The sequence below is a fragment of the Telmatherina bonti genome, assembly GCF_933228915.1.
Source record: "Telmatherina bonti genome assembly, chromosome: 7".
Lineage (NCBI taxonomy): Eukaryota > Metazoa > Chordata > Actinopteri > Atheriniformes > Telmatherinidae > Telmatherina > Telmatherina bonti.
The window spans coordinates 19,313,276-19,457,454 of NC_136625.1; the positions used below are offsets into that span (position 1 = coordinate 19,313,276).

At 36.9% G+C, this 144,179-nt stretch overlaps 7 protein-coding genes across 7 annotated transcripts in view; 4 read left to right on the top strand and 3 right to left on the bottom strand.

The window, feature by feature from the left end:
- Positions 1–7,463: 7,463 nt before the first annotated feature.
- Positions 7,464–66,737, top strand: pth1r (parathyroid hormone 1 receptor; the record flags this gene model as incomplete). The annotated part of the gene is made up of 13 exons (XM_079243181.1): positions 7,464–7,558; positions 39,808–39,904; positions 48,936–49,046; positions 49,203–49,324; positions 52,889–52,983; positions 54,659–54,845; positions 60,152–60,305; positions 60,646–60,706; positions 63,082–63,148; positions 63,293–63,387; positions 65,774–65,915; positions 66,236–66,277; positions 66,375–66,737. The coding sequence occupies exons 1-13, from the start codon at positions 7,490–7,492 to the stop codon at positions 66,735–66,737; spliced, it is 1,605 nt and encodes a 534-aa protein (XP_079099307.1). The 5' UTR covers positions 7,464–7,489.
- A 3,463-nt stretch (positions 66,738–70,200) lies between these two features.
- Positions 70,201–81,210, bottom strand: tmie (transmembrane inner ear; the record flags this gene model as incomplete). The annotated part of the gene is made up of 4 exons (XM_079243130.1): positions 70,201–70,496; positions 76,055–76,204; positions 78,483–78,600; positions 81,100–81,210. The coding sequence occupies 4 exons, from the start codon at positions 81,208–81,210 to the stop codon at positions 70,201–70,203; spliced, it is 675 nt and encodes a 224-aa protein (XP_079099256.1).
- A 13,706-nt stretch (positions 81,211–94,916) lies between these two features.
- ccdc13 (coiled-coil domain containing 13) lies at positions 94,917–99,844 on the bottom strand (the record flags this gene model as incomplete). Its single annotated transcript, XM_079243787.1, has 13 exons — positions 94,917–95,136; positions 95,425–95,519; positions 96,542–96,593; positions 96,890–96,999; positions 97,117–97,320; positions 97,681–97,857; positions 98,171–98,341; positions 98,506–98,610; positions 98,744–98,860; positions 98,944–99,027; positions 99,131–99,273; positions 99,354–99,499; positions 99,660–99,844. The coding sequence occupies 13 exons, from the start codon at positions 99,842–99,844 to the stop codon at positions 94,917–94,919; spliced, it is 1,809 nt and encodes a 602-aa protein (XP_079099913.1).
- Positions 99,845–104,014: 4,170 nt separating this feature from the next.
- On the bottom strand, positions 104,015–107,467 carry higd1a (HIG1 hypoxia inducible domain family, member 1A). Its single transcript, XM_079243193.1, has 4 exons — positions 107,339–107,467; positions 106,835–106,912; positions 106,509–106,643; positions 104,015–105,825 (listed from the first exon to the last, which is right to left on the bottom strand). Exons 2-4 carry the CDS (start codon positions 106,905–106,907, stop codon positions 105,752–105,754), a joined length of 282 nt encoding a protein of 93 aa, XP_079099319.1. The 5' UTR covers positions 106,908–106,912; positions 107,339–107,467; the 3' UTR covers positions 104,015–105,751.
- A 3,829-nt stretch (positions 107,468–111,296) lies between these two features.
- On the top strand, positions 111,297–112,936 carry LOC306758145 (5-beta-cholestane-3-alpha,7-alpha-diol 12-alpha-hydroxylase-like; the record flags this gene model as incomplete). The annotated part of the gene is made up of 1 exon (XM_079243363.1): positions 111,297–112,936. One exon carries the CDS (start codon positions 111,297–111,299, stop codon positions 112,830–112,832), a length of 1,536 nt encoding a protein of 511 aa, XP_079099489.1. The 3' UTR covers positions 112,833–112,936.
- A 21,904-nt stretch (positions 112,937–134,840) lies between these two features.
- On the top strand, positions 134,841–136,100 carry gjc2 (gap junction protein gamma 2; the record flags this gene model as incomplete). The annotated part of the gene is made up of 1 exon (XM_079243369.1): positions 134,841–136,100. One exon carries the CDS (start codon positions 134,841–134,843, stop codon positions 136,098–136,100), a length of 1,260 nt encoding a protein of 419 aa, XP_079099495.1.
- Positions 136,101–140,110: 4,010 nt separating this feature from the next.
- iba57 (iron-sulfur cluster assembly factor IBA57) overlaps positions 140,111–144,179 on the top strand; it is a 4,817-nt gene continuing 748 nt past the window's right edge. Inside the window, exons 1-2 of the mRNA XM_079243555.1 lie at positions 140,111–140,557; positions 143,883–144,179. The exon at positions 143,883–144,179 is cut by the window's right edge and continues 50 nt beyond it. Of these exons, the coding sequence (XP_079099681.1) occupies positions 140,220–140,557; positions 143,883–144,179 (635 nt within the window). The 5' untranslated portion in view covers positions 140,111–140,219. The remainder of the gene's footprint in view (positions 140,558–143,882) is intronic.

A 144,179-nucleotide genomic window follows, 5' to 3' on the forward strand; every position in this document is an offset into this window, starting at 1 on the left:
AGACTCCCCCTAGGAAAATTACAGCTCGTTCACATACTTATTTGCTATAAAAGGCTCAGGTAATAATCACCTTTTACACACTCAAATAGGACTAATTCTTGTTTCTCTACGAGCTCTTGTTTACTCCGTTGCCAGTAATAGATACTGTTTGTCAAGCAGCTGAGATAGATGGAAGGCAGATGATGATAGATTGTGGTGTATAGAAGAGAAGACTGATGGCTAAACAGAAGGTGCTGTCACTGGAGAGTATTGTTCCTAACTAGCACATATTTACAGGTGGTGGATATTAATCATGCCACATCGATGTCAAGGATCAGAAGCTCTGCGTTTCTGTAATAAATATGATGGTGGAGGCAGAAGGGGCATGGTAAAACAGTAATTGGCTTAAAGGTACATTTAACCTTTCAAAGGGAGCCTTACAAGAGAAATGCTTTTTTTAGATCGTAAAGAAAGAGAACAAAACAGAGTCTGACAGTTCGGAAATTTAGTTGATATGTCATGAGCACAGTGCAGCTCATTTCAGGTTTGCTCCCGAGATACTATGGGGTACTATCTTCTGCATGGTTTATGAGTGGTTATGTCTCATCGTTATTCTTTTTTCACTTAACTCACCACAAAACAACATATTCAATAAGTGAATAAAGCCTGGGATGCATAAGGTGGAGGACAATCTCAACACAATATTTCTAAATTCATTAATATACATTTAAAAAAAAAACAACAAAAAAAAAAAAAACAGAAAATAATATGAGAAGAGTTGCGTACTTTCATAGGTTCATGTATTTCCACTTAAATATGAGGCATACAAATACTCCATATTGGTTTATGATATATATAGGTGGAGAACAAGTGGTTAATGTTTTTTTCATTGTTATTAGTGTAAAAATACTTATAAAATCTCTTATTTATGGAGCAACACATGGAGATGAGGTACATTTTTTTTCGAAGAGGGTGAATTGCTTATTTGTTGCTTCAGTTATGTGTTTGGGTTCAGAGACAAAAAGACAAACATAGTGTAACAGTTCTCTCTCAACTTGGCTCTCATTAAAGCTCCCCTGATGAACCGCAGCCAAAGCTTTTCAACACAATATAGCTTCCTCTGCACAGCAAATGCTTTCATTTGCATACGTGCCACAAAAGATATTGTTTGTCTGACCACATTTGTCAGGGTCAAGTGGGATAATTAGAGGGCGGTGCTGAAATGTTCTGGACTGAGGTCCAAATGAATTCAAATGAGAAAAGTCCCACAGCTACAATGATTACTGGTGTGATTTCCTCATTTTTATATTTTCCTGGCATCAAGGCTGTCCCTGCCCCTCTGACCATTCAAGCTCTCAATTAAGCAGCTTGCATAAATCGCTCTTAAAATGTATTTCTTTCTCCAGTTCTAATTATAGTTGTTGATTACAATATACACTTACAAGATCTAAATTATCAGTCTTAAAAAGATATTTTTTGTTCCATGGTTTTTATCAGGCATATTCTTTTGACTTTTGGCTTGAGATCTGCAACCTGACCTCACAGAAATACGTAAAATAACCATAACAAATCAACATTTGTTTACATGTTCGAGACCATAGAAATCAGGGCAATGTTAAGGTGGTGCTTTGCTGCAGTGTCTGCACAGCTTTTCTGGTTCCATAACAACAAAATAAAGGCACAAGTTACATTTCCTAATGCAGAAAAACATGTTTTCAATATCATGTTTTGATTGTGATGCCAATTAATAACTTGGATACACATGAAAATTTGCTCTTTAATAACCTTGTAATTTCAGTGTGTATGTGCGTCTATTTTATTGCTTTGTTTTTTTTTGTTTGTTTGTCTGTTTTTTTTATTTATTTTTTACACAATCATACAATTTTGAAACCTAGCCACAGAGTTTTGGACTGTTTTATTTCCAGGATTGAAAGGATAGTTTTATTTTATTATAAATTCACCTTTTTCATATGTTGTCAAGATTCAAAAGTAATTTTTTAAAAGAAGTCATGTAGCGTGTTCATGCTGCCACATGTTATTCTCCAGATGAACACCTTTCTAGTTATATATTTGTTTTAGTGAAAGCTAAAGACTATTTTTCTCATTTCTTTGACAGAGACCTTTAGAGACTTTGTTTCAAAGAGCATGTGCAGGACCTGGTAGCATAAGAAATGAAGCCTTTTGTTTTTTTTCCAACAAGGTTTTGGCAAGTATATTCCAAAATGAGTTGCCTTCAGAATTATATTATTATACTTAACGTAGAGCATTCATAGAAGCTTGAAGAAGGCATGGAATGTTGAATCTATCAACACACAGTGTGTGGGTCAGAGCTTCAGTTAGATCAAAGGTTATCCAATATATATATATACATGTATATATATATATATATATATATATATATATATATATATATATATATATATATATATATATATATATATATATATATATATATATATATATATACATGTATATATATATATATATATATATATATATATATATATATATATATATATATATATATATATATATATATATATATATACACAGTATACATGCATTACCTTATTCCATAATCAGTTAAAAATAACATCAAAAATGAAATAACAGCTTCATGGAAGTGACATTGGAGTGTAAAAATAGCTTACAGTTTTAAATTGGACATAAAATAAGTTCAGTGTTTGCTTGTGCATAAATAATTAAATAATCTACCACTGAGTTTTTATGCAATGGTCTAAGACCAGTTTGATTAAAATCAGGGTTTCATGAGAGATGTGGTCCATACAGATCAGTGTAACCCCACATTCATCATGGTTATTATCAGCATATATCTTTCATTCATATTCAAGGTTTTTCTATGTATACCTCTCCCAAAACCCCCAAACCCCATCCAAAAGCACTAAGAGGCTTAGTCCAGTAGAAACCAAACTACACTTATTAAAAAGTAAACTAAACTTTAAAAGAAAATATTAAGCTTTTTATGTTAAAAACATATTCAGGGTGCCATATTGTCAATTTTGCCTCTCACACATAGGCTGGACAGTGATTCAATAACAATATTTATTGATCGATAGACGTGTAGTGGGAGAGAAACTATGGCCCTTGGCGGAGGTTTGCACTCTTTGGGTGCTTTTCTAGTTGTTTGAGATCAGGTCAGATATTTATTTACATTTTTGTATGTATAAAGTAAAAATCTTTGATGTGTGACATCACATTTCATACATCACAATCTAGTTTTCAATTGTATTTTTTTTCTTTTAGAGATAAAAGTTACCCAAGTGCTAAAAAATAAAAAAAAATTAAAAAAAATGAATACACAATCAATAATTATATTTCAAACATCATTAAACTTAAATCTTAGTTTAGTCCCATTTTAAAGTTTTATAGGCAAGTAGTTACAAGAGTGTATCAAAGTTTGACCAGAATTGGTGATTGTGCTGTAAGGATAATGATAGTACATAAAAGCGTCTCTACCATCATATTCTTATTGGGTATATGGAATAGCATCCTTGACATTGTTGGAAGAATTTTGATAATTGATATAAACTAAATTAAAACAGACTGTAAAGAATTTGGGACTTTAACATAGACGTCAGTTTAATTACGCCAATTTCATCTGAGGAGCTCTGATAAAACAAGAAAAAGGAAAAAGACAAGCAAACATACGGACTTGGATCATATCCTTTAATTCTTTATTTCACTGATCTTATAGTCACATAGACGTATGGTTTCTGCAAAAATGCTCAATGATATATATAGTACAAATAATTTTTTAGTTAAAAACAAAAGTATGTGACAAAAGATGGTAATCAGCATTAAGCACGTACATAATATTGAAACATATACAGTGCATATAAAGATATTTTGCCACATAAATGAGTCACAGCTAATGTTACAATTTTTAAATGAAAACATCCATTTCAAGCACGACCCTTTCAATATATCTTGCCATGATTTAATGTTGATATAGCCATTTATAAGTTACAGTGTATCAGAATGATCAACTTTTTCATGGATATAATTTTGTTTTTCTTCTGTAAATCTCTAAAGCAAAGTTACTGTTTCTTTAAGCTTTGTTTTGTGGCAGGCTTACTGCTCGTATGCAGACTGTTAACCTTGGAGGTGGAAGTGGATCAAACACAAGAAGATCACTGTCAGACCTCATTGTTTGTTATTGTAAGGATTGTGTACATTTTCCATATGTTAATTTATAGTATATATTTACTAAATATACTGAATGTGCAGAGATACTTAAAACTGCATCAAGTAAATTGACATCTCAATTAGTCACATGAACTGAAACATTATTGGCATGTACCTTTTCACTGGCTTTATGTAAAGGATGTTTGCCCTTCCCAGTTCTGGAAGAATGTGTTCAACAGACAGAGGTCTAACAGAGCATTTCAGGAAAGAGATGACCAGCATGTATGTGCTGGTGTTCAAAATGAAACTGTAATGTTTAACCCTTTAACTTTCAAATGAACAAAAAGGTCAGAGAAAAATGTTTCTCTGTGTTTTTATGTTTGTTTTGGACTCGAATAAACAGATTTGATATATTTTTAGCAAATGGTAAGAAGTTAAAAGGAAGAAGTTAATGACAGCATAACAAAGAAAATGGTTGAAATTTCAAACAGTAGTGTTATAATAAACACTTAGTTTGGGTTTAATATACCCAAACCAACTGGTAGAGATGGCTCAGACAAGTTTGTTTCCATAATTTTTTAAATTTGAAGAAAAGAATTTGCTGAAAGAAATTCAGCAAAGTCACTGCAAATTTACCTCTACTGAATGGTAGACCATGACTTTAAAGGGTTAAAGAGTAAGAGGTCAGCCTACTCTGATAGATCCTAATAATATAATGAAAATGTGGCAAATGAGAATATGGTCCCTTTAACAAAAGATAAAATATTCTTAGCAGATTCTTTAAAAGGTCTGCTACCAATAGATACCAGAGCAAGGTCTACAAAAGAGAACCTTGAGCAAAATAAAACATATATCTTATTGTTTGCGGGTTGTACATTCTAATACACAAAGAAAATGTGCTGTATTACCACACATTTCTCACAATGATAATTGCAGCTCAAAACAGCAAACTGACTTGTTTTATTACAATCATACTGTAAAATATCTTTATCAATATTTACTTACACTGCCTGCTGCTTTTAGGTATGCAAGAAAAGCACTCAAGTGCACATATAATGACTGTTGGAAGTAAATTTTTTAAAAGTTTCCACATTATGTGGCAATATTCCCAACAACAGCAGATAGCACTTTAGGACAAATGACTTCAGGGAAGATGCTGCTTCCAACCTGTGCTCAGAATGGCAACAGCATATGGCAGTCAACCACGTTCATGCAGAAATGCAATTCTCTATGATGGATAATGCTTCAGTTTATAAAAGTAGTAGCTACATCTCTCCCTGAATGTCAACTGCAATAACATTTAGACCAATTCTTTTCTAAGTGCCTTTGTTTGCAAGCTGAATTGCAAACAGCAGAGAGTCAGCAAGTAAGAAAGTATAATTTCTTTGTTTTCTAAGCTGTAACCCAAGGTTTTAAGGGCTTGAAAATTGCACTTAAATGCCTCCACACTACTGAAGCTGTACACAAAAACATCACATTGTGCTCTGCACTGTTCTGTGAATAAGCAGCTCCCATCATGTGTGGGTTAAGCATGTTTGACATTCCACAGTGGGACATCTTCACACCCAGAGGACTGACTGAGTGCAGACCAACGAGCAGCACATAGTAAATGCTCTAGAATAAGACAGGTAACATCTTTAATTGGAGCATCAGCTCTTGCTGCTATTCAGGATTAAATATGAACCACTGGAGAGCAACATTCAGCTGGAGAGTCATGGAAACCTCTAAACGTTCATATGAAAAAGCCAGTATTATGTGACTTACATAAGTGTTCATTCATGAAAGCACAGTATGTCAAATCATTTTTAATTTCTAAGCAAACTTTTTTTAAAAAAGCAGGAGAAAAATCGTACCCCCTCTTGAAGCCTAAATGCACATTCCAGTTGGGCAACATGCCTTCAGATAAAAACGACGTCTCCTGCATTATGTCTCCGTAATCCAATCCAACAAGATGCAACTTTTGAGAGACTGCAGGGGGAAAAGTGGTTTGGCAAAGGCTCTGAGATCTGTTGAATGTGCAGTTTGTTTGAGGGGTGAGAAAATATGTCATTTCGGAGTCGTGGTTTATTCCAACGTAAGCGCGAGCGCACCAATGAGAGGCTGTCTCGCTCCACCCTACCTGCCCCCCCCACCCTCCCTCCTCCCTTTTCCATCCACATACTCACTACTGAGCACGACCTGAGCTTGCCACATCTGGAGACGCTTCCCAACACGAGAAACTTCAGCTTTTTGCTGTGACTGCGCACAAACACTCAGACGTTTGCGCGTTTTCTGTCGGTCAGGCTGAACGCGCCTCTCTCTCCATAGTAAGTAGAGATTCTTGAGGCCAAGTTGGCACTTCTCTCTCCGCGGAGCTTTTTTTTTTTCCCCTCCCTTTTCCTTTTACACCATAAGTAAACAGAGCTGTTAGACTGCCACGCTTGGTTCAGAGTCCAGTGTGATTTCTGTAAATTACACCCAAGTCATCCTCAGAAGGCTCGAGAGCAAAGGAAGCGGAGCTCAGTCGTGCGTTCATAGAGTTGAATCACGCAAATCAAACAGCTACATCTCTGTAATAAGTTGGCCATTTCACGCTCCGATCTGTCACAAGACTGTTATTATTTGCTGCTGAATGTGAAAAGTAAACCCTGCGTGGGATCCCGCACGATGCCAAATGAGCGCGTTGACATGTGAGTCAGAGGGAATGAAGTGAAATTCAACAGCGACTTAGTGATGGAGGGACACAGATGGAGATTTTTTAACATTTTATTCTTTTTTTAAGACAAAAAAACCCCCACTATTATTATTATTATTATTATTATTATTATTATTTATTTATTTATTTATTTTTGTCTTACTTTGATGTAATGTTTGTAGGAGACGACTGGAAGGAACCAGAAGGCGCACAGCTCCATACTGAAGTGTTTAAGTTGGTCTGAGGGGAAATTTAAAAGACCTAAAAATACAGCGTCGGTTTCTTCCCTACAAAGAATCATTTGAACTTCCCACCGCAGAGAGAGAGAGAGCGAGAGAGAGAGAGAGAGAGAGAGAGAGAGAGAGAGAGAGAGAGCGCGACATAAATAGTTCTGACATGTGGATGTAATTTCAGAAAAGGAAAAAAGACAGAAGCAGAGAAATAAAGCGAGCGGGTTGAGTCGGAGCATATAGTAGATTATAGGAAATTAAATCGAGGGCAGAGCGAGGCGATTACAGAGTTATGATTTCACGAGCCGCCACAAGCACCGAGAGGCCAGATGGAGTAAAAAGTCATATCTCGCTCCACTTTGAAGAGAGTTAAGTAGATTAAATAATTGCATCCCAGCCTGATCGGCGTCTGTTTGAGCCCTGCAAGGACTCTTGGAGGTAGAACTGCCTCGGGTCAGGGATGGGATCCTCTCTGCTGATCCACAATCTGGAATTTCTTATCATCTCACTCCTCAGCGGTTCATGCCTGGTAAGTCATTTCACTTATTTCATTCATTTTGTGCAGTAAGCAGTGTTTTACCTGAGCGTTGCACGTGCACAGTAGATGTCCAGGGGTGCTTTCTCTGTGCACAGATCACTGACAGCATGTCAAACAGAGCAGGCAGATGAGCAGCCATCACTTATTTCAAACATCTAGATGTGTTTTGCATCAGAAATGTGGATTTTTTTTTCTCAATTATTTAGGATTTAATTAGAGAACACATTTATATTAATCATACCTGCAAAATGGATTCACTGCTTTTGATTTCTAATAAACTTGATCATTTCATTCTGCTCGTGAAGCTTGTTTCAGGTTTGAAAAGAAAAGCTTTTCACTCATTTTACACCAGCTTCCATGATTTCCTCTCATATTTGCTGCATGTAATTCTTGGCTTAGCAGTTTTACATATGTTGAAATGCAAAAACAATGCATCTGACATCTTTTTGCACGTTGACAGCTTTTCAAGTGGACTTCATGTGCGCATTGCTGCAAACAACAAACAGCTGGGATTAGCGATTACACTCTTGTTCTATCATGTGCATCATCAAAATTGCAACACAATAAATGTTTGTGCAAAGTAAGGTAGCCTAGTTTCTGTAATAGACAGAGCATTGTGCTGACTAAATATCATTTTTTCATTACAATGCAAAGCTGTCACCTGCCTGAACAGAGGCTTTTCTAACACAATGTTTCATTCATTCATGTAGCAGCAACACCTTATCTTTTTCTCTGCTTTGATTCGCAGCTGTGTGAATTACTTTTGCCAGATATTGTCATTTATGAATGCACTTTCAAATATTGTCATAGCTGTATCCTTTTTGCTGCACACACACACACACATAGCCGCACACACAAACACACATACTGTGCAGGCAAAGCTGCACATCGAGTTGGTTTTGTGTGTTTTGGCTGAGGCTGTTGTGCATTCAACAGGCAGTTCGCCCAGGCTCTGAGGTACAGTGCATTTTCCCAGTGATGTGGTCCATCACTGTGCCGCACTGGGCCACTCGGCTCATTGGTTTAGATGGCAGAGGAAAACAATTAAAACACAGCCATGTATTTATAGCTGATTCAACATTCAGTTTTTTAAAAGGCTCTGTCTGTGAATTCTGTTTACCCACTTTTAAGCTTGGTGTTTGCTTAGTCTTCTTCACAAAAAAAAAAAAAAAAAAAAAAAAAAAAAAAATCTTCATTTTTTTACTCCAACTGTGTCCAAATGAGATGCAGATTTTACTGCATCTACAGTAAAAAGTGGAAAGTGAGCCTGTTTTTAAAAGCAGAATATGAGGATTTTTAAGTTGACGCTGTCAAACTACATGAGTATGATATTCCCAAGCAATAGGCATTAAAGCCACAGAAATCAACTGGGGGAATCATTCTGAGTTTGTTGGGGCCATTGCATCCAGCATATCAATCTGAATTAACTGACATGAGTCAAGGGATGACTTCAATGGGTTTTACATCTCAGCGGGGAAGTTGTGGTGACAGCTTCCAGATCGGGCTGTAGCTTACAAGACCTTCAGTGTGACAAGCTGCCTCACTAACTTAATTATTACATTTATTAAGTGGAAGCGGTGCTTTCAGGAAATCCTAGTGGGGATTTAATTCCTACCTCATGACTGTGTTTTCCTCCGTGATGACTTGCATGTGTTTGGATCCTCAGAGAGTATCTTTATATGTTCGCTGCAGCCAAGTATTGTGTCAGTTCTGGACAAAATACGACTGCAGGGACTGTCATGTTTTGTTGAGCACAAGGGACTTTTGACGAGCTTTATAAAAAGTGAAAAATATCTGCTGTTGTATCCATTCTTCTTTTTTTTTCATGAGATTAGATAGTTAAATCAAGGCTGCATTGACCAGAATGACTGATCAGGACTCATAAATGAAAGATTTCTATATTCTCTAGAGGATGGCGCAGTAGATGATAATAGATATGATTAATCAGTTTGGCTCCATTGGATCATGCTGGAAGCTTTCAGCTTCATCAAAATGGGCACAATAAGGAGAGAGGTGCACAAGTTCCTTTTTCTCCCATTTTTTAATTTACTTTTCACTGTGGGTCATCATTTTAATACCTTTAAGATTTTGATCTTAAAAAGGACACATGCATGCCACCTCATACCAACCCTTCATTATAGCTTTATCTATCTCCGTCGCAATAGAACTTTATAATACAGATTGGAGTGCTGGATAATCTCTCCTCAATCTGTCTGTGGTAATTAGGGGTGGAAGATATTTTGCTCACTAATTCAAATGAAGCGCAGCTGCATTTGGATAATAGCTTTAATATTGAAATTTAGCTTTGTGTGGCCATTTGACTGATACCCAAAAGGACTTATGAGAATTTTTTCCCCCACTTGTCTGTGTTGGTGTGGATGTATGTGTGCATCTGATGGGGCATGAAATGAAACATCCTAATTAATGTATTCCACAAATTTGCTTTTCACTCAGTGATTTAGAGAAAAACTGCTGAAACTACAGTCTGTTTGATTGCATCTCGTGATGATACTTAGTCTGCAACTTCATGCAGAGTTATTTCACCAACTTCCCATAATAACACATGATATGTTGTGTCAGTTTGAAGGGTTTTTTACATTCAGATTTATCTTTAGTACAAAATTAGAATGAATCCCAATTTATTTCTTAACTTACTGAAACAAAGTTCAAAGAATTAGAAGTTTTATAGACACAGAATTTGTACTAAAACATCATTTTAACTAAACTGTGTCATTATGTCAAATATTTTTTCCTTAATTTTTGGTGATTATGACAGTTTAGGATGATAAACTGGTGTTGTTATGATGCAGTGATAATGGCTGTAGCATCAGTGCCCAAACAATTTCTTTACAGTTTTGAACAAAAAGTGGAGATTTTCTTTGGTTCCATGTGCAGTTCATGTTCATCTCCAATTGATTACACCTCTTACAGGTGAACTTATTACATAACTTGTCTCATCCATAATACTAAATTAGTTATTTGGCTCTAAAATAATAAACATTTGAACAATGAAAGTGCGACACTGCATTAAAAGATTGAGTTTTCTCTCTCACAGTTTTTTGAACGAATTCCAGATAATAAAATTAACCATCACAGTGTTGATTTAAAATTCACAAAATTAATTATGTTTCATTGTGAAACTGTAATATGGTTAAGATACACTACTGCCTGGCCAAAAAAACCCAAAACAAAACAACAAAAAAAACATTGCCGCTTGGATTTAACTAAGCAAATAGCCTCCTATTAGATAATGACTACTTACTGGATGATTATCTTTCATCTGGAAACAAGTTATTTAACCTGCGCTAATGCAATGAGTATCTCCTCATTTATGAAATGATCATGTTAAAATAAACACCCTGCGGTCCTGGAAAAGCTTAAGAAGGGTAAATCGTTGGCATACATCAAGCAGAGTAAACATCTCAGCAGATTGCAGAATCTACTACCAGTCGGTTATGAACTGTCCAATATATTACGAACTGGAAGGATATTTGGGAACTATAGTCTTTCAGGAAGAAATGTGGTTGATGAGTTGCGATCACTTAAATGGTTGGTGAACTTAAATTGAAGAAAAACAACAGTAGAACTTAAGACTATCTTTAACAGTGAAAGCAAGAGCATTTCCACACACACAATGTGATGGGAATGCAAGGCATTGGGATTGATAAGTTGCGTAGCCATAAGAAAACCCAAAGGGTGCAACATGATGTGCCCAAAGAATGAGGTCAGCTGACTATGTGAATATACTGAGCAGCCATGTTATTCCATCCGTGGATGTTTTCTTTCTTGATGACACGTGCATATGCCAAGATGGCAATGCTAGAATCCATTGGAAACAAATTGTAAAAGAGTGGTTCAGTGAGGATGATACATCATTTTCACGCATTGGGAGTCTCTCTGGAGAAGGCTTTGGGCAGTGGTCAGACTGTCCCATCATCAATATAAGATTTTGGTGAAAAAAATAATGCACCACTGAATGGAAATAAATCTTGTGGCATTGTAGAAGCTTGTTGAAATACTACTACAGTGAATGCATACCACAATCAAAGACAAAAGTGGTTGAACTACATTTCAGAGTGTGACCTTATTTTTAGTTTTTTTTTTTCTGGCCAGGAAGCAACAAAACAATATATTAGCTGTAGTAACAGTAGATCTCTCTGTCACTGTAGATTTGGAAAATTACTTTTGTTCTAGCATTTCATTAATTTTTTTCATTCTAGGAATGTACAACATCGCTTTTTATTTTATTATCATCATCTGAACTTATCAATCTGGTATGAAAATAGTGCAGCAGAATTTAACTTAGCTGCAGCCAATCATCTTCAGAGATGTACAGATTTCTTATGTTCATATAGATGTGCTTCTGTCACATAAAGCTCAAGGAGAAAATGAAAAAAATACTTGAAATGCATTAAATCACCTACAAGAAATGATGGATAGAAAATGTTCAGTATTCCCAGAGGATCACATGCCTGTGGAAAAAGTGGATGATTATGGGTACAGGCCATAAGAGGGTGGTGTGGGGTTCCAGTAGCTCTAAAGACAGATGTCTGTGCAGTGCAGAGTGCGGCATTTTGTACATATACACTAACAGTACACACTAACAGTCCGGTATGATAGCTGACCATGTGGTCACATCTGAATCCTATAGTGGATTTGGAACATTTTAGGGATATAGTATCTGTCACAGTTATTCAGAATTAATTTATTGATTTCATTTACAGAGTATGTTGTAGCCGTTCATTGTAATCAGAAGCAGGAACTTGTAAAGTCTCCCAGATCTAGTTCGTTTCCAGATGTGGCCAGTGGTGAAGCAGTTCTGTTGAAAGCATTTTCACTTTGACTTACTGTATCTTATCAACACGAGCATACCAGTCTGTGGAAGGGTCAGGAGAAACAGGTGTAACATCTAAAAATGTTCCTTATTAATCTGTTTTTATTGGAAATGAATGGATTATTTTTTCAAACATGAAACGCAAGCAGGTTGTTTAAAAGCCTGAGCGGATTTAATCAGTAAATAGTAAAAGTGTCCTTGGGGAAAAAAAAAAGTTCAAATGTTAAAAGTTATTGATGTAAACACCAGTACTGTATTAATAGAGTTTATATATATTATATATATATATATATATATATATATATATATATATATATATATATATATATATATATATATATATATATATATATAAACTCTATTAATACAGTACTATATATATATACACTATTCACAAAAAGTTAGGGATATTCAGCTTTTCGGTGAAATTTCACAACAAGCCTAAAATGCATTCAAACCTGTACAGGTGAACTTAATGTGATCTTCTCTAAGCTTTTAAATGCACATGTCCAACTGTTAAATGTTTCAATAAATTTTGCACAAGTTGCTGTTCTCTAACAAGGAGCTAAACGGCAAAAATCACAGCAGGTGTGTGATCCTTGAATTGACCAATAAATGTCCTGGTTCAATTAGAGCTGGTGTTTAAACAGTTGTCCTCATCATGCTGTTCACATTTTGACATCATGAGACCAAGACGACACCTAACAATGGAACAACAGTCCCTTGCCATTGCGATGCTTCAAACAGGACGTTCTCAGACAGATGTGGCCACTGAGCTTGGAGTGTCACAGAGTGTCATCAGCAGGTTGCAACAGAGATATCCAGAGACTGGAAGAGTCACAGAAAGGCCTAGAAGTGGACGTCCTTTGGCCACATCCCGTGCTGATGACCGCTACATTGTGAACACTGCCCTGAGAAACCGGATGATGAATGCCACTCAACTCCAGGCACGTTTAAGAGAGGTGAGAGGTACCCAAGTGTCACGTCAGACCATTCGAAACCGTTTACATCAGCGTGGTCTGCGTGCTAGACGACCTACACGGGTACCTGACCACACCACCAGGCACAGGCATCATCGTCTTGCATGGGCCAGGGAGCATTTACGCTGGACGAGGAACCAGTGGGCCTCAGTGCTGTTCTCTGATGAAAGTCGATTCACACTGAGCAGAAATGATGGCCGGCAACGATGTTGGAGACGTCAGGGAGAGCGCTATGCATCAGCCACTGTTGTCACCAGGCGAGCTTTTGGTGGTGGGGGTGTTACAGTGTGGGCAGGGGTGTCCACTTGGTACAGAACTGCCCTACACTTTGTGAATGGTACAGTGACAAGCCCATACTACCTGAATAACATCATTAATCCAGTGATTGTGCCCCTACATGAACAGCACAGGCCTAATTTCATCTTCATGGACGACAATGCTCCTGCTCATCGAGGCTGCATCATCAGGGAACGGCTGTTGGAGACTGGTGTACCTCAAATGGAATGGCCTGCACTCTCTCCAGACCTGAATCCCATTGAAAACCTGTGGGATCAGCTGAGCCGTCGTGTAGAGGCTCGAGACCCTGCACCCCAGAACCTCAATGACCTGAGGGCTGCCCTTCAAGAAGAGTGGGATGCCATGCCTCAGCAGGCAATAAGTTGCCTTGTGAACAGCATGAGACGTCGTTGTCAAGCTGTAATTGATGCTCAAGGGCACATGACGAGATATTGAGACGTTCAAATTTTTTGTTGTGGTGTAACTACCATTGTTGTTACCTTTTGTGTTGAATGAATTTTTTGAGATGAGGAAATCAGTAGTGCATCCTTCTACTTAAATGTCTTACTTTTATGATGCTGAGATAAACCTTCTTGTGCCAGCCATGTCTCAGAAACTTTTGGTTTTGATATCTCCTGTAAAACTGAAATCTTTTATTTATATACAATGAATAAAAGATTTCAATTCTGAAATTTTAATTAGAATTTATTTAAATTTCCCTTTGGGAGTTAATAATTTTCAAAATGTAATTTAATTTTATTGTTAACAAAGATTTACAGTGTTGCTGATACTGAACAAACAATAAAGAAGGACGTTTTCTCCCCAGGTTAAACAGGAATGACCAATGCATTTCTAAGTATGAAATAAATTGATGCTAAGAGTTTTTTATACATTTACTGTAGAGCTCACACTGTGGGCATGCAGCATTGATCTTGATTGTCTTTATTATTTGGCCCCATTAGTAGACAGAAGGACACCCCCACCCTACAAGTATTGCATTAAGTGGTCCACCCCCTTTAACTCAGTCACATCAAATTCTTTTTCTATACAGGAAGAAATCACCTCTTATATACTTCACACAAATTCTACAGGTGATTTTATGATGAAATGAGCTGCAAGGTGGAGACACCATCAAATATTGAAATGAGCTTTTTTTGCACATTTTGCAGCACTGTTCTGTAGAATAGTCAACTTAAGTAAATTGTGTCACCATGGCAACAAAATGTGTGCCCCAGACATGTCCCATTTAATAGCCCTGAAAACATCACCATCATAGTGTTATTTATAGCATATCTGTTTTTTGGTGTTTTCCACATTTGCAGATTTTTTTCCTATTTTCTTTTTTTTTTTTTTAGATAAAAGCAGCACATTTGCCAGTTTGGGTTGTAATTTCTTTTTAATTCATCTTCTGCTTATTACCTGGGTTGTCTCCATGGCTACTGCACTTAGCCTTCATAGACATGGTAGATTACTGATAGAAGTTTAGGTTTAGAAGCCAGTGGATGCATAATGTAAATTAATGTCCTCACAAAGACATCTTTTGAAACTTGTATGTGTGACATTTTATGCATAGCCATGCCTAACACGAGTAAAAGATTCCGTTGGTCCAGGCATAATATGTACATTAATTTACCAACCATAGTTTCCTGCACAGAAGAATAAATGCTTGGCACTTCTTTTTTTCTTGATTCTTTTCGTACAGCTTTGGCAGATATGGATCTGTGGAGCAGACTGGTAATTCATGTAAAGCTTGAGCAAATTTCCTGGAGAGAAACTTTACACCAGGCCACATGGCTGTCTTTCCTCATCGAAATCCAGCTCAGTAAACACTCTTCTATTGATAATCTAACACAGAAGTTCAGTCACATTTGCTTGACAGGACTGGGATAAATTAATTTGATGTGTTCTTTACACTATTAAAAATGTTACACCCATATGAGATATGTGGGTACCACTCTAGAGTTGATTTTTCATTTCAAAAAATTTTTTTTGAGGTGCCATGATTATGTTTTTGTAGATTTGAATGTAATCTAATTAGGATGATAAATCTTTTGGCTCTTAACCTGTCACGTTCTTCATCTTCACAGAGAGAAAAAAAAACAAACTGTTCTTTTTCCCTCATCATAGAGCTTATTGAACTGTGTTTGTGTAAATAATTCATAAGCCATAAACATGATTATACTGTCACAGTGAAAAGACATTTGACTTATCAAGAGCAGTGCATGGACATCAGTTCTTTAAATTGTTGGATTGAAAACAAGAAAAGTGGGCAAACTGAATACATGTGATGGACATTGACAAATACCAAACTATACTGGGTATAGATGACTGGATCTGGGCATCTCATAAGCAGTAAGTCTTCTTGACAGAACTGGCAATAGGGTGATGGACACTCAAGGCTCAATGATAACTATGGGGAGAGATGGGTAGACTGTGTATTTCTTTTTGAAAAGCAATTGTAGGATATATTGCTGTCTATATGCAGGCATCAGAGCAAAAAGATCTCAGCTTGTCACGTATGATGCTGTGCGGTTGCAGACTGATCAAAGGGCCCATACTGACACATGCTCAGTACTGACATCATGTATAATGTGCATTTCAGTGCAACAGCTTCACAGTAGAAAACTATCTGAATGTTTCTTATTAGTTTGACAAGTATTACAAATCTGAAAATTATTGCATGCTTTTTCATGCAAAGTTTTCTCCGATGACGGGGAAGGGGATTGGGGGGCCTTTTTTTTTTTAGCCCCCAACCATCCTGTATGAATTGACATATCTCAGAGAAACTCCCCAGATCTCAGTCAAATCAAACACCTGCTAAAGGTGTAAGAAAAACAATGACTTGTTCAATCCATAGAAGAATTACCTTTTCTGTCAAGGTGTTAACATGTTGTTACCTGATGCGCCAGAACACATCTAGCAGCCTTGTGGATTCCATGCCTGCATGGATCAGAGCTGTTTTAATGGCAAAAGGGAAACATCTGATGTTGATGCTTCACTGTTGAGGTTGATAAGTAGAGAAGATCAAGATACAGTTTGTTTGCTCCACACTGAAACAGTTACTGACAATCATTTTTTTGTACGACACCAAGTTACTCTCCATGTTTAACATCAAAGTTGATTATCATGTGATGTGTGAGTCTTTCCAGGAAATCAGACAATTATGTAAATCAATTTTCCATGTTCACTTTTTTCCCTAACCTTCTCCTCGCATATTATTCCGCTTGAGGGCTGTGTATGTATATTTGAGTAATGAATGATTACGACCAGATAAATGCTATGGGAGTGAAAAAATGATGGGGTGAGAGCACACTCTGTATTGCTGAAGATGACAGGGACTGGCCAGTTTTATAATAATTATTTGTAAAAGATTAAGTTAAGAATTTAAACAATGGCCATGTAAATAAAATACCCAATCTGAATGTCCAGTAAAAAAAAACCAACTAAAAATAAATACAAAAGTGATAAATCAATGGTTAAAATGGATGAAGTGAGATTAGGATGCAGGCTGATCCTCTTCCTGATCCAGGTCTGTGGGTTCTCCTCGCTCACACACACACACACACACACACACACACACACACACACACACACACACACACACACACACACACACACACCAGGTCACCTGAAATATTAAAGGATATATGCCAACACCGGGATTTGACACGTCAAGGCCTTACGCTACGCAGCTGCATTGTGGCTACAATAGTTCTCCTTTGCCCCTAGGTGTATTCAGTGTCACCACACTCATTCACTCGTTTCGTTCCCTTCCGGCTGGCCATGGTCCTCATCCTCTGGCATGCTGGGACACCTACACAGGAAAAGAAAATGTGATGTCGCACATACTTCCAATTGCAGTTCCTTCAGCTTGCATTGACCAGCATTAATATTTTTTTGCTCAATTCTCACAGAGTCCTTGTCCTGTCTCTGTGTGCCGGTCGCCTCAGACCACCCATGGTCCCAACATGCCCACGGTGCCTTTTCTGTCTTCAATTGTTGTTTATTAGTCCCTCCATTTGGAGGTTTTCCTCTCCTGCTCTACTTCCTAAACTTTTTTTTTTTTTTAATCCCACTGTTTGTCCTATCGGGGCAGGTGGGCTGATTGCATTAAGGTGACAACTCGTGGTAGACGGCAACACAAAGGGTGGCCAGTTTACATGCACAAAACTGAAGCACAGCAACTACAAGCAGTTAAACACAAAAAGCAAACAGCAAACAATTAAAAGCAGATTAAAAAAATAGCGTCACTCCTGCCAGATCACATGTAGGCTTGACAATGATCCTTTAATACTGGTGATGATAGACTACAGACTTTTTTCCCCCATTTAATTTCTATTTAACCAAAAAATATATAAATAAATAAATATTTAAGATTAGAAATGTCTTTTACTGGAGTAATCTGGCCAAGAAGGCAGCACAACCAAAAGTTTATAATCTACCACATAAAAAGTAGACATCAGCTATTAAACACATCAAGTAAAACAGAGGTAGGAGTCAACAGCATGGGATGAATAATGCAAAGAGATTTAAAAGCAGTCACACTGACCGATGGAGTTTTTACTAGCATGGCCTAAATTCAATTTACCAATAAACTCCACCAGAACATATTTTGTTAGTCTCAGTTTTGTATGGTATTCCATATGGAAGCCTTACATTTAGAATAAATATGTATTGCACACACTGAAAGGATTGTGTTAATTTGTCGTCATAAACAAATGAGTAAGTTTTTTATTTCCACTATGTGATATGGCTGTAAACCGGCAGAGTAATGTAAAAAGGTTCTATTAATGATCTTCTGCTTCCTGTATCCTTGGGGACAGTTTTCTTTTTGAACAAGAAAGAGAATAGCAAACTGCTCATTTACTCTGGTTAGAACTTACTCTTTTTTTTTTTCTTTTTTTAACTCGAGTGTCAAAATAGTATAAAGAGAAATTTTGATTGGCTTTATAATAGCCTGCAGAGTATTTCAAAATCCTACGCATGCTGAGGATTTCAATCCCCAGGATCAGTTTGGGATGTTACGAAATGTATCCTCCCTTGATCGTAACTGGAAAGCACAGTCAACTGCTTCAGGCCATGTTTAATTATTTTAAAAATTATATATCCAGTTATTTCTTAGATTTACATTTTTTCTGTTTTATGAAATACTCTTCGTGTTAGTTATAGTACGCATTAGTTACTCATTAGTTGCAGTACACACGAGTAACTTAAATAGGGGAAGACAGTATATATAAAACATACAAAGAATAATGAATTAATATTTTAATGCATTCTCAAGTGACAACAATTAGACTTTAAGATTAGTTTAAGTGGTTTAACCCTTTCATACTTGAATTAATAAAGAACGCAACATTTTTTAAATACATTATTTTACCCCTACAGCATATGTAATCATACTTTTTTGTTTATTAGTGAGATTTACAATTTATCATGATTTATGATTTATTTAATGTATTCTATAAATTATTTATAAAATATTATATAATCATAATCATATTATGTAAATCTTCCCTAAAATATAGCTGTATCATTTTTTTTCCCATTTATCGCAAAGGCAAACTTGCGTTATTACATTATGTTCAATTCTATTTTATATGTTTTTATTCTCCTGTGAGTGGAAACGTATTGGATGACTCACTAATGTCCACTTAAGTGGTTTATTTACAAAAATACCATCGTCATTCATCAATATGTCAGAAAAAAGCTTGTAAATGGGCACTCACCATAGGGCCACTATGCATGAAAGGGTTAACTTAAACCAACATTAGGTTAACTTTTACAGATTTAAAGACTAAAAGGAAAAGCTTTTTGAGGCAAAATTAGTTTTTTCAGTGTCAAATCTTTACATGAACATGAAAATGTACCTTAGATTGTTGGTGTGTCTGTAATTTGCTGGTAGGGATGGGGAGTGGGGGGCTTAAGTCCATGACGTGTTGACAGTGGAGTGCTGTCAGTGCTGCGGTTGGAGACACTGATGGGTCTGGAGCGGCATCATTGGCAAGTGGAGCGTCTGACTGGACACCTGTCAGTGCCACCGCTCCAATTAGGCTATTTCTTGAATTCTCAGGTCTACTTGCAAGGCCGCCAGTTCCTCCTGTCCTCCCGCAGTTGTCAGCAGGTAGAGCTTGTTGATTTCAGCGGAACATTTTATACATTTATTTATTTATTTATTTATTTTTCCTACACTGTCATGTCAAAGGAACTTCTCTTCATCCCACTGACTGTATGTCCCACCTCTTATGGCATTTACACAATTCAACTCTGTTCTCACACTATCACTCTGTTACTGTGCATGTACTGTATTCAAACCCCGATTTCATTTAAGTGTGTTTGACTTTTTGCAAGTTTTACTACAGCTTGAGTTCTCTCAAACCTTTGGGTACGAACCAGGTGATCGTGCTTTGATTAAAGTGTTTAGGAGTCATTGATTATGCTCAACATAGTTCATAGTTAGGAGTTTATTTGTCAGCACACATAAGCATGGTTTTGTTTTTTTCTTATCCTCTTCATTCTTTTCTTTTCTTCTATTTTCCTTTTAGAGAAAATTAAGAGAAAATACCAGAGAATTTAAGGAAAATTTTGCTGAATGAAGATATTTACATTACTGTGTGAATTCTTGAAGTGTCACCTATTGATAAGACATTTTTTCTTACACTGTGGAATTTATAAAAAATGTAAAATGCAACAACTAGACTGAAAAATTAATGTGACTAAAGTTCATTTTAATAATTCCACTGTATTGTTGCACTGCTAGGTACATGCTGTTAAATGATGTAGTCTGTGCAGTATGCTAATGTTCTTTCTGAGTTCTCTGTGTGTAGCATTTATTAAAACAAGATCTAAACTCATTTTCCTCCAATATAAAGTACTGGCATCTCATAACTGTGAATCATCACATGTCAAGCGGACTCTTTAATCACTGAATATATTCACAACAACCGAATACTTTAAACCACAACGCCATTAAAATGCTGACATACAGTCAACACAAGTAGGATGTGATCATTTTTTATGTTGTGGGATGTGATTAATGTGGATTATACAGCATTCTGCCTGATGTCACTTAGCTTGTTTTTTTTAAAAAATAATTTGTCATTTGTAATGTAGTTAAAGCAGTGAGCAAATATTAGAGGGTTAGACAAAGCTTGTTCTTTGTAGATGTTTTTCAGAGCCACAAGCAAGAAGTAGTTTATGTACAAAACACCTGTTCTTCTGCCTGGAAACTGGGCCAGTTCTGATTTTGTCCCGCGCCACATTAACAGTGACAATCCATCTTTAGGTACTTAAACATATTGCTGTTTTTTTTTTTTTGCCAGAGAACCAGTTTTTCTTCTCTTTAATCTGGGAATTTATGCCTGCTTTTTCTCTGCAACTATTTGTTTTGTTTGTTAATCATATAACTAGCCAATATATAGCTGGTAATGAACAGCAACTGTCTTTTTGTGGCCATTTCTGAGTCAGGATGTACTGTGTGGAAAATAATGCTGAACTGATCATTAGCACTTTGTGGCAATGAATACTTTTGGCACCACCACTGAGATGTGAATAAAAAAGAAAATAGGTTGGGAGTTTACAAAGTTCCATTTCGTGGTATGGATGTTTTAACCAGAGTCGCTGTTCTTGAGTGAAATGTTACTAAAACAAGGCAAAAATAATGTTTTACACTCTGAATAGTAATTATGCAGAAAAGACAAAGGAAATAGAAATCCACAGAAGCAAATAAAACCAAATGTTTTGAGAGGGTCTCCTCCAGTGCATGAATAATAATTATATGACTTAATTTTACCATCCTAATAGGCTTATGGAGTAGGCAGATTTGAGACATCCTGTTTTGAACTCGACCTCTACAACATGTGTTGTAGTTTTGAGCTGTATGGAGGTGTGAACTCTCACAGCTGCTGTGCGTGGCTTGCAGCGAGATTGCAAGTCACTTGCTGTCGTCACTGGTCAGTTTACATGTTTGCCTGAATTTTCCTCGGATCAGCACAGGAGCCTTCTCACAGAGGCAACTTGTAGTAGGAAAGCTCCCTTGACACACATATCTGTGTACTCAGTGTTTCGCCACGGAGCTTTGCAGCAGCTCGGAGGATTCCTGAGATAACTAAAGAAGAATTGCATTTTCTTCAACTTTCTCTTCCACACGTCTTTGCTTGCTGCCTGTCTTTTTTTGTATTGACTGACACATTTCTCAGTTTTTATGAAGGCCTGTGAGTCAGACTCATAACGCACGTGTTAATAGGGGAGTCTTCAGTTTCACCAGCGTGGTAAGACTATACCATGGCTGTGTCTGACTCAGGAAAGGGTTTGTTTTCTTGACATATCATGACCTCTGCCTTTTTTTTCTTTACTTTTCCATGTGAAGAATGTGTAACCCAATCCCACTTTAGACCACACTGAAAAAAAAACAAACAAAAGAAAAAACGATATTTTGATGATGTGCTTCATGCCTTATGAACTTGAACATTCACAACAATGTCCTGCTTGGCTGTGTATTGAGTAGCAATGTCAGATATTTGTCTGCTGTCTGCCTTTAAAGCTGGGGTAGGTAATCTTGCTCAGAGAATTTTTTTTTTTTACTCTGGGTGATAGTAGTCTATACATTTTGTAACCATAAAGAATAAGAAATCTAGTTAGACCCCTCAGTTTACTGTAAATCTGTAAAAACTCGACCGATCAAAACATTCAGGCCAAATTGAAGTTGCTTCATTTCTTATATTCCGCAAGTCTCTTCTCCTGGCTCTCCTCCTCCCGCAGCGCATACCTGATAGCCACACCCTGCATATAAATAGCCTGTTAATATGAAAATATAAAGTAGTGAAGAAACTTGGAAGGCAAACATGGCTGAGAAAATGCAGGAAGGATTTCCCCGACCCGGCTCAGTTTATTTGCCTCCACCTGCTGAACAGCCGAGAAAAAGAAAATTGTTGGTGATAAAAGCTGCAAACTAGAAAAGCACTCGGAGAGCAAACCTCCGTCACGGCCTTTAAAAAGATTCCTGGATCCAAATGGTGATCCGGATCGCCACCAAAATTAAATCACTCCTGAAAATGTCATAAAAATCTGTCCATAACTTTATGACTTATTTTGAACACAAACAGACAAACAGGTAAACATCAGCAAAAGCATAATCTCCTTGGCGGAGGTAAGAAAAAAGCCTTGGATCACGCAAGGAGCAAAACCAGAGGGAGAGGAGCCAAAACAGGGCGCCACTTTCACATCTTTGTAGCTCCACAACATTATCTACTCCAGCTTTAACTGTGACCATGTAGTGATGCATTTAAAGCAGCTTAATTTTGCTCACTGGTACTTTGAATGAAGCATCCTCAATGGATGTTTCATTTTGACAAAGATTACTGAGGACAATTGAGACATGGTTTGATGATGCTAAAGAAGCTTTGCTAAACTGTATTTCTCTCCTACAGTTTCATTTTGTGAAGGTGTGCCTCCACATTTCAGCTGAATACTGAAATCGTGCTGTGTGGTGACGATCCTCAAAGGGATGTTGAGTTCATTTTCGTGTGCATTTATAAAGTGACACATTTGGAGGAGGCAGAATCACCCTTCAAAGTGTAAAAAATAGTTCAACGGGAAAGACATTTTATTACAGTTCAACAGCACAAGAAGTCAAGGACACACTGATAGCTAGTGTTGAATTTGTCTCTTATGGAGCGTTTTCTTTCCCTATGAGCTTCTCACTCTATCAGCATTGTGGTGCAGACTTACAGTACTTGCAGGCAATATGCCTGGAATCCCAGAGTAGCTCAGTTGGAGTTGACATGTGAAAATTCTCAGCTATGCAGATGCCTTTGCCATCGATGGGAGATGCGGCTCAGCCCCACCCCCCACGGTTTGTGAGCGGCTTGTATTTCAAATATACCGAAGCCTCTTCTCTCATCCAACTCACCTAGATGTAATAAGACGTGGAAGTTTCAGAATATACTGAGTGACTTTCGAAAAGAACCAGTGAAAAAGAGTAAGATTTCGCACATGTGATCCAGTTGTTTACGTAATTTGGAAGCAGCTCAGATTCTGGGCAGGAGTGCTCCCCTGGCACATGGCTTATGCCTGAGAGGAGGCAGGATTTCTTAAAAGAGCCTTTATTAGTTTCATTGCAAAACTCCGAGGCTTACGGTTTGGTAAGTATGCAGTTTCACAGCTCCAGACTTTCCAGTAATAAGTAAGAAATACTTAAACTGCACTGCAGTGGAAATGTTGGCCAATTTAAATTCAGATAACAGTGCAAACGTTGGCTGGACTTCCCTGTGTTGACTTCATGGCAGCCAATGAGAGCAAAACTTCTTACAGTTTGCAATGCTGTGATACTCCATTCAATGCAAAATGTGTGTTTCACATGATGATACCTGAATAAAGAGACATGATTAGTGTGTGAACTGACATTTTCAATTTTATTGTTGATTGCATGCCTTTTCAGTCATGTTGACCGCTCAAAGCACTTTACACTACATGGTACATTCACCCATTCACACACACACACTCATACCCCGATAGACACACCGCAGGGCGATGAGGAGTTCAATGTCTTGCCTGAGGACACTTAGGGATGTAGTCAGGGATAGCTAGGAAGCAATCCACCAGCTCTCTAGTTGGAAGATGACTGTGCTTCCTCCTGAGCTTCAATCACCCCCGTTGTTGGTGACAGTAAAGGCTTCAGCCATCTCTGTGGCTCTGTACGTGTCGTAAGAAGTACAGAATGGCTGACTGACTGAACCTAAAAACAACTTGGTCAGTGATTCATGATATTTTTTTGATGAGTATATCAAAACAGTATTTTAGATTAATGTATTTATTTAATATGTATATGTTTTTATGTCACACATTTTATCATGAAAACATCAAAGGTTTTATTTCTGACAGACAAAAGTCCATTATTGTGGGCATTTAGTCTCATCTTCTGTGCATCACGTCTTCTTCTGCAACTGTTTTGCGTTATTCAGGAGAAACGGTAATTCAGGAAATTGAGCCTATTTGAACATAGCACCTATAGTGCAGATGGCTTCCTTTCGAAATGTTGTCAGTAAAGATTTGATGTCATTTATTTATGAGTTTATTTTCACCTGTCATTCAAATGAAATTTTTTGGCCATGTTTTCTTAAAACACGTTTTTTTATGGCTACAAGGACATATGGTTTGAATAAGAATCACCAACATTTGTTATGTAAACAGCAATTTATTATGTGATTTAGTTGAAACCTCAACTAAAAAATGTCTTACGCTCTAGGCTCCTTGTAAAACTTTTAAACCCCTTCCCAATTTCAAAACTATGACGTCAAAAGAGGTGAAAACTTTGCTTTCACTGTTTGTATCCTTTTTTTTGTTTGTTTGTTTTTACTGAACTACGTTACAATCAGTGAGTTTCTCTGAAATTTAAACATGAATTCCAGAAAGAAGAATTTACCAGTAACTACTTATTAGGGGTGAGAAAATTTAATCGAAGATCTGGATTTTTTTGTTTCACAATTTTAAAATAGATTTTTTGTTAAAAAAAAAAAAAAAAGGTTTTTTTTTTCAAATAAAGAAAATAATCTATATTTAATCCCCGGTTTGTTACACCCTACTGGCCCCTGTCGCATTTCTTCTTAACTGAAATCAAGAAAACTGAGGATCAAAAAAAAGTTTTGTACATTTTATTTTGTTTTTAATCTACAAAAATCATCAATATCGAGGAATTGTGAGAATTGCAATTTAAATTGAATCAGCACCCAAAAAAATCGGAATTGAATCGAATCGGGACAAAATCATATCGTCACAGCCCTACTTGTTTGTAAAAGGTTTACAAGGGACTTAATAATTCTCTTCCTGAACTGAGCTCTTTAACTTTCCCATATCCCAGTTTTCTGTTACTTTTAACCAAACTTTGATTTAGTTTTAGCATCAAATATTTCTGTCATCACTGTTTTGAAGCTTTTTGGCTTTGACTAAATAACATAACTATAAAGTGTTGAATGTTATATTTTACATGACCTGAACATCTTCCGACTTTATAGTTTTTACCGAATATTTTGTCATTTTTTCCAGGAATTATTGAGGATATGGTTTTCAAATAGATCAATTATTATCAATTAAGTTTAATATTTTTTTTAATTTAATTTATTTTAATTATTGCTTAGCTGCATATGGGTTTTACATTGTGAATGGTTTTAACTTATTTTTCTTAGTTTAGATAATGCCTGAAATATTTTAAATAAATAAACTGTTTTATAAAAAAATATTTGCATCTATACAAATGCATACATAAATTAAAGATATAAAGAGTAAGAATAAAGATTTGATCAAATAAACATAAGATATGAATAAGTTTGTATCCTATTTTTAGGGAACCTGAACTTGTTATAGCATTCCTAAACAAGGACATTATATAAATAATGACATACATTTTTCAAACTTTACCATTCTTCATTTGAATGATGCCGCTTCACTTAGTATTTGCAGAAGATGGATTCTACTAAAATCTGACGTGTTGGTACAGACCTATGCTTCCTGCGCAACATCACAGCTTAAGGCATTTCTGGATCTGACTGAATTTTGTCATTTATAGAGAAGTGCAGGAAGCAGTTTTTGTCAGGGCAAAAGAATGTAAAAAAAAATGTTTATCCTGTTTGTCCGTGGTTGACAGTGTTATAGAAGTTTAATACAGGCACTGAGTGGTGCTGTTAAAAAAAAAAAAAAAAAAAAAAAAAAATATATATATATATATATATATATATATATATATATGTATTTATATCACCCTGCTTTTATTTGGAAAGAAAAAATGTTTAGTGGTTTAGTAAAGTTTGGGAAAAATAAAAGCTGTAGCTAACAATAAAGCATTAATATAGTATATAATAGAGACATTTTCTTAATTACCACCATGGATGTGTGTCAGTCAGGTCTTGTATTATCTTGTTTTACGACATATAAACCCTGGTTTATATGGACCGGTGTGAGATGGTCCACTTTAAACAGACCCTAGTTCATTTCCACAGATAGTTCCCTTCAACACGCATCACTGTGATTTGAATTCTTATGTCAGCTGGACATCACTTCATCCCCCACGGCTGATCCATTGCCAATTAACTTACAAAACCTTAAATGGCAAAACCCCATGCTTAGCTCTGCTCTTTTTCAATCTTCACCGATTGATTTGCAACTTCTACTTACTGGAACCATTTACAACTGAATCTAAAACTGGGCCCATTCATTCCATTTTCCTCTTTTACAGACTTATTGTATAACTAGGCTGTACTCGCTGTTGCTTTCATTAACTACTCCTTCTTGTAGGAATTGCTGTTCCTACATTTTTTATTCTAATTTTATAAACAGTGTATACTATATTTAATACTTAGTAATTATATACTCCCTATTGTATGTTTTATTGTTGCCTCGGACACAGGCCACCATTGTAAATGAGAATATGTTCTCATTTCACTTATCTGTTATCTGTTGTGGACATGTTTCTGCACTCTGGTGCAGACCAAAGAAGGAAACTCTGGTTCATTTGAAAACCAGGGGTCTCAGTTTACTTGCAAGTGAACCCTGATGTTGTTCAGTTCCAGTATGAAAGCGAACAGACCAGTCAGTGAATCAAACAGATGTAGACCACATCATAGTGCGACATGCTCACAGCTCGCTGCCTCTCCCACTGCTCATACTAAACAGCTTCTTGTGAAAACTGCAGGTTTTAACACCAGAGTAAAAATGGAGACTGCATAAATGTGTTGCTGCTTCAGTGTTTACTATTATCGAATGACCCTAGCAAGTCAAAGAGCTGGATTATCTTCTTCCTTCTTAATGGTCAGAGATTGTTTGGAGGAGTACTATTGTCATTGTTGTGGCAGTTTGGTCTACTTGGGTTAAGTGTAGTGTGAAACCAAAGCAAAGCAAATGAAAGTGGGATATACCTTGGCATTCCCCACCCAGCAGAACCAAGACTCTCAGACTATCCTGGTGTGAATGGGCACTTAAACTTATGATCACGCAATAACTGGACCACATGGCAAACCAATGGACATATATATAGTCAAAAGAAACAGGTTTGTCTTTGAGCACAGATGTTTGGTGATTTAATATTTCATTAAGTGCTTTGTTGTGTTTACAGCGACTGAAATGTTTCTTTTATTCCATGCATACTGTTTATTATCATAGATTCTCCATTTTCATCAATGATTTTGGTCTAATAAAAACCAATTTCCTTACCCAGCAACCAAAGACCTTTTAGTAAGTGGAATGTAGAAGGAGCAGGATGATGGGTCAGCTGCATTCCAGTTGGAATATACTGCGTTCAGCACAGCCTGTGTCTGTGTGTATTTCCCTCGCTCACTAAAATGCCTGAGCATCTTCATCCTGGTCAGTGTGTATTAACATTTGTCTCATGGATGTATAGTAAATCCTTTAATGCATTTATAATGTGATCCACCATGTTTCACTGGCTATAATCCAGAAATATTGCAGCATGTCATTTTGGGCCTTTATAGAATTTAGTTGATAGAATCAGTTTAGTAGAATAACTGCTTTAATAGAATAAAAAGGCTTGCAGGCTTTTGTTTGGAAATTAATTTGTTATCCTTTATCAAACCAGGAAGGTTTCCCTGGGATATTCTTCTTGTAGGGATTTATTTTTAAGACAGAAGACCATTTTTATAAAACAATTTTACAATACAGAAACACAAGGGAAATCACACGCAGGTCAATATTTATCAAACATATTTCTACTGTCAGAGAATATGATGTTTAAAAATGACATATACTTTAGTGCAATGTGCAAAATACCTTGAGAAGTAAGAAGGTGATGTTTCTAAGGTGAGAATATTTTTTCAGCTCATTCCATGCCCAGGGAGCATTAAAAAGAGAAAGCATTTCATCAAGCGTTGAGTGCACCATGGGGACATTTTAAAGAAGAGTTAGGCTTATAGTCAGTGTTGTGATGGAATACAAAGCTTTATGGCAGACTCCAAGGAGACAGGTTACCTGGAAGTACTTTAGCAATAAATGCAAGCATGTATTTCCTCCTGTGATGCAGAACAGGTCGGATTTATACATAATGCGATGCATTTGTGCGCCTACATTTGTCACAAAACATAATACAGCTTGTTTTGGACATTATGGTTTTTTTTTTTAGGGGGCATGAAGATGGGCACGTTTAAATCACATCATTATAGTCTAATGCATAAAGACAAGCTATTTACTTCCAAGAAGGAACGCATTATTGAGAAGTAATAAAAAGGCTAGTTTTGGGCTTAACCATTTCAGTGTATTATCAGTATGGACATTAAAAACCTGTTTATTAATCCATTTGTTACTTTTGTTAGCTGTCAATATGGAAGCTTTCTGATGTTGGATCATAGGATTTGCTATATTAGAATGAAAATGAAAGGAATTTGCATAAATATATTTTGACTTTTTATTTTCAAGGTTTGGATTGTTTACTCTGTGACTGCCTAAAGACTTCTGCTTTTAAGGGATGCCACCTCATAGATGATTGTATAATCTGTATTTAAATTAATGTTATAAGGATTGACTCCATTATTTCTGTTAATCAACTAGATGAAAGGTATCCAAAGACATACTTGCTAGATTTACTGGCATCTCTAGATTCTCTCTAGGACAGAGTGTGAGTGTCGCTGGTTGTTTCTCATTTTGTGTTGGGCCTGTAAAAGACTGGTGACGTGTCCAAGGTTAACCCTGCCTCTCAAGGCTCCAGTCCCTTCCAACCATGTATAGAAAATGGATGAATAGAGGAAATAGATAAAAAATATAAGGAAGGAGGCTGAAGGCACATTTACTCTTGCTTTTACTTTATTTTTTATTTAAACAGAAACTGATGTTAACCCAGTGTTTGCAGTGCTGAAGTCTTTCTGGTCCACCAGAGTAGTTTGTCTACGTTTGTGCATAAAGTAACTATACATATGAAAATAACTGCATTTGAATTTTAGCATGAATCAGTGATATAGATACCCTTATCAGCTTAGTTAGTGGAATGTTGGCATTAAACTGAATCAATCCACTAAGCAGCAAATTCATGGATTGATTCCATGTAGTGGAAGCAATTATTCTGGTAAATGCTTCAATTCAGCTAACTTAACAATTCAGTAGAGCAGCGTAATGTTTAGACTTTATATCAGGATCATTTAAAAGTTTTCATTTAAAGGTGGCGAAGCAGTCTTTCATGCTTCAAAGGGAAACACTGGTTGAGATTTTCTTAGAATTTCCTAGAAAGCCTGTTTTGTTTTTGTTTTTTTTGTTTTTGTTTTTTTTTTCTTATTGCAGCCAGTTAAGGCCAAAATTACACACTGACAAGTTGTCCAGGGCTATATTTAATCACCGGTTTGTTACATCCTACTGTTGAACTTTGCTGTAGTAGGTGTGTTTGATAAACAGAGCTGGACATGTCTGGAAAATCAACAAATGCAGGAAAGTAGTTTTACCCGACAAGCATTTGATATGTCATGAGTACCGTGGCCTCATTTAAAGCCTGAGTGTGATTTATGGAGAATTATCGGATTAAAAAAAAAAAAAGTGCTTAAAATAGTCTAATACTTGTTAACAGTCTGGAAAGGGGTCACTTTTTTTTTTTCACAGGTCTCTACAATTTATTAAAGTGAAACCTGCAACTGACAGTAAGGTTAGGGTGAGGACAGTGGAAGATAAACTCAGATTAAAACCTGAAGCAATAAGTTCTACAATAATATCCGACTTATAAAAGGCTCTATATCTTATCATATGAGGTTAAAACAGGACGGGTAGGGTGGGCAGAACCAGAATTCCTATCAGAGGAATACCGAGAGACCTTAAACTCATCAAATCATTTTTGACTCACTGACGAAGGCCAGCGAGCTGAAAAGGTATTTTAGTTATTTTTATAAAAGAGAGTGCCTGCCTTGAAGATATTTGTGCTTGACGTATCAAAAAACAATCAAAAATAAAGGTGACAAAATATGTGGTTCCATTATTTTCAGGCTAAATAGGCAAAAGCCTTGACTTTGGGACAGCTATTAGCCAATTATTAAAAAAAGCATAGTTATAAATATAGAAAATGAAAACATTTTAAACACAAAACTACACTATTACCAAGAAAAAACACCCCACAAACACTGCAGCAGAGCAAACTGCACAGGCAGCAGAAAAAATATACATTATTGGGAGAAGAACTCATATAATAAACAAGCTTATCTCCTGTACTTTCAGAGACTGGAGAGTCACTGATGAGGATTCAAAGCAGATCTTCCAGCAAACATCATCCTTGTCGTATCACAATCTGTCATTCTCTTGCTTAGTTCAGGTGAAATAGGAAAATGTGGACAGCTCTGTTATTCATATATTCAATGATGAAATTCTTCTAAAAGGCAGGTCTTCTTTTCAGTCCAATTACTGGGAAGGAACTTTTGAGATTTCAGATTTTTCATCAACATCGCCATGGCTAAGATTGACAGCAGCTCATTGACAATATATGCATGACTACATGCAAAATATGAGCATAATGATGCACTCAAAAAAATCCACACTCATAAAATGACTATTAAAAAACAATTATAAAGAAAGTAAAGCCTCTTTCACCACAGTTTTTTAAGACCTTTAATTATCAGACAATGTAACTGCTTATTATTCAGTGCAGCTTGTGCAAGATAAACAAACTGTTTTGTAAGCAGTTCTCTCCAGATCCACCAGAACCCGAGGTTTGTTGATCGTAAGCGTGTCCACTATGACAGGCAGTTGAAATCCCTTGTCGTAACCTTCATTCATAAGATGAGACACAAGTTGGTGTCAGAATCCCTGGAGAAGATATGACTTACTGCCAGAATGTGTCAGGATCCTTTAGATGTTCATTTGTCATTGGAAGATAGTAGTTCTATAAACTGACAAATGAAATATACCAGCAGCAGAGAAGCGCTGTATCCTTTTTACATAATGGTAATAGCAAAATGATCTTGCGTTGTTGCTTGATTAAATGTGCATTGTGATTTTTGACATCCTTTCAAGTGAACTGCTTTCATATTGTTTTTTTCCTGGAAGTCAGACATAGAATCACGTTACGCGTTATTTATATTAACCCTTTCAGTGACGCTCCAGGGATAGCAACATGCTAAGCAAAGTTTAGATATCATTTTTAAGGTCACTGTAATTACTGTCATGTTTAATTACTTTCTAAGAAATGGGGAAATATGTGGTTCAGAAGTATTTAGAGAGTATTAATGATATATGAACTTATTCCAAAAGAAATGTGACTTCATGTGGCTGCATGTCAGTATTAATAAGGCTTTAATGGCAGTGTGTGTTTTGTTGATGGTGCATGTGTGTGTCAAAAGCTATTGCTGTTTTTTGCATCTTTATTAAATTTGAGAACTCTGTCAGAACTTTGCTTTTGCTTTGTGATTTGCAGTAGAGTAGCTCTTCTGAAAAGTACTTCAATCAAGGTGAGCAAGTGTCTGACGTTCAGCTCTCAGCAGCCTCGTTACTAAACGAAACCGAAGGGTGTAATAATAGCAGCCAATGACAAACTTCCTGGGGAATTAATGGAGGACTAATTAGTCTATAAATAATTGACTTTATTTGGACTGTAGCCGAAATTAGTCGTCTTACAAAAACAATATATTTGTCTTAGATTGGCAGACCCCGGGATACCTGGTGCCTCTTTGGTCAATAGCGAAGAAGATGGTGATGATGATGATGATGTTGCCCTCTAAATGTGACACATTTTAATACTCGGCTTTAATCTTCTAAATATTTAAAACAGCTGATTTCTCAGTGAGTATTTGCTCTCACTGTTCATGAACATCTTATGTGGATAACTACTTGTCAAAGTATTATCCATTTGATTTCCTTTAAGCTCCTGTTTTCATCCCTGAACTTTGCCTCCGGTAATGTGGAAGATGTTGTCTTTGTGAAACTTTAGTTTTTCTTACAGCTTACAGAGCAAGGCTTCAGATATAAACTAATCAGGTGGATTAATGTTAACTGGTTTTTAAGCAAAGGAATTAAACAGTTAATAAAGGTAGATATTCAGAGAAACTGAACAGCTCCATGAATACTTCACCTGAACCACCAAAGCCACACAACTTGACATTCAGTTTACTGTCATCATTAATTTATGAAACCTTTTGTACATAGAAAAAAAAAATATTACCTTGAGAAAGCTCTCAGATATTTTAAGACTTAACACGTGTTTCTCTTGCTACAGCGGGTATTTTTGTGAGTCTTTTTAAAAAATGGATGAGTCCATTAGAATGTGTCCATGTTAATAAATATTGTAGAGCCCTACTTTCTGCTTCCTTACCTATTTAGTGGTCTCAATTATTGTAGGTCAGTGCGATTTGCAAGTCTATGAGAAGAATGACCCATCTTTATTTGTTACTGCGCAAGTTTGCATAGTGAAAGTACAACTCTGGTCTGCTAAGTCACTAAGACAAAAAAAAAAAAAAAAAAAGAAATGCAAGAAAAATAACTGTGATTTCAACAGCTGTTGATATAAATAACCAAGTGGGAGCACATAAAGTCTATTTCTACTGATAATTGCTATGTTTTAAACACTGGCATGGTTTTATGTTTCATCATCAGATGCTGTCATTCAGAGGATTACTGTTTATTTAAGCTGGGACTGAGAGTGTATCACATTGCACTAATGCTACAGCACTACTGTAGTAAAACTACATGATCTGTTACATCTAAAAAAAAGGAGCTTTTATGGATTATAAATCAATTACAAAACCTAGAACTTTAATTTAAAATCCTCAGAATTCATGCATAAATTTACATTTATTGAATCTCATTGTGCTGCTGTGAAATCCACTGACCTGCAAGCAGTCATTTATTATTTGTTGTTTTGTGACATCCGTTGATACAGTATATTATGAAATGTCGAAAGGATTTGATTGTTATATAACTGTATATTTTAAGCTTTTGATGAAAATTAAAACAATGCTGTTGCGTTGCTCCACAGGATCCCATACTTGCTGCATTAAATTGCTTATATAATGGAAAAATGATCCTTTTTAATTTAGGAGAACAACACATCACAGCTATCTGCCTTGTATACTGCCTCACAGAGAACACAGAATGTTTCCGTCTGGGACAAAAGGGCTGTTCTTCAGGGCTACAACCAAAGCAGGGTATAATTAGGAACTAAATGCTGCTTTCAGTCAGAATGTGGTCTGCGTGCATTTCCAAAGGACAGCCAGTCTTGTGGTTTGTGGGTTTTATCATCAAATGTAAATTGCACAGTTGAAGAGGAGTGGCACTGACTCATAGAGTTTAGAATATCCAGGAACCTCATCCGCTAAAACATTCATGTGGTGCAATATGTCAGAAGTTTACATGTTCATGTTTTTTCCAGATCATGGACAGGCTGTTAAAAACTAGATTCATGGAAGTTATGATTTTCTAGACTCCACAATTTTATGAAGAAAAAAAAAACATGTAGGAAAGTCCAAAAGCCCCTGGGATCAAATTTTGAATGCACGCCAACAACAAGGAAGTCAGTGTTAGTCTATGGTGTAAAGAATGGCAAATGACCAAAACAAGTACATAAAACTAACATTCAACTGTATCCCCATAATAGAGGCGCTTTACAGCCACCAAAGTAAATATTATCAGTGTATTATTTATCATCTCTGTGATGAAGTGTGATCTGGAAAGGAAAGTCTCATTTTATAGTTGCATTTATTTAAAAATCCTTTTCTTAGTGATCGGTCAGCAAACAGGGAGAGGCTTTATTGGCTGCACTGATAGAAATTACAAGGCTTGTCCACCCTAAAATGCTTCTTATTAGCTGTTTACGACACAGTATTACTTAACTTTGATGAAAACCACCTATACTTTTTAAAATTTGTGTCTTATTATTATTTATTTTTTTTTTTTTTTTCTTGTTTGGGTTTTTTGTTGTGGGTCAAAAATGACAGAAAACACCTCCAACAGGGTAAATACGGGTTTGGTTTTTCATGCTATAGAGGTAAACTTGGTCCCTCCTAAGTCACAAAACATTTTTACAAAAACTCACAGCCCCCTCCTTCCAGACACTCACCTTGCAGGGATAAAAAAAGCAGTGCCCACCAACGCATGTGCACGGACATGAACTTGTTATCTGACATAGATTCACTTGTTTCATGCTGTCACACCTTCACAGAGCTTTTGAGAAAATACTGCTGCAATGGTGTGGATTTGTGCTTTTGAGAGGGTGGGGGGTAAAAATAATACCGTATTTTATACTTCACCTGCTGATCTTCATGTTGTGACAGACAGCAAATACAGCTTAAATTGTAGCAACGGCAACTTGCATCAGCCTGCTGTGGGTCGTCACAGCTTACTGGACCTTAATGGAGCTCTTGCCACAAGCTAGCACAACAGATCACACTGATACAGTTCAAGACCACCTTCTTATTCCACCCCTGCATTGTGTCGAGGAGGGGATTCAGGTGCGGACATGTCCTCCACCTCCGTTCCGTGGCAAAGGTGCTTTGTGAGTCTTTATGACTTTCCATCTTGCTTGTGGCCACTGAACTGCTGTCTGTCATTTAATATTTTCTGCGTGTGTATTCATGACCTGCACGCTCTCTGACCCCTTAAGTATACGTGTGTGTGTGGATGTTTGTGTGTATTTCTCAATCTATAAATGCAGTCTCATGGCTTTTTTATTTGAGATACTTAATTGCATTAACAAAACCTTCAATGACAATTAATATCAATGCACCAAATGTCTGCAAAAAAGGACAGACGTCAAATTCCTGACATGAGATATTTTTTGTACGACTGGATAACTAAGTGCAGTGACTTTTTTTTTCCACACTGAGACATAGCCAGACATTATTAAAAAAAATGCACAAACATATGGTCCAAATCTGATATCATGGCTTGGCAAAAAAGAAGATTGGTGTACTAGAACAGGTAAAATCTGCCACTGATGTTGAGACTGCAACATTTATCAAGTGCATGTCAGCTCTGAAGTTCTGCTGTAGGTTCCAAACTGCATCTAAATGTGTTTGGTAATGTTGGAAATGAGGATGGAGAGGCTGCTGAAACCCAGCTGTTGTTTTGGCTCTCATCCAGTCAGCAAAGAGCCAGTTATCTCTGTGGACTCTCTGATGTCTATCGCCATCCTCACCAAACACGCACTCACAAACACACAGTGTTTGTTTTGCACCCTTGTATTCCACAAATGAGAGTCTTTTCCCCATTTAGCCATCCACATCACCTTTTATACTCTGCTGAATAAAATACATCTTCCCTCGGCTATGTTTTCTATCACTTAATCATTTGTGCTGTAGTTTCCATCATAGTTTGCTGGGTATTTTACTAAGTTGTAATCTTTCTACAAAGTACCAAAAATACACATGGGCATGAGCAACAATATGAACATTCAATTTTTTAAATAGATTTGATGGTAATCTCAGCAAAAACTCCCATTTTCCGTTGACTATCTGCAGGATTTAACTGAAAGAATAAAACTGCATTAGGTCTTTTCTAGAGAGTTTATAGGAAGATTTTAGTCCATATGGAGCTTATTGGACCACTCAATGATAGTTGGAAAGCGCATTATCTTTTGTTTTTATATACAGTATCTATATATAAACTGATGTAACATTTCATTTTCTGAAAATAGTACAAACAAAGTCGTTCAGCTTCTCTGTGAATGCCAGCAGAATGTTGGTTTATTGTATTCAGAATTTGGTGGTTTTTGTGGACAGTTTCAGTTTTTTATGTTGTCAACTTTCTGTTTTATGCTTTCAAAGCAAAGTTGGGTTTTTTTTTTCACACAGCACCAACATTTGTCTGTCTGCTTCAGTGCGTGGCAGTCCAGGAAATGACCTTGGTTAACCACAACTTTCTTGAAAGAAGATGGAGAAGTAGAAGAAGTCTGTCCACAATGAGGGCTGTTAACAATGTACCAGCAACCCACTGTCTCTTTTAGGTGTATGCATGGCATATATTCACTGAAACCATTTTATTTATTTTTTTTTATCTTCTCTTATTTTTTCCCAACAGAACATTTAAATTCAACCTATCAACAAATTGCAGTGTTGATGATAAATTATATTAATTACAAAAAAACAACAAGAGCTTTAACCCAACGAAAAAAGGTATAAAACTGAAAACTAAAACCTAACCGCATATAGATTTTTGCTTCCAAACTTCATAATGTTAGTATTAAATCCTTGAGGTTGAGCACGCTCTTGACAGAACAGCCTAAATGCAGTTCTTTCAATATTGGTCTTATATTCTTGCAGAGAGCTGCAGTTAAATTCATCAAGCCTAAGTTTGCGAAGACAAATACAAACTTGTGGTTTATTCAAGTGAAGTTTATATTCTAGCAACCGGTGATGAAAACACACAAATATATGGTGTATATTTTTCTAATTTTCATTTTGGCACACACTCGAAAGCATTCGACAAAAAGAATACTGTGTGTTTGAATGAAATGCAGTAAATAAGAATGTCCATGTTTCTTCCCTGGAGAGGGTGTGTTTACTTTAGAGGTTTGGATTCTGGCCAGTGGAGGAGGAATAGTTTTTCAGAAATAATCAGGGGGCACACTTATTACCCAGGATTCTCCTCTTGAAATGGTAAATGATACCCTTCTATGTCTCTGCTGGTCTGCAGACAGAAAAAGAAAAAGAAAACAAACCCTAAAACACTGCACCTTGTTTTAGTTTAATCTTTCACAGGGGGCTTAAATTCGTCTGTGAAGGTCACAGTTTAATTTCTAATGCGCTGATGAGTTGTCCAAGGGAAAAAAAAAACAAAGAAATAAAACTGATGCACTGTCAAGCATGTAGCTGACATTTTGGCTACATATTGTATTAACGCGATGCGGACCTTCATCTAAACAAAGAAAATTGCCATGGATGGAGTCTGTGATTCTCTGCTAGAAGGGTACTTTTAACATCTTTATTAACTGTGTCTAAATTTTCATTGGATCCGCTTTCACCTGAGTAACACCAAGCAGTTATTTAGATTAAAATAGAGTGAACGTCTCAGGAGCTTTCAATGGAATATTCTGTATTGGCGTAGTTAGTACAGTAAACAGGTAGTATCTATCCTTGTTCGCCTGTGGTCAAATGTTGTTCCATCTGTGGTTGTTTACTGTGCAAAGCCATAAACGTCTTCATTCTGTAACCCTATTCAGCTCTCAGACTGGACATCCTTTTTTCAGCACAGAAAGTAATGAAAATATTGATGCATTGAGGTATTGTGGGTTTGTATGCAGCAAAGCCACACAGACAAGTATTTACAGTTTAATTTTAAGGCCTCAAAATTGCGCACTTACATCAGAGACAAGGTGAACTTTTCTTTGTTTGTAAATCTTTCCTGTCTCAGCAAGAAGATTTGAAAGCTAATCATAAAAAAAAGATCCTGGTGAGTTTGTGAAGAAGAATAAAAACCGTTTGCTGCAAGAGACTGTCATTGTCAGTTGTTGGAAGTTCTGCTTTCATTTCACAGCACGGTCAAACTACTGTTTGTTTCTTTGCTTTTTTCTGGTTTCTCTACAATAGAGTAGTTTTAAATTATAGTCGAGCCAGTTTGATTTCTGAGTGTGGATGCGATTTGAACTCTTACATTTTTCACAGAAAAAGGCTCACACTTGCCATTATTTTCCAGATTTAATGGAAGTATCATAGCTTGTTAGAGGACAAACTTTAGCATCCTGTGGACTTTTTAAAATGTAATGACGAAGGATGATGAATATAATTTTTAAAAAAAAATACAACTCTCAGGAAGTGGCAGTGAAACTTGTTTAGAATTGAATTATCTGTGTTTCCATCAGTCTTCTCCTCCTCGCAAAGTGTTGTGACTATTCTGCCTTCCAGCAAAGGATTTTCCTGTCAATATATAAACTGGCAAACTTCTTACTGTAATAGGAGTGAGAGTAAGTTCAGATATGCAATTTGTGCCTGAAACTGACAGATGCAACTGCAGCCAGTTGCTCAGAGTAAATGTGTGTTATTATACTCTTTGCCCTGGATCACTGAACCAAATAATAATAATAATAATAATAATAATAATTTAAAAAAAAAAAAAAAAAAAATTGAAATAAGACACTTAGAATTTCTTTTAGTCATGCCACCACACATGCTGCATTGCATAGAGGTTCATTTTTGTCCTTTTTTTTTTTTTTTTTTTTTTGCTGATTAGCACTAAATAAACTTACAAAGTAGAAAACTTGTATTTTTTTTATGTGTGGGTGTGTGCTTTAGTTCTAACACAGTAATAGCATGTTTTTATTCCCAGCTTTCACGTTGCCACAAGTGAACGTGGCTGTGTTTTTTTTAGTCATATTTGTCATTGCCTAACAGTGATCTGTAAGCAAACTGCATGCTGCTTAGGCATAAACTATGACAAAAGAAAAATCCTTTCTTGACTGAAAATACACATACCTGAGGCACCACATCACGCACAAATCCAGAGTTCAAAAGCTGAAAATCCATAATCTTTCAGAAACATTTTGGGAACAAATATTTGACGTTTTCATGTCTAAGCACTCATAATGTTGCAGACACAACTGCCAGAACACCAGCTGGGACTTAAAATGGGAAACTGATACTGTTTTGTCGAGAGGAAGGAAACAATCCTTCATATCCTCCTTTTGCTTCATCACGGTAAAGACAGAAATAAACACACCTCATGAATGCTTTTCCATGTACACTGATTTGCTCAGTGTAATCTGCCAGTAGACCTTCTACATGAAGAGCTGCCTGTCTTACCTTCCATAAAACCATGCTGGTCTCATGATAAAAAGTCAGTAGTGTGCATTTTGGAGTGTCCTTTTCCTGAGGGAAGCTGGACTGTTTTTTGCTGTTCATAGCACTATGAGCAGGTGCGAAAAGAGGAGTTACTGGGTTTACAAGCAGATGCTAAGAGTAAATCATGCTGCCCGATTAGCTGGGTTCTTCATTTTATTCTCATTATAATTATAAATGAAAAGGCTGAACTTTTATTCCTCATCTAGAGGGACTCACATATGCAGAGCATACTTTTGTTTTGAACTTTTCTGTTCTTTTTTTTGTTTTATTGCTATTGTTTCCCGAAAGACCCATCATGTTGCCTGTTGATGTAATTAATCATACTTGGTGTGTGGATTTTAGCGTGCATTTTGCACAGCAGTGTCCTTCATACTTGAATGTTTTCCTTTCTTTAATCGCCATCATTGTCTTTTCTTGCAGGTTTATGCAGATGATGTGTTGACAAGAGAAGAGCAGATAGGCCTGCTGTTTAAAGCCAAACAAAGATGTGAGGGGGCCATGAAGGCCAAGATTCCAGGTGAGTGTGTGAAAGTCTTTATGGCTTTTCCATGTTGTCATTGCATGTTTATGCTTGTTAACCAAGTCATATTAATATGATTGTATATAAATACTGTTAAATTCACTATAGTATGTTTTTTTTTTTTTTTTTTTTTTAATCTGTTTTTGTTTTCTTTGTTTTTTCCACTGACAATAAGTTATTTATTTATTTTTTTTACTTGTTCATTCTTTGTTACATTAACCAGATTGGTATTTTTCCAATACCGACGTTGGCTGTCAAGAGGATTACAGTTTGGATGTTTGCCCTGCAGCTTATTTGAGATGATATTGCCCCTAAAAGCCTACCCACCATGGTGGGAGTGCTAAATATTAAACAAATCATTGTTTTGTTCAAGAACAGGTTGATAACTGCAAGTTAAAAGCTGGAGGATGCTTATTTTATCACGTGTTTCCAAATGTAGAGTCTTCTCTGAGAAGATTAAGCAAACAAAGTGTGAACCTTTATATAACACACATGTTGCTTTTCCGTTACTCTTTTTTTTAAATTTAGCTTAGTTTTTGTTTAAAACTAGACTGAGCCACTGAGGAGGTTTCTCAGTAAATTCTAGTTTGAGAGAAAGATTCAGTGGGGGATGCAATAACCCCCCCCACTCCAGAGATTTCTGATTGAAGATGTGAAATTCAGTGAAGACAAGTGGATAGCATCAGACAGGCAGGACAAGCAGGAGAAAGATGGTGAACTGAAAGGAAGAAACAAAACATTATTTACACTAAAGTTTGGCAAGATCTGCACATACCAACTGCATTTGCCAGTAGGGCCACCATGATGACCACAGGAGAGCATTAGACTGTAAAGAGCACTTTATTATCATGATTGAATGTCATTGTTAACTTATTTAAATGGGACTGCTGATTATGGGAGCTTAAACTCTTATTATTATAATAATCATGTGTTGTGCAATCTTCAGCTATTTGCAGAAACCATCTTGCTTCATAACAAAAAGAAAAGTATGACAGGCCAATTTTTTTGCTCTTTTGCTGTTTTACATGTTGCTGATACGTTCACATCTGAAACTGTTTTGAAGAAATTGTGTGGCAACTCAATGTCCGTTGACGGTTAGATTTAAAAATACTGCCTTGCTTCCTTTGGCCTCCCTGTGGCTTTCATGAGGTTGGGATTGAGAGCAAAGCTGATCCTCGGGTGTATTTGCGTATTAAGGGTATCCAAAGGGCGCCATTTTCCAGCAGACCCCACCATCTACAGCATCTGTGGTTACTGTCATTTTCCCAGTTGATTGTTAAGAGAGAACTTTGGATTCCACAGCCAAACCAATCGTAATATTTTCACTTCAGCTCCAGTGTATTGTGGTTGCCTTGAATTCTTTGACCCTCCAGACGATACCCCTTGTAAATGAAACACATAATTAAAAACGTACCAGCCTCAGAACACAAAAGCCATTGTTGACTGTTCCCCGTAGTCACATTCCTCATGTGGTATTTCCCAACTTCTCATGGTTTTGATAACTATCCATAAATCTCAAGTTAGTAAAAAAAAAAAAAACAATATACTGCTACCATTTAGAATAGTATCCGTGAGTCAGGCCAGGATGTACCAGCAACACTGTTCTTTCTCTTAAACGCAACAAGATGCCCATACATGCTAACGCAGAGCTGAGTAATCAGTCCAACACAACGGCTCTCTCAGATGAGAGTTTGTGTTGTTCATCTGATCGCCATCATGCTTAATCCATGATGTCACGTCGCATGTCGCAGTGACTGGCAGTCCTGGTGTCACTCTGCAGCATGCACTTCCGAGCACATACTGCCTGAATCATGAACTTTATTGTCGCCATTTTAAACATTTGTGACATTCAACTGAAGAGGAGCGTTTTCGGTAGCCTTGACAAAGCATAGCATTAGCACATCTCACTTTTCTTTATCACTTGAAAGACATTCTGAGAAATGCACCATGAAACTTTCTCACATAGAGTAAGATGCATGTGTCATAAACGCACATCTTCAAAATACAAGCTAAAACAGAGTACTTATTATTACACTGATAGTTGGGAGAATGAAGACACTAACTGCTTTTTTTTTTTCTAGGAGGAATCTGTGTCTAATCTTGCTGACTACAAGAGCTCAGCTTCTCAATAGTTTAAGGTTTTTATCAACTGATATTTACTCTCTTTGATGCGCTATACATTTTCAGTAAGAGGGAACACCTGGACATCAGTCAAGCACACTCAGTTTGAGTCCATGAAGTCATGCTGCTGGCTTCACTTGCAGTGACTTTCGCGCTATTTGTTTCTTAGTTTCTGGATAGTCTGTTATTTTTGGCACATGAAATAAGACATTATTTTTTCCTCAAAATCACATTAAAACTTAACTCTTTTGATGACAGAATACATGTCCATGTTTTCTGTCCATTTGAAATAATGCTTAAAAATGTGCTTTTTTGGTATTATAGCGATTATATTTCTGTATGTACTGGTGGACTGTTTTCAAGGTACTCCAGAGTCTATGCGTCTATATTGATCATGATAGCATGATTTTTTCTTACACAAGGCCACCAGATAGCACGAAGGTCACGTGGTTCCAACTGTGGTTCTGTCTTTGACATTTAGCTAGGCTCATTTAATCTCTTCACATTATGCACCACAGATGTCAGAACCCCATTGTTGCTTGAAAAGATGAAGCATCCTAAGGTGGATGCTCCTTCTTTAACCAGTCCTGACACCCTCATTTGTTGCCAACTATTCTTATCATCGCATGTTCTTCCAGAAATTAGTCAGTGAGCAAACTGAAAAACTACAATAATAATAATAATAATAATAATAATAATAATAATAATAATAATAATAATAATAATAATAATAATAATAATAACTAAAGAGCTTAAGGTGCAGTATTATCTGGATGTATATTTATATGTTTTTAAGTGCAGGTGAGTGAAAAGCACATTCTAAGGCACTTAAAATGTTGCTGAGGTTAAAAGGTGTTATATAAGTGCAGACTATTTACCATTTACTACTGGATGTGAGTCGTGCAACCGTAAACGGCTCAAAGCACATTATGTCTTGTATCTGCAGTCGACCTATTGGACCATATAAAAGCATTGAGCACCTTCTTACCATTGCCTGGAAACATCTACTGCATGTAGACCAACGTTAGTGCTGACCTTATTAGAGGAGAACTAAAGGAATTCTCAATGAACCAGAAATAACTGCCTCTGTTTATTTGTGGTGAATTCACAATATTTTATCAAAAAGTTAATGTATTAAGTGATCTATGTTACATAACAATATTTCCGGCCCCTCTTTCTGTCTCTCTGGTTGTGTAGATGGGTTTCATTTCTCTTCCCCATTTCCTTGCTTCCCGGTCCCTCCAATTTAAGATTAAGAAGTGTAGGCAAAAAGCAGCACAAGCAAAGAGGATTTGAGTCTTAGGTGTCAAACAAAATTAGACATCCTTGCACTGTAAGTCCAAAGTTAAAGCAATTAAATATGACATGGCACAAGTGCATCATATGCCTGTGTTATATTTCAGTCTGCGTCTGTATGTTATTTGTCAGATTAGTACAACATAGCCCATGGCATCTCTCTCTTTCTGATATATTTATTTTCTTTTTTTACTTTTACCCATTTCAGAAAGTGACATTATTTGTCACATGTGCCAAAAAGACCCTGCAAAGAGCACACCTGTATATACACACACTTTCTTATACTCTTCTGGCAAGTCCTCTTTGTCATTGCTTCTCTTTCCTCCACCTGTCGGATTTCTGGGTCACTAAGAGGAAAGGAGAGGAGACACAATGGCATAAAATAAAATAAAAAAAGAAGAAGAACTAAGAAGGAATGTGCAGCCTTGCGGCCCTCTGCTTGTACACAATGTGACTTCACAGTATTAAAGTAGCTCTCACAGGTAGTGACAGCTGCTGCCCCCCTTACAGTCTTTGCGTTAAGTCAAAGTCCTTATAGGCTCATCTGGGCACTCTGCAGCCATCTTGATAATGCCTTTTGACTGGTTGTTTTCAGGTCTCAACATCAGGTCACATTCTAAGCAAATGTGAAAAAAAATAAGGGCATTCTTGTTGGGCTGCTCGATTATGGTAAAAATAATAATCATGATTATTTTGACTGACATTGAGATCTCGATTATTTAAAACAATTATCCATTATCTTTAACAACATTAATTTATTTAACATTAAACAGCGGCTTTTAAACAATGTCTTTAAGATTCTACAATTTTTAGAAAACAAGCAAATAACATGAAGCTTTGACATGACAAAGTGCAGATACTGATGTAAACTGAACAGATAAATATAAACTATGTTGCAGGGAACTTCCACAATCGACTGCTATTATCCTACATTGCACCTGCAGCCAGAGCTGACTGTGAGACTGTGAGACTGGCCGCATTGGAGTGCTTTAGGACGGGAGGGGCTTCCGCTGCACGTTCCTGACAGTAACTGCAGAACAATATGTGCCCTCAAGTCAGTCACCAAAATACCAGAAAAGTCTCTAATAAGTCCAGTAAAAGTTGCTAGATTTGTCGCAAAATAAGTCACCAAGGGCGATTTGAAATTCGCCAGATTTAGCGGGAAAGTCACCAAGTTGGCAGCAGTGGTTGAATAAAACCAAAGTGGCAGTGGGAGGAGTTTACAACACAGCGCTGCAATGCCAGTGGCGCTAGATTGGCGGCTGGAGACAGCAGGAGAGTGAACTGCAAAGACAAATGTTTTATTGGAATTGAAATTAAAATCCGATTAATCGCCCAGCCCTACATTCTTGACTAAAGAAAAAACAAAATCAAACAAACAAAAAAAAGACAATGAATAAAAAAAAAATAAAAAAAAAATAAAAAAAAAAAGATTTAAATATACATTAATGTAATGCATATTGCTAAATGTTTGGTAATCTAAACATATCCAAACAGTTCACATGTTTTAATTCTGTTTATTCTTCAAACAGTATTCTTAATACAAGAAGTTAATGATCAAAGATGATTTTATGCACAAGCAAGTGTGGGTCAACAACAGGATCTGATAACAGGAACTCCCAGTTTGACAACAAACTGGTAACTAGTTGGGTAGATTTCTGTCTTTTATTTGTTAGGTCAGTGGTACTCAATTCAGACCTGCGAGGTCCGCAATCCAGCAGGTTTTCCATGTATTTAATGAGACATTTTCCAGAAGCTGATTGGCTATTAGACTTATTTCAACTGATTCAAGTGTGTTGAACACATAGAAAACATGGAAAACCTGCTGAATTGCAGAATTGTAGGACAGAATTGAGTACCACTGGTATAGGTGATGATGGACAGGTGTGTTTTAAATCCCGTCAGGCAAAGCTGCAGAGGGAAAGGGAGGAGAAGCCGAGTGAGACAGGGAGTGTGGGTGAATCCAAGGAGGCAGGGCATGAGAAGTTCACCTTCTTGTGCCCCCCTGTATATTCTTCTCATGCATTCCGATGGACTATGGGGCAATGCCTGACGCTGTATAATACGCCTGTAATCAGCCATGATAAAGACGACTTCCATACAGGACTTAATACTGAAATCGGATTTTTTGCAGATATCTGATTTGCTTTATGTGGTTGTTCACTTTATTATTTACATGCAACCTTTATCACACTTTGGTGGGATCTGTTCAAGGCCCTGGAGTGATCTGCATACGCAAAGGAAGATTTGCTTATGAAAGTAAACACAGTGGGAAGTTTACATGTAAATATGGAAATAATGACATGTTTTTGTATTACTTTTAACATTTTTGCACATTTGGAACTGATAAATTATAAACATCTGTTAAGGAAAGAAGGAGATTGAGAAAAAGGAGAGCACAATGTCCTTTTGTGCAGCAGTGGCAAAAGATTTCTGACGTCTGTCTCACTTCAGTAACAAAAGAGATGAATGAAGTGGAACATGACTGCTCAGATGGAGATCATTTTGAGAAAGACTGGATGCGGATCAGGTTCAGTGCCACCTAAGAAAGTATCAGATTTAAACAAATGTGCATAATTCTGTTCAAACAATCATAAACAGATCAGGATAAGCCTCACATTTTGGCAAAAATGAGCTTCGAGACATTTTTGCCCGTAGTGTAAACGAAGGTATCCTTTTATCAGCTGAAACGTAATATTTGGCCACTTCATGAGAAATACAAAATGCCTTTGCAAGCTACTCAATGAAATCATAAAACCAGATTGAGTTGTCATTATCAATCATTAAAGACATCTCAGATACTTAATTAAGTTTGGCTCATAAGAAGAAAACAATTTTATTGCCTCTTAATTCTCTGGAACTTTTATTTATTTGAATAATAATAATAATAAAAAAAAACAAAAAAACAAGTTTGGAAGTTTTGCAATATCCCCCAATATCACAATAACATCCTTCTCAATGGCTGACACTAAAACAAAACAAACAAAAAACAGCAGCCCCCAGCAGCCCTCTGTTTGAACAAACAGGAAAATACCTGCAGCATTTTCATTTCACACAACATCCCCGTACCCTCTCTCATTTACATCTTTAAATGTTTGTGCATTGGCGGGGATTTTTGATTTTGGATGTGGGCTTCACAAACCCGTTCAGGAATGTCTGACAGGGACGTTGTGAAATGCTTGAGGGGCAGTTTTGGGAGATAGATCAGTAGATCAGCCCTAGAGAGCTGACCTGCATACCTCATGATGCTGTCCTACCCTGCATGTGACTCATCCTGCCTGTTTTCTGACCTCTTTTGGAAGGTTGGACATGTCTTTTCAATCTTGTAACAGCTGAAGAAATTAGAGTAAACATATTACTTTAATAAAGAGGGAAAAATAAATGTCTACTAGTACGCCTGCTTGAACACATACCTTATGTCTTAATGTCATCTTGATTATTTGATTCTTTCTGTTTTTTAAAGTTGTGTTAACTTCTAAGAGTTTGTAAAATAATATTAATGAAAAGCATTGACTTTGCTTACTCGTGAAAATAGTTTGGACAAAATTCACACCCAAGACTTTAGTAAATTACCAGTCATTCTGACCTTGAAGCTGTGGCTTACGTTTAACAGATGATAGTTATTTGCAGCTTTGGCTTTACATCTGTGTTTTTCTCACCTGCATGACCGCCCTCAGGTTTTTCTTCTTGTGGTTTGCTGAGCTATTGTGAGAGATGTTGACTGACGACCACTTCAAAATGAGTTCAGTGTGACATGAACTTCTTGTTGAGAGTAATCAATAATCAGACCAAAGCACAGAGAAAAGACTTGGTGTCGTGTGAGGATGTGTCAGGCCGTTGTCTTCCGCTGTGTGAGCTGTCTGTTTTAACTTAATATTTGTTCAGTAAATATGCAAAGTGGTCATTAGATTGCTGAGTCCAGGTTTTCTTTGTGGGGAAACACTGAGGTTTGCCTGAAAAAAGGACAGTGGAGGGATGTGGGTTCAAATCCCCAGACCTTGCAGTGTGAAAATAGCTCAGTCCTCAAGCTTGTGGTTCCGGTGTAGAATAACATCAGCAATCAGTATAAAAGGTTGCATGTATCAGGAGAAAATGCAATATGTGTTTTGACATCTGCAGGTCAGAAATAAATGAGTTGGGGGGAGAAGAAAGGCCTCTAAAAACCCCAGTGACATCACGAATACCAAAGTCCCCTCATAGTCACGTTTTTATTTAAATTGTGGTATTTAAAAAAGAAATTTATGGAAAATTACATACTTGTGTGTGTTTAGTGTTTAATTTAAGCCTGTTAGTAGGTGGCCTTATGGTAATAAAACCTATGGCAAAAGTGAGCTGCAATTCTACTTTTACTCCCAGGATGTGTGGTCAGTGTGATTCTTCAAACTAAACTCTGTGTTTCTCCCTCCAGAGATCTGTAGAAATCAGTCAGCTCCACTCAGTCTGCTCTTTAATTTCATGCTCCCACTGACAAGCAAATAAAAAAGCAAGTCGCCATAGCGTCAGATGTTTCTTCGCTAGTTTGATTACAGGAATGAGAAAATAATGGATCTGCTGCAAAGAGTGGATCATTTAAATTTTATCCTTAGCTACTTATTAGTGGTCAAAGTGAGGCAGCTGTTTTCAATAATACAACATAAATGCCAAGCCAAAAGGGAGGGTTATGCCAGGACTCTGTGGCGAAAGCGACTTTACTCCCACTATTAGAGCACTGAAATGCACTGTTTAGTTGACAGCTTGTGTATGAGTGTGTTCTTTTGTTGTTGTTGTTTTGATGTTGAAAGTGATTTAATGAGCATGTGTTACATTGCTTATGTGTCATTTGATAACTATTTTCCCCAATTTTTCTCGACTTCTTTGAGAAAATGACAAGAAGGCAAACTTGATTTGTTAAAATGTCCCTGTTACTTTTAGGTTTTTTTTTTCTTTATTTTAAAAGTAACACAGTACGGGCTCACATTATCTAACAAACAAAATAACACATTTGAAATAAGTATTAGTAGCAAGCAAAGTAATGTGCAAAAGCATACAGTGATGAGGATGCTGAAGTAAACTATTACCACTCAGCAATTTAATAATATATATAATAATCTATTTAGAGTACAACAGTGCACTAGGTGTTTTAGCAAATCTTTTAAATGAGATCCATGCGAAATCCATTTCCATACAACATAAAACCAGCGTAATGCTATCAACAATGGAGCAGTTATGGAAATTTAGAGTAAGTAACAATCAAGCCTTAGCCAACACTCAATGCACAACTTGTTGTCAGCATGCTGGGAATTCCATGATTGCAAGTCTGTACCAGATGGGAAGTGGTGTATGCATGTGTGTTCTTCGGATGACCCCCTGCTTCCTTGAGCGGAATGAGAAAGGTCTCATTTACACTTAGACGTACCACAAATTGCAAAGCTGCTTTGAGCGTTGCTAATTTACATAAACATACATGTCATACATCCGGTTTTTCTTTTTAAAGGACAGCAGAAACCTTGAAAAAAAAAAGGAACTCTGCTCTTTTGAATACCATGAGACGTTTGCCGTGATACTGCAGCCATGGGAGAACAGCACTTTGTGGCCCCTTTTTTTTAAGTCAACATTGTTTTTGTCTCAGCAGATGGTTTCTGCTCACCAGAGTGGGATGGCATTGTTTGCTGGCCTGAAGGACCCCCTGGAAATATTGTGTTCACTGCCTGTCCAGAGTACATCCATGACTTCAACCATAAAGGTAAGACTGGCCTCTAGTATAGTCAGCAGTTGGTGACATTTTTTGTGCGGCCATATAGAAAATCATAACCAGAACTCCCTCTGAGACGTCTTTAGTCATTTTACCATAATTAAGCTTCAAATATCTAATTAAAACCGTTTTTTCTTTGGTGTCTAGGACGAGTATACCGTCGGTGTGACAACAATGGAACGTGGGCGCAGGCCTCAACCAACAAGACATGGGCCAATTATAGTGAATGCGCAAAATTCCTCCACCATCACAACTACAGCCATAACAATGTGAGATCCATCTTATTTCCATGTGCATGCTCATTGACACAGTAACACTGCTTTCCCTGCAAATTAACTGGAGCTATAGTGTGAGCGAAGGCTGCACCAGACTAAACTGTCTCTCTTAAGACATTACAGCTATTTAGTGTTGCACCATTTTACGACGCAATTACAATTCCTTTGAAATGAGTAACACATTTGCAATATGACTTCTCAGTAATGTGCAGCATGCATGAACTTTTATCATTTTTAATTATATGTTGGGATGATGACAGAGAAATAATGAAAAGGTTCCAGTGTAGTGTGGTTACTTTGTGATGGCGTGTCTATATTAAGCGAAATTTATGCTTATAAGCAAATTAAAAACAGTGTCATGTTAGTCTAAATATTAAAATGCTGAGCTTGCTAGAAAACATTTATTTTGGGGGGAAATAAGTTATAGCTTTAAACATGTAATATTTTATCTTAAATTTAAATATTTTCTAAACTAAATACATATAGTTGTAAAATTACATTATGACCAAACATATGTCATAAGGCATGACTGTTGCACACCTTCTGTCGACTTTAGATACTTGTTGTAATGGTATGCACACGCTGAACCATGAGTCTCTTCATAGTTTTTTGTGAAACCGCCATCAGGGATTTGCTCCAGTTTAGTCACAAAAGCACCACTGAGGTCAGGTGCTGATGATTAGTGATAAGACATGGCACCAACCCATCCCTGGTGTCCTCAAGGTGTTTGATGGGGTCAAAGTCAGAGCTCTGCACAGGCCTGTTAAACTCGGCCAGCCATTTCTTCCCCATGGTCACTTTGATCAAGGGGTTTTATTTTTTCTTTGAAACATATAGAAACTAAGAGTTAGAAATACACTTTGTCGTTTTTATAAATGTTTATATGAACATCATACTTTTCTTCCATCTAAAACAGATCTTGAAAATAGCATGGACATATTTGGGACCAAGCTTTTTGTTCTAGTTTTTCTTGCATTCTTGGAAATCCGAATGTGCTCGTGCTTTAAGAAATAGGTTTCATTTGATCATGTTCAACTGTAATGTTTTAAAGAAAGCATCAATTACAGAATCAGAGATAATTTTGCGATAATGAATTCTGACATGCCCCTTCAGTCACTATTATTTGCATGAGCGATATTAAAAGCATGTTAAAAACAGCTGCATATTTCAAGCAGAGATCTTCCCAGAACTGACCAAATGTTTTGGGAAAAATACTGTTATCAGATGAGATTAAAAACTCTTGTTTTTGTTGGTTAAGGAAAAAATACAAAATTTTGCCCAAATCTGTTTTTATTTTCATTGGCAGGGACAATAATATGATCAAAATTGAAGGAGTGACATATGGTGCTTGAGACAGAGAAATTCTTGAGAAGCATCTTAGAGAAAAAAATTAAAGGACAGAGGTTCAGTATTCAGAACAACAGTAAACCTGATCTTAACACTTAATCCTAGTTTAAGGGTCAACATCAAAATGTCTTTGAATGGTGAAAGATCAGACCTCTATTTATACTGAGAAACCAATGGAATGGTTCAGATTGCTGTAGACCACCATCAGAATCCATCCAGCTGGAGCTGGAAGAGTTTAGCCTTCAGGAATGGGCAAAATTCCCAGTTGCCTGATGTGTCAAACTTATAAATACTTATACATAGCCCAGAAGACTTTCTGCTGCAATTGAAGCTGAAATAGTGTGTTTTGAAGATCTTTGACTTGACTGGGGCTGAATGAGTGGGTGGGTATGTTGTGTTGATAAAATTAAACAGTTGCTCAGGTCGTAAGGCAATAAGACAGGATCAATAACAAATAGGGTGAATACTTCAGCACAGCATCGTACCACTGAACACAATCATGAGGAAATAATTATCCCATTTTACATTATTTTTAGCCCCTTGTATTTGGAAAAAAAAAAAAAATTGAGTACCGCTGAGTACAGCTGCTCCTTCATGACTTCAGTTGTTCAAGTCTGTATTTCCCCGGGGGAACAGTCCCAGTAGTTAATGGCAAATACATATGCATAGACGAAAGCACACACAGCAAAACTGCCATACCGCAGACCACCGCCACAACTGAGACATGGCTTTTCCAGGCCCAAGATGTTGATGCTAAACTATAACAGCAGTGCAGCATCCGGTTACATCACAAGGGGTTCTTGGGCCCCATTTGGTTAGTTGCCCTGCTTATAGTGTCCTTCCACTGCCCCACCCAAGTTTTCTCACACATGTCAGATATTGTTGCCATCCATCATGTCTGAGAAGAAAAAAAAAGGTGTTTGGGTAGATTTTGCAGTATAAAATAATTTCCAAGTGATTCAGTTTTTTTTTACTTATTTGTGGATGTGCAGTATTGTATTGGTGTTTTATCACTAATGAATGCATTTATATACTGTTATATTAAAAAAAACTCAACTGAATCACTATCAAGTCTTTGAACAAAATGTGTAACATGTTGTGATCATTATGAAATTATCTGAGTGAACCTAAACCTAAAACTTCTTACCTTTAAAAATATCTATGATGACTGAAGCCCTTAAAAGATTTCGAATCTAAAGATCATTTAAAAAACAATAGCAGACTAAATCTATGCTTCAGTGGTGGAAGTCATGATGTGTGAAGTGTCTGTTACTGCACGCCAAAACGATCCTTTGAAACATTTGAGAAATATGCAACCTATAGCAGTGATTAGGGCAACTGCATATAAAGTACCTTGTAAAAATGTCATGCTACGTGTGTGGCTTGATGTTGTGCTGATGTGTAACCAAGGCAGATGGCATTAATGAAGGTAATGGTCACGTTGTCAAAAGAAAGCAATGATGGTTTTCTTACCCTAGTCACGTAATTGTAATTTCCAACAGAAACCAAATAATGCTATTCCTTAGAAACCAACTAGGAAGTGATTAAGCATTTTAGTGGCATCATTAACTGAATGAAAATCAGAAGGAAAAAAAAGCTAGCTGTCATATGTTGGTGTTAAGCTTGTTTGAAAATGTATGAATATTTGGAAGGGTTGTGCATAACACCACCACTCAACCATTCATCCTACTTCCTTATGATGAGTTGGTAGCTTGTTAAAAGAAACACTTAGGAGTGGTGCTTTATATGTGGAAGCACTTATGTGAGGCACATTTCCCTCCTCCTGCTTGTGTTTTATTAAGCACCATTATATTTCATATTTATGGGTGTGAATAAACAACTTAGATGGTTATTTTAATGTAAGTACTTGTTGATACTAACACCACCCCTCAGACCTTGAAATAAGAAAACACTTAGTTAAATGGTAGGAAAAAAATACATCTCAAATTATATTTCACATTACTGGCAAACCTTAGATTGCACTTAGAGAGAGAGAGAGAGAGAGAGAGAGAGAAAAAAAAGGAAATTAGTCTCTTGACATGACTCCATTTGTTTGTGGAAGTGACTGCCCCCCCTGAGCCATTAGTTTTAGCCAATACCTGCTGTTCGTTTAACATTTTAATGGAGAGGGGATTCTGTAAACCTCTCAATTACTGCTTTATCCATTTCGGTGCCATGTTGACTCTCTAACAAATGATCCCTCTCCAACAGGAGGTCTTTCACCGTTTGTATCTCATCTACACAGTTGGGTACTCCATCTCTCTGGGGTCACTCATGGTGGCTGTTGTCATCTTGGGATATTTTCGGTGAGTCTTTGGAAGTTTTTCTGTTAAACGTTTCAACCAGGTGTTCCCAAGACAATTAGATTTTGCCAGTGGGTCAAAACATTAAGGGGACGTGGCAAAAGGGATAAACAGAAGGCTTAAATGTTTAATGATAGCTTATTTTTTCTGTTTTTGTTTTAACATTCAAGTTTAGTTAGTTAGTTAGTTACAAGCATACTGGGAAGTAGACAGCGTGTTAATTTTGTGATTATTGTATGAATAAAAGGTGCTCTATGGTGAAATTGTTCAATTTTCCCATACCAGTTAATTACAAAATAGCAGCTACTTTGCGTCCAAGCACCGAACTAAAGCAAATATTACCTTTAAATTTTACTTTGACTTTTTATAAGACTGTAATAAATCTACCTTTTGAGGAGCAGTGGGCCTCTAGGCTTATAGTAATGCATTTGGCATTGTCTGACATTTAGATTCTTCTTTGTTTTCCTGCTGACTTCATATTTTATTGGTAAACTACTAACAAGTTGTGTTCTGGTTTTGTAGTTTTCCAATGTTTACATAGATTTCAGTTCTTAAGCCACCATAAGTGGGAGAGGTTATTCTTTAACTTTCTCCATAAGAAAATATAAAGCAAATTTAAAAAAGAAACTTAATAAGCAGTTACAAGAATTGAGTGTAAAATATTACATCTGTTTTCTAAAGAGCTAAAAGGATTTTCTGCACATTTTGTCTCTTATTTTACATGTAACTGCTGATATCCAGAAAAAGCCAATACCAAGGTCAGATTTGGCTTATTTTGTGGGGCAGTGGGTATTAAGAATTGATGTCAAGGCACTGTTTACAAATGTTCCCACTGGCGTAACTTACTGTACAAGCAGTCAGTCAGAAGGTTTTAGGAATTCTCCCAACTGGCACCAGGAAATCTACGGGCCAAATGAGTTTAATAAGTTATCCCAGGGGCCCATCTGACATTCTGGCACTGAACACCGAAGTGCTCCAACCATGTCTCCCCTTCAACACATGAGCTTTCAGAAAGGAAAGCTCATAAATGTTTTCCAGGGAGAGCAAAGGGATATTTTACATTAGCACTTGTGTTCACGTTCTTTCACCTGGGAAATGCATGCTAGATTAGTTTTCTTAAATCAATATCTTTCAGGAGGCACCTTGTCAACTCATTAATGAAAATTTAGCAAAAAAAAAAAAAAAAAAAGATGAAAATGGACCCATAGGGTTCATATTAGTGTTTAAAAAAATTAGCTTTCATAATATTTGGCACCAATGACTCTTCAGTAAATATTTGACTCTTTTTTTTTTTTTACTTAGTCTCTTAGCTTTTTGGCTATGTATCTAACAAATAAAGTGCCATGCATAATAATGGCAAAGGCCAGCTCTCTGTAAATGTTTAGGATGTTCTGAGAGAATTTTAGACAGAAGTAATCTTTGCAACTTCTCAACACATGCTTGCAATTTGTTTTTACAACTCACTTTAAGCAAAGCAATCTGATATTTGTGTTTTCCCTAAATCTCAAGAATGTGTTATCGTCAGCGTGGAATTCAGCTGGCTCTAATTAGGATGAGTATAGCCTGTGTGTGTATGTGTTAAAACGTCTCTGCATGCCTACATGAAAGGTGTGCAAACTGACACAGACACCATTTTTAACCGTTTGACTTTGCTGCTGGTGTTTTGTTTCCTCCCCAGACGGCTGCACTGCACCAGGAACTACATCCACATGCATCTGTTTGTATCCTTCATGCTAAGAGCTATCAGCATTTTTGCGAAAGATCTTGTTCTCTACTCCGAGTCTCCATTAGAGAACATGAAAAGAGTCTCGATGGAAGACCTGAAGTCCATCACTGAAGCTCCGCCAGTCAACAAAACACAGTTTGTAAGTGAACACACTCATAGATGGAGTCACTATACTTGCATACTTATAACACCATATGTTTTCCTTAATAAATACAAAGAAAAAGGAAATATAAGTAAAACAAATTAAAAAATGAACAGTTACTTTTGTGTTAAATACAATATGTTCAGTGTGTCAAAGAATACATGGTAAAAACTAAATTTGATTTCTTTGCATGCAAGTATAATTTAATTTGTAGTGTAGTTTGGTGTTCTGCATTTGCTTCCAAGGTGGAAGTTGTACATGTCTTTTGCAAAGTCGCACCTGCCTTTCCAGTGCTGGAGCAAACATACTGTTTGTCAATGTGCCAGCGTGTTACTAAGCAGTCTTTGGCTTTTCCTTTCAGAGTCAAGTTTAGAAAATAAAAACATTTAAAGATTATTTACTTTTCATGGATGCTTAAATATACAAATAGTTTATTCAGTATATTCAAGGTAAACACCTTCATCTGTAACAACTTCTTTAAAGGACATAATATAATATATGCAAGAGTGTGACAGAACTTTATTCTCTGTCCCTTGACGAGGTACATTTATCAATGCAAACTTTAATTTGAAATTTTCTGAAATAGATGGAGACCTCTCCCTATGCAAGCTGGCCTTTTTCCAATACTTTTTCCGATCAGTGACAGGAACTCAATAGTTGTCAGCAGTAAAACTCCTTTCAGTTCATGAATTAAGGTCATGTTTAAATCAGTAACCCATGTCTCTCTTGCAAAAGCCTTGATGCATCCCATCAATGCTTGTTAAATCACGGGCTGATGGCTGGAGGAAGAGAAGATAATAAGACAACACTTGGAGAAAGGAGCACTACACTGTCAGCTATTAATCATGGCGTGACAGCGCAGCAGCAACAGCTGCATCCGCATGGAGCTTTGACCTCATCAGGAGCTTAATCAGTGGATGACAAAACCCGTGTTGGCTCCTGGGACTGCTTCACATCCTGTCGATACACCAGCACGTAATCCTAACTTGTTTATTGTTAACCTCTTTTCAAACACAAGTACTTTTTAGTACCACAAGGAGTATAACTAAATGATGCTCCATTTATATTTAAACAGGTATGAGATCATCCGTTTATATATCCATTAATTACTTTAATTTTTTCCTACTTCCAAAACAAATTAAAGATACCAATGGGAGGTCCATAAAGCAACAAAACTGGTGTTTTCGTCCTTGGTTTATTCACTTGTTATAGTCACCACTTTTGTTGTCTAATGATTTATTAATAATGCATTCATCTCTATTGAAAAAGATTATAAAGGTGATCACAACTTTCATTTAGATTTTACTTTTAAGTTTAGATTCTTTGGTTTTTTTTTATATATACATTTACATTAAACACACTACATTAAACTAGTTGAAAACTATTAAAGTGGAACTATTATGTGCATTTCAGGCTAATTTATTTTTATGTCTGAGACCAGAAGGGCTGGGATTGATCGAGTTATCGTCACAAATCGCTTTATTTACTTCAGACCGACCCTCTCCGTAGGTTGTCAGATCAGCTTGTGGGCAAAACGAGTGGATTGAGACTCTTCCGCATTAAGCCCCGCCTCCTGCCACTGCACTACATCGGGAGCGCGCACCGCACCTGCTTTCTCCGTCATTGTAACATCTCATAAACAGAAGGATTAGGCTAATATGAACTCAATTAAAAGAAAAACAAAATACAATGTCAACACATAGCATACAGCCCTACATGTTGGAACCTGAATCAGACCCTGAAAACAAAGTGGAAAACAGCAACCCACAGCAACGAATGCAGCAGGATGTCTCTCTTTGGTAAACTCACCAGCCATCGTTGGAAATAACTTTATCCGACGTTTTCCACCCGCCTGATGTATATATACATGCCCTTGTTAACCAGTAGAAGGTAACCAATCACCGAATCTTATCCCCTGGGACGTCACAAGAATTTCCAAGTAGAAAAAACTCTCTAAAACGACGTGTTTTTCATCGCCATGGAAACTGAACGGAGAGCGTGCTGGAATTCAAACTCAAATTCAAACATGCGTTTAGGTGATGAAAAACAGCGCCGTTCACATGTTTGATGAGGATTCAACACTGTAACTGTAGAAAGCTCAGAAAACTCAAAATACCATAATAGCACCCCTTTAAGGAAACACAATACCCGGTATGTTTCTCAAAACTTTTTAACATGCATAAAACAATTCATATATTTTCAATTTCATCAATGTAAACCTCCAAGTTGTAAAACTTTACTAATGAAATTTATATAAACATGATTTTGTCCAGCAGAACTTCGGGTGGAAACTTGGATGGAACAGAGACAAATAACAGGCTGTTGGTAACAAAAGCAAGGATGCCATTTTTTAAATATTTTAATTTTCAGAACAAGAGAAATGTCAACTGATATTCACACATGCTTCAAATTTAAAGGCTAAAAAACTTTCTCTATTTTATCCCATCAGTCCTCAAAAATTTTAACATGTTGCAGTGTTTTTCTGCTCTAAATGCAAACGTGTTTACTAAAGAAAACAGATCTTAAATTTCATAGACTATTGATTTAATTCATATTTGATATTTCTGCAGGTGCACAATCCGTCTTATGACCAGTCAACCAACTTTTAACGACATACTGTGAGGTATTAAACAGGCACAGTCCTGCTTTGAACTGAATGCTAATTAGAGCAACACACTCATAATACACAGACAGGGACGAGTACTGCAAATGAGCTTCGGCTAGCTGTCCTACATTCATAGCAACGGTTGCATTTCTTATTAATGTAACATTGCCTTTAATGTATTTTCTCTGTCAAATCAGTTTTAAAATAAATAAGATAATGCTCTGTCATGTCCAAGGTAATTTTCTTTTTCCATTTTAGCAACGATAGTTAAGCATGTTATCATGTTAGGAGGCTTTACAAGCAGCAGTTGCACAGATGAGAGGTCATTTAATTAGTTTTTAGGTACAGTACAGAGTATTGATAAGTCTGGAATTTTGACCTCTAAATGGCACTAGTTTTAAATTAAATACAGTTAGTTAAATGAGTTAAAATGGGACTTTTGTGTAGAAAATTTCATGACAGTCTGTCAATAATCTATTTGTTTTCAAAAGAGATAACTGGAAGTTGAAAATGTTAACTATATAATTGCAAAAAATGCAGGAACACTGAGCTTGGCAGGCTAATGCTGATTCAGCTAATAAAGAGCGCCGGTGGTAGCTAATCAAGTGGTTCACAAGCTCCACAGGACATGAATGCCAAAACAAAATTCAATAGAAATCCATTTACCATTGGACTGTGTACATTTAACACCTTGTTATTTCAAATAAGTTCCCATTTTCATGCCAATATGACCAAATGTCTTCCCTCTAACTGAAACGTGTAAAGGGTTTATCTTTAAATATGTAATGGTGCTTTTTTGTTACAGTGTTCAAAACTCATACTCAATAATGTTCTCTATGTTTGTCAGCTTTATTGTCAAATTAGATTGTAATGGCCTCCATTTAGTAGCATGCCTTTTATTTCCTGAGCCATTCTTGAATCAGGACCGTAGTGTTTAATTAACAAAGCTATTGTCAAAGGGAAAAAAAAGAAAGACAAAAGAAAAGGCTCAACAGTTAAAACACATTTAGTTACTGCTCAGTAACAAGCTGAAGTTGAGACTGAAATCAAATACTGTAACTCATCTCTGGTGAAAAGAAAAGAAAAGAAAAGAAAAGAAAGAGCTTGTTAAGGTTTACTCTTCAGTTTGTCATCCAGAAACAGCACTGCTTCAGCTGGGGAAAAAAAACAAACCTTTACAGAAATAAGCTACCCAACCCCCCTAGGGATCAGTGAGCAATAATCACACTGCAATAATCGCAAGCGCACAACTATGATTAGTGATTATTGCGCTGACAGCAGGTTTGGCAAGGTTAAAGAGCGTAAAGATCAACTATACAACTACGCTGAATTTAATCATAGCTAAACATCTGCGAATAACTGTAAACATTTCTAAACGAAAAAAAAACCCAGCTTTTTCTTCTGGTTTCTAACAGTTGATTTTACACCGTGTCAAAGTTAAATGCAATATGAATTTAAGCTGCTTATGTAACAGCGTGTCATACTGTTGAAAAACAGTCTGAGGATTTGAGGGTTAATTAGGTGGGGAGCTATTTTCAGCCTGGACCAAAGTTGCTGACTGACCAATGTTGTGGCTAAAATGCTGGCGCAGAATCCCATCACAGGATTTGAAAACATAATCAGCTATAATCAGTGCTCTGCAGAGTAAAAATAATTCAAATGACTTGCATAATATTTCTGACCTTGAATAATGTAAGGGAAGCTGTGTTTAACCATTTAACATAAAGGAAATACATTCACACAACAGCAAGAAGCGTACATCCAGAGTAAAATGATCCAGAATGATCAAGTGTTTGACAGAAAGGGCAATAACTTTTATCATGTAAAGAAGTTTTGAACACATGTATTTCAGTAACAGAAAAAAACAAACAGACATTTGATGTTTTGAAGGAGGTGAAGCAGACTGAGCAACAGTTTTCTCATCCTTTCTTTAAGCTTATTTTGGTTCTAAAGTAAGGGTGTAATCATATGGGACACTAGGCAACCCTGAAAGGTGAGAATGGTTTCATAATGTATCAGCAGGCAGGAAATACGTTTTGGCACTAATCCATTCAGTGTTTATTTAAGCCAAATGTAGTAATTTAAATTCACTTCCTTGGTGCATGGGAAAACCAGCTCAAACATAAGACAGGTGTAGCGGCCCTTATCACAGGCCTCAGTGAGGATTCTGGCAATGTTCTGCATCAGCTGCAACTCTCTGATTTAATAAATGTATTTCAATCTTGCCAAGGTGTAAGTATTCAGCAGCCTGAAGTGGAAGATTCCTGGAGAGATTACCGCAGACGTTCTCCACTTGCAAATCCTACTGTTCACTCACAAACAACTCTTAGATTAAGTTTGCACTGCAATCGTTGTGACATTTTAAAGAAAGTTTTTGTATTAGACTTAGAGTGCTTCTTGGCTTCCTCTGACAGTATTCCCAAGCCAGATCAGTTTAAGTCAATGTATTTGCAAAGGAGGGAAGTGGAAACCATTCAAAAGTATTTTTCTAGGCGGTACCATCATGCCAGCTGTTGTTGAAATCAAAATGTGTTACTACTGATACAGTTGGAGTGTAAGGACAGAAATATGCACTACATATATTTGAAATGAAATATATGTTATGTACTTAAACAAAACCAAAAATAAAACCCAAAATAAATTTTTTGTCAATGTGGAAGCTGAATAATTGCCTTTCTTTGTCTGCTGTTCTCTATAGATTAGCTGTAAAGTGGTCGTGACCCTTTTCATGTACTTCATGGCGACCAATTACTACTGGATCCTTGTGGAGGGTCTTTACCTCCACAGCCTCATCTTTATGACCTTTTTCTCAGACAGAAAGTATCTCTGGGGATTTACCCTGATAGGATGGGGTGAGTTCTACTCCATGTACATTCGACTTACCTTCACGTGATGCACATAACCACTAAGGTTCATTTTTGATGATCAAAGAAATATGCACAATAAGTGAAAGCAGTAGGAAGTGAATCGTCTGTACAGAGATGCTGCTTGAATGTGGGCTTCTCAGTTCCTGCATTGTACACACTGTGCGTATTGATTACATAAGCACAGCGCATACAATGTGGATGCTGTGCAACCCAGGTTCTACTTACACAGTAGCCTATGAGCAAATTGAATACTTTGAGTCAATTTCTTTTAATAAAATCTGTTTCATGACAGCAAATAATTGTGGAATTGATTTGAATTTTTTAGGAATGCCCGCTGTGTTTGTGACCATCTGGGCGACTGTGAGAGCCACGTTTGCCGACACAGAGTAAGATATCTGCATGATTTGTTTATGTCACTTTCTTAATCAGATGGTGCAGTTTATACTGATTATACTAGAATGTGAAACAGAAAACAGCTTCCCTTAAAGATGTGCATGTAAGAACTTAACAAAAAAGCCTCTAATTTTCACCAGATCTTAAAATGAGGAGAATATTAGGTAAGATTACAGCAGAAAATGACACTGTGTCATTATTTAGCGCAAGGTTAAGGGCTCAACACAGGGATGGAACGTCGCTTTTTCTCGATTAATTTCTTATGGAACTTGTGCGAAGATGTAAAAATCTCTGCCTGCTTTCAGCCAAGCGACATTCGTGCATGTGAAATTTTGCCATCGTTCATGTAGACGTGCACACACAGGCTTGTAACGCAACACAAGAAAGTTGGAAAATGTTGAGCTTTTGTCGCTGACACGTGGCGCTACAAACAACCAGTGATAGTTTCACCGACTCAGCCCTGAATTTTCCTGGATCAACTTTGAGGTCTGGCATCAAATGATGACATTCACTATGAAGCTTCCTTGTTTTTAATAATGAACTCAAAGTTGTCTTTTTCGTTAACAGCAAGATTTCTATCTCTTCATCCTTGAGGCTTTCACGTACTGCTTTGAAAATGCAGTTCCCTCTGATTTCACAAAATAAATCACATTTCTTAGAGACAAGTGATACGAAGGCGCAATGTGCGACGCTGGCGCTGCTGTGTGTCGCATCCGGTGTGTTGGGTTTCACCTGGGTGGCAATGACTTTCGCCTGTCACTTTCCATCATCCATGGGTTGGGCCCACGACTTATTCTGGTCTTATAAGTCACAGTCCAGCAGAGTTTCAATGTTTCCTGCTCCAACAAAACCAGACTGAAATTATTGAGTCTTTTTTCAGAACTTGATAGCTTGTTAAATGTATATAATTTGATTCAGATGTGTTTAAGCAGAATACATTAAAAACTTGCTAGATTTCAGTTCTTGTAGGACAGGAATAAATAAGTAAGTCAAAAAATGATTTGCGAAGTGTGGAAAAAAGAAACACACTTACTGCTTTCATAGGAATTAGGAGGGTGAGTTGGCTACTTACCATCTAGTGACACGCCAAGCATTGTCCAATTTGAAACGCTCCATTGAATCCACTCTACACACCCGCACTTCTTTTAGCATGTAGCAAAGGCTACTATAAGCTGTGAAGCCTTCGCAGTCATTTCTTCCAGAATTCATTTTACAAAAGATGGCAGGGAATGAGTGTGTGTGTAGTGCATATACTACCAGTCAACAGTTTCGACATAATTTCCCATTGGATTTAATAGAAAAAAATAAATAAATATATATATATATATATATATATATATATATATATATATATATATATATATATATATATATATATATATATATATATATATACACATATATATATATATATATATATACAGTATAGATAGATAGATAGGTTTAATTATTAATATTGTTTAGCCTCTTATGTCGTCACGTACTTTGAGGCTGTGTTATAAAGACATTCTTATGGAGAATGCATTTTGCTCTCCTGAATGGTCATCAGGGATAAAATTGCTCCAAACCAACCTCGGGGTGATACCTCAAACCCCTCTGACAATCGCTATCCTCCGTGTCCATATTGCTCTGGACAATGGCCACAGCTCAGAGTTTACAGATAAGTTAGTGCAGTGTCCAGCATATCTGTAATGTAGAACTCAGCTGTGCATTTTAATTCCCAGTCAGAAGGCAAAAAGAAGAACACTTCTGCCTGTCCCAGTCTCCGTTTGCAGAAAAACAACCCACGCATGACAATTACTGCAGCTCAAGCATGTGCCTTCAGAGCTAATTGGTAAATTTGAGGCTATGCATTTGAATTAAACGAATAAAGCCCTATCAGTGCGTTTGGTCAAAAGCTTTCTCACTTTTAAAGATGACATGTAACATGCTACCACCACAGAAACTATTTTAATTACACATAGAAAAAGTACACACACATAGTTTTTTCTGTTTTATTTGTGCTGTCCGTGCACAAACCGCTAAAGTTCACAGACTTAAGAAAGCCAGATATTATCAAGAAGATTTACGTGAAACTTGAGGGTAATAAATTTATGAAAAATTAATTGAAGGCAGAATTCTGGCCTTAATTTTTTTTGGCATTGATCATTAACATTTAGATCTGTTACTGCATGGTTTTATATGTTTCTGGAGGTATAAGAAATAACTGGTGGAAAGGGGCACTATAGTGATGACGCTTTATCCAGTCTCTGTCTTATTATGTTGTGAAATAACATCAGAGAGAAACAGAAGGATTCTGGTTCATCTGCCAGCTTAACCCTTCATTATCTCTTATCATTCGCCTTGTGTTGTTATTTATTTTCTGCAGGTGTTGGGACATAAGTGCAGGGAATTTGAAATGGATATATCAAGTGCCCATCTTGGTGGCTGTGGTGGTAAGTATATACTCAGAGCTTGCACTTTACCTTTGCTGTGCAGGAAATTACAGGCACCTGTTGCTTTACAGCTGCACATCGAGAGACCGTGCATGTTTGTAATCACATATAATCATATCATTATGTTCCTATTTTTCTCTTCAGGTTAATTTCTTGTTATTTCTGAACATCATCAGAGTGTTGGCAACTAAACTACGAGAAACAAATGCTGGAAGGTGCGACACCAGACAACAGTACAGGTACAGAACACTTTAAAAAGTTTTACCAGAACAAAATGTGCTTTTAGATTTATTTGTCAATTCATCCAGACATGAAAAACTAAGCTTGTGACTTCATTTGTTTCATGGGATCTGTGACACTAATTGTCCATTAGGGTGTCAATTTAGTCTTTTGAGTGAGAGAAATGAGACTTTCCACTTTTTTGCCCAACACTATTTCATTCATTTTGTGAGATTTAAGCAGTAGGTGAAAATGAACAATTTCTGCAGTGGTATTTATATTGCACTATTTTACCCCAAAATTCTAAATTTTAATCGTCTCTAGAAAATTAGAGACAATTGTGTGCAGAGTCGGTCCATTTATTTAATTTTTTTTCCATAGGCAGCTAAGTACAGGATTAGAGTTTTGCAAACAACATCAAGAAAATTATGTGAAATATCAATCAAAAATTAAAAATTACTTATTAATCCCATAAATAACTGTATGGCTTTAATTTGGGGTTTTTTGTTTTTTTTTTGTTTTTTTTTAAAATCCTAGTGTTAAATACATCAGTAATCCAGTCAGTACCTGTTTGTGATTCTGTAAACATTTTGCATCCAACAGGAAGTCTTTAAATTGTTGTTTGAGGACTTTTTAGTTTATTTATTGCTCTTTTTACTGGGTTCAGTTTCAGTGAGACATCTGGATCATCTTACATTTGCTCCTCTTTTTAAGGCACATGTGTCTACAGATGGGACATTATTTAGTTCAGGGGTTTTTGAACTGCAGCCAAACTAGGTTGTGATTTTTTATGATGTCCAGTGTGGGTTTTGAGTTTTCTTTTAGGATCACTGACTTGTTGCAGTATCCATCCACATACATATGATGTTTACTTCTACAGTTTAATAGTCTTTGTTCAAATTCACTTGCATTATACCAACAACTGTTCCACTAATTACTGGCTACAACCCAGTACTGATTCCGTTTCTGCAGCCTGGCTGATTTTATTTTAATTCATGGAAACAGAACTGGTTTCCAAATTACTTCAGGGTTACATGTTTAGGACTTTTTTTTCTGTTTTGTTTTCCTCCCTGGAATTTGGTGGTGAAGAATCGGGAAAGGTTTCCCTCTCAGTCTTCCACGAAGGTCATATTTGTTCAGGTGTTGCTGTAAAGTAGTAGAACAGTGTAGCACCACTCCAGAGTCTGCTAAAGCTTCCTGAAGGTTTTGTGGTTTTAATCTGCTTCTTCAGCACTCATGTGAGTATTTTCTCTGAAAGAATTCTTGAGCTTCCAGACCTCCTTTTGATCTCAACCACTTTTAACTACAATTTCCTAAGGACATGATGAAGTAAGGAAACTGCTACATGGAAACACTCCCATCTCCTGGTAGCATTCTCCTGCTTTTGAGATTATCAGTTATTAACCAGATAAAACTAACTGGGATTGTTAGCTTATTCACATGAGTGATTTTTTTTGCCAGGAAGTCAGCAAGACATGTCAACATAAAAACAGTTAATAGCAAAACGTAATTTCTGTTGGATGCGTAAAGATTAGCTACCAAGAGTGGAAAGTAACAAACACAACCACGGCCCCATAGTTTCACATTGTTTGTCATTTAAGATGGAGCAGAAGGTTTCAAATGAAACCAGTTCGGACAAGTCCAAGTTATTTTGTTGTCTATTTCATGCTGATGAAACTAAATGTTCTTTTCCTAAGCTTGGTGTACTCACAAGATATGGTCATATTTAAAACGACCAATGCACTGGGCATACTGGCTTTTATTCCTTTGAAGATAGATCCCCAAATATGGAGGAACAAGTCCCAGAAGTGCTTTGTAGGCCAAAGTCAGATTGTTTCCCCGTGTACATTTTAGGAGGGTCAGCCAGTTGTGGCATGAACCTCAAGGTACGGTGAAATAGAGTTAAAAGACTGTAAAGGTTTGTTTTTAACTTCATAAAAAAAATGAGTTGTTTTCCAAAATAGAAAACTAGTTTCAACATGAGTTTCAATGTTATTTGAATGATGAATTCTTGTCAATATGAAAACTTTGATTCTCTCCAAAGGGGTTTCTGTTAAGGTTTTGATTTGCAGAGCACTCATTGGAGATTCATCCAAGGTGGAAAACAGCATGGATTTAGAATTGTTTGCATTCAGCACCAGTTTAAGTTTCTGCAGACAAGACTGTGTTACATCAAAACTGCATGAGCAACAGCTTAAAGGAGTCTATTTCTTGCTTATTGATTTAGATAAAAAAATTAAATTTGAAACTAAAATCTCTGACAATTACTTAATTTTTGTATGATGCCAGTTGTAGCCCTCTAAAATATTAAGTGTTGGCATTTTGATTAAACTGATGGAAAAATCCTTTATGTTTTTGGAGTTCAGTTCAGTTTAGTTAAAAATTTATACAAATATTTTCTTACAGAAAACTGTTGAAGTCCACATTGGTGCTGATGCCACTGTTTGGTGTCCATTACATCACATTCACTGCTATGCCGTATACAGAGGTGTATGGCATTCCATGGATGATTCAGATGCACTACGAGATGCTTTTCAACTCTTTCCAGGTAAACTGTTGGGGTAGGAATGCAAATTTTCTTGAAGGGTTTTTTTTATGTCCCTCTTCAAATCTGATTGACCTCTTTGGATTCGACATGTCCTCAAGATAAAGGTTATCACCAAAACACAGTTAAAGACTTTCCAACCATTGCATTGTTTAGCTCGATTTATGGTAAGATCCTAATTAAGATGAAGAAAATGGCAGGGGTAACTGATGAGGGAAAATATCAGCGGTAATGCCAAATTATACAGCTAAAATGTCATATTAAGTGCATGCTAAATGTAGCTGAGTTGTGATAATGTGAGTAAACTCAATGTTCTTTTTCAGGGATTTTTTGTCGCCATCATATACTGCTTTTGCAATGGAGAGGTAAGAACTCGAACAGCTTTACATAAACGTTTTATTTTTGTTGTTTTTTTTAAACTATCTTTCTTATTCATGTCTGAATAATTTTGTGTCTTCTAAGGTACAAGCTGAGATCAAAAAGTCCTGGAGCAGAAGAACTCTGGCTCTGGACTTCAAAAGAAAAGCACGAAGTGGCAGTAACACCTACAGCTACGGACCTATGGTATCACACACAAGTGTTACCAATGTCACTGCCAGGGGACCACTGGCCCTCCACCTCACCACAAGGCTGGGACCCGTGCCTGTGAATGGGCACAGGAACCTTCCCGGGTATGTGAAGAATGGCTCGGTCTCAGAGAACTCTGTACCCTCATCGGGACAAGAGCTCCACATTCCCGAAGAGGAGCAACCTGCTCATCCACGGCCCAGAGAGGAAGAGAAACCCTCGCCTGTGGTTGAAGAGGAAAGGGAGACGGTCATGTGACTTCTAGGGAACTGTGTATTGAAATGAAACATGGAAAGACACATCATGAAACACTCTCAGGATGGTCTGAAGGGGATGACTGCAATCATCAACACTGCCAGTTTTTTTTTTCCTGTGAATCGAGCCAGAACATTGCCAGCTAATGGGGCTCAAGGCATAAAGGGTGCATCACTTTTGCAAGCTTCTGTGAGCAAGAATGACTCCCAAATTGTTGTGGCGATTACTCTCAGCTCTTTCACAAACTGCCTGCCACGGAGAACGTGTAAAAGGCTACACCAGACTGTCCTTTCTTAAATCTCTTCCACTGCCATGACTGTTTTTTTATCTACATAGGTTGAGTCCGTCTTGTGTTCATCATTTGTGCATAATTTAAGCAGGAGTTTGGTTGGGTAGGTACAGCAGCTGCAAAGAACAGCCTTGATCATCTGCTGTAAAACCAGGTGGGTCTTGAGGGCACGTAGTGGCACAAACATGGGCAGGATTTAGATTAAGTGCATTCCTGGCTTAAAAAGTCATTCATACTACTATTCTGAGACGTCTGTTCATGCTTTGTGGAATTGTATCTCATTTGTTCCGCTTTGATTTAGATCCACTTCAGTGTAAAAGGGAAGGTACTCAGGTAATGGTAGTCTGTTGTTGCACACCTGTTTTTGTGTTTTTTTTGAGTGATGTTTTATCATAGTCTGCATTTCTCTTTAGCTGATGTTGGTGTGTTATGTAAGGCTGTGTTGATTTTCAACTTTTTTTTTTTATTCAAAAATTTTGTACAGTTTCCATCCCACTTCCAGTTCACTCCTCTAAATATCTTGGATTTTGAATGGTAGAAACGAATGTATTTTGTTCAGATTTTTTTTTTTTTTTTAATTTTATTTTGTTTTAACACATAACCAAAGTCAAAACACCAATATAGTAATAGTTCTTCGAAAGCTGTTCAGTGTTACAAGGATTAAAGAAGAAGCTCTGGTAATAAATATATCATGTATTCCCACAAGCATTTAAAAGAAGAAGACACCATTTTTAGAAAAACACCCTTGGTGCAGCAGGCAGCCTTAAACTCATGTAGAATACAAATTAAATTTAAAAAAAAAAAAAATTAAAACAAAAAATCTTAATCCCCTGGAAGACAGGGAGTAAAATTTGTGGTGTAAATGAAGGCAAAACAGTCATTTTATAGAAACTTTGACGTGCTGCTTTTTTAATGTATATATTCAAGTCACAATGTTTACAAAGATCAGAAATACATTCTAATTGTGAGCTAAAGTGTTAATGTTATAAAGCTGTTGTAATGTATTTTTGCTCATGTGCTTGTTTTTAGAATGTTGGTAATCTTTGATCATGTATATAGTCCAAACAGAATCGGTGGACATATTTGCAGGTGACAGAGGGCATTCATACTATTATTTACTGAAGCATTCCACAAGATATTTTTAACTCTGTATCTTGAAAATTACTGCACTCAACCTGCATGCCTGGCAATGTAGGTCACACCATCTATTATACCAAAGAGAAAAGGCATGCTATGCCTTCAGAGAAAAAGGTTAAACAGCGAAATCTATTTGTACCGTCACTCAGCACGGTGTTTACCGGAACAAATCTTCTTTAAGTTGGAGTGGAACAAAAGCATTCATAACAATCCTTAGCTAAATGATGAAACAGTGCCTTTCATTTGAAAGGTAGCATGGTTAGATTTGATTTTTTTGCCTTAAATTCTCATTTTTATTTAAGATCTAAAATAAAAACCACAAATGAGGTGACTTTTTTTCTTTTGTTTATGTAATGCTCTCTTAATGTTTAAGTATGATTCTAATTCCTAGATTTTCAGAACCAAATTCCTTCAGGTTTTATCAGAACATTTTGCCCAAGTTAAAATGATGGACTTATATGGATGGATATATCTTATTCACACTGACAAAATCAAGCCAGAAGAAATAGACCATAATGGTTAAAGGCGATTATACTGAAACATTCATACTGAATTTGTCTTCAAATTTCTGCTGTTGAACAATTTTTTCCTCACTTATAATATCTGCAGTTAAAAGACCAAAACAAACTTAAAGTAACGGGAGACATAATCTATGTTTTTGTGCAACAAAATTCCATTTGTGTTAAATATTGCAAACCCAGATACGTCTTTTATGAATTGCATTACATTTTCTGCCATGATCATCATTTTTGGTTTCGTATTCTGTCCTGCAAACACCATAAGAGTCTAATGTAATAAGCAGTTTACAGTCAGTTTCAGTCATTTTTTGGAAATGTTCACTGTGCCCTGTTGTTATTGTATATCATACAAGCTTTTCATCTAAAGCTCGTTCTAACCCATTTTTAGAGATACACTTGTTCAGTTGGGTAAAAATACTCTGTGGTGGGAAAAACAAAGACAGGGTGGGAGACTTCTTCAAAGTACTGGAGCACAGACTAACATGCAATTTAAACCTTTTGAAAGAATTGTAGAGAATAACATAAATGCTGCAGTAATTTCTGAAGCATCCACTTCTAATTTGAACTTCCAGCAGTCAGCTTTAACAATTCCACGTCAGGAATCAATCACCGTTACAAGAGTAGGTTTGGTGGATTGGCCATATCTATAATTACAGGTGACCCAAGGCCACAGAGATGGAAAAATAATAAGTCTGAGTCTGACTGATGTTTTTGTCACTAAATGACAAAGTATCGGCATGCCACACAAAATATTTCTTTTTATTTAACCGTTTCCTTTCAGGCATTTATTACTGCGGTCTACACAGTTTTGTGGAAACTAAATTTGGTGGAATTTTAAAACCCATAAAAGTTTTTTTTTTTTTTTTTTGTTATAAGATCAAACAATATCAGAGCATCAAATATTTTTATCGAGAAGCACCTGGAAAATTTTATTTGAGCACTTTAATACCCTAAAAAACCGTATTCTGCTCTGATTGTATCTTGTAAAATTGATTGTGTTTTAGAATTAAGTGTACAATATGGCCATTAATCATAGAGATAATGTTGTATTTCATTGTTTCAGATACCTCTCATTGAAGTATAAAATGTGTTTTTATGTCATTTATTTATCTTGTGCCGAAATGTACTCAGTGGAGCCAACATTAGTCTTCATGCTTTACAGTATATAGGCTACAGTATGGGCAGTGTTTGCTTAGACACGTCTCATCTTCTCTGCACTCCATTGTGATGGAGGCATGTTGTAGATATCAGTGTAAACTTTGCATAAGATATTTCTTTTTCTAATCCGTTCTGCTCATCAGTGAATTGTGAATAAGACAATAAATCTATAATTCTACTGTATTCTGATTTTCTTGTACGACTTTGACTTATACAAAAAATACCTGCAATGCGTTTTCTCGTGTTTAATCATTTTATTTTAAATACATTTATGTACAAATTTCATTTTTTTAAAAAAGTTCCCAACTATTTTTGCTGTGGAATATGTGAAATGATCTTTTTCAGTGTTCATAAAGAGTAGAGTTCACTTCTGAGCCTTCTTGCCTCCCCCTTTGGCTCCCGCTTTTCCTCCTTTCTCCTCCTTTTCGCTCTTCCTCCCCTTGCCATCGCCAGCTTCTTTCTTGGATGCTCCCTTTTCACTCTTTTCACCTTTTTCACCTTTTTCACCCTTCTTCTTTGTCGTTCCATCTTTTTCATCTTCTTTTCCTTCTTTGGCACTTTTGCCCTCTTTCTTGCCCTCCTTGGTTTTCTTTTCTCCCTTTTCAGCTTCCACTTTCCCAGACACTGTCGTTACTTCCTCTTTCTCCTCAGGTTTTGCAGCTGCACAAAAAACAAGATGAAAAGGTTAAAGGCTTTCCTGCAGTGTCAGGTATCATTAGGGTCTTGCCTGCATTTTGCTTTAACATATTCTTTTGCTAAGTAGGCACGTCGCCAAAGTGTTTCTCTTGTGAGCCGTTCCAATCGGCATAATCTCATTATTATTTCACTAGGATTGTTTTAAGTGCACTCTATAAACGAGGAGGGATAAATTCAGTGTTTCTGTTCTGTTTACTTAAATGATCATGAGAATGTAGAACAAAGACAACGGCAGCAAAAACTGATAAATAAAAATAAATGGATTGTATGTTTGTAATGTTTTTAGTATATTTTGATTTTAAAGTATTTTCTGTCAAAGTTTTCATTTTTTCCTCATTGAATTATCTTCAGTTGTTAGTATTGGACAACATGCAAGGCTTGCAAGGAGGTTCCCCGTTTCAACACACCTGACACATCAGACTAAATTTACACACTTGTGCAGAGTTTAATGACAAGAAGCTCTGCATAAGTTTGTTAATTACCCACGAATTTGACTCAGATGTGTTGCAGCTGGTAAACTCCCAACACTTGGGGGCTTGAGGCTCTCGAGGGACAGAGCCCCTCCTCCTCCAATTTAGTCAGTCATGATAATAGAATCAAATGTAGTCTGATAACCTGATTATACCTAATTGTTTTGCAAATGTTTGAGTGTGTCAATGGCTTTTGAAGAAATACTTTAGATAACCCTCCACACCGTATGATGACAACATGTGCATGAAATGGCCAAATGGCTCCATAAAATATATTGTAGCCAATAACAGGTATTCTTTTTGAGAGTAATATTCTGCCAAGCTTCATGCGAGCTGCAGTTTCCTCCAGCAACTAGCATCTTCCTGCTTTTCTGTGTTGCCAAAGTTTCAAAAATATTAATGTTCCAAATATAACTTTGTCTGTAATTATTTGTGATGCAACAGTGTGTGAAATATATTGATTTTTTTTTTTTTTTTTTTTTTTTTAACATAAGAAGGTTTACATTGCCAGCAAAGATAACAAACTATATAACTGCTCTTTTTTAGGGGGCGGCAGGACTCCTGTTTGTCATATTTTAGTATTTTCTTCAAGTAGCAAAGATTTTCCCACAGCTCATACATGTAAACAAAGGCCAAGAAGCTAAATGACTAACACACAGCAAATGTCAAAAGCTGCCAGAGGGCATCAAAGCAAGCTTGAAATTATTTTAGTCCCGTGTTTTGATGTTTTTAGTGAACATAGTTGACTTTAAATAATAAAGGACACATAACAGTGTTTGTGTTTAGAAGGAACATTTTTTTTCCCACTATGTCTCCTCATGCTATTAGTTTCAATAGTAGCACTTTGCTCATGCCTTTTTTTTTTTTTATTCTCTTCATTCTTCAATTAAATATCAGTATGATTTTCAGAAAACATTTGGAGCAGGTGCATCTCTGCAGCAGGAGAAGCTTGTTTTGCCAGTGGCTAAATTAAGATTATAAACTCAAAATGTGTGTCACACTAAACCATAAAAAATAGATAAATGACTGCTCGAACTTTCATCATTTAAAAAGGAGAGGTTTTTTTTTTTTTTTCAGTTTCACATACTTTACATCTGCTGTTGTAAAACGGACCTACCCACAACTCTATGAACCTGCCAGTTCAGATGTGTAGGGGACAGATGCATGAGAAATAGATATGGTGTAAGTCTGTAGTGACAGAGAACTTTTTAATATTCAGCTATTTTAAATTATGCACTTTATACTTGGGATGTAGCAGGTCTGGAGAGAGCTGATGGAAGAGAAGCGAAGGTGCCAAAGAGTTCCACAGCTCAGTATTTCTTATTATAGCTATATTTCCAGTCCCTGTTATTTCCTTCAGGGTGTGAGGGATTTTCAGGGTTATGGAGAAAAAAGTCTGAACCTTTGGAGCTTTTTTTCCCTGTTTGTTACATGTGAAACTAAACAGGTTCATTATTTTTTCTATTTTACATTATTTTTATTCGAGATCATTTTAACAGCTTCGCATGTTCAAACATATCGAAAGACATACTTGATGTAGAAGATCTTAAACCAATATCATCTTACAGTTTGCACTTTTTTTTTTTTAAACTTTTACTCTTTCAAACTGTTGTTTTGTTGTAGCACCAGCAGAATTAATGAGAAAGCCGTGTGGGCATTTTGCAATGCTCATTTCTAACATTTGTAGCGGCAAGCAAAGATGTAGGCAACAAATCGAATGATCTATTACTGTGAATAGTTTAGTAAGTAGAAGATGAGCTTTTCCTCAAAAGATTTAATGTGAAAAATGAATGTTTCAATCCAGTGATGGATATAGTTTTTGAAAAATAAGGCTGAAAAGTAGGAAAAGGACAGAGCTGCAAGGATTTCAGTTCTCTTTAACAAGATCTCAAGTCATTCAGCTTGTTAGTGCTACAGCTTGTTCACAATCATGGTAAGAACAAGCCAAGAAAAGTTCATTTCAAAGCCTTGCAGATACAGTACTTTGACCCCGTAAACTTCACCCTCAACAGTCATCAGTCCTGGCCTTTGTACAGTTGCCAAACACACAGAAAATTCAAATAATTACTGCCTGCAGAGCCGGGAAGGCTGAGAGAACACAGCAAGAGTAGAGTTAGGCATATTCATGAGGTTGGGGCTTAATTATGAAATGGCAGCATGTAGGAATTATGTCAGTCAATTTAAAACATGGAAAACCAAAACAACTTCCATTTTTATTTCCTTGTTTAAGGGATTGCAGAAAGGCTAAAAAAAAAAAAAAAAAAAAAGGAAAGGAAAAGAAATGCGGACAAACGTGCATGAAAGATGTTACAAGGCCAGAACCTTTTTGCAGGAAATTGACCAAAAGAAAACAAACAAACAAAAAAAAACCCAATTAGATTAAAAAATGTGAAAGACTTTACACTTTTGAAAGCTGGTTTCAAAAGCCATTTACAGGCTAGGATACAAAAAGTTTTACAAATGCTTAACAAAAGTTGCCTCAGGCTCTTTTCCTACTTTGTTATGTGGAATCATAAAGGATTTGAATAAGAAAGTAATCTTTCCTAAAACATTACAGAACAATGTCATCTCTCACTTCATGCCTTTCGGAAACCAGGTCATGTTTTCTCACTGTTTATGTAAGTTATTCACAGTTTCAGATTTTATTTTAATTCTGTTTGATTGTATTTATTTATTCATTTCAGCACAGCGCTGTAATTACCACCATATCATGCTCAGTATTTTTATTGCTGGCTACACTTGAAGAACAGTTCTACATATTCAAGCCTTTAAAAAACAAAAAGCAATTCAAAGAAAGTTTTGATTTTAAAATTAATTTGACTTAATGTTCAAACATTCAATTCTTTAGATGTAATTCTTAAAGCCAGGGCACTGTATGCTCAGCTTGTGTGGAAATTTGTACTTTTGCTTGCGAATGTTGCCCTCCTGTTTAATTATTCCAAAAAAAACAGAGTGTATTTTGTACTGAGCTCAGAGTGAGATTCACTGCAGAAAATATGTCCTCCCTATTTTTTTTTATTATAACTGCAGTCAATACATACCTTATCTCCAGTCCGTTTCCCAGCCACACGGTTAATTGGCTATGTAGTTCAAGAGATAAGTATTCACTGCACTGCATATTGGATCAACGCTAGGGACTGGAGAGATATGGATGCTTTCACAACATAATATAATTGTATTGTTTTTATTCCCCCCTCGAATGCAAACCTTATTTGAATCACTTGTTGTGCAAGAACAACTCATCAGCAGCTCAAGGTATAATCTTCCATAATTAATTTCACAATAAACAATGACTGAACATGTGCACATGAGCGTATAATATGAAGATGAGGGGGCCAAGATTAATGTCATTTTATATTAATATTGTTAAGCTGAAAAAGCCACAAGCACAAAAAGATGACAGAGATACAGATAAGTAGCATGCTAAAGAATAGACGTGAGAACATTTTAGGTGCTGAAACCTGTGCTGACAGCAGTGATCATACATGAACACTTACAGCAGACGGTATGAACAATTTGCTTTATTCAAAGCTAATCTTCAGCACGGGAACAGACAGGTAACGTAACTCTACAGATATTAAACATGAAAAGAGCCTCATGCGTGACTGTACTGGCTATTGACATGTCCATTTTTTTTTCAAAGGATTTCTGAGCAATTTCATATGCTCCTAAAATGACCACTCATATGCATGCATATTCATAAGGCAGAATATTAATCATTTATTACTTTAGCAAGAAGGGAGCCTCACAAAAGTGAACAAAAGTGCGAACTACGGGAGTCAAGCTGCCCCGAAGGCAAAATATTTGCTAAAGCAACACAATGTGTATTTTTCAACCATTTTCTAGGACAAGCAATTACCGTCCGTCACTATCAGGGAAAGTATGGGGAATATAAATTGTGCTATCCTTTCATTTTCTGGATACATTTAAAATGGAATGTGGTAAACAGATGAACAAGGGATGTATTTTCTTTTGTGTGGACATTTCCTAACCTCTGTTTGTACCAATAATATAAATAGCATTCTGAGGATGACAAGATAGACTGAATGTACAATCAAATTAGGGACTTGTGATAAACAAATGAAAGGGACTGCAAGAGCGGCTGCCATCGTGTATGTTGTGCTGTAAAGCGATTAAGCCAAAGAGGGGCGTCTGAAGGAAGATAAGAGTAGAAGAAAAGGTTAAAAGCATCATCCTGTCTCTGGCAAAGTGTGAGAGGTGGAGTGCTCCTCGCTGACCCTAGCAACTGAGAGATGGCTGCTGTTAGCACTCTGAGCAGGGACCTGCTCAGATACTGTCTGGACTGCAGAGGCTTCTGGGTTAGCTGGAAGAGAAGAGAAGAGAAGAGAAGAGAAGAGAAGAGAAGAGAAGAGAAGAGAAGAGAAGAGAAGAGAAGAGAAGAGAAGAGAAGAGAAGATGAAATTTTAGAAAAACCGAGAAGGAAAGGCAGCAATGAGCGTGCAAGTTCCATGAGGTAAAATTACGGAAGAGTATTGGGACACTGAAGAATAAAATAAGTAAAATTCTGAGAAAAAAAGTCTGAATGAATTCCTTCAGTGGCCCTAATACTCTTCCGTATAAAATGAAGAGATATTAAAAAAAAGAAAAATTTAAAGATAAAAAAAATAAATAAGTGGAAAAAATACATCTGTCTTTATGATTGTTTAAATTTTGGTAGAATATCTTTTCCCAGCCTATAGATAGACTACCAGCTTCACATCTGCACAGAGCTGAGTTACTTCTGCAGTTTTCTCCTTTCTATGTTGTGTTTTTCTACAAAGCTAGCCGATGGTTTAACGCGAGCACAGAGCACATGTCTGTTTCATTGATGTAGTGGGAGTAATGTAAGGAAAAGTATATCAAACATTCATCTCATATTCACCCCTTGTGGAGTAACGTGCGATTGAAGCTTAAAAGGCTCGAACAAGTACAAGCCAAACAATTCCAGTAAACTGCTACTTTCCACATCAAAGTTAAAGCCCCTGCTTCCAACTCCTTTCAATCCAGTTCAGTCACATGAATATTTGAAACATGTTAGAAAGAGGCACTTACATCCAGGGATCTCAGTCAGCTCATTCAGAGGTGGCACTGTCTCTAATGTGTTGGCATATTTCTTGGCAGCCTGTCTTTGCGCGTGCCGTGCCTCTATTTCCTTTTTGGTTCTCGGGATACGGCATTTGAATATACAACACAGAGTGATAACTGAAAGGGAGAGGGACAAAAGATACAGACATGGTGAATTTAGCTTAATGAGATACACTGAATATCCACAGCATCTTATTGAAGTCAATCTATAGAAAGAGGTGGTGCCTAAATGTGTGAGTTTTCATTTTACAACATGGGTAATCTGCTTCTTTGCTTGACTGTCTCCACCAGTAGTTTCATTGTGGCAAAGGTCTTTCTAATATATTAAAAGTGGCAAAAATTCACATAATTCTACACATTTATCATATGATTTTGAGGCATTTATTTGAAGTCGCTGCATGTTTTAGAGTTAGGCTGTTGGCTGAGGAATCAAACATCCTTTAGGTTTAAAAAAATAAATATTTAAGAACCAAAAAAAAAAAAACCCAAAACAAATCTTATTGTTTTTCAGGTAATGTTGTGCAGCCAAAGACATATATTTAGCTACCCCTAACAAAGTATCCTAGGTGCCCAGAACCAATCTATTTTTTTTTTTTCTGTTTTTTACTTTACTTCAACTGAATATTTTATATGGAGATCAGGTGGTAATTAATAGTACTTTCTTAGAAACATATTTTGACTGGTGATCAGAGGTTCAGAAGGAAAGAACTGGCATAGATGGGTGGATGGATGGATGGATGGAAAAAGATGTAAAATCTGGGAGCAGTTTTAGTTTAGTTTAGTTTAAAGTCTCTCAATATTGCAGAACATTGGATGAATTCATTATTCTATCGCATCATAAATAAAGATGTAGAAAATGTGTTATTTTTTCATGGTAACAGTCAAGTGTACAGGCATCTCAACGTATTTCATTGTGTGTCTGAAACAATGCAGTTTCATCCTCTGCTATTCTCTACTTTCATACACTTGTTACAGTTTATATTTAGAAATATTAATTTATGACTTATATCAATAAATCCTGTCCATTTCATGTACTATCACAAAAAAAACTGATATGTCACAACAAAATGAAGTATTTTGCCGTGATCCACCTCAGTAAGATGATTTAGATTCTGGTATTTGTTCCATCCAACCATCCATCCATTTTCTATATGCAGTTATTCCACGATTCTTGTTTCCTTTTTAAAAAAAAATTCTGTATGTATGACGAAGTAGCTTTCCCATCTTTATTCCCAGTGAATAAAGGCTGATGTGCTGATCTTCTGATGGTGCCGGCACTTTTGTTCTGCTTGATTGTGCTTTGGATACAAGTGATTCATTTTCCACAAAGCACTTCAGAGTCCCCCCAGAGACCTTCAGTCTGGCCATAATTTGATGCTGCAAAGCCTTTTTTTTTCTTTATCTTTTCTTTATATTCTTTTTTTTTATTGCCCGGACTAACAATCTGACTTCTGACACTTTCAGCTGCAGAAAACAATGTTATGGTGGAAACTTGAGGCATAGCCATATTTATGTATAAAAGGAAAAACTGAAAGCAAGCTGATTTACTTGAAGAGGCTTTTAATAAGTCAACTGGATCCACTGTCCTTTGAATCCTGCTTCGTTGCAGTGGCAAGATAAAGTTCCATAAAATCTGTTCTTTTGGGCAAATTGGCTTCAATTTGATCACGTTGTGAAAATCATTAAACATCTTAAGGTTAACTGATCCCATCCTCTGTTTCCATATGTATCTTTTAAGAGACACTTGCCTCTTAATCATGTAACCACACAATCTGGCACTAAAACCTAAGCAACAAATTTGATATAGACATTTACATTCAAGTGTAGAACTGTTTGGACATCGACACATCTTTTGAAAGAATATTTTAGATGTTTACTAAAACATGTACAGTATTAAATGTGCTTTATAATTTTTTATTTAATCGGACTAAGCGGTTAGGATAATGAATGAATGGATGAGTTTTAGATTTATAGTGAAAACTGGAACACGTAAAACTAAGTATATATGGTTACAAAGAGTACCTGCTGAATGTGGTGGTGTTTGCATTGACAGCATGTTAGCAAGTGGATGTTTATCTGATTTTATTCTGTAACATGTAGAAAAATTCTGTTGTAACTTTTGTGCCTCTGGCAAACCAGAGTTTAGTTTTTAATATTATGGCACAATATTTGATTTAGTGTAAACTAATATCCAATGGCAGTGGAAGAAAAATTACCTCAGTTTTTCCTCACATACATAATAGTAATTACAGTTCTGTTACAACTTATTTTAATGTGATTGATGACATATAATTTAGGGGGTTTTTTTGTCTGCAGTTGTTTCTCACATTTACTGACTACATTAAGAGAGCTTTTTTGTAAAAGTAACAAAAAGTTTCTTGTCAGACATACTAACCTATTGCCAAAACAAACACTGAAAAGATGCCAATGACCTGCCATAATCGCAGCCCCCAGAATACAACAGTCTCTGAATTGACGGGGTCCGGTTTCTTCGGAGGATCTGTGGGTAAAAGCTGTAGAAACATAAAAAGAGAGAGAGAGCTCAGATCTAAGAGGAACTCCTGCTTCTTTTTGTGTGTGACTCCTCACACTTCCCTCAGTATGATCCATCAGTGAAACCATTAGGTTAAATTTTCAGTTACCTTTTTGTGTGTATATCAAATATTTTTTCTTTCTTTTATTTGTGTTAGAGGTATAGACGTTCAGATATGAAAGATTAAATTTAATTATTTTACAAAAGGCAAAAAGGTAGTTGTCTGAGGTTTTTCAGTAATTATGTATCTTCTATCTATCACACAACTAATGCCCTTGTAAAATTAATCTTTCACTCTAAAGAGTGAAAAGATCACTCCACTGAAATAATTCTAAATAATACTGCAAGTGAACTGATGTACTGTTCCTTTATTTAATTTTGTGCCTTTATTTGTAAGAATCATCATTTAGTCCTTTGCAGTAAGTGCAGAGATCTGCAAACCTGACCCTGCAACTAGCCAAAACAAATGAGGGAAAGCTGCTTTGTAGACTGTTCCAGCATGTCTTATAAAATGCCCTTAGAACTCTTTGTTCTTTCCTGTGCAATGTCCTGTCGATATGAAATCTACAACAAACACTTCAAAACACATGTCCCCGGGGCTGGGGCTCAGGGACAATAAGTAGATCTTTGGCTTTGATCAGTGCTACTGAAGCAAGCAGAGCATCACTTCCCAGATAGAACCATCAAGGGGATTTCTCCCTGTTTACTGTATATTGATTACCTGTTTGGATTATGCTGGGTTGTTGTGGAAATGCTATACTTAAGTCCATAAACCAATAGGCAATGCACTAAAACAATGGATGCTATTACATTTGCTGATGTGACTGATAGCACCATCAAACAGAAAGATGCTTTGAGAAAAAGCAGAGATGGCACCAACAGAAATATGATTTACAGTGTAAATATTTAGACTTGCACAGGTTTTAGGACATCAAATGGAAATGTGCTTTTAACTTTTCATGGAAGAACTACTAAACTTATGTTACCAGATTGGCTCACTCATTCGTTCGTTCGTTTGTTCATTTGTTTAATCATGTGCAAGCCAACATGGCAACTGTGATAGACCAAGCTGCTTCACGGCGCCCGCTCTTTGACAAGGATGCCGGGTGGGCTATGCAGTTGAGCACAAAGCCACACAAACAAAAAGGCTTATTTTCAATTATTTCATAACCATGAAGGCATCATGTAACACCCAGAATTAGCATTAATGAAGATATTTAGTCCTGCTCTTAAATGACTTTTTTCTTCAGGAGTGATTATGTAAGACTAAGTCTTTTCTCTGGAGGGGGCTTTTAATGTGTGAGGATTAGAGCCCATAAGTCTTCAAGTTTTCTTTCTATGAAAGTACCAGTAAAACTTATCATCATGCTAATCTCAACTTGTGTCATATTTACCATAACATGGCCAGAATTAGAATTAATGATGGGGGCTTTGCTTTGTTTGTAGAATGAGTAATTAAGGGAGATTTTGTGGTAACTGGAGGGGGATTAACATGTAAAAAGAGAAAAATAAACACTTGCTTTGTCATTCCACATGTAATAGCAACTTATGCATTATGAAGTGATAATTTACAAGATTGATGTCCAGTGTCAAGGATGTATTCTGTATGTTAGAATCAATAAATAAAATAATTAAAGCCAGTTTTTATCATATTTGTTGTTGCCTGTAAACAAACATCAGTCCTACAATTTAATCCATATATTCATTAAGCATCTTTTAAGCATCACAAGCTCAAGCTTCAATTATTTCATAACCATGAAGGCATCATGTAACACCCAGAGAGGGACTGTCTCTAGAAGTTTCTTCCTCTTATCTCCTATAAAAAGCCTGTTTGCTGCACATCAAAGTTCTGTGGGTGTGGATAGCCCCTTGGCGAAAAGGTTTTTATGTGCATGAATAAAAAGACGTTCTATTATCTGTTGCTTTCTTGGCACTGTACACAAGAGCACAGTTTATGACAAGACCCCAATGCGTTTTCTTATTCATACATTAAGCGTCCAATTTGTTATTTGTTTCTGGAGGCTGAATCCAATGTGGCTTTGTTTCAGTACTGTACATGTAGTCATATCCCACATTCCTGTTAGGTTTGTACACAGGACTGAATGAGCTCTCTAGTTCCAGAAAAAAAAAATTCAGTTGTCTTTTAGCTGCTATTTTGCATACAAGCCAGCAGAGACGTTAGGTTTACTGAAATGTTGCTCTCCATCATTCAGATCAAAGCAAAACAACAGCTAGTCCTTCCAGTTAAACTTGGCCATCCGTATCGGCGCCATGGAATCCATCAGGTCTGAATACATGTTTACCCGATGCTTGTGTTAAGGCAAGCGACAACTCTGGCAGCCAATCAGATGCCATAAATCCCATTCATGCATGCTACCTTTTTAAAACATTGCGAAACACCTGCGCCCGTCTCAGGAAAACCCTTGGGATATTTCTGAGAGGGACCTGTGGAGGACACGGTGTGCCATTAGGCTCTTACCTCTGGATCCGGTATCTGGGAGAACACGGAGGATAAACACTGAAACAGCAGCACTGCTCCCCAGCCCAGCAGTGGGAGCTGAGGTGGGGAAACAGGCTGTTCCTCAGCCATTCTCGCCCCCTCTTTCTCCCTGCAGCCACCCTGCCCCCTCTTCCCTTCTTCCTCCTGCTCTCCTCTTCTTTCTCTGTCTGACTGCCTTCCTGCACTGGCGCCGTTTATAGGACAGGACCACAATGGCCCTAAAGGTGATTAATAGTGACTTTGGTGCTGAAGGCCTCCTCCCATCCACAACTTCTCAATGGCTTGTTTGCTCCTATATTTGTTGCTTTTCTATAAAAACACTGCAGGACCTAAAATAAACAAAAAAAAAAAGAAACCCCAAAACACTGTTGCTCATCACTGCAGCCAGCTGAAACTGTTCCACTACAATGGAGGGAACCAGTCCCACAGTTAAGGTGCATTAATTAATTAACAGACCTGGTGTGGTTTACAGCCAGCTCATCCTGCTGTGGACATGCAGTTAACTCAGAGAGAGGGGGGGATGGGTGGTGCAGTTGACCATGAGGAGGTTGGCCAGTGCAGGGACAGAGAAGTAAATGGTTCTGAGTCATCCTCTTCATTGCCTCAGAAAGCTGTAGTGTAAAAATCCTTACAGCCTTTCAGGGTGGCAAAATATGATAAGCCAAGCTGCTGCTGAGTCCTGTGTTTTCAATGGGCACTTGCCCAAGGAAAAAACAAACTGACGTAGAACTGCTTTGGCTGCAGTCACTTGTTTTCAGTTCAGTGAATTTATTTCCAGTTTATTCTGGCTGCTCTTATTTCAGATCATCTTTTCCTTGGATTTTTCCATTTATTTAAAATTTTAAAGTGAACACGTTCCATTTGATGCATAAAAGGCAACTCATTTGAATATATGAGGAAAACATTTTATATGTTTGCTTTGTTAGTTAGTTGCTTTAAATGTAAATACTAGTGATATGCCAATGAATACATAGAAACAATCCCCCAGACTAGCGACAGTATAAGGAAAATTCCAAGGGTCCAATTAGATGCCTGTTCAGACTGGCATTGACTCTGCAGTCCTGATACTGTTCCTCCAAAGCTTACTCCCACATTTGGTGTTTTGGTATTGTGGTACAGAGCACTGACTAAGCTGTGTGCAGTTGAGATGAGGTCTCATGACTGTAAAGGCCATATAATGGTTTAAAAAATTGAAAAGTGCTTCATAAACAAAATCTGAGTTGATTTCATTTGTGTTTTTTTTTTTTTTTCATTTTTATTCAAAGCATTAAGTGCCCCATTTAGTGTCACCAACTTCCACCCTGGAACAGACGCTTCATGGACAGAAACCTCCCATCAGGACAGAATTATTTTGGAAATAGGAGAAAAGGCAAGGCTAGTTTATTTGTATAGCATTTTTCATGCACAAGACAATTCAAAGTCCTTGACATGAAACATTAAAAACATTACAGAAAAAAATGCATAAAATGAAATACAAATAACAAAATCGTAATTAAATTATAAATTATATTAAAATAATTACAAGCAGAATTAAGTAAAAGACACTGTGCAGATGTCATCCACAGGCACATGTGAAAAGAAATGTTTTTAACCTTGATTTAAAAGTTTCTACATTTGGTGAAAGTTTAATCTCCACTAGCAGTTTATGCCACTTGTTTGCAGCGAAACAGCAAAATGCCGCTTCTCCATGTTTGGTCTGGACTCTGGTCTGGACTAGTTGAAAAAGAAAAGTGATGACTCACACTGAACATTGAACTGATCTTCAGAGGCTTTTCCAACTAAGAAGAAAAGTAAACCCAAAACATATTAGCAAACAACTCTTTTGGTGTAGAATTCTAGGCTACTACTCGTGGGTTGCACAGTAGATTGATAATTTACCTTTATCGCTACATTTGCCTGCACTTTATACAAATGGCAACATCTGCCTTAACTGTGACAAATTCCCAATATTTGCATATTTTATGAAAGTGACATGATATTCCACATACTGCTGTGCATTTATGATCTGTGGTGACTCCTGCTGTGCTGGATGCTAGCTCCATGTAGATGCTAAATGCTGCAGCAGTGGAGCACATGGAGGGAGTGCTTTGATGGTGTAATGAGATGAGTGGGGAAAATGTGGATGCAGAACAACATGAGGCTAAACAGAACAGCATGTTGGCTATCAACTACAAGGAGCTGTAGCCAAATCCACATTTTTAAGCACATATGTAGAAAAAAACAACACAAATAATTATAAAGGTGAGATGAATATTCAAGTTCAGGGCCCCCCCTACCAGTTGTTGGGCCCTATGCCTTCCTTTAGTTCAGCATATATCAAGAAAAAGGTTGTACTTTAAAGACGTATTTTGTAACTTTCTGACTTTAAAACTCTGTGTTCCAAACTTGTTTGATGACAACGTGACATCTACTGTGTGCATTTTTGAAGCCACTGTTGCCCAGCAGCACCAGAGGCTGAGAAACCGCACTATACAGCTTTTACATTCAAGATGCTGCATGCTTTTGCAGCAGATTTTTGCTTCACACTAAAAACACACTGGCTGTTTGAGAACTTGCTTCATAGCTGATTCAGCAAATAAACTCAGAAAGAATAAAAGAGAGAAAGGGAGAAAAAAAAGAGTTATTGTAAACCTAACATCATCTTTTGCTGGCTGGAGAGAGCTAACAGGTCAGGTGGGGTGCAAGATGGATGCCAAATTAGCTGTCGATACGGGAGAAATGGCAAAAGTTCTGTAGTGTGTTTTTCAAATCAAACTTTCTTCAAAGCCCACTTTAGCTAATTCTAGAAGATTTTTATTTTGTTCATTTGAAATCTCAGTCTTTGAGTTCACAGCAATTTCTAGTCCTTCTGTTTCTTGGTTCTTGACAATGTTTCAAGAAACAAGAAGAGAAGTCCAGTTGTCTTTATAAATTCTTATAGAATTGTGCTATTTTGTTTATTTTAGTGTATAACCATTGCAGAGTCTTCTAAAGCTTCCTGAAGATCTTAAGAAGATTGAAGAAGTCGTTCAAGGAATTTTTACATAGAGCTTTTTTTGTTATTTTGTCTTCATCAAGCTCTTAACTTGACCTACATTGTTCCATCACCACTACCAAAAAGACATGTAATGTGCTTGTGTAGCTTATTTCTCGTTCATTCTTTTCAACATAATAAAGTAATCCTGCTGAAGATGTTAAAAAAGCATATTCAATCTCCATGTCTTTTGAAGACATGGAGGCAGAATATCTCATTAGAAATGTTATGAATCATCTTGCAATCAAAAATGGGAGCAATTTGCATTATTTGTTTTAATGAATGAACATTGTACATTGCATGATTAAATCTGACTTCTATTCTGATCAAGGAGAAAATGTATTCAGCTGTAGCAGCCAGGAGCCCAAGCCTGAGGCATTTTGCTGATAATTACAACCCTTGTCTGCATCTGTGCAAAAATAGCTCACAGACATTGGCTTTAGTCTGACTTGTTGCACACAATCACAATACCAGTGCTTTATCAATTGGATCCCATCCATTCAGAGACAAATAACAGACCTTAGTGTTTGTGATCCTATCTAGCATAGAACTCTGTTTATGCATGTTTAGTAATCATAATAATGTGTTGTTGTCCTGTTTGTTATGAGAGAAGTTTACATTAAGCCATTGGGAAGTATTTTTTATAATACAGAGGCTTTGATCATTACTGACATGTAAGATTTTTTGTGAATTCAGAGAACTCTTCTAAAACATTTAAGAGTGTATTGTCTTAAGAGGGATCTTTCATGCAGCCAGTTGGGGTCTTAATATTGATGAAAAACCTAAAACCAACATATCCACGAGGAACTCAGTCTGTCAGAACAAAGATCTTTGTCATGTTATACTTTGCTCCTTGTAGTTTAAGTAAAATATAATTTCCTGAAATATTGTACTGCTCCAACACCTAAATATTACATATTACATATTACATATTACATATTACAATATCTGATTGTAATTTAGTTTGAAAAATGCACACACACACACTGTTTTGTATCATCACTACCTCCCTCTCAGTGATAACATCAGAATTGGGTGGATCATAATGTGGCCTTTTACAGCAGGGAACCAAACCTGATGGCAGGAAATTTATTTACTTCATCAGATATTAAATGTCTGGGTTTAGCAGGATTCCTGACTTGAACACAGCTTTGAAATTCATCCTGCTGACTTGTTACTATTTACATCTATCTTAGATCTAATATATATATATATATATATATATATATATATATATATATATAATGTATCCCAAAATTTCCATCCTTCTTTGTCGTGTATGCATAATTTTGTTACATTATTATTTAAGTCTGAGCTTTACAAGAAATGAAATACTACTGTTAAAAAGCAACATATTGGTTTAAAGTGTTTGCAAACCAAAAACAAATGCAATTTTGTTCATTTAGCAGCACTTTTAAAACTAATGTGTGACACTACTGTTTAAGCGTAATTTAATTTTGCACATGTCAATGTAATTATTTGCAATAATGAGAAAACAAATCATGGAAATAATCACAATTAAATCACAATTAAAAGCCTTGAGATGGCCTCATCCCTCTGTACACCTTAGACTGTTGATACAACTTGGACTCCTGTCATCTGCATAAATACTTAGCTAGTTCTGCAGTTGTGGCGTCCCTCAGTGGTGGACAAGAGGCCAGCTGCAGGTGGATCACTTTGTGGCAAAATGTGGGAACGCTCACAGCATCCTGGAAGAGGTGGGAGGGATGTTGGGAGTATGCAGCTGCAAAGAAAAGGGTATGTCAGGAGTCTAAAAACACACTTGAGTGATATTGCACAATGAAGGACATACTTAAAGTAAGCACTTTAAGCATAAAAAAATAGAAATGGTATCTTTCAAGGATAAATTAAAAAGAAGAGTTGAAGACATTCATTCCTCTGAGAACATTTTTCATCATATTTTGTGTTGGTTTATTTATTGACAAAAAAAACAAGTGGGTTAACAACATTATGCTTCATTTCCAAGTCACACAGAAGGTCAAATTACTTGTCTTTTTTTCTTTTAAAGGGTCTCTAAGTGTTTGACATTTTCAGCTTACATGGTTGTCTACTGAGCAAGCCTCTGTAGTACAGAAGAAACCACCTGGGGCCATTAACAAGGAGAATCAGCAGGGAGAGGACAAGGAAGGTTTGACAGAGAAGCAGCTTCCTTTCAGAGCTGGACATTAAATTCTTCCTTCTGTCAACTTTTTCATTACTTAACAAACAGCTCTCGGTTTAATCCAAGTACTTGTAAATTTTACTTGTATAATCTATCTCACCCAATGTTACACACCAAACTTGTACAACCCCGATTCCAACAGTTTGCTATGATATGTAAATTGTGAATAAAAACAGAATGCAATTATTTGCTAAATCTCTTGAACTTGCAGGCTCTGCAAAGGCAAACTGTTGTGATCGATGCAATGTGTGGTTTAACATTGTTTTAGAGACAGATGTTGCTCTTTCACCTCTTTGTACTTTTCAGCATTGATGCTGCCTACACTGATGTGTTTGCGGCCCAAATCCACATGCAGTAATGGACTCCCCATACCAAGAGAGATGCTTGCTTTTGAACTGTCAGCTGATAACATGATGAATGATGCCTCTTCTTTTAAGTTTACAATACATAGTGCTCATGATTTACGAGAAACAACAACAAAAAAAAAAAAAAAATTCAATTGTCTGACCACAGAACAGCTCTTCACTTTATCCCCAACCCATAGGTGTAAACTTGGGTAGGGAGCATGGAGAAGTGTCCCTACCATAGACTGTGTAAAAGACGGACAGCGCCTACGTAATGTCACCTGAAGGTTTTTAAAAAACTTAACTGGAGCTCATTGGGCAGTTCCTGCCATCTTGGCAACATAATGTGTGCTGTCACTCTTGGAAAATACAGAAATGGGCAAAGAGGTGGAGCTGAGAGGGGGCTATGAATCTGGAGGTGGCTGATTGACATCTATCAAACTCTGACCTACCAGTAGATACGAGTTAACCAACTAACCAGCCAGAACTGGAGTGGACCACTCTGGTAATAAAATCCATAGGTAATTAACAGACTTGATCAGAGTTTGATGTTAAGCTCTGTGGAAATATGCTTATTAAGTCCATTGAGTGTCAAGGAAGAGCATCTGGCATAAAACATGAGCCAATTCACCTGCGCAATGATTCGCTGTGGCAACCTCCTTAGAGGGACATGCCAGAAGGGAAACAAGAAGTCTGATGTGTGCTGGGTATGTTGCACTAGAAACTCCCAACACTTGCAGCACTGTGGTTCTCCAGGACCAGAGTTTAACACCCAGACATAAACCAGTTTCTCAGGCTTTTGTGACTTTTTTCTTCAAACTTGAAATGAGCTCATATTTTCCATAAAATTGTAAAATGTGTCAATATCAGCATCTGATAAGTTTTTTGTATTAGTTTGGGAGATTTGCAAAATCATTTTTTCATTCATTTACATTTTCATGTATGTTCCTTAATCAGAACTATTTAGGAAACGAAAGTGGACGTCAGCTATCATATAGAAGTATGTTTGAATTTCTATTTCATGTGTTAGTTTTGTCAATCACTTGTAATTATCCATTATTATCATACTTTTGCTTGTTTATATTATGCTGTTTCGGGGTTGTCTCTTTTGTCTTTTAATGTATTTTATCCATCTATTTTCTTTAGTCTTTCTTGCAAATTTTTTGTTTTTTAACTTATTTCAATGGCTTTTTTCTTTTTGCCTCTTAGTGTAGTTAAACTCTAGTCCAGGGTGCCCAAAGTCGGTCCTTAAGGGCCGCTGACCTGCAGGTTTTCCATGTATCCCTGTTCCATCACAACTAGCTTCCAGTGAATAGATCTAACAGCCCATAATGCTTTGCAAAGTAAGTCATTAGTTTGTCAGGTGTGTGTTGGAACAGGGATACATGAAAAACCTGCAGGATTGTGGCCCTTGAAGACTGGAACTAGGCGCTCCTGCTTTTGTCGTTTAGTCTAGTATATATTTCCTTTTATTTTTTAATGTGCAGAACCACATTTTTTCCCTTTTTTTACTTTAACATGCTAAAAACAATAAGATAGGATAGATCTTTAATGTTGCTAGAATTAGCTAAATATAGTCTGTAATTTTACATTCTTGGCTAACTATATGTTCTTATTCTTCTGTACTACATTTAATAAACATGCAGAATAACAATAACAGCTCTTTAGAACATATTTTAGTGCCATATGTTAAGTTTTACCAGCAAGCAGCACACAAAAGGCCTTTTTAAAAATATTTTCAAATTGTAGCCAATTTCAGAACAGGAATAAAATCATCTTGTTTTTCACTTTATTATGACCTGATTAACTAATGTAAACTCTTCGCTAAGCTACAACATGTGAACTTACAGACAAATCAATGGCTCACGATAAATGAATTAGTGGATGTTTGTGTCAAAACAAATATTCATACATTTACATTGATGAAATGCACATACATCATATTTCTGTGAACAATAAGCAGTCTCCTGGGTTGTTGTTGTGCTTCAGCTGGAATGTCATTTTCTTTGGTCTTCTCCCAATTATTTCTGTCCCTCTCCACCACAAACTATTAGAAAAAGGTAAATCTGGGTGCTCACGTGGTGAGTTCAAGCGCACATCTCCAGAAGGCTGTTGATCTTACAGGCAGTGATCGTGCCCGTAAGCAAAATGTCAATGCAATTGTGTCAGCACATCAGGGACTTGTTAAACAACTTTGTTCGCAAAGGGACATGCCCCCATGTTGCTGCTTCTCCTGACTCACATATACCATCAGCACAGTCCCTTCTGTATGGAGTTGCCTGGGGGTCTAAACTTAATTGTTACACATTAAAAAATCAACCAATTATTGTTTTGTATACACATAAATATACATGATAGTTTAAATTCACAGATAATGTCAAGAGAGAAAATTTTAAAAATAAATTAAAAAGATTTATTTTTCTATTTTTGTCTTTTTTCTTTGTTTGTTTGTTTTTGTTTTGTTCTTTTGGGCTATCATCAGAATTGAGGTGAAGGGTTTCCAGAAGAAATAGATTGTTTGACAAATTGTGGTAAGCAATCCAATTTGAAGTGAGAAAATTGTTGAGGGGATGAGATGAGCGAAAGCCACATGTCAGGAGTGCCAGGCAGGTTTCAAAAGCAACTCAGGAAGAAGAACAGCGTTAAGTTGCAGAGTGTGTCAAACGATCGCAGCGGTTTAAGCATTGCTGTCTTTATAAATGGATACAGAGCGCCCTTTTCCTGCAGTCACTGCTACAAGTCTTCTTGACCATCTATGTCTGTAAATTTTGCTACATTTATCTATTGGAATTTTTACCGACTTCCCAGGCAGGATGGTGCACAGCAATTTTTAATCCTTTCACTCTTTGTTCTACTATGTTGTAGAAAACATTTGTGGGACTAAACCAGCCTGAGCAATCACTACTATATAGTTTGGGTGTATAATATCTAAAGTAGGTGTTTGTTTTTCAGTTCCTGCTAAAAGTCTTGAATATTGAACTATTGTTACTATATTACTTACTATTATTTCAACCATTTCTTTTTTAAAAGAAAAAAAAACATTGATTCTTATTGTTATTGTACCAAAGAAACTAAAAAATGCAAATGAAAAATTTTTAAATTACTTTTTGCAGTTTGAGTTTTAAAAGGTTATGTCATAATTATCTCAATCAGATTCTGGCCTGGGCTTTGATTGGGTGATTTAGAGACTTAAATGGTTTTGCTTACAAGACTAGGGGACTCTTTTTTCCTGCTAAGGGTAATGGGAATGATTAAAGGCAAGCTTTTACCACAGTCTCAATTATGTGTCAGACTGAAACAGATTTTCTTTGGAATTTACTTGGATTCAGTCCTATTTATCATTTACTTCTTTTTTCTTTTTACAACCCAGACATTTAAGATTTTTGCCCCTGATGTGTCTGAAGATATTTGTGGCTTTTATTGGGCTGTTTACTTAGTGTTTTCCCATTTCAGATTCTGAGGCTTTCCACATGGTGTATGCTCTCTACACTAAACAGTCCATCCATCCATCCATCCATCCATTTTCTTGCCTCTTAGGTGGGGTCCTGCATGGGGGCAGCTGCCTAGACAAGGAACAGAAGACTAGCATCTCTCTAAGAATATAGATTGACTAATAAATTAAGAGTTTCATCTTTCGGCTAAGCCCATTCTTCGGCAGATTGTTGAAGAGGCCTCATCCTTATTGATGTCTCGCTCCATCCTTTCATTGGTCATGAACAAAGTCCAGAAATACCTGAACTCCTCAACCTGGGACAGGACCTTATTTCTGACCCAGAGAGGACATCTCCAACCTTTACCAGCTGAGGACCATGCTCACAGATTTAGAGACGCTGATTCTCATCCCAACCCTTTCATGTATGGCTGTTAATCGCTCCTGTGAAAACTGGAAATCATGCCAAAAAAAAGCAGAGACCCGATCCTGAAGCCACCAAACCAGACCTCTTCAACACCTCAGCTACTTCTAGAAATGCTGTCTTTAAAAGTTATGAACCAAATCAGGGACAAAGGGAAGCCAAGGTGGAATCTAATCCTCATTAGAAACTGTTGTTTCCATTGAAAGCTAAATGTCTTTAGTTGGTTGTTTTGTGTTTTGTTTTCACCCCAAAAGTTTTCAGTGGATGAAAAACCTCAATTGCATTTAGGCCAGATTTGGAACCAGATGTTTGTTTGTTTCTTTTTATTCATATTGTTGAATGAAGTGTGACTTGACCTTTAGTAAACAAGTCCTTACCTGAGAAATATGCAGTTTGTGTGGTTGTATTGTTGTTTTATAATATTTAGCGTAAACTTTGCTTTCATTAATGTACACATTAGCTATGTCATGTGCCCTACTGAAGCCTCACACCATCACAGAAGCATGATTTGAAAAATGTCTGCTTATAGCAAGCTACGTAGTCTCTCACCTCTTTAACTAAGAAGATGTTACACAATTTGTTGCCAATATTTCAAACAAAAACATTTCAGATTTGTCAGCCCTGAAGACAGTTTTCCACTTTAGCTCTTTTCTGATTCTGAACAAATAACACAAATAACTTCTTTAAACATGTGTGAGATTACTTTAGATTCCTGTCATATTAACATCAATGCTCCTCGTGGCACCATTCAGAATGATATGCATCATCGAGGTGCAGAAAGTGAGCATGGCATTTGTCATTCATCCAAGATCAGATGATATATCACAACAAAGTTCTCTAAAGTTAGTTATCTTATAACAATATGTCATATTATTCTAATTCATATTGGCATGTTTGGTGTGTTGCATTTTGTGTAAAACCTACTATTGATGGATGGGAACAACTTTCTCTATTTAACCTTATTGAACATTGTCATTGTTATTTATAGAAATAGTGATTCTTATTCACTGGGAGAACATGGTTTTTAACAGCTCAAGAATATTTACTATCCATCTTTTCACCACCATGTTCATCAGTGTGAGATGGTAAACTAGCAAAACCCATCATGATATTTTTTTTTCCTGTTTGTTTGACCCAGGCATTGTGAAATATGTCTTGATGTTGCACATTAAAGAAAAGCTCCAGAAGTAGGAAAGTTCAGACATAGCTGTTATCAATTAGCTTAAAAATACAATCTGCTGAATTTCTCTGAAAAGCAAATCATGTGCCAAGTGTGTCTATCCGGTTCCTGGGACAGCATTTGGTCCAGACCTGTAATTTTGACATTTTTACAAGGTTCAATCTGTGAGGTCAGACTGATGAAAAAAGTCTTAAGGGATTTTTAAATGTTATAGCATATGTTCACCACAAGATAGTGTCTGTTTTCAGAGCAGTATTGCCTCAGGGCAGAAAGAGCAGGGTTAATCAATATTGATTTTCAGCCTTTTCCCATGGTTTCATACATATTTCTTGTTTCTCTAAATCTGTTAACCGTTTCATGAAAAAACCCCAATATCATTTGGTATTTAAAAAAGATTGTTATTGAATAGTTTCCTACAAAAACTCCTTTATAGTACTTAAAGCCTCCCCATTCTTGCATTTTCTGTACCTCAGTCTGCCGTTTTAATTTTAGACCCAAACATGTTACAGAGCTGTTTCCAGATATGTCATACCAAATAGTGCTTATTACAGAACTTTTCAATTCTTCCATAGCTCCAGTCCCCCCTTTTTTGACATGCTGGGATCATTACTGATGATAACATGCTGTGTTTAAAAAAAAAAAAAAAAAAAGCACAACACTTCATCTCATGGAGGCTATTTGTGTTATTTTTCATAAGAATTATGTTATATTTCATTGCATTATGTCCTTAGTTACATTTCACAGAATCCCAATATTTAGGAAAACTGTTTGTTTCCCTGACATCTTAGGTTTTAGATGTGGTAAAGGGTAAATGGTAAAACAAAGTCGGAATGTCTGGGGATTGAACTGCAGATGTTCTGACTGGCTCAATAAGCTATAGCCATCCATAAACAATAATGGTCAAAGACACACATCAAAAGAAGCTGATATACTCCACAGTTCAAGACTAACCACACTGCCACCTAGTGATGCTGCTTGTATTTAAGCTTGGCTTAAGAAATATGAAAAAGGCTAAAGAGCCGTGTGTACAGTACCAACACATTCCTCAAGTACAGTACATGACCATTAGAAAACTGGTATCTTAACCAGTTTGCAGATGAGCAATAAACAACAAAAAGGCTAAACTAAATACCAATATTATGCTGACTGCAGTCACCCACAATTCTCACACACTTCCACATTTACTTTTGATCATCAGTGTCAGTAACACTAGTTCATCCTCGATGATTTGATCAGCATAGTCCACGGAAATGTGGTCAGCACTGCTGCAGCTTCCTACAGAAGATAACAAGTCATTACTTTATTTCTGCTTACTGTAAATGAGCACATTAGGACTCTGCTGTTTATTTTCTTTCCATTACATGTAAATGAGAGGCACTGGGAGATGAATAGACTCATAGAGGTACAAACCGTTTTCTGGCCTGAGTCTAGTTCACAGACCCCTCGTATACTGATGGCTAACTTTAACCTCTGCATTCACAGCTGAACTATTTACTTTAGTTTCTGGATGCAGTCAATGGTCTGCAGGAAGCATTGGTCCAGAACGAGGGAATACCTCTGAGGAGAACGATGGAGAAAGGAGTCATTCAAACCTAGAATGACAAATAGCTGAGGCTGTTTACGTATGCTCTGTTTACATAAGTTTGTGTTTGGTTTGGTGGGTTATTGGGCATTTTGGAATAAATCTACACCTTTCTGCGTAATACAGCTACATAAAACAATAATAAAATTGTTTGCTGAAGTGTAATTTATTTGAAGGCGATGACATTTAAATAACTGAAATCAACAAGAGCAGTCATATTAAACTGTAAAATTAGTTTAACTGAAATAACAGTAACAAGTGTCGGACAGCAGTAAGCATTATTTCAAAACTTACTGGAAGTTTGCTTTCACACCTGATATTGTTATGATCAAATATCCTAAATAAGAAAAGAAGAAACATGTTCACAAATACTGACTTCATCTGAAGATGTGTCATGGCAAATTTAAAATAATCATAATAATAACTGAATATAACTTAACCACATCCAGAATCGGATGCAGTCAGGGATCACACAGGTATTTGTTCCATTAACACCTTTTCTGATGCATTTGGCTACATTTGATACTTGTTTGGCAGACCTGCAGCGCCTTCCCTCAGTGGTAATGTTCACGTTAGCTCATATGCTCCTCCAGACACTACATCTCACTACATGTCCCAGAAAAGGGTGCTTCACCTTCTATCCAGGAGGTATTCAACACAAGCTGTTTCTTGTAACTCTGAACATAAAGGCTTTCCTCATCATGTCCAAACTCTGATATTTTTGTCTTGTGGCACTTTCTCACTCGGTCCAAAGGGGACCTGCCAATCTCCCACAGGGTCCTGGAAGACATAGTGCGGTATTTGAATCAGCACACTAAGTCAGCCATAATTTTAAATTAAGCGTGATGTGGAGAGAGCAGAGAAGAAGGGGGGGCTTCTACTGAAACCCTTTCAGCTACATCGGAAGAAAATAACCCGGATGTTGGTATAGAAGTATGTGGGAGCCACTCCCATCAGCTATATCCATACAAGCTCTGGATTAAGAGTCTAAGATCATATACTGCTCTGGGGAATGTAAGGAAGACTACAGTGGGAGTTTGTGCAGTTGCTAGCATTAACTTTCAACCATTATTCCGGTGCGTGGGTTTAATCATTAAAGAAAGCAAATTGGTTTCTTTTCACTGAATATAAAATATAATATAAAGTCATAAATGTCATAATATAAAGACAAATTACCATATAGGGCTCACTAAGCATCTAGAAAGGAAAAGCTTTATTTTATAAAATGTGACACTTGACATTTATTAAATAATGAGACAAGATATAAAACCACAGGGAGACATCCTATCAACGTCAAGCATTTTTCAAAATCAGTAGGAACACTTTTCAGCTGCCATCAGGGATAAGTTAAAAAACCTTGCTTCTTAAGGTCATCAAGTCCTTAAACTGAGGTCACCTGATCTGACAAAGTAACCATTACAAACCGTTACAAAGTAGGGAGGAGGTAAGATGTCCATATGTTTGTGTATCTGAAGAGGAGAAGTTGTTTCCTGCAGGCTGCTATTTGTCACATGTGACAGGAGAAGGTAGGGCTCAGCTGGAAGTGAGGTTGAGCAGGGACCAGCCAGCTCCCCTGGTTAGTGTCTTGTCGGTGCTTGTCAAAGAGCCTCCAGGAAAACATGCTTGACTTGTCTCATCACGTCACTGCAAAGCTGCAGGTTGTGGTGGACAGTGCTCTTTAGGGATGCCCTCAGCACCTCTGTTTCCTCCAGCTGAATGAACAGCCAGGAGACAACATACGAGAGCAACATAAACAAGTCTGTACAGTCCAAATGTGATGGGCAGAAATGACCACTGTCCATGGGCAGAGTGTCCATTGCTGCATATCAGTATTCTTGTTGCCTGGACCAGCTGAAGACATCTACAATTTGTCAGAATAAAAAAAAAAAATGTTTACAAATGCCAACTGTTGGATGATGGGTTCAGCTCATGCTTGGAACATTCCTGTTGCTTCAGGACTCCTGCCACCCAACTCCTTGGGGACAGACTCCTTAAAGCCTCAAGCGGGAGAGATAAGGATGCAACTGATGAGTCGGAGCTTTAGAAAAACTGCAAAAAGTGAAATCTGCTTGACACTGTCACATCATGCTGTCACTGAGCCTTGGCATATCAGTCCCGACCATGCTGCATGCATAGTCCTTTTTTATACTCTATTTTTGTCCTTTCCAACTGCTGCTCCAGGATAACCATCCTGCGCTGCTCCTCTTGGTACTTCTGTTCTGCTTCCAAACATAACCGCTTCAACTTTTGGTCTCCGTAGCATTCACACCAACCAGGTTTTTATGGGAAGATTAAAATTTAACTACTGAAACTCTTAAAAACATAATCTCTTCATCTCGTACCCTGGATATTTTAAAAAAAAAAAAAAAAAAAAAAAAAAAGATCTTTGATAGTTTGAATAAAGTTTAAGAAAATAAATTCCTTCATTTGCTGAGACTATTTCATGAGCTATAAAAATGACCAAAGACAATATATCTATTTACTTATATTGAGCTTTGTAAATCTGAGACATGTTCTACCAAACTCTAAATATTAAACTTCAGACCTTAGCCTGACAGCCACTGAACATTATCCTACAGTCATGAGTTTGAATAAATAATGAACCCATGGCCTTGAAGCGAACATGTACAGAAAATGATACATTCTACTGGCGTTGTGCTATATTAAAGGTCATTTTGACAGTTATGATGCACAAAATTATTGATACTGCCTAGAGAAATAATGAATATAATGTTTCAAAGGTCAACACATATCTGTCAAACAGACTCCCAGTGCTGGGACTATTATCTCTGGGAAAAGAAAGACCACTTCAGAAAAGCTCTCTCTATTAAAGACTGTTTATGATCAGTGCTGTATAGTGTTAATCAGTTTGCGTTTTCTTATTAATCTAGACTCAATAAAATTTTTAAGGCTTCAGATGAAGTCTTTTAAACACATATTACAACAAGGACCCACACAGAAAAAATTGCAGAGACTTACAGGGAAAAGCAATTAAAAACTGATTTTTTTTCTGCAGTGTTTATTAGTTTGTCGGCAGCACTTTAACCAATTCAAGGAGTCTGTTCCTCTCCACAAGGATTTTATTTTCACGGCTAAGGGTCATCGGTGCACTTATGTCAGCAAAAGATTGTGGCCTTCTTGAAGAATGGCAGCAATTGTGTTTCTTCTTCCTCTCTCTTCCTTTTAGATTTATTCATTTTATGGTGTTAGATTTACAAAAGACTGTATAGATACAGAATCATCCACCGACTGTTAACTCACTCTACACCACTTTCCATAGGAGGTGGCACCAGTTTATGTCCAATTTTCGAGATTGAACTGGAAAAGATGATGAGAAAGAGTCACACAATAAACAGAAATCCCAGCAGAAAACACTGATAGAACTGTGAGGCATCAGACAAAATCAATAACCTGATTAAAAAAAGAAGTCTCTAATTGGTGCAGGTGAATTATTTATCATTTGTTTGCCAGACAAGAAATCTTAGAGGAGTGTCTCTGTAATCATGCATGCTATCATTCAGTATTGCATTAATAAGACAATAAACCAAGTCAAGCAAATCAAAAATACACAAAAATCAGTGATCATTTAACACGATCATCATCAACACGCTTACCCTGAACAAGTCATTAGCTTGTTAATGTCTCCATCTTGTGGGGACATTAGTGTACTGCATTCTGGCAGCTTGAGGCCTGATCTTTCATCCACGTTCTCCTCCTTCAGCTGCTGTAAAAAAAAAAAAAATCCCACATTTAATGCCAGATGGTAGAATTTTAAGCACTAAATATAAAGATTCAGAGTAAGCACAAAAGCTGAAACAATACCATTACCGTTTGTTTTTACCTTAGACAGATGCAGAGTTTCCTGCAGTTCTTTGATCTTTGCCTCTTTCTCAGAAACCATCTGCTTCAGCTTCTGCACAACAGCATTGTTATCGGCAGGCTCATTACTCAGCTGTTGTCTCATGCTCTGCTGGGGCTCCCTGCTCTGTTTGTTTGGATGTTGGCTGAGCTGTTTCAGCACTGTCTGCATCTGATGCAGCTGCCTCTGTCAGACGTAAAAGAAAGGTTTGTGGAAAAGTACAGACAATAAGTCTTCCTTTTTGCAATATGTGGCCCATCTCAGCTTGAATTATGAGAGATCATAAACTATTCAACAACAGCTAATTAGTGGGGCTGACAAAACTACTATTGTCAGCCCCACTAATCTGACTATAAATAATAGTTAACTGGAAATAGTTAACATTTCCAATTCAATATTTCTTTAACTGCAAATGTGATGGGTTATTACAGGAAGCAGTGAAGCATATCTTGCACATCTCCTACTTAATAACTAAGATAGATACATTATAGGAGATCCACCATATCTGAATGTAAGTGACTGTGTGTCTCTTTTCTAATGTCTTACCAACAGAGCATCCACAAGCTCATCATCATGTTTACCCTTCTCTAGCAGGATGGAGATCTGGGCCTTCAAAGTTCGGATTTCATTAGACAGGGATCTTGTTCTGGCTTTAGAAGCTTCCAGCTTTTTCTTCAGATCCTTGTGTTCCATCAAAAGAGCCTCATAATTTGTTGAGATCTTCTGTGGAGTTGTGGAAGAACTGACAGTCTACATGTTGCTTCACTTTTTTTCCAACACAAACTCAATGACAACGCAACACCTAAAGTACTACAACACTTCAACAAAAGAGCAAAACCAAAAGAATTATCTCTTGCACATACAAGGACTTATTCGTTTATTTTAAAATGTAGTCCCAAAATGCTTAAAACTTATTATTTGATCAAATAGTCTGCTTTAATGTCTGTAAATGGAGGATTTCTTGCATCACTGTCATTAAATGGATGGAGCTTCTTTTTTGCAATACATTTTTGCAGTGGGCTAATTGGTTACAAACCTCAAAAGCTTCCCTCTTGTCTTTCTCAATAGTGCGGATGTAGCTGAGGTTCCTGTCTTGGGGAGGGGTTTTTTGAAGGACACCCATGCTCAAAAAGTCGTCGTCTACAGTCAACACCCCTGATGGCTTTTGCTGAATTGCCTGGTTCAGTTGCTGCTCAAGGTCCCGCACCTGTTGTATGACGTGCTCATGAGGAATTCAGGCAATGGCTTTACATGATACACTCTAATTTCTGCAAACTTACCTACTTGAAAAGCCTTTTATTAGTTATGAAGAACTTATGTCACACGAGAAACACATTATGTCATTAAGTCATCTTCGAATTTTTAGCTCACCCTTGTCTGAAGAGCCAGAATCTGCTGTGAACGACCTCTAAAGCTTCCAGGGCAGCTTAATAATTGCTGAAGGTTGACTTCCTCTCCAATCTCATTGATCAATACCTGCAATAGTTCATATTTTGAAATGAGGAAATCAAAGGGGGACATTTTTTTTATTATATTTGTTTGTTTTAACTATTTTGTACAATATTTTTACACATCTATACAATCTAGGAAAAGGGTGACAGGCCATTACCTTCTGAGCTACTTTTAGTTCCTGTTTGGCGGATTGCAACTGGTTGCGATACTCAGTCACCTTTAGTTGGGCAGCTGCTAATTTTTCCTGGAGAGATTTGATGAGCTCATTTTCCTGCTTTTGGAAGTAAAGAGTGTTGAGTTTCTGTCATTCAGATTTGGAGAAAAAAAAAAGAAATCTTCTGATAGGTCCATGTTTACCTCACAGTCTTTAGAAAGGTTCTTATCCATTGACTTTGAGTCAATCTTCTCCCCAGCTGCAGAGAGCACCAAAGCAGCCTGTAGCTATACAAATTGGAAAACACATTTTAATAAAAATGCAGTCCTTTTTAGGGTTTTTGTGCTGTAATAATTAGCTTCCATCCAACCAATCAAATTGACACTTTACCTCTTTCTCAAGCTCTTTGATTCTGTTGCTGTTTTGCTTGGATCTAATCTTCTCTTGCTCAATTTCAGCTGTCAGTCCTTTATTCTTCTTAGACAGCTCAATGATCTTGGTGGCAGCTGCAGCTCCTGCTAAGCCTGATATGCCTAAAGAGACGAGTCAAGAAATGACTGGGAAGTATTTATTACACTGATGTGCAAACTATGCCACATTTATGCTATTTTACCTGCTAATGACTGCCTTTCTTCTTCTCTTTTTTTCTTCAAATGTTTAATCTCAAAATCCTTTTCACTTAGAAGTTTGAAGAGTCTCCCATTTTCATCTTTTAGCACTCGCAACTTTTCCAGTGTCTGATTCTTATTCTGTAACAGCCTATGAGAGGTCATGACAAAGAGCATCAAACAATAGCTTTCTTACTTTAAAACAGAAGAATAGGAGAAATATTTAAACAAATTTAACAGATAAAAAAATGCATCTGCAAGTCATGAGAGCAGTGATTATTTGTATTTAAGTCCAGGTAAGACACACCTACCCTTCACTAGGACTGTCTGCTTGAATACCTTGCTTAGGCAGGTTCAGGTCATCCTGTGTGCCACTTACATCAACGTTATCACGTTCTGCTTCCTTTTTCCTATCATGTTTTCGTTCCTCCTGCTGTTTTTGTAGTGTTTGGAACTGAAGCCGCAAATTATATAGTTGATCTTCAGGCTCCATCATCTCTGTTTTATAACATGAGAAGGCAAAATATAATAATCAAATATTATACTGACTGATACAATCTACAAAAGGAATAAACATTGTGACATTATTGGGATTAACATCAAGTGATACATATTTAACATAAAAACTATTTTAGAGCCCATATAGTCTTAGATTGTAAAAAAAAAAAAAAAAAAAAAATTAAGTTTAAAGCTAAAACTTTCAGATTAAGTAAAAAGGTCATTTTTTTGTTTGTTTGTTTTTTCCTTTTTTTTTTTTAAAGTAAGTAATAAGTAATGGTAATTTCATTTAAACTAGTAGACATGATTTGATTATTTGCTGGTGGTGAAAACAGAGTCATGTCACTTTTTGTTTTTTTATTATTTAAGAATGAAACGATCAGGACTCTTGGATAAGTTATTCATGACTCAAGTACAAGATTTGTATACTCATTATAAAGTTTTGCCACTGTAAATAGCCTACTAATTAAAGAAGCACCATTTAATTAAGAGTCCTCTTTATGCTTCTTCCAAATAACACGTTGCCCTCTCTCTCATTATGGAGGGAACCTTTTACAGCCTGACACAATGTTGTTAATGAATTACTAATTGACAACATAACAACACTGATAACTGTTTGATTCCTGCAGCAGTTTCTGAGATAATGATGTTTATCATGGGTGTGCCTTTAGAAAAACAAAAACAAAAAACAAGACAGTACTTATCTTTCATAACTCGAACTAAAAAACATTTGCAAAGTAGTTTGTTGAAAGAAAATACTGTTCACCTGTAATTGATTCCAGTTTTGAGCTTCTCAAAAAAATTAGCTTAAGCTACACATGACTGTTTTGTTTCTGTTCAGGGCGAACTAACAGCTGCAGTGATCCTGTATCCATAGCAACGGGTAAACTTTAAACGCGATCTCGCGGCAGTAGGAATCAGAGAACGTTATGTTATATGTGAAAGCAAAACTTCAAATGGCTGTGTACGTCTGTCGTCTTTGGTGTGACTGCTAATGAACTACAGTCAGTCTTTTGATTTAAATATCAAGGCATTGAAATAAATTCGTTTTAGTTCATTGAAATAGACGGAAAATGACGGGGGAAGTCAGATCTTATCAGGTGAAACAGGGGACATCGACGAAGCATCTTAAATGGCCCGTTAGTAATTTTCTTAATCCCTCCAAACTTTCCTCGTATCGGATGTTTAAAAATTACAGGAAATATCACAAGTGTTTTCATTATGGACACATTCCATTTGAGGGGCCATCCTGCTGTTTTGCTAGTTTCAGTCTATGCTGTGGCATTGAAAGTTGACGTAGTTCCACCCATAGACATCATATATACGTATATATGATGTCTATGGTTCCACCCACGACGCGACTGTTCGTGTTGTGGCAAGTCAAAAAAACTAGATAAGAGTCACTATGAAAGCGCGAGTTTTTCCATGTGTATGTGTATTTATATTTATTTAAAAAAAAAAAAAAAAAAAAGCTGCTTTTGGTGTTGCCTCAACAAACCCTTCTAAGGCATTTAACGGTAAATTAAAATACTAAATAAAGAAGACGTTTTTGCACACATCTCTCGGCCATTGTTGTGTTGAATACACGAGAGGACGTGACTTCCGTGCTCTAGGTGGTGTAACCAGATACACCGCAGCCAGTGTCACGTTCCTTGTTTTCAAGATGTTTTGTATTGGCAAAGAAGATGTCTCTACAAGATTTTGCAGAGTCATTGTGATACAGGCTTGCTTGAATTCATGTCATGTTTTCCTGTTTAACAGAATAGTTTCTCAAAACTTAGAGCTGCATCCTTTTACCAGAGGTGCTGCTGTGGAAAGGTAGAGCTTAAAAATGTGTAATAAGGCGACTATTAACATTTTATATATACACACTATCATATTATTACAATAATAATTTATAGTAGGGTACCATAAACATTAACATTATTATTAACACCAAATTAACTGGCATATGTAAGATTTTAATTTGTTCATACTTTTAAGACAGCTTATAGTTCAAGTCAAGGTTTAGCCATTTCAAGTAATCCTCAAAACCTATAGCTACTATGTTGTATCAGGCACTTGATTTGCTTGTTTATTTGGTATTTCAGTCAAAGACCACCAGTAGTGCCCTGTACTTAAAACACAGCAAACAAGTAGACACACAGATGGCAGAGTTGTTTCATCCGGGCAGCACTTTGTCCTACATTAATGCATTATGATGTTTATTATTTGACTATTGCACAGTATTTACCATTGTACCATGATGGTAATGTTGCCAAATTATTAAAAAGCCATTAGTGTGTGGACGAGTACAGAAATATGTAGATTTGAGGTATCATCGAGCTACACCACCAGTGAAAAGTGTGGACATTAAGTGTCTGCATGAAAAGCTGCTCCACAAAAGTGCCTTTGTCAAACTGCTAATGATAAAAGGTATTTAATCACATTATAGGGCAAATAGCACATATAAAGATGTAAAAATATAGAGTACATCCTGTTATAAAACAGGAGGGCCTTCTAGAGTCTTTTCCTTTGCGTCACATGGTTTCCACCCCAGAGACCATTTGTGGGACCTGACAGCAAGAAAAGTAAACATAAGCACAGATTCGTATCCTTCACCAAAGTCTCCCAAGCAAATGCTGGACATACTGTTACAGCCAGAAATGTGACATAACGCCCTGAAAAGTTGATGGAAAATTAACATTGTTGAGGGTTTGTGTGTGTCTTAGAAGTACATTTGGTCTCTCATTAAAGCTGCCTCTGAGTAAAATAAATAAATATATAATGAATTTAACACAGTACTTCTTCAGTTGTCAACTTTCTCTGTCATAAAATCTTTTGGTGCCCATTGAAATTATTGACATCCAGTGACATAAAGTTTGTAGCAAAGGCTGTGGACTTAATAGAGCACAATTTTAAGACAAAGTTATAGTACAAATTCAGGCTTTTTAATGTGTCATCTTACCTAAATGTTACGACCCCAGTGGTGTCTAGGGGAAAAAGGGGGTTGCAACACAAAAAAAGAGTGGCAACTAAAAGTTCCAATAAAAAGGTGGGATTTTATTTACAATGATTCAAACCAAGGACACTAAAGGGTACAACTTAAAACATCCTGTGACAGGAGCAAAACCCAATATTTAACAAAACTCCAAAAGGGATAACTCAAAACTTCCCAAAACGGAAGAGATAACTTTCTTAATACAATAACACAAAACCCAAAACAGCTCTGTAATTACAGACAAAATCACTATATATATCACATTATAATCATTCTGTAACTCTACAGCAAGTCAAAAGTCTTAATAAAATAAAATAAAACCCAAATGACTCTTTACTCAGACAAAAATGCTACAAGTTTTGTAACTCTACAACAAGTCAAAAAGTCCCAGAAGGCAAAATCTCAGCAAAACCCACAAACAGTACAACAGTGGCAAACTGTCACACTCAAACACAGCTGCCCTGAATGAGGCTGATGACGTCCCTTAAATAGGAGGAGGCGGAGGAGGTAGCCAATGAGCCTTGGTCCTGAAAAGTCCTCCACCAATCCTAAAGCACCAAGGGTAGAGGCTGAGATGCGGAAGGCTGGCCAATCCAAGTCTTGTGCGGGTGTTGGGACATCTTCCTCCACATTCCAGCAGGCTTGGGCCGTAACACTAAGGATATATTAAGGGTTTGTTTTGAAAGACAGTGGGCCTCATCCATCCATATCATCTTTAAGTCTTTTTATCCATATTATAGAAAATGTGTGTGTCATTAATTCAGAAAACATCAATTTATATGTCATGTAATTAATACGTTTTATCTAACACGTTATCAGATGCATAAGAGCAACCCATTGAGCTTTACATGCATGTGCTTTACATGTGCAACAGAAGCCACATGGCAAAACATTAATAAAAACAGATAAAAAATGTTCAAGTATAAAAACAGGATGGAGATAAATAATACAATTACAGACAGTGGTAAAACCAAGAAGATAGGCATTTACCACCATCAACCACCATTAACCAGGCATGAACTATGGTAACAAACTTGGTCAGCCACCAATCTGAATTGGGTAGTGGCCCCAGCCCCTCCAGGTCTCCTCTAAAATTGCCAGTGGGCCACACAGAAGGAGGCCACATTTGACTTATACAAGGTGGAACCACTAGTTAATGAAGGCTGCATTGGTTGATGGCACCGTTTCCAACTAATATAATGTAAATTTAAGTGGTTGTGTACTCTTGTTGTAAATATTTTACATTATCAAAGTCTACTGAAAGAAATATTACTCAAAAATCTGATTGTCATGTATTTAAATAAACTGCCCAACAGAAGAAAACACAAATGCTAATCTTGTTCAAACATGACAGCAGTCAAATGTGCAAGTCTTCAAAAGATGACGAAACATTTAAAAAATGCTATAATTTTTTTTATTTTATACATATTAAAACTGGACTTAATGTGTGAACAGATACTATTTGATGCCTAATGTATGTGAAACTTGTTCTGATTAGATAAGGAGTTATATTAGATGACAATATTAATCTGAAAGCTTTACTTGGCTCTTAACCACTTCTGTCAACTAGTTACATGAAAAGTAGCCACTTTATGATGTTAACTTTGCAAAACTGCTAAATGACTAGAGTGAAGAAGAGCTGTCCAGGATTTGCTAAGTCATTCTTACATCTACAATTCATAAACCATGATAGTGTGTGAGACGTTATAATTGCTGGTTGTAAACTGAGAAACACACCCAACAGTTTTTTTTTTTTTTCCTTTTTTATAGTAAGGGATGTACGTGCTACACATGGCATACACTGCAGGAATCAACATGCTGTGCATTTATTACTGGATTTTAAGCAGAACATTTACCCAGACATCCTCATGCAACTTGAAAAAAAATCTATACATGACAGTATTTGAAGAATATGTTTCAGGAAAAAGTACTCCAAAGAAAAAACACACACCTCCACAAAGGTTTGTGACAGCAAAGCGGTTTTATTTTAAAGGGAATTAAAATGCAACTTTCTGAAATCTGCATTAGTTCCTTATGATTCTTTTTTAAACTCATGGACTATAGCTGGTAGCTGTATATATTATTATATGCATTATGATGCAAAAAGAAGTGACAGCTTGTGCATGTTTTAAATATTGCAAAATGTTTCCACACAAAGCAAAGCATCAAATGGGTTATATGGCCTGTGACAGGCTACTACACAAATGTGTCCTTGAATGATAATGTTCACATCCTCTGAAAATCAGCAAACAGCATAAAATAATGACAAAATGAAAAATCCTATCAACTATAAAAAGCTGAGTTATTTACAGTAAAATTTATAAAGGCCACTAAATATGATAATCTGTTCCATTTCGACATAAGTCTTTTTTTTTGGTTTCAGTCAAGAATGATTAAAGTTCATCTATGACTTTGTCTGTGTTTTGTATGGATTCACGTTCTACTGTCAGTTTTGCAGAGTCAAAGATTATCTGAGCTTTTGTTATTTAAATAATAAGAGAGGTTGCATGAAATCTGGAAGCCAGGTACTGTTGCACACATTTTTGTGATGCACCAAATAAAAAGAGATAGACATCTTACATTATTGTTTGATAATTCAATCACATAGCATCAATAATGCCTCCAGTCCACACAGTTAACCCCTCCTTCCCAGCTGCCCTCGCTAATACAAAAAGTGCAACATTTACCAGCTGAGATTAAATTACCTCCTATTAAATAAAAAAAAAAGCTGATAACACGACCTCAGGTGTACTGTGTAGAAGAAGGAAATGTAATCTGTTTGTTAACAGCTACTTACAGTGACAGGGAGCTTCTGAAGCGATGTGTACATGTCAAATTTATCACACATCTATGAAACAATTACTCTACACACCTTAATATGAGGCAATATTAAGGGACATCAAATATTAATTCAAGAGTCCATGTTTACTTTGGTTGGATTGCTTTCTGTGGTTCACTGGGCTCCGCAATGTATTCTCTGTACATTGAATACAGGACCCCTACAATTAAAGAAAGAAAAAAAAAAAAAAAGAGTTACAAGGAGAACTTTAAAGCCTTTCAAAAAACACAATAAATTTAGTTCCGCCATCATCACTGTTTAAGTATTTGCACTGTTTTCAGGGTAGAACAAGTTTTCACGAATATGTACACAATTCTAAGCAATGCAATAAATGTGACATTCAAAACTCTGAACAAAAGCTGTTCTACTTGTCATACTGTATCCTCCTTGATCAATAGTTCCTTTCATTCTCGGATTATAAAGAACTGAACTATAACTGTATTAAATTATTGTAAGACTGACATAACAAATGTTGTCAATTGACACTACATTGAATAAAATGATATAAAGTCAGCCATAAAGAATAACATGAGACATAACAATACAACAGACATCTCTTTGCCCTTGATTGTGTTCTTTTGTGTTGTTTATATATACACACACATTATAGACACATATATTTACATACATATATTTCTATATATATAAGCATACTTGTATAATGTTACAGTGTACATGGTAAAGAATTATTTTATCCTGCTCTGGCCTGGTGTAGTCTATGCCTCAGTGCAAAGTGAGACTGAAGGGGAGTTGACACTGTCCACTTTTATCTCTCTGCACCTGATCCATGTACAGCAACCTTGCAACAAAGATAGAAACATCGATTAATCCCACAAAACTTACCAACAGTCATGGCTCCAACTACAAAGCCCTGGGCAGCTACACGCATGTGAATGAGGTGCACAGACATTTTTGTATCACCTCGATGTTTCATTTTCATCAGTTTGTACCCAACAATAGCAAAGAATCCAGCCAAGCCTATAACAAACAAGAAAAGCACTCATTTTGGCCAAAGTAACTAAAACAGAATAGAAAATGTCAACAACACTGCATCAGCAACCAACCAGATGAATAATAATATTGTAACTTAAGCATGTAGTGTTGTTTATCATTACTATTAATAAGTACAAACTGTACCTCTCTATATACAGTCTATGAACTGTACTCACCCGCTGGGACAAATGGATTCTCCTTCACTTTTCGCATGAACTTCGAGTCATTTCCTTCTTCATAAGATGACATCTTGACTAAAAACAAAACGGGTGTACAATAATTATTCAACGAAGTCCTTAAGGTACATGCAAACTACATGGAACTAACGAATAGTCTGATGAGCAGACTTTGAAGTTGGACCCCAAACGAGTCAGAACAAATTCATTGCTCTTTGAAAGGTGACGCATCAAGGGCAGAGAGACATTTTTCCAGGCCTACAGTTAAATAACCACATATTACGAAGCCCGTAACAAAGCCCGAAAGATAACACATTCATCCAATATTCAATGAGGGGTTATAATAATCAGAAACTGATTTGAGACATTAGGAGCCCCGCGAATAGGAGGAAGTCATATAAACAAGAGCGTAGATTAGCAACAGTTTAAACGAAGGCTAAAATCTCAATTTTACAATCAGTTACAATAATAGGGTTGACAGTTGCATTATTTCTTTATTATTACCTTGTTAAGGACTTTGTCGCTCTTTGAATCGCTTCTAATGAAATTGTCAAGTGACTTTTGCGCGTGTTCCCGGACAGTTTGCACGAATGGAGGAAGAAAGCCGGCAGCGCGGTGATATAACAAACCCACTACGCAGGTCTGACGTTACTTACGTGTGTGCTACGTTCAAACTTGTAGGACAAAATGGTAAATGCGGCTTCATGAGTGGTATGTCACAGACCGCTTTTATTACACTAGACTTTTTTTTTTATTTTTTTAAAGCAACTAAAAATTAATAGAATATCGGGATTAATTCATTTGTAAGACAACTATGAGTTTTTTTCAAATATTTCATTTTCGCAGTCCTCAATTGGCCAACACTTTAAAGGTGGAAATAGCAAGTCGCAAAATGTGTTCAGTGTAACATAAACTTAAAAAAAAAAAAAAACAAACAAACAAACAAAACAAAACAAAAAAAAATAAAAAACAACGTAAATTATAGTGGTCATTTGTGGTTATTGCTATGATAGAAATGTTTTACGGTTTTAGAAATCCATTCCGAGGTTCATTGAATGCAGCACCAGTTCTTTTCGGAGATCATCTCTGGCAAAAATAGAAACAATTCACGTCTTCCCTTGGCTTGGTCCAATCTGTCTTTGAAAGACAGCCGCTACAACGGCGGTGTACTCCATCTTTCAACGTGTACATGCTTCGACTACAAAATGTTAGCCCTTCATTTTGATTCCTGGTGTTAAAACGAAGTTGGCACAACGTGGAATTGAATAGTCTTGCTTTGCTTTTTATTCTCTGGAATGATGTAATTCTGTACAAATGGCACATGGTCGCGTGATTTTGCAACGTGCTTGAATGTTTTGTGTTTTTTTTTTTTTTTTTGTTTAGTTTTTTTTCCAGATAATTTTTCTTGTCGATGTGTAGAGTAATGGACTTGAAATAATAGAAACTATCCGTTGTTAAACAACTGTGAATGACACGACTTATCACAATTAACTTATATGGCAGATTATAAACTGAACCAAACCAAAATTAAAACGTAAAGAATCTTGCTCATTTATACAGTTTTAATAATTATCTACGGTTATTTTTAAATTTACAAACTGCCCTTACAAATATCTTATCAGCAATTCACAGCAACACACACACACACATGTGTATATATATATATATATATATATATATATATATATATATATATATATATATATATATATATATATATATATATGATGATCTATCTCAGACCTTGTGCAACATGTTCATGCTTCTTGGGATCGCACATCAAAAACAGCTTTGAAGCACTAATAAGTCTGTGGCATTTCCTTTATGCAATTATGGGTCTGTACTGATCATGTACCAGACCCCTGAATTACACTGTAGATTAAAGCAGACAAACACTTTAAAGGTAGAGGATCTGATACCAAATTATACGTTAAAAATTAAGCTTTTGCAGAATTATATGTTCTCTTATTCATATATGCATGTAAGAAAATGGTTAAGTGTGACATGCCCTAAACAGATGCAGATACATTCTTAAATGACCTCCTTCTAATTTAGATGAAAAGTTTTCTGTCGCTTATCCAAGGTCCCTAGGGAACACGTTCAAATGACTTTCCCAAGTCCACAAAACATATGCAAACTGGTTGGGCCAAGTCCCATACCCTTTCCAAGACCCAGAAGAAGGTATAGAACTGGTCTACTGTTCCACAGTCAGGATGAAAACCACACTGCTCCTCTTGAATCCAGGGTTCAACCATCCGGCGGACCCTTTTCTCCAGGAGAACAGAGTGACCTCACTAAAGTTGGAGCACACTCTCCGGTTACCCTTCTTAAACAGGGAACCCACTACCCCTATCTACCAAATCAGAGGCACTGTCCCCGATGTCCACACAAGGACAGCAAATCTTGCCACCAAGGAGTTTTTTAACCACCTCAGCAAATATTTTTAATTTCCTTATTTTATATGATTCTGTTCTGATTTCTGCACAACTTTTGGATTATGTCTCAACATGACTAATGTTTCTCCACTGTTTCTATTTTCTTCATATATTCTACATTCAGCGCATTGAATAGCTGTTTTGCATGAAGTGCACAACAAAAATAAACTTGCCTCATCTTCAGACATCAACACCACCAAACAAAAGTCAATAACAAAATAATCTGCTTGGCATTCCCAGAGAAGACTTGGCAAGTTTTTCATCAGTGCAATCTATGCACAACAAAGAAATGCATTTTCCTTGCAAATGTGGCATAATTTCATAAAGAAGTAAACAGGTTTTCCAAATATCCCATACGAATTTTTGCTAAACATTACAGTTACAACAACAGTAATTGTCAAATGAATTTTTTGTTCTTTGTTCCTTACAATGGACCTTTTCCCATAATGTTATATAGGACAGATACAAACATATATTTATAGATTAAGTATATCTATGCATTTATATCTATGTATTTATAGATTAAATACATACTTTTAAATATAGTATATTACTTTGTCATAAATAGTATATTTTAAGTCATTATTTTTTTTGTAAGAATGATTTACAGCACAATGTCTAACATATATATATATGTTAGACATATATATATATAAACCTGCACTTCTGTTTAAACAATCCATTTATTTAAGTCCCAATCTATTCATCAAACAAATCTTTGTTACACATAGCTGCTCGTTTTGATCCAGTAGGTGGCACTGCATTATTGAGGGAGACAGATGAATGTGTTGACTCTATCGTGTTGATTTTGTGAACAAATGAAAAAGTCTTTTAGAAAAGAAGTTGTAATCCCTCTTGGTTGAAATACTATTTAGGGCAATTTTATCTATATTTCAGATCTACACCAGTTGATTACAATTTGGTCTTCTAAAGTTAAACCTGCTAACGAACAAAAGGCACAAGAAACCTTCCTCGGAATGAATTTTAATTAAAGCTACTTTTAAAAAAAAACATAACTTCCTTACTTACAGTTCCCCTCTTAATCCCAGTGTGTACCCTGCATTCACAACTACACCTTTATACAGCTGAAACAATCATTTTAACAGTGAGTGGATCTCCAGACATTTAAGCCATTGCTCCATTGTTGTGTTTGAGTTCATGGTCATCATGATAACATTAAATGCATCTCTTTTTGTGAAACCTCTGTCAGTCAGGTTATCAGATTTAGTTTCGCAAGTGCGCATAAATATTTGATCTTTGATTAAGGACCACAGCAAAACAACTGTGGGTCAACGGCAAAGAAATGCAAGTGGACTAGTTTGGTCTGTAGGTCAAGGTCAAGCTTTATCAGGGAAGCCTAGATTCTTTGGCTTTTCATTGTACCCATAAAACCCATGATAAGAATTTCTTAGTATGATCCCTAGAAATTTGTGCCTGTTTTGTGTTTCTTTTCAAGTAGAACGATACTAAGAAATAAAACATGATGTAATTCACTCCATTCCCACTTCGCTGCTAGATCCTGTCAGCATACTGTCAGAGGGTTAAACAATGCCAGTCCAACATTAGAAACCTGAATAATTTACTTTCACAATTGAACGACACATACTATTGTGAGGTTCCAAAAGCTTTTATTGATAGTATATTTTAAACATTGCTTTTTTAAAAAACTGATAATATTCCCTGATAAAAATATCTTAACTGTTTAAAACCTTAAATACAATTTAAGGCAGATTGATAATTTCCTAAAAGTAATTCATTTTATCATCAGTCTATAGTCATAACAAAGGCAGCAGGTTTTTTTCACTGTAAAATATGGTTTATTTTATCAGTAGTAATTTTTTAAATGTTGGAACATTTTCTGTCAACGTGCACAATTTCTGCTGGAAAACATCTGATGGGATTCATGTTACACTTCCTGCTTCAGTTAACAGTTTCCCAGAATACCAGTTAAGAGAAAGGAGGAGCAATAGACATGTGGAAAGTGAATTTAAACTCCAACTCACTTGTGGCTACCACACTCTTCAGTCATGGGGCTGCTGCTGCCGATCCTTCTTGGCTTTTTTGTTGCTCTGCTCGGAGGACTGTACCTTCTTGGGGTTTTCCGACAGCGGCGACAAGGAGAACCCCCTTTGGACAAAGGTCTCATTCCATGGCTGGGTCATGTCCTTGACTTCCGCAGGAACACTCTGAAATTCTTACAGAAGATGAAAGAAAAACATGGTGATGTTTTCACAATCCAGATTGCTGGATTTTACATTACTTTTCTTCAAGACCCCTTGTCTTTCGGGGCATTTGTTAAGGAAAGCAGAGAGAAACTGGACTTCAACAGTTTTGCTGCACAGCTGGTGAAGAGAGTGTTTGGTTACGTACCAGTCGAAGAGGATCACAACATCCTCCACGTGTCCAGTAACAAGCACTTGAAGGGAGAAGGCCTGGAAGTAATGACACAAGCCATGATGAGTAATTTACAGAACCTGATGTTGCATAGCATCTCCGCAGGAGCAGAACAAAGGCCCTGGAAAGAAGATGGACTGTTTATGTACAGCTACAACATTGTTTTCAGAGCTGGATATTTAGCCTTGTTTGGTAATGTGCCACATGGTTCAGAGGAAAGCGGGGAGGCAGCCAAAGAGAAAGACAGAACTGAATCAGAAGCCTTATTTTATGAGTTTCGGAAATATGATCAACTCTTTCCAAACCTGGCATATGGGGTCCTCCCACCAATGGAAAAAAGGGAGGCTAACAGGTTACAGGACTTTTTCTGGAAGGCTTTATCAGTGCAGAAGATGAAGAGCAAGGACAACATCAGTCGTTGGGTGTGGGACATGCATCAGGCCAAAGAAGAAATGGATATGAAAGAGTCTATGATCAATAAATACATGTTTGTGCTTCTTTGGGCTTCTCAGGGTAACACAGGGCCTTCTTCGTTTTGGCTGCTCCTCTTCCTTTTGAAACATCCTGAAGCCATGACAGCTGTGAGAGAAGAGGTAGATAAAGTTGTTAAGGAGTCTGGCCAGGAAGTCAAACGTGGTGGTCCTTTAATCAACCTGACCCGTGAAATGCTGATGAAAACTCCAATTCTGGACAGTGCTGTGGAAGAGACCCTTCGACTTACAGCTGCTCCCCTCCTCACCAGGGCTGTACTCCAGGATATGACCCTTAAGATGGCAGATGGCCGTGAATACTTCATTCGTAAAGGGGACAGAGTGGCAGTGTTTCCTTACATTGCAGTGCATATTGACCCAGAGGTACACAATGATCCTCATTCATTCAAGTATGACCGTTTTCTGAACCCAGATGGCAGCAGGAAGACTGATTTTTACAAAGCTGGAAAGAAGGTGAAGTACTACAACATGCCATGGGGTGCAGGAGTCTCCATGTGCCCCGGGCGTTTCTTTGCCACAAATGAGCTCAAACAGTTTGTTTTCCTCATGTTGGTCTACTTTGAGTTTGAGCTGAAGAATCCTGATGAGAAGATACCTGAAATTGACTACAGGCGATGGGGCTTTGGGTCGATGCAGCCCATGAACGATGTTCGGTTTCGTTACAAACTCAGATTCTAAACCACCTAATGAAAACATTTTCCATTTATGCAAGCTTTTACTTAAGCACAATGATTTGGTAGTCATGATGCCAGTAAAGTACTGATAATATAATATGGCTGTCAAACATTCAAAAACATGGATTAGTGTTTTTTTACATTGTTTGCAGATGTACTGCTGCTGTATTCTGCATTTTTAATGGTTAATACATGTGACTCTCTTTCTCTTATGCTTGATAACTCATTTAGGTTTACTTTATAACTGGGCTCCACAGCTTGTTTTATACAAATCCAAATGCTGTATTTGGTAATTTCAATATTTTTAAATTAACTTAAAGTGTTTTAATGGATTCAAAACTGGTTAAAAGTAAAAGGAGGTGGGCTAAAAGTATAATTCCATTCCTGGAATTAGTTTAGATGTTGTTGCTCTCGTGTCACAGATGTGAAAATGCACATGTGTGAACACACCTCCTGCGTTCCTTCTCTCTAACAGAGGAAGTCACAGAGAAGCATTCACCTCAAATGTAAGGGAAATGTACAAGTGCTGTTTTTGTGTGCATGTATGTGTGAAAGAAAGCTTTTCTAAATATGAATAAATTGTTTTTATAATATAAAGCACTATGTGTTGCCCTGTGCATGAAAAATGTCTTTAGAAATAAAAGTTGATTTGATTTGATTGGACTTCCTGGAATGGGAGACCAGTAAAGCTGACTCACTTATGCTGTATCTAATGGTTCCTAACAGCTTCTATTTCAGAATTTGTAATGAGGTGTCTTTCTTTTACGTTTACCTTTGTCTTCCTGATGCCCCCAAAACTGTTTTTTATCACTTCATCTGCATCTTTTTGCTTTGACTTTGTAAATCTTAATAAAGAGTTCATTCTCTACAATTTGACTGTTTCCATGTTAAATTTCCCCACTTTATGTTTACAGTAAGTCACTTCAAGAGACATTTCTACAGGAATTACAGGAAACAGGTCGACCAGTTTATTTTTTCTTTGGTAATAAAGTAAAAAGATGGCTTGTTAAAACAAATGCACTGGCGTTGATCTTAATAAGCCTGTGACATTTTTGCAGCTCAACTGGTTAATAACGTTGTTGCTTCTGTAAGTGAAAAGTTACAGACCTATAAAAATGAGGTAATGCTGAATCTAGATAGAATTATTTTATGTGCTAACAGAATTACGATAAGATAACAGAACTTTAAAGCTCAGCTGAATTTACAGCTCAAACTAAGTAAACACTTGTAGAAACAATTGTAAAGTCTCAGAATAAATTAAGTAATAAAAAAGAAGAAAAAGGACACACACTGTTGTGGAATTTATCTGACGAGAAATAAATCTCTGTAAATTTTAATGTTAAAATATACATTATGGTGGGTACTCTTTCTTTCGTGGGTAAGTGACTGCTTGGAACGATGGATACTTATATGTCAACAAGTTACAAGATTTCCTCTGGAATGCCAGGATGAATTATTGTCAGTAATTGAACTCAAGTTCAGCAACAAACCAAGAGTATGAGAAACAAAAAAGAAAAGTGAATACATTTAGCTCTTTCCTAAAAGAGACAGATTATGCTCATTTCCCATGTGTTGACAAAACCTCCAATGGAAAGTCTCTAAGGAAGCAGCAGGAGATGTGGGAAAACGGCTTTGGGGGTTAAAAAAACAGAAGAAATCCAGACACCAACTTGAAGTTACAAAAAGGTTCATTACAAAAAGTATCGAATCAATTCAGATCTACAGGATCTGTGAGGACTTTACAAGTCAATTGTAGAAATTCCACTAGTTTGGTTTCAGTTCCCCATACACCACTCTCCCCCAACAAATACTTTTCTCAGTGCACTTTTTGGATCTAATTATGAGACTTGTCCGGAATTTCTTTTTGATGGTCAATTGGTAAGAAATTGTAAGGTAGGTTCTGCTACTGCCCGCATGCACGCACACACACTGTTAGGAAATTTATATATTATCATTTGTTCATGACTTATCTTTTCTTTTATCATATGTTAAACTTTTGAGATTACTTTAACAAAGATTGATTCTTTCTGGTGAAGCAGGGTGCCTCATGCTTAATGAGCTTGGCTCTCTCAGACATACCATCCTATTGTTATCTTTGCACCTCGTGTTTTACTCATGACTTGCTTCTGGTAGTCTGTTAAAATAGATGCTTATTGTTTTAGCAGCTGCAGGAGTAAATGAAGTTAATACTATACATTAACTGGAAAATGTGTGATGAACTCATGACATGTGTCATGCCATTATCTGTCAAATAAAAAGCCTGAGCAGAGGAAGAGCAAGCGAAGAAGACAGTTAGGAGTCTCTGTGCGAGCTCTGAGACTGTTCTCTTCCCCTTTGCAAAGGTTACACTGAGTTCTAAGTCCGTGTCTCTTTCTTTATTTTACATGTCACAGGGGTTTAGATAGATAATGGCAATCTGCCTAATAGATTCACAGGACAATCAGGAGAGATAACTACTGATGTTTTAACAGTATCTCCACTAACTGGGTCAGATATAAACACTGGTTTCGACAGTCTTTTTCTGTCAGTTGTCCCATTTGCTGCTTTAACCCATATCACTCCATTTGAGGTCTGAATACCAGGAATCTTTTCTTTTAGAACTGTTTTACATGCTCCAGAATCACAAAGGAATGGAACATTTTTCCCATTTACTTTTAACACAGCACGTGGTTTTTCTTGTAGTGCATTTAACATATCCCAAGCTGAACAAATATCCACTATTTGCATTTCAGAGCCTGAAGGCTTCTCTGAACCTTCTAAGGTCTCCTGATCTAGTCATTGTTGACTGTATTCATAGGGAGGAACTGATGGGCGGGGACCTCTCTGTCCTCCTCGTCCTCCTCTTCCTGGCTTTTGGTTCTGAGGACAGTCTCTGAACCAATGTCCATTCCTTCCACAGCACCAACAAGCATCATTTTGACCAGTTCTTCTCATTCTCCCACTGCCTCGCATGGGACCAAAACCTCTGCCTCGGCCTCTGCTTCGGTTTGGGTTTTGTGGCCAACTATTCTTTTGGAAGAAAGTTCCATAACTGTCCTCATCTTCTGCCCAGAAAACTTCACTATTTTTTACTTCTTTTTTCTTTTTGTCCAGTAGGTTATGAGCATGTCATACCCATTGTAACGTCTGCGACATTCCAGCTGTGTTTAGTTCCACATAATGTTTTTTCACCCAGGCTGCTACACCTGGCTGCAGTCCATTAAGGAATGCGTTCTTTACTTGCTGTTGATAAGGGCCATCCTGGTTATTATCAAAGGGAATTCCACTATGAATCCTGAATTCCTTTTCAAACCTGATTCTAAAATCTTCTGGGTCTTCATCAGGTTTCTGTTTAACAGCTGAGAGGTGGCCATAATCAGCCCTTCTGGCAAAATGGGTTCTAACTCTTTCAAAAAGCTGATTCAAGGGGGTTTGATATTCTTGGGGCAGTTGTCCGTCTCTTGGATATCCTATAACAGCTCCCTGACCATTTCTACCAGTATAATCACTTCTCACTCTTGCCCAGTTCTTTCCAAGGGAAGACTGGATTGCTTCTCCTGCTTCGTGACTATTCAGACGGTAAGAATGAATAACATCTGTTATATCTCTGATCCACGCTTCTGGATCCTCTGCTGGGGAAGTTACTCCTGCTACTGCTTTTCCAGCTTCATCTAGGGACCATGGTCTAAATACATAAGTAATTGGATTATTTCCATCCCCTACCTCTCGTGGGCAGTTAAGAGATAGGAGTAAAATAAATCCACCACCAAAATATCAGAAGAGTCAAAGACCCCAGCGTGATGACGGCTGGACTTGCTGTCAGAGGTACGGCTGTGTTATGGTCTCAGTATGTTTCCTAACTCTTGTGGTCATCTTCCTGACCACAGGCCAAGACCCAAAAAGACCAGATAAAAGAAACCTTACAAGAAGATGGGCTCATCATAATGTACATCACTGGATAGATGAAGACCCCAAGAAGACACCAACCTCTGGTTCTCCCATGCAACGATGTTAGCCAAGAACCAGAACAAGAGCAACTGCTATGTTTGCTCTTTTGTACAGTATCAGGTCTACTTGCAGAGACAAGGAAAAGGGAGTTATGAAGAACTCTCTCAGAAGGAGATTGAAAACTTTGAAAATGGTCAAATTTAATGTGAAATGTAATATGACGTGTTTGCTGAAATTGTGAAAACAAATGGCAGATCACTGATGTTAATTTCATTTCACAAATGATAAAGAGTAGGGAAATGTTAGGAAATTTATATATTATCATTTGTTCATGACTTATCTTTTCTTTTATCATATGTTAAACTTTTGAGATTACTTTAACAAAGATTGATTCTTTCTGGTGAAGCAGGGTGCCTCATGCTTAATGAGCTTGGCTCACTCAGACATACCATCCTATTGTTATCTTTGCACCTCGTGTTTTACTCATGACTTGCTTCTGGTAGTCTGTTAAAATAGATGCTTATTGTTTTAGCAGCTGCAGGAGTAAATGAAGTTAATACTATACATTAACTGGAAAATGTGTGATGAACTCATGACATGTGTCATGCCATTATCTGTCAAATAAAAAGCCTGAGCAGAGGAAGAGCAAGCGAAGAAGACAGTTAGGAGTCTCTGTGCGAGCTCTGAGACTGTTCTCTTCCCCTTTGCAAAGGTTACACTGAGTTCTAAGTCCGTGTCTCTTTCTTTATTTTACATGTCACAGGGGTTTTAAACCTGACACACACACACACACACACCTACATGAGCTTCAGAGGTACTCTCTTAACATACTTAATTAGCCTAAATGGCCACATTTTATAATGAAGGAAAGTTGTTGCCAAACTCAGTTAAAGCAGGTTGAAACAATAATCAGCTGTGACATGACAGACACAGGCTTATCAGAAATTATTTTGAAACTTATTGCTACAAATTTAGTGGTGTGATACAGAAAAGTTAGGAGGAAATTAACTATAAGTTAAGGGTATTGATCGGCAGAGTTTCAGCTGCTGGAAATGGATAAACATGGGATCTACAGAAGTATAACAGGCTGTAACAAACTATGGCTGTTCGACATTTTGAAAGCTTTCTGGGACATTTTAACCAAGTTGCTGTTTATTTATCGTAATAAACAATAGCTAAATGTAATTGTTGCATGATTTTGAGATAATTACAGATTTTGGCTTTGGAACGTGCCTGGAGCGTTTCACTTGGCCAGTGTGTGGGAAGCTTCATGACCAGATGCTGAGGTCACCTTTTTCTGGCTCCTTTTAATGGAGAAAAGTAATGGATCTACTCTGAGCAACTCCTGGATTGCCAAGTTTCTCAGCCCATCATAAGGGAGAGTCCAGACACCCTGTGGAGGAAACTCTTGTACCTATCGCTACCTACAGCTCGTGACCATAAGTAAGCATCGGGATGTATATTGAAGAGTAATTTGAAGGCTTTGCCGTTCAACTCAGCTCCTCTATCACCAGAAAAGGCCCGATGCAGAGCTTGCATCACCACAGATGCTACATTCAACCTGAAAAAAAAAAAGGCTTTCCTAATCTAAACTTGAGAGCTCCTTTGTTATTGTTCTTGTGTAGTTGTCACAGATTGTCCTTAATGAACACCATGTGTTAGGCATAAGTACACTTGGTACCAGGTTACTTTGGTTCGCAGGTAGATGATTGATTTTACAGTTGTTTTGTTGTTGGAGAAATAATCTCCCAATGAACGACAGACACTCAGATCAGTGAGAAGGTACAAAAGTTTTACTTGATGCAAGGAGTTCACACAAGCCAGCAGACCAAGTGACCCCAACCTGTGGACAAGGTGAATCAACATTCAACTTAGAATTACATCCTTATATACTCTTCCTTCCCCCAACCCCATCTGGGAACATCATCAGCACAGTTCTTGGTGTAGGACCCCCCAGAGTGAGGATTACGACGCCAATCTCTAGCAGGGGGTTACTTTTGTCCGTGTAGATGTTTGAAGTACATAAAATCTTCTCTACACAAACATTATTCTGACCATCTGACCTTTACAGAGGCTCACAATATCATAATAACAAGATTTGTCCAACACTTGTGCATCAATGTTATTGTTTTAGTAGAACTTCTACAACTCAACATAGGTCACATTTTTGTTTAATAACAGCCTTCATCTGTGGATTCTGAATTGTTCAGCCTCTTAAGAATACATTCATGTAAAATAAGTGACCAACAATTTTCTTTTTGATGGACTTAAGTCTATGAGTGTGTTCCTATAAAAAACAACTTGGATGTGGTGTCGAAGCATATGAGCTAATCAGATGTTTGGATTAAGAAATGGCAACCATCTTTTATCCTCTGCAGACAAAATGAGAAAAAATGTCCAGCAGACATGTACACAAACCTTTCATCTGAGGTGGACTAGAGAACTGGAATACCCTCTCACCTGACTGCAGTAGAGATAGTCCCACATGACCCTAGAGATAGACATGTGCATGCCACATGATACTTCAACGTCATTCTACAATCCAGGAAAAGCAAACTGATATATCAGTGTTTCGCAGAATGTAACTGTGGTATTTACTAGAACACAAACACCAATACACTTCTTTCATCTGAATTCTCTGTTTGCAGGCAGGACAAACTTCACAAATAAAGCCCATTTGCATGGGGATCCCTGGCATGCAGTGACTGCTTTAAACATCAATTTAGATACAAATCAATTACAAAAGAGAGGATAAGTTTGTTTTTGCAATGACATACTTTTCCTTAAATTATTGCAGCTTCCAAAAAATGTTTAACTTAAAAAGTTTTCAGTTATCAAAATCAAATCAAATCAAATTTTATTTATAAAGCACTTTATCATCAATAAATTGAACTCAAAGTGCTTTACATTAAAATCGTAATAAATAAGCCCCCTCACCTCCCCTCCGACACCGGTCCTTTTTCATCCCTTCCCATCAAATCTACATGACAATAAATTTACCATAGTCACAAATACATAAACATATTTATTAGACACATATAAACATAAACATGGCTGCACACATGAACACCACACACACATTCACATCCATAGACAACCATGTACATAAAACACTCACTGTCTCAATTATACTGACATCACAAATCACCACTGGAATCTGACTTTTCCACCCCCAGCATGAATATAAAGCATCACATAACTGATATTTGTTTTTCCAAACTCTTCACAGTTCAGGAAAAGTTTAGAAAAGTGAAAAAAGTCAGATGCCACAACTGCTTGAAGTCACTTGGCTGATTAAACTTCGTACTTGGTTCAAAGTATTTCTCATTGTGAGTCAAGTATCAGAGGAGGAGTGTTTAAAGACACACAATGCAGGAGCATCCTGAGAAAACAGTTGTGTATGAAACAAAAATCTTTGTATTTGAATGAAGAAATTTTTATCACAGCCTTTGTTGATCAGTTTATTATTTCCTTAAGTTTGCATCATTTGATTTCCATTAATTTATTCTTTTCTAGGGTTTCATACTGCTCTTTTTCTAGTCTGTATCCCGTCATTATATCAAAATCTCTGTAAATGTGTGTATTGTAGATATGCAATTATAGCTGGTAGTTATTAAGTGATAATGTCAAGAAGCACTACAGATCTGTGGCAGATTTTCCTCACCCCCTATCATCAGCAAATTCAGCACCCTACCTCTACTGTGAGCTTTCTCCAGAAAGTGAGACTCTTTGTTTTTTCTCTTGCACTATTCATCTCTCTCTCTCCTTTCCTCTCTTATTGCAATAACCTCTTCTTGTGTTTCTTTGCTGAATCAGCCATGACTTGTGTTGAAGACTGGTGGTGTGTTTACATTTGATTGCCAGCCTGTGATCTACACCAGCCCTGGGCATGGGCGACCAAAGCAGTTGCCTAAGCCGCAAACTGCTGGAAGGGGCGCCAAATTGCCAAATGAATGAATGAATGAATGAATGAATAGAAAGAACAAAAGAAATCAAATCTCTTTTGAGTTCCATTCCATTTCTTCCTAAATAATAGCTCAATGAAATATAATATATAAACTAAAAGAAGCTCTAATATTCTGTAATGATGACAACATCCTTGCCTTGCCTGACCTGCTGCTGTTGCTGTTTGTGTGTTGCTAACAACAAGTTAATCATCAAGCCATTAAGTGCTGCTTACAGAAAACAAAGGAGGAAGAGGAGGAAACACGAACCCAAAGCACCTGTTTGTCTGAGTGCAGTAACGTAAAGGCAGTGTGTGTTAACTTTTTACTTTGATATAGCCAGCGGGCTCATGCAGGCTTAGATGCTAATGTACCGTAACAATATACTACATAACTATTAAAGTACCACCTTTGCAGTAAAAAGCATGCATGACATAATGTGAAAATGACAGAATATAAAGGTTTAATATGAGGTCATAATTTTCTAATTGCAGTATTTATGCAACTGTTAGTCTGTTAATTTTAAGAGTAGGCTGCTGATATTTAATCATACTGCTTAAAGTAATGTATGAAACTTGTGTTTGTCCAGATGAGCTGTGAAAAAGTTTGCAGCCACAACAAGCACCTGTAAGCTTCAAGAGAGGTTCCACCTCACTGTCTTTACAAGAGGCTGGAAGTGAAGAATGGTAGTTAATTCAACACAGTATAAGTACTGAAGTACTAGTACTTTTTATGATGTCTTTGAGTAATAATTATTAAATAATATTCAAATCTGTAGCAAGCCAACCTAAATGAAGAACCCTGAATGCACAGCAGAAATTTCATAAGGATGATTGCATACAGACAGGTTGTTTTGCAGACAGGCTGTTTTTAATTGTGTCAGGATTTGCATGTTTGCCTTTCTTAACCCTGGACTTTTGAACTTAAAAAGTTTTATTTATTTTTTTGTTTAATCATTATTGTAGCTGTTTAGAGTACTGATTTCATTGTGTTTACCTTATTATAGGATTTACACTCAATTGCTTGTCCTGGACTTTTGCACCAAATTCTAAACGCTATTTTTTTGTTTTATTTGTCATTTTAATATCTGAGAACCCTAATAATACTGCTATGTATTGTATATACCTTTAATTGATCTATGAAGAAGAAAGACAAGAATATTGTCCACGTTTTTGCATAGATATTTTACCTTCTTTGACAAAATGATGGACGAACCTTTCATCTGCATGGTTTCAGTCATTGCTGTCCGTACTCATCATTTTGCCTCGCCTGAGGACAAATAGTTAACTGCAACACCATACTTAATTAGTCGATGTAGAATTTATAGTAACTGGCTACGGTATATAATATACAAAACTGTTCTTTGGAATACTATAAACACATTATTTAGAACATAATAATGTTCTGCAAGTGTATCTGGGGGATGATTTAGACTTCGCATTCTCTGGTGAGAAAGAATTGCACAGCATCAGGTCTGCAGATCATCAGTGGCCAGAGTCCTATCTCCTTTAGTCCTTTTTCATGTGTTTTACTTGGACACTAAGTCAACTGAAGGTTTGTTTGAACTTCATTAATGTTCTACTCAAAAGGTTTCAGAAGGCTTTTACTTATTTTTTTTTTTTAGGTACACTACGTTACTGCAACTAGTTGACATGATAAAATGAAAAAAGTTTGAAAAAAAATATAATTACCACACGAGAAAGAAGCTGCAGTAAGAGGAGATCATTGCTTTTGATGAGGAAATATCATTCCATGCATAGAATGGACACCTGTGAAAACACACAGACAAACCAACGCTATCGGCATGATCTCTGCCTTGGCGGAGGTAATGACTTTGGAAGCTAGCAGGAACAACTTCATTAATTTAGCAGTAAAAAATGTATGTGTACAATGCGTGCTCCAAATGGCGATGATGAGGCCAAGTAGGCCTACATATGCATCACTTCATTTTAAAATGTAACATTTACTCAATGTTTGTATGCAATAAAAATGCACTTTCCAAATCAGACATCTGAGCTTAAAATTCAGTTTGATTTCCACGTGCCCGACTTCAAACCACAGATCTCTCATCACAGTTATCTTAAAATGTAAACACAAGTATGGACTTCCCCCAACAGGGACAAAGTCCAAACACTGCTAGGGATGGAAGTGCATGCTATAAGTGTGGAAAATATTTTATTAGAAGATATTCAGTCATATTTGCAGACTAATGAAATATGACATTTATCTGATTTTGGCCGGATGCAAATTGACCAGTGATTTATGCCAGGAAACTTGTATTTAGTGTCTTATGTTTGCTGTTTATTTTGCAGCTATTGATTCAAATGGATATATGAACTAAATTTCTTTGTGTTCCTTAACAGCATAAAGTGCATCAGTACATATTGGCATCATTTTGACATAGCCACTGTCAGCAGTGATATGCTGCTTCTGTGCACTGCTCTGCTGCAACCATGCCACAACTGCTAAGCAACTTGCTGGGAGTTCACAGTGCAACCTGGTGGCAGAGGATGCACATGCCACCCAGACAGTCTGTGTGTTTGTCATAACTCATAAACACCGAATACATTTGAAAACCAAAATCATCTTTAATAGATTGATTAATTCAAACTGTGGGCCCCATCTGTTAACAGCACTAAAGATACTGAAAACTGAATATCAGTTGGCCAGTTACACTTAAAATAAAGCCAAATCCGTCACGAATGTCTACTATGAATCATCTGATAATTTCTTTAGTAGGAAAGCCATATTTGTTCATATAGTGCTATTCACAGATAAAATCAAAAAGTGCTTTACAATAAAAATCCATAAAAAGCACAAAATTATGATAAATGTAAATAAATAAGATTCCTTTCAAAAGACATATGCCAGCAACAACATCTTAGCCATGTGCAATTTTCAACAACTGTATCCAAAGCTGAGATTCAAAGCTATCCATAATATCATGGATCTAAGAATAGGGGGTGGTGGCATTCTTTTAAATGTCCATTTCACTTTCATGTTTGTATTAAATCTTGTTCTACTATAACACCTGTCTGTTCCTTGGAGGATGCAATGCAAGGAAGAGGTTAGCTTGCTGTGAATCTTAATATACGACAGGAATCACAACAAGAGAAACATTACACTAATACAGAAACAAATATGGAAGTTTGGAGTTTGAATATTCTTTCACTTTGCCATCTGTCACCACTTGACATAGTGAATAGACTTTAAGTCCAAAACTTATTTGCAAATAATAGTATTCAGTAAGTTGTAAGAAGGAAATGAAACTACCATGCCAACCTGCTATAAATAACGTAAATAAATAAATAAATAAAAAGTGTAAAATTGCATTGCATATTTCCCAGAAGTATGGAAATAATTTGGAGTTGTCAATAGCTTTAGCAGTAATCATGTATTTACACACATACCTTTGTTCACCTGACTCATCCACTCATTATCCATTTCCAATATTATCAATTCAGTTCAATTCAGCTTTATTTGTATAGCGCCACTTCACAACAGTTATTCAAATTAATATTCCATGCGAACAACATAAAACATTGCTTGGAAGTCCAGGGCTATATGATGCTGCTAATTTCTGTGCAAATGAATGAGGCTGCGGTGGAAGTCCTCCTGAATGAAACACAAGGGCAAATAGCAGTGGAACTGGACTAGCAGTGAGACAATGGGGCCTTTGGCAGGATGCTGGTCTCCTGAGTGTGCTCCCTGTACTTGGTGGTGAATGGTTTTGAGGAAAAACAATCCATTGTTTCTGTCATCATGCTACAGAGTCAGAGCAGTAAAAGAATGTCTATAGATGCCGGTCCAGGATGCTGTGCTACAAAACATAGAAAAAATTCCTGCTTTATCCATATGGACAGGTAAGGACATCCTATTGTTCTTCCATTTTTTTCAACCTGCAGTGGTGTTAATTGTATTAGAAGTTCAAATGGTGCAAATTTACATCTCAAAATGTACTAACTTTTCTAAGTAGGATACATAGATTGAGGTTGATATAGATTAGAATGGCAGAAAAAAGTAGGTGTGTTTACCCAAAAAAATTAAAAAGACCCTCATAAGGCATTATCTGTGAGTTATTCAACAAGGAAGAAGTCTGTAAAAGTCCTGTGGTCATCACATGTAAATATTGTACATCTGTTGCTGGGATTTCATGTTAAAGTTATGGTGCCTTTACTAAAAGGGAATGTGGAAATGGAAAATACTGTCAAAGAATCTTTACCCTAACCTTTGTGCTCAGGCTCTACTTATATTGAGGGTCAAATTGCAGTCAAGGTAAGAACTGCATAATAAAAAATGCTGTCCTCCAAAAGCCAGGGTGATGACTCAAGAGCAAACCTTGCTAAAAAAAAAAAAAAAAGCCTCACATACGTACTTTTACATGTGTGGCTAATTAAGAGCAACTCCATAAAACAACTAAAAATTTTTGCTATTTTACTGCAGTAGAGATGAGAGGGGGTGGAACACCATAAACAACTGAATCCACAAAATAGTTACTGCTTTTATCACTTTATTCTCACTTAACAATAATCACAGTGACCTCTAAAATTGATATCGTGCTTCGAAAATTGCCTTCTTATCAACTCATTCAAGAGCCAAGCTTTAAACAGTCCCATGTGCTAACTGCTTTCTATTCATCACAGAAGGTTACACAGTTTTGATCTAAGCTTTGTGTACAAGTGTACATCGAAGATAGGGAGTGTATTGCTGGAGGAGTCCTGCTGAGTTGCTGTCAGCATTATCAGTATCAAGAGTTCACTCAGTTAGAGCAGGGAAACTACAGAAAAGCATGTATGAGAAAGGAGGAGCTGTTATAGTGCATCTTTTATTGTCTAAATGATTCTGAGTATCGTTTGGCTTTGCTTCAACAACTGTCAAGAGAAGAAAAATAGAAGAAATCAAAAAACATTGAAGCCCATCAGCTCCATAAGCAAAGAGTTTCAGTTCATATGTATGCTTGTTTGGCTTTTTTCCTACTGACCCACAGGAAAAAAATCAAATAATATCATTCAAACAGTCATTTAAAAAATTACATTATATTCCAATAATTTGATTAATTTAGTTAACTATCTGGCCACGTTTATAAATAGTTTAATCATTTTCATGACTTAATTATGTGAAATTTTGGTGAGAAAATATCTACCCATATAGTGAAACTAACCAACGTTTTTTTTTTTTTTTCAGTATTACTCCAGTATTACTGTAAGTAATACAGTAATACTTGAGCTTAAAATATGTACAGTTTCTTTTCTAAATGAAAAAAAAATTACCTACATTCTTTAATATCTTAAATTATCCAGGATTATCGTGGTGCTTGACAGTGTAGATGAGTGATTGACCAGTTTGTGATCCTGCAGCGGTAGGTTACATATTGCAAAATGTGTGTAAAATGAGACTCAATGAGTCTATGTCAGCTGAGTGTATTAATGCCATCTAGTGGCTTAAACTTTAAATGAAAAACCCTTAACTATACTATAATCTCAAATATATGCAGCCAACAATATTTACTAAATTTATTGTCAAAATATTACCTACTTGCATAATCCCCTTTTCTGGTCACAATAACCATGACCTTGAAGGTATATATCTTGCTTAACACATTGCCGTTTCTTATGACCTCACTTAATAGCCAAGGTTTAAATGTCACTTGTATTAACTAGTCCCCTATAGAAAAGAGGCATATGCATAGTTTTGATCTGAGCTTTTTGCATAAATATTCATCAAAGATAGGGAGTGTGTTGCTGATATCAGTAGGAGATCCTGCAGTGATGCTTTCAGCATTATCAGTGTCTAAAGTTCACTCAGTTGAAGAAAGGGAACATCACTAAGGCACTAAGGCACGGATGAGAAAGAAGGAGTTGTAATGATGCATCTTTGATAGTCCAAATGACCCTCCCTAGGTCCGCTGCTCCTTTGGCCTTGCCTTAACTCAGTCAGTGACATGGACTGTTAAGACAAGATAACGTCAAAGATTAAAACCCTGTGGCTCCACATGCAAAGCCTTGCAATTTTGTTTATATGGAAGGTTGCCTGGTGGTTAGTTTTTCTTATCCTGCAGGAAAACCTCAGCAGGCTAGTATTTGTAAAGTCATTCTCAGCTGATGAACTGCTTCCCCCAACAAAATATATAAAAAATATTTTTTTTTTTTTATTTATTTATTTTTTTTTTAAATCCAGCAGTCAGCAAATTAAAACATGTGGTTTTAAAATGGTGAGATGATGCCATATAGTAAATTACACATTGAAGTTTTAATCACATTTTTAGCCATGAATCATGTTAGATTTCTAAATATGTTTCCATAACTGTTTGAACGCAATAAAATTCACGCTCAAAACAAGTTGCTTTGCTCCAATGTGAGAGATGCAGTGCTCTTGCTTAGGAAAGTTGTTGGCATCCACCTCAAGGCTTTTCATCTCAGTCGCTTCAGTGGAGTCCAGCCTTAGTAAAACTGGCACAGGACGCACTCAGCCCCGGGGTAGGAGAGTCTCGGCTGAGAAACTGGGAGAAAAATGAACAAATGTGATGGGACTGCCACCACTCACAGGCTGCCTATGGGATAGCCCCTCACAGCCTGGTGAGGGATGTTTAATGATAGTTGTGGGAGAGGATGAGCAAGGAGGAGTCCAAGCATTAAGTTGCATGTTTTTCGCTCTGGTGTCTTGTGTCACTCTTTTCTCTGAGGGGGAGGGGGGCACATCCCAGTCACATGGTGGACCTTGATATGTTACATAAACACAGACCTCCGCAGCCCCCCAGTCTACTCACATCAACTTTATTCAAGAAATCCATTGGGATAAAGCTCCAGTGATGACATTGGTGGCAGCCAAGGAGAGTGTCGAGATGTTCACTGCGCCGTGTTGCATCACTTTACCTCTCAGCTCTCTGAAAACTCTCCAAGGCAAAACTGTCTGAGAAAAAAAATCACAATATATTACAGTATGAACTCACAGGCTATACATTTCTGAAACTGTTTATATAGTGAGTGTTGACTTGTACCACAGGAATTATTTGTTCTTATTGTTTCCTTTGTTTTGTTTTAAGCGGGTAGGGAGTATTATTAACTGCCATATTACATAAAGTCATGTTATGTAAATTAAAATCTATTTATATTTATTGGAAGGTAATTGCTTGACAATAAATATAACCTTATGAATTTTAAACAGTCTTTTGGATGTTACATGATGCCAGTCCTTGTAACAACAGCAATGTCAGATCATGTCTTACAGGGGGATACTGTAATGTTTTCCTGGCTGTGGGCTGTCCAATCAATATTTATCAACATGAACAACAGTTTCCTAAAGCTACAGTAGCCTGACTTGTCTGAGGACAAAGGGACGGTGCATTTAAAGTTTAGCTGTGGCAGGAGTGATTCTACACTCCACTGTTTTGGATTTCAGTATTTTTGTGAAATTAAATGTCATTTTTGTTGTGGTTTATCATAAAGGCAGTACTATTCTAACTTAACCCTTTCATACATGGTGTCCCTAGGTGGACACATGTTTACAAGCTTTTTTCTTGCATATTCATGAAAGAGGATAGTATTTTTTGTCAATAAACCACTTGAGTGGGTGTTAGTGAGTCATCCAATACATTGCCACTCATTGGAGAATAAATACGTATATGATATAATTGAACATCAATTAATTATGCAAGTTTGCGCTTGCAATAAATTAGAAAAGAAAATGACGCAGCTATATTTTATAGAAGATTTACATGATAAAATCATTATTATTTTATAAATATTTTATAGAATACATTAAAACACATTATAATGAATTCTAAATATCACTAATAAACATAAAAGTATCATTGCATATGTATGCAGAGAAAAAAAAGCGCTGTTGCAATATGCTTTTGTCCCAATTCGATTCAATTCCGATTTTTTTGCATGTCAATTCAATTTAAAATTTGATTTGAGTTTTGTAGACTAAAAACCAAAAAATGTACAAAATTATTTTTCTTTATTTCAATTAGGAAAAAAACAACACAGTAGCTAGACCATAATTCTACTGCTGTAACACCAAAGAAGACAAGTAAAAAATATCAATAAAACAATAAAGTGACAAAAAAAAAAAATCTACAATGGATTATTTGTATTTATTTGAAAAAAAAAAGATTTTTTTAACAAATAATCCATTTTAAAATTGTGAAGAGAAAAATCCCAACCTTTGATTATTTCGATTCGATTTCCCACCCCTATAAAATACTGTACTTAAAAAATGTTGCATTGTTAAATTGTTAGATAGTTGGACCTAAAATCAAATCATAGTCTATTCTCCAATGTACAACTTTAGGTACTTAAAGCTTAAAAGAAAAGAAAAAGGAAAACAAACACACATACTAATTGGTGCCCATAACCTGAGTTTAACGCAACACTGTAAAGAGCACTATTTTGTTTAACCCCCAGAATAACCTAAAAAATAGAAAGATAAGTACCATGTTTTTGAAAGAACTGTTTCTTACGACAGTAAACACACACAGTTCCTCAGTGAAGCATTGGAGACTACAGCTAAACTAAGTCAAACCCAAGAATTACAAATATGGATGAACACACAAGTTTGATGCTGAAGAGATCTAAAATGCAACCACATGAGTCTAAAAAGCTTCAAAGAGACCATGAAAGGGCAAAAAAGGAAGTATATATGTTTCTTTTTTTGACAATCTTTAGACATTTGGTGTGAATTTGATCTTTTAATACTGGAAAATGAAAGAAAACTAAAACCAATACCATAATTTCGGCTGGTCATAAGACATGTCTAAAAGTGGAAATGGTGTCATTCATATATTTGCTTAGACACCATTTAATTTGCTTCCACGTTGTTATTTGTTTTTAAAACTATGACTTCAGGATTATGCTCCTCATGATGTGTGATCTATATCTAAAATTTCATATAGGTACTTTAAATCTTCATCACCCAATATGAGCCAAAAAACAAACAAACAAACAAAAAAAAAAAAACATTTTTGATGAGTTCTGATTTTAAATACATTTTTTCAGTCAATATTTGGACTCAATAAGCCTTCTACTTATGATATTCTACTTATGACAATGCTCCTGTATTTAGAAGCATTGTAGTTTGATTGTAGCCTACTACAAGCTTGTTAATAAACAGATCTGGCATGCGGCAGTGTGGTTAAAGTCCTTATAAAATTAATTTGCTTCACCTTTTGTGTGGTTTCTCCATTTAATCCTACCTTCTCCATTACATTTGGCCTTTTTTAGCCAAACAAAGCTATTTTCAGCCAGTTGTTCTTCAAGAAAAGTTGTGGGAAAGCAATTCTACAAGATGTTGCAGCGCAATATATGTTCATGTTCTCTCTGTCAAGCAGCAGCACATTTAACAGAGTGAATTATAGCATGCAGTTCCCTGTCGACATAGATCTCCTGCAGTTCTGTCACCCTTACTTCCACTATTGACAATGAATGCAGTGAAGATACTGCACTAAGGCAACTGCTATTATTATCTATTGTAATCAGTCTTATACAATTTTTGCTTTATGTCCAATTTAGAATTCCAAATAATGTCAGTGTTCATCATGATCCTGTCTGAAAAAACAACTTTAAGAAAAAACATCTTTTTTCTTTTCAAACATTTCAAGTACACATTTACACAAAATATCATGTATGCATTTTGTGTATAACACAACCTGCAAATTGCCTTTGATATGTCTCCTGTGTTAGGTCAGAGAAATGTTTACGGGAAAGTTTAGGCCCAGTCTTGTCAGTCAAACTACACCGTATGAATTAATATACAAATTGTGGAAACTAACATGACTGAAGTTCAAACTGGAAGTCACAGCCAGAGAGAAGTTCAGCAAGTGTCCAGGAACTCTAATCACACAGATGTTCACTTTTAACCAACTTCACTGGACCATCTGTGTCTCTCGGATGATTTTTTGAGAGAAGCGAGCGCATAGCAACTTAAAAACACGTGCTTTGTTGGTTCCTTAGGGATATCACGTGTCCAAACTCCGAATGCTCCAGTCACTCCAGCAGCATCCCCTGTCTTCTTTTTCTCTTTGCTGCACTTACAGTGCTTGCTGCACCACATCTCTTCATCTCTCAGACCGAGAGGCCAGCCTTGGAGGTGAAGCCTCTGGATGAAGGACCCAGCGGATCCAGATTGGTGACTCTTAGAGCTCTCTTTAGACCAAAAGCACACTCAAACTAAATGAGATTTCAATCTGAAGACTTCTCAAGTGATGGCAATATCTCAGTCTGAATGTTTCCTTCTGCTGTCTTTCATTTGTATTTGAATTTCTCCATCATCATGTGAAAAGTTGATGGTAGACTCTAATATTGTTGAGTGTTATTCTTTGCTTGATAACTTTACATATATCATATCTAAAAGATTATTGAGCGCCTTGTAAAAGTGTAATTTTAATCCAGCCACTGTGACAAAGACCAGCCCCTCTTCATTAATGCAAACCAGACACTCACCCATTGATCTGCCTTTTATCAAAATACTTTCAGTTTAGATCCTTTCTAAAACCTGACGGCAGCTTCTGGCACTGAATGAAGAGATGGAGAAATTCCTTTCCTGTTTTAATCTTGCTCAAATCACCTCTTCATCTGTATTTTGTTGCTTTATTACCGACTAAAAGAAGCATAATGAGACGCATGTGTGTGTTTTTGATGGAGAGACCTGCTCTTGCCTTAAGTAACAAGGTCCTACTTCACTCCGGCAAGCCAAGGTGAAGGCTGCAAGTGTAAACATGAAGTTGGAAAGGACGTTCAGTGGGAATGCTAGAGTGCGACTTGTCCAATTTTCTGTTATCTGGCCATCTGCCTGGATGGAACATCCAAATATTATGACACTTGATATGACTGAGGAGACCTGCTGGTTACATTCTAGCTGATGTGCACTGGGGCAAGGTGGCTTATGTCTTAGTGACACTGCCGCCCTTTAAGTCCCTGTCTTCGTTTCCCTAACAGTGTTTCTTCATAACCATCACCCAAAGTAAACTGTTGTGTAATTCTCAGATAATTTAGAGGTTACTAATGAGAATTTGTTGTGCTTTGATGTGTGTGTATGTGTGTTTTGGTGACACATACAGAGGAAGCTGAAAAGGAATTGATATTTTAGGTGATAAATTACATTTCTGCAAATATGTATCAAATCTGTTGTGACATCTTTTTGCTCACTGGGCTGTTAGTGTTTATAAGTCATTGAGAACATGAAGATATAAAGGCACTTGGATGGAGACATAAGGTATGAAAAGGAAGATGAAGGCAGAAAAAAGGAGAGAGAGAGAGGGAGGGTCATCATCTGTGTTACAAATGTTGCACATGAATGTTGGGGCGGAGAGGGGATGGTGGGACGGTTTGGGGGGGAGGGTTAGCGATTAACAAGCTCCCTTAGCTCAGTGTTCATTTCAGTCTGCAGTACAATATCCTCAAGTCTGAACCTTCAGTTCAGGGTCACTTGCCAGAGGAGGATTTTTTTTTCTGCCTCTCTGTTTTTATACTTCCTTCATGGGCAGAAGGCTGGTGTAATAGAAACCAGACACTAGTCAGTATGTGAGGCATTCGCAGCAGCAAGACCTCACTTCTGTAGTGGGAAAACAAGATTTAAAAGCAACTGTCGTCCAATAAGTTTAGTCACTGCTTTTGCTCTTGTCAGGCTGGAAGTTATTAATAAGACGGAGAGGGCCAGGACATTAGGATGGAAGAGGTATTATATGGATTAGGCTGTGCAGGAGACGTCTAGAGAGGGCAAAGGAGAACTTCAGAATGGGAAATGCATGTGCAGCTTTTTCAGGTGAGTTTATTATGACTTGAAATTTCACTAAATGAGTTGTGTAACTTTGTTTGTGCAACTGTCACATCACTGACAATTATTGTTTACGCTTCAGATGGTGTTTTTTTTTTTCATAGACTTTCTGCCTCTACTTACAGCTGTAAATTTTAAAGGTTGAATGAAACTTTCAACCTTTAAAATTTACACAATTCTATTTATACGAGGGAATTACATTTATATTTTTTTAAAGAATTTAATTAAATCTAATAGAGCAAAACATGTCCGGTATCTGCATTTATTGTAAAGTCCCAAAGTTCAGCAAGAAAATGATCTAATATTTATATAATAGTTTTAATTATGGATTTATCATATTTCTGTCATTAACTGAAAAATGATTAAATTTTTCTATGCTTATAAAAGCTTCTTTATTCATGAAGAAATCCTAAGTGATGTGTGGGCATTTGTGATACAATAATTTTATTAATTTATCTATTTAGTAATTGAACTGAACAAAAAAGCTGCATTTCTGAATGGTGATGTATATGTATGTATATTTATATATGTGCAATATAAATATACATATACATACATATATATATATATATATATATATATATATATATATATATATATATATATATATATATATATATATATATATATATATATATGTATAAAAATCTTAACAATACACCTAACATTTATTGCCTTATGTGGCAGCTGAGCAATTCTTTGAGAATAAATGCATGAACACAATCTCTAATCTAATCCTTTAAAGTTGACAGTGGCATATTTTTGGTCAAATATTTCAGTTGTTTTCTTTTTTCCTGTGAAAGCATTCCTATTGACATTCAGTAAAATCCCCATCTTACTGAACCACTAAGTTAAGCTGATTTTACATTTTTAATTTTTTGTAAAGAAAACCTGGTTGAATCAGCTCCACTAACGACAGAGAAACACATCAAGTGTTGAGATAACAAGTGGTGAAACAACATGAAACATACAGGAGCCATTGTTGTCATAAGAACCGGACTCACGCTATGATACAACAAATTCATTCAAACGTAAGCCCTTGGTGAAACAACCCTTCTGTCATAGCATCCTGAGGCAGACATGAGCCACCCACTATAGATGCCATCTGCATCTAAGTGCATGTACCTCTCTCCGGCATCAGCATGGCTGGATCTGGAGGGCAGGCCTTGTGGCGGAGCAACAATCCTCTCCTGTTCGCTCAGATGGCGGGGGAGATGGCACATCACACGCCAGGGAGTACAGTATCACAGTCATGATCAACATACAGCTCTGCACAATGACTAAAGTGCCACATTGTCTCCTCGTTGCAGCTTCAGTTGCCTCACAGAGTTAGTACTGATGCCGGCTGTGGGGAGAACATGACTCTGTGAGATCTTATGTCATCAGTTTTGCCTGTGTGTGAATGTATGACTGCTGGCGTGTAGTGCTGAAGCACAGAAAGCAATATGTTTCTAAAGTGGTGTTCTGGATTATGCTCTGGTAAAGAATGGGCTTTTCAAAGATCCCCGGCTTTGCCACTTTTTACATTTTTTATGCTCCTTTCCAGTGATTGGCGTTACTCATGAGTCTGTTGTATAATGACAGTACTCGTTTGATGCTTTGTGCGTGGCAGAATAAATGCTGTTTGTCTTTTGATCTTCTTTTAATGATCTGCTATTTTGTGTAATTTTCATCCATTTAACAGTACAATCACCTTAAAATCAACTTCCACTGCAGTGGCATGTAGAGAATACCATATGTTTTAGTCATTGTATTGGGATAATTACACCAGAAACAAGAGAAAAATCTTCTGAGATTTTCTGGGTAAGGAATCTTATTGATTGCTAACATTTCCCAACAGATGTGGATTAACAAAGACTGGTATAGTGATTCATTTATCTCATTTTGAGAAAGAAAAAGGACTTGAAAGAGTAAAATACTTGTTAGAAAGAAATACATTGCAAGTATTAATCAAACGTGGCTCTGAAATCTAAATATGTCTTGCCTTGATCCTGTCTGATAATCACACAAATATCTTTTTATTTTGAGTAGTTTAAGGGGTTTCTGACAATATCCTGTATTCTGGGAAAGTGTGATGGAAATTTTTCTCTGTTTCTGTATTTTGATAGATGAGGTGTAATCATTTATATATAAAAAAACAAACTCAGTTCTCTGGATTTGCTGGACCCTGTATTAGAACTTATATTAAGACCAGTAATGACTACGTCATCTGGGGCAAAATTACCACCAATAACATTTCTTTCATTTCAGAGCTCGCCTAATTTGAACATCTGTGTGTTTGTGTGTCTGTCTTTGCGTATTGAATTTTAATCAGTTCCTTCTCTTTGTTTTTAACAGATTCTAGTTGAAAAGCTTGTTAGAGCAACATGAGCTGGAGCTTCCTCACTCGCCTCCTGGAAGAGATTCACAATCACTCCACATTTGTGGGGAAGGTGTGGCTGACTGTGCTCATTATTTTCCGCATTGTGCTGACAGCAGTTGGAGGTGAGTCCATCTACTCAGACGAGCAAACCAAGTTCACCTGCAACACCAAGCAGCCCGGCTGTGACAACGTGTGCTACGATGCCTTCGCTCCCCTTTCGCATGTTCGCTTCTGGGTCTTCCAGATCATCATGATCTCCACTCCCTCCATCATGTACATGGGTTATGCCATCCACAAGATAGCCCGAACCACGGAGGAGGAACGCAGAAAGCACAAGAGGCTGTGCAAGAAGCCACCGCCTCACTCAAGATGGAGGGAAAGCCATCAACTGGAGGATGTATTAGAAGAGGAGGAGGATGACGATGCTGAGCCTATGATCTATGAGGATACGTTGGGGGTGCAGGAGGCCAAGCCTCAAGCAGTAAGCAGCACTAACAAAGACCCACCAAAACATGACGGCCGCAGAAAAATTATGCAAGAAGGCCTAATGAGAATCTATGTTCTTCAGCTCATGTCACGAGCCATTTTTGAAATCGCTTTCCTTGCTGGACAGTATCTCCTCTATGGCTTTCGCGTTAATCCCTCGTATGTGTGCAACAGGGTTCCCTGTCCACACAGAGTGGACTGTTTCATCTCCAGGCCCACTGAGAAAACAATCTTCCTCTTGATTATGTATGTGGTTAGCTGTCTTTGTTTAGTGCTAAATGTCTGTGAGATGCTTCACCTGGGAATCGGGACTTTTCGGGACACCTTGCGCATGAAGAGGAACCGTGGCCGACGAGCTATGTCCTACGGTTACCCGTTCTCTCGCAACATCCCATCTTCGCCGCCAGGGTACAACCTTGTGATGAAAACAGACAAGCCTAGCAGGATCCCCAACAGCCTCATCACCCACGAGCAGAACATGGCCAATGTGGCTCAAGAGCAGCAGTGCACCAGCCCGGATGAAAACATCCCCTCTGATCTTGCAAGTCTGCACCGGCACCTACGGGTGGCACAGGAACAGCTGGATATGGCCTTTCAAACCTATCAAACCAAAAACAACCAACAAACCTCCAGAACCAGCAGTCCTGTGTCTGGGGGCACAATGGCAGAGCAAAATCGGGTTAATACAGTCCAGGAAAAAGAAGGAGCCAGGCCAAAGTCGGCCACAGAGAAGGCTGCAACCATTGTGAAAAATGGAAAGACTTCTGTCTGGATCTAGAGATGAATCTATTTTAAGATATTAATAGTACAAAACTTTAAGTCTTCCGAAATGTGAAGCAGCTGGAGGAAAGATCAAACTTTGGATGACATAGACTAAGATTTCAATCACACCAGCCAAAGAAGCGGAGTACACTAAAAGCCTGAAACACGTGAAGAAATGAACAAATATGATTTCATAAATACACCATTACTGCAGTCAGTCATCATGCACTTAATATAGCTGTTGGATGTAGCTAACATTTAATTCAATTCAGCATCTCTAATTTTAACTTAAATGTCAAAAGACTTCTTCAAACTAGTTATCTGATTTACCAACAGTAACAAGTGAACTGCTTTTGGAAACTTTAGCTTTGAAAGAGTGGGATTGTATTGTCAATGCACATTTGAAAATGCAGAGCAACACAATGCAGTTGTACTGTGACTTTTTCTAAAAGATGTTGCCAGAAAGATGCATGTTTTGGATGCTTTGTGGAATACTGACTGTTTCTTGAAGCAAGTTAAATGTGAAATATTTTGATAAAGATAATGAAAGAGGACTGTGTGGTGGAAAATACTCTGGTCCAATACTTAATACAAACCAAACTCATAACAATTTTCTCCAACAACTGTCTTACTAAAAGCTTTTCTGGGAAACATCTGCTCAGTGTGATGATTGCGTGCAAAGCCTTTGTCTATGCTATTGTTTTCAAGGCCTTTCAGTGTGACAGAAAGCAATGCGTGAATAGAAAATCTGATTATTTCCTTAATTTAATACTGATTTTTCTGCAATGTGAAGCAGATTATGCATGCTTTTCAACTGGGAACATACAGTATACATGTAGCCTACAGTAGGAATCCTGTCCTTAGCTATGCAGTGAACACTTATGTTTAGACTTGTTAGATGAGATGAAGATTTTCCTTTTTCTGTCGCTGGAGAAATTGGTCTCTGAGTAATAGCTAATCCTGCCTTCGCTGTTTTAATACATCAAAGTGCCTCAAACTTTTGAAGACTGTTTTAGTATTTTATTCATGAGAAATAAATTACTTTAAAATCTCAGATTTCCTGCTTTTTAGTTGCCCTCTGTTTCTCTGACTCATTGTGGGATTCACAGTGTCTCTTAAAGTAGAAAATGCCTGATAAAAAAAAAACCAAAAAAACAAAACACACAAACATTCCAATTTATAAGCAAAAAAGTGTCCCTAGTTCTCAAAACCACTATTAAAATGAAGGGTAATGTAACACAAGGACATACATTTATCGTATGTACATTTCTTTGATTCAGTCATCAAATTTCAGATTTACTTATTATTTTTAAATGCTTTTAAGTTTGTTAGTTGGGTTCAACTGCGTTGTCGGAGAGCCACAGTCTACTAGTAAATTTAAAAAAAAAAAAAAAAAAAAGGGGCAATATGATAACAGCAAATAAATTAGTTATATTTGCAGAATGTAACTCACTCATTCATTATCCTAACCGCTTAGTCCGATTAAGGGTCGCAGGGAAGCTGGAGCCTATCCCAGCAGTCTTTGGCAAAAGGCAGGGGACACCCTGGACAGCTCGCCAGTCCATCGCAGGCAGAATGTAACTATTTTACAAAAATATTTCAGTCTTTTGTCCATCTCAGTAATGAAATGAATAAGTGAAAACACATCTATAGCCAGAATTGTATTGCTAGCAGTACTTTGACGACTATATCCATGCAAGGATTAAATGTGAGTTTCTCAGATTTAGCATTGATTCAAAAACTATAAGTCAATCCTCCATCAGTGTCTGGGATTTTATGTGGCTAAAATGGAAAGATTTTCTATTTTTGACTGGACTAACTGGTCCTCTCATATGATATGTGAAAGAAATGTTTATAAGGAAAACACCAAAGGTGGTTTTCTGTGAATTTGGTAGGCAAGTCACCTACATGTCCCAAATCAGGTTTCTCACTTTGATAATGACAAATCAGGATTTTTTTAAAAAATATATATATATGGGTAATAACTTTTGTTTTAAGAAGATTAACACATTAATTCCACTAATTATTTTGGATTAAAGCGTTCATTATGACAGTCTTATTTCCTTCACATTGGTTTTGGCTTTTGTCTTTTTGCAACACATATGAATACCGAGTACAAATACATGCGCATATTGTCGGATTGATACTCAATATGGTGTCGTTATCAGTGCATCGGTGTTGATGATTTTTCCAGACATGTTTGTAATGTGAAATGCAAAAGCACAAAATAAGACATAAAGTTTTTTAATGCTGTCGACTAAAAGTCGTGTAAATCAACAAAATTAAAGACATCTGTAGACAGATGTTTGCAAAAGACAAAAATAATTTTTTTCAGCCATGCGGAAGCAAAAATGTTCAGAAGCGTGGAGCTGTCACCCAAATAATATAAAGTGGGACCTTATATAGTAAGTTTTATTGTAAAAACATTAAATGTATCATGTTATAATGTGAGTTTATTGTAAAAACATGATAGGTTTCATTGTAAGAACATGAAACACAAAGTAGTGTATGTAGATGCTGCAACCTAGAAATATTGGTGTAGAATATATCATCAGTCAGTCATTTTCCAAACTGCTTATTCCAATTCAGGGTCGCAGGGAAGCTGGAGCCTATCTCAGCTGGCTTTGGGCGACAGGCAGGGTACACCCTGGACAGCTCGCCAGTCCATTGCAGGGCCACACAGAGAGACGAACAACCACGCACGCTCACACTCATTCCTAGGGGCAATTTAGAGTGACCAATTAACCTATCATGCATGTGTTTGGATGGTGGGAGGAAGCCGGAGTACCCGGAGAGAACCCACGCATACACGGGGAGAACATGCAAACTCCACACAGAAAGGCCACTGACCAAACCAGCCAAGGATTGAACCAGTGACCTTCTTGCTGTGAGGCCACAGTGCCAACCACTGCGCCACCGTGCAGCCCCGTGTAGAATATAGTTAATGGAAAATATTCTTGTCAAGCAGAAACATTTTATTTATTTATTTATTTTGTCAAGGATTAATTGTTTTACTCTGACTTATTATTGTATACATGTGGGACAGATATGAGCAACATGTCACCTGTCTGCATGCAGTGAGATGGTGCAAGCATGTGAGTGTGTGGGTTGTTTTTGGTTAACATGTACCAGTGGTTACGCCTATGGCATTGTCTTCTTCTGAATATTAAAATGTAATTATACAGGCAATATGCACAGTTTGGGGGATTGGGGGAATTAAGCTGTCAACATGAAGACGTAGTCCTTCACAGTGTCCTCCACCACACCATCATCGTCAGTGATTACCATCACAGTCTCTCCTATGAAGCACAACTTAATCCCATTGTGTAAATATGACGTTTCTCTCGTCTGCTGCATGAAAATTTCCTCATTCAAAGATAAGAACAGTTTATATTCCAGGTTTTAAGAACAAAATGTGTCGCATTACAAGGTGATAAGGTCCCAGATTGTTTACCTTTGTTTGACAGCTCTACACGTACGTAAATGTAACGTTAGAAAGTTTAAAACAAAAAAGTAATTTTGGCTTAAAAAACATAATTTCCAGTCTTTTACAGTATTTGGCACTAAACATTAGAAGCTGCTTGTTTTTCCCTGCTGCAACACACCTGATTCAAATCAATAGCTAAATAGCAGACTTGTGCAGAGTTTGATGTCAAGCTCTGCACAAGTTTGCTAATTAGGTCTGATGTGTGTCAGGTGTGTTGCAGCAGGGAAACTCCTAACATTTGCAGGACTGTGGCAGTCAAGGACTGGAGTTGCCTGCCCCTGGTCTATCCCATCTGTGAGCAGGAAAGAGGCAGGCAGGGTTCAACCAGGACAGCTCGCCTCTCCACAGCATGTAGATAAAAAGTCATCTGACATTCTGAAATATGTTATAAATAACCAATAAGAAATAAATCCGTATTTACAAATTTATAATACGACTGAAACAAAAGCGTACTCACGAGTTTTACGTCATTATAGAAAACTGGTGCTCACGTGATCCTCTATTATTGAGCAATGCATTGTGGGACATCAAAATGGAGTCCGCTTCCAGCGGAGAAGTTGCCATGTCCTCGGTTATGTAGCTGTTCACAGTTGCTACTAACAGATTAATCATTTTAGGACTTGACACGCGTCTTTGTGGTTCCACATTATGTTTATTTTCTGTTTGGCTCGAGGAGCGTTCACCGCGTTGGGCGCCAGAAAACCCGCCGGCTTGTGTGTTCCGCTTCTCTCCGGCGCTCCAGCTCCGGGGACGATCCGGGCCAACAGGTACAGCCCGGACACGGGTAAAAATGTCCCGGGACGGTTTGTGTGCTACCACCTTCCACACAGGACCCTGCTAAAGATACAAGGGCAAGACACGAGCCCTTTCCTTCAGGGGCTTATAACCAATGACATGGGGCTCCTTGAAGAGGAGGAACATGCTGCCATGTACGCTCACATGCTGAACGTTCAGGGAAGAACTCTGTATGACATCCTGTTGTACAGGTAAGTCCCTCTTATTGATGCCATTTACAGTCCTGTTGACACTTATTCACATGACTGTGTGGTTGCTGATATGAAGATTGGAAGTTGGGTTTACAGACAGAAAGAAATGTTTTTAAATGAGCTTTGTCACAACTGGATGGAAGAAAGAAAGAAAACACTTCCTTCTTGTGTTTTTTTTTTTTTTTTTTTTTTTTAAAAACCCACCTGCAATTTTTTTTTCTGGGTATTTTGCATTTACTCTATTCAGTTCAGGGTCATGGAACTGGCTAACATTTGACCGTTATCGCTCCTGCACAGAGACAGATAAGCATGCACACCAACTCCTGTTGTGGACCATTAGTTCTTAACAGTGTCAGACATGCATTTGGAGTGTGGCAGAAAACCAGAGCAGCAGACACAAATAAAAAAATAAAATAACAATACTAGCACCATAAGATGATGGTTACAGGTCTCTTTTATAAGTCTTTGCAGTCATTTTTTTAATACATTTTGTTGTCGCTTGTTTTTCTTTGTGGCTGTTCTGGATTTTTGTAGTCATTGATCATTTCCCAGCAGCCCCTTTCTCTTTGTTTGCAATCGTTTTCCGTTATGTCACTAATTTCTCTTTGTTTGCAATAGTTTGGTGTCTGGTAGTGATCATTTAGCTTCTTTTTTCAGTTAGTTCCACATGCCACCAGTTTGCTTCTCTTTCTGATGGGTTTTTTCTTTCTATTAGCTTTCCTTTTTAATGATCTTTTCTTGGATTTTTCTGGCTTAATACTTGACATGTCTTCAAAATTGCCTTGCATCTTTGAGGTCATTGTGTTTCTTCTGGAATTTATTTTCCGTCTGTAGTGTGTTTCATATTCTTATAACTTCTTGTACCAAGCAAAAATCTGGGTACGTCTTCTACCAGTGTCTTCCTCTCTCTGGGTCATTTAGACTGATTAAGTTTCCTGAATCATGAAAAAAAAAGTCTTTGCTTGCATTTTGTTTACGTGTGAGTATCTGTGTGTGCGTGTATGTATGTGCACATTGGGTGAGACTCAATTAAAAGAACACGCTAAATAATTAGAGACTTTGTAATTAAATAATCTTGAATAATTGCACAACAATGAGAAAAGTAAACAATAAATACTTTCATCAGAAGTCTCCAGTAAAACCAGAAAAGGGTGCTAGATTTGTTGGTGCTCAATTTTTTTTAAAGTGGAACTATTATGGGCATTTCAATCTAATTTATTATTTCTGAGCCCAGAAGGGCTGGAATTGCTTGAGTTATTGCCAGAAATCGCTTTATTTACCTCAGACCGACCCTCTCAGAAGGCTGTCAGATCAGCCTGTGGGCAAAACGAGTGGACTTAGACTCTGCGCTACATCGGGAGCGCATACCGCAACTGTAACATCTCATAAACAGAAGGATTAGGCTAATATGAACTCAATAAAAAAAAAAAAAAAATTCAATGTCAACATATAGCATACAGCCCTACATGTTGGAACCTGAATCAGACCCTGAAAACGAAGTGGAAAACAGCAACCCACAGCAACGAATGCAGCAGGATGTCTCTCTTTAGTAAACTCACCAGCCATCGTTGGAAATAACTTTATCCGACGTTTTCCATCCGCCTGATGTATTTGTACATGCCCTTGTTAACCAGTAGAAGGTAACCAATCACCGAACCTTATCCCCCGGGACGTCATAAGGCTTTCCAAGTAGAAAAAACTCTCTAAAACTATGCGTTTTTCGTCGCCATGGAAACCGAACGGAGAGAGTGCTGGAACTCAAACTCAGACATGCATTTAGGTGACAAAAAAACCAGTGTCATTCACATGTCTGATGAGGATTCAACACTGTAACACTGTAGAAAGCTCAGAAAACTCTTAATACCATAATAGCACCCCTTTAAAGAGTTCCTTGAAGGGCACAAACCTTATGTCTACATTAACACAGGATGTATTTTGTAGAGCAATAACAGATTAATTGCAAGTGTAGACTATGAGATTTACTGTAACCAGAATAAACGGTGTCAGAGATTTTGTTGTCTAATTGTTCTGGCTGTTTGTTGGGAAGTGCAATTAATATGAATAATTGATCTATTTTATAAACTCTAATTTCCATTAATTTTCAAGACTGAATTATTTATCTGCGCAGTAGAGGACTTTTTTATTGTTGAGAATTAAGGCATTAAGTATATAAAAAAAATAAATCATGATACTTAAGCTAATGCATATTTCTGCATTATTACATGCATTAAATAATGCATTACATGCATTATTTCTTAGACTACCCAGCCTGCTCTCTTCCTCAGGGGCATCATCTGACCACTGTGATGTGTTGGTCATCAGCTGTTATTCATGGCAGATCTGCCAGGCGAGGCAAACCGCAATGCTAAAGTCATTGGAGAATTAACAGATGAACATGAAAGATAAATGAGGATATTCAGATTGCAGGTCAAAAACAACATCAACAGGGATGAAGAAGCTTTTATGCTCTCACACAGGAACCATTAGGCGGTGTGGCCAATCTGGTGGATCTTTCAGGTCCATGAAATTGGCAACTAACAGTTAATAATTGACACGTTACGGCGGTCAGATAACAGTCCTGATGATGAGTGCAGACAAAATAACCTTTAATTAAGAAGTGTATTGTATAGGATGTATTTTTGACCTGCTCACACACACACACACACGTGTGTATTATATATATATATATATATATATATATATATATATATATATATATATATATATATTACACACACACACATACACACACGTGTGTGTGTGTGTGTGTGTGTGTGTGTGTATATATATATATATATATATATATATTACACACACACACACATACACACACGTGTGTGTGTGTGTATATATATATATATATATATATGTGTGTGTGTGTGTACATATATAATCTACACACACGAGTGTGTGTGTGTACATGGTATGACCTCCTTTATTCTGCCTAAAACCTTGAAGATTATCTTTTTCATCATTTATATCTGCGGTCTTCTGCAAGAAACTAAAACTGATCAGGAAGAGCAGCTCAGTGTTTGTTAGGAATTTTTCTGTAATTATTTTGCAGAAAATAGAATTAAGGTGTCAAATCCAATGTATATGGCAGAAAAAATTTAATTGATATTAAAAATGTTTTTGAGAGATTTACTTATGCATGTCTTTAACACACTGTAGCAATTACACACATCCTGTTTAGTAATTGGCACATGGAGTCTGCTGACCACATCTGTTTCCCATCATAAGTTCCCTTCATAGCTCCACCTAGAATAAATGAGTGGAAACACCGATGTTTTATGGCTGGCACTCAACTTGCTGTATTTCTTTTCAGTCTGAAAGAAGCAGGAGGGAATGGTGCATTCCTGGAATGTGACACCATGATTAAGGACTCCATCTTAAGACATTTGAAGGTGTACAAGCTTCGCAAAAAGGTCAACATTAGTCCTTGTCCAGAGCTGTCTGTGTGGGCTGTGCTTTCCCAACAAAACAACTCCAATCATGAAGCCAGTAAACCAGAACTTTCTTCCCCTGAAAGAGCTCTGGTATGGGAGGCTGATCCTCGAGCTCTGCAAATGGGTTGGAGATTGGTGTTGCACAGTCAAGTTGACCCCATGGATGTCATAGCATC

What these genes read in the sequence shown, in the direction of transcription:
- higd1a (XM_079243193.1), bottom strand. Translation starts at nt 106,907, where the DNA reads ATGTCATCTTATGAAGAAGGAAATGACTCGAAGTTCATGCGAAAAGTG. An exon ending in GAATCCATTTGTCCCAGCGG is followed by an intron (nt 106,644 to 106,834) that starts GTGAGTACAGTT and finishes TGTTTGTTATAG; the next exon opens with GCTTGGCTGGATTCTTTGCT. An exon ending in AGTTGGAGCCATGACTGTTG is followed by an intron (nt 105,826 to 106,508) that starts GTAAGTTTTGTG and finishes CTTTAATTGTAG; the next exon opens with GGGTCCTGTATTCAATGTAC.